Genomic DNA, 144,179 nt, shown 5'->3' on the forward strand with positions numbered 1-144,179 from the left:
ATGCTAAGTCACTTCAGTTGTGTTGGACTCTTTGCGACCCTGTGGACGGTAGCCTGCCGGACTCCTCTGTCCATGGGATTTTCCAAACAAGAATACTGGAGTGGGTTGCCATTTCCTTCTCCACCAATATTTGATAGATTGCCAGAAAGAGGTATTGTTTAAAAGAGAAAGTTTTTTCACACCCAAAAATAATAAAAATCACAACGTTAGAGCCAAACAACTAGTCTTGTGTCTGCATGACACATAGTAAGGAGGAGGGAAGAGACAAAAAGAAGTCTAACGTCTCCCTTTAGAAAGCTTTCTCCAAAACCCCATCCAACGACCTCCGCTTACATCTCCCTTGTGAGGACTGGGACATACGTCTTTATCCCTAGCTACAAGGAAGGCTGAGAAGGTGATTCTTTTACTCTGGGAACATTGCCACTCTATAAACAAAATCCAGGATTCATTAGTGAGGAAGAAGAAACAGATACTGAGTGGGAAACTGTCGGTTTCAGTTACCCCTGGGGTAAACCCACTCAGTTTCCCGAGTTTCAATTTTCTCTTTTGTAAAATGACTGACTAAACTGTCTCAAACCTCTTCATGGTCTTAGTGCTAACATCTCCCATTTAAGGATCCCTTTGCCACCTGGCAGCACTAGCGGCTCTCCCCCCGCCCCCAAAAAAACCCCTGCTATTATAAAAGATCTGTCCACCCAATCACTTGCTACTAGGAAATACTTCAGGCACAATATGCTTACCAGTTGCCTGAATTCCCCCCCAAGACCAAGACGGGGCTGGGGGCAAGGGTCTTAGAATCAGCTGCTGTGGAGGCAGGGAGTGAACCTGCCCATGAGAGTCTAGGTCTGTGTGCACAAGCTGAACGCGGAGCATCTATTTATTCAGATGCCTTGCGGTATTTAGTGCTCTTTATTTAGTCAGTGTGTGATCAGCACTATGGAGCATTAAGAACCTTTCCAAGATGCGCTTGTGTGATTAGTCGCTCAGTCGTGTCCGACTCTTTTTGACCCGGTGGACTGTAACCCACCAGACTCCTCTGTCCATGGCATTCTCCAGGCAAGAATACTGGAGTGGGTTGTTCTGCCCTCCTCCAGGGGATCTTCCCAACCCAGCAATTGAACCCAGGTCACCTGCATTGCAGGCGGATTTGTTACCATCTGAGCCACCAGGGAAGCCTCTTCACAGATGAAAACAGCATTAACACTTCCCCTGACGTTCTCTGTACGGACTTCTTAGACACAGGGTCAGGCACCCAACAAAACTTGCTTTATTATTTCTCTTACTTCTAAGAAGACAGTAAGATTAGTATACAAATTAATATCTAACTTCATTCCCCAGAGAAACTAAAATTAAGAAATAAGTGAATTCACATTTCTCGAAAATAATAAATGTAACAAGGCAGGTGCTGCTTCACAGGGAACTTACCCACCTAAAAGGAAGATATTTAATAGAGGGATTACCTGATGTGTGAATTTTTCACATGGAGAAGTCTAGCAATATTGAAGAGTCCCTCGCTGTGGGAAATCTAATTGCTAGTTTCCATCTAATGGAAAACTTTTCACTGTAACGGCTTGACTGCCATGTGGATTACTGAAATAATTGTAACGTATAGAGAGCCACGGGCTTCCCAGGTGGCACGAGTGGTAAAGAACCTGCCTGCCAACACAGGAGACATAAGAGAGGCGGGTTTGGTCAGGAAGATACCCTGGAGGAGGGCATGGTAACCCACTCCAGTATTCTTGCTTGGAGAATCCTGAAGCAACTTAGTATGCATAGAGAGCCACAACTTTTAGCTTCATTTTCACCCAAGACACCCTATTTTCTCTTCCTTGTAGTAAACAACATAGTACAATAGTTTTAACAAATAACACAAAACATACACTTTCCAATTTTTTTATGGCTGTGGACACAAATAAATAATTGTACAAATTTAGAAATTGAAATCTATGATGATGAATGTTTAGCAGTTTAAGACTTAGAGACTGGAATTAGGAATATAAAAATATCTTGGTTGTAATAAATTTGCATATTTACTTCGGCACTCTTTGAGTGCAAACATATTAATAAAATATAGCTTTCTGACACAAATGCATCCTAGCACTTATACCCAGAAAGGTCATTTAAAAAACAATTTTTAACAGCTTTATTGAGGTATGATTTATATACCATAAAACCCACCAATTATAAGGGTATAGTTTAGTAATTTTTATTAAATTATGGAGTTATGCAGGTATCTCATAATCCATTTCTAAAACATTGGAATATCTCTCCATTTATTGATAGGCAGGGATACTCACCACTATACTAATGAGGACAGTGGCCTCTCTCCATTTATTGAGATTTTCTCTAATTTCTCTAGTTTTGCTCTATAGCTTTTATTGTTCAGATATATTGCACTGCTTTTGTTAAATGGATTGCAAAGTATCTTATTATTGTGAAAGAAACTGACTTCTTAATTTCATTTTGGGTTGTTTGTTTTTTGTACATAGAAATGCAACCAACAATTGCATGGTAGACTGTATTTTGCAATGTTGTAAAATTCATTAATTCATAATTAGAGAAAGTTTTACTTTTTCCTTTCCAGTCTTTATACCTTGATTTTTCTTGCCTTATCACTCTAGTTAGAACCTCTATTATAATACTGAATAAAAGTGGCAAGAGTTGACATCCCTGCCTATTCCTAGTAGTAGAGGAGAAGCACTCCATCTTAACCGTAAATATTGGTTTAGCTACATTCCATACATTTTGATACACTGTGCGTTTGCTTTATTCATTTAGAAACAATCTTGGATTTCCCTGGCGGCCAGTGGTTAAGAATCCGCTTGCCAAGGCAGGGTCTGGAGGATCCCACATGCCGTGGGGCACTAAGCCCGTGTGCCCACCGCCGAGAGCCCGTGCTCCCCAAGAAGAGAGAGCACCACGGGGAGCACCCGGGCAGCGCAGCAAAGGGTAGCCCGCCCCCAGGACCCGAGAGAGCCTGTGTGCAGCAACGAGCACCCAGCACAGGCAAAAGTAAAAATGCACAAATTTTTTAAAGAAATGTTTTTTAATTTCCCCCTTTCACAGGCTATTTAGAAATATATTGCTTAATCTCCAAATTATTCCAAATTTCTAAATAATTTAGATTTCCTATATTTCTTCCTGTTGATTTCTCATCTAATTTGAACAAAAACCATTTTAAAAAATGATTTCAGTGTTTTTTAAATACATTAAGGCTGTGGAGAAACTGGAAGTCTAGTACATAGCTGGTGGTAGTAGAAAATGATGCAGTGAGAAACAGTTCAGTGGTCCCTCGAAAAGTTAAACATAAAATTACCAGCAATTCCACCTCTCAGAAGAACTAAAAGCAGGACTCAGAGAATACTTGCTTGCACACAAGTGTTCACTGCTGCATTTTTCACAGTAACCAAATGATATAAACAACCCAAGTGTTGATCAACATATGACTGGATAAACAAAATGTAGTATAATAGATACATGTAATGGAATATCATTTGTCTATAATACGGAAGGAACTTCTGACATATGCTTACTGTATGGACAGACTTTAAAGACATTAGGTTGAGTGAAATAAGCTCAACACAGAAGGACAAATACTGCGTAATTTCACTTACATAAAATGTCTACAATAAATAAATTCATAGGAATAGAAAGTAGATTACATGGGCTGGAGGGCACTGGGAATGGAGAATTTTACCGTTTAATGGGTTCAGAGACTATGCTGTGGATGATGAAAATTTGGGGTATAGATAATGGTGATGGTTGTACAACATCATGAATGCAAATAATGCCAATGAATTACACACTTAAAATAGTTTTGAAAAATTAGGTGCTTGGCGCTTGGGTTGTAGTTTACTGTTCCCTAAAATATTATGTTTTGGGTGATATTCCATGTACGCGTGAAAGGCATGTGCATTCTGCTGTTGGGTGGAAAAGCCCATGCGTCAGATCTTTGTTCTTCCTCTGTTCTTCCTTTACTGTGTTCTTTTGTGTTTAATATTTTTTTAGTGAACTTATTTCATTCTTCTGTTGATTTTTAACAAAATTCTTATTTCTTAATAGTTACTTTAAGAGTTACGATACAAATATTACCTGTCACAATCTACTTTAGGTTAATACTGACTTAATACCAGTAAAATACAGCAGCTTAAGAAGGGAGTTCCAATTCTCCCCCCTCAATTGCCATATATATTATGTATGTAAAACACTTATGTATGCTATAAACCCAAGAATACATTCTTATTAGTGCTTTACACAGTTTAACATTGCAGTCTAAGATTGCAAAAGAAATTGAGTTAAAAAACATATGTACACAATTTATTTACTCATGATTTATCATTTCTGGTACTCTGGTACTCTGCTATCTGCAGTCATTTCCTTTCATTCCGAAAACTTCCTTTAGTATATTTGCAAGACAGTGTGATAGCAACGAATTCCTTCAATCTTTTAATTAATTTGTAAATCCAAAATAATCACAATAAAAGTACTCTCAGGATTTTCCAGGAATTTGTCGAGTTAATTATAAAATTAATTCAAAAGAGAAATACACAAGATTTTAGTCAAGACAATTTATAAAAGAACAATGCTCTAGCAAATACAAAAATGAAGCCATAATAATTAGAACAATCGGTATAAGAGTAGATAAGTAGATCAATAAGACAGAATAGAAAATCTAGATTAAAACTTGTGATTAGATTTTACATGATTTATATTTATTTTCTAAGTAATAAAGGTGATACTTCAAATCAGTGATGAAAGGGTGGAGAGCAAGGTGATGGAAGAGGAGGATGCAGAACTCACCTGTCCCTGTGGGCACATCAAAAATACAATTACTTGTGGAAGAATTCACACTGAAACTAAGTGGAGACTGGCAATACAGAACGAAAGTTGCGTGCAGCAGAATCAGGTGGGAAGGGAAAGGAAAGTCAGGTTGGGACCTGCCGTCCTGGGAGAGTGTCAGAGGCAAATAGGGATTACACGGGTGGAGATTCGCCCGGGGAGTGAGTCATTCAAGGCACAAGCTCCCTAGCCCTGGGGTCCACCACAGGGAGGACAGGCCCGGTGGCTGGCAGGAGGGCTGGTGGGACCAACAGGAGACCTGCAGAAAGCCGGGACGCCACTCGTGGGGAGGGCACGGCCACCAGCCTGCTCCCAAAGCACGGCAGAGACGGTGGACTGAGACGGCACACCGCGGCCCTCGAGCCTGCCCCAGCCCGAGACAGGTGGGCGCTTCAGCGGCTTGCATCACCACACAGCTCTGCACTGGGCTTGGGGCTGCCGGGGCCCAGGGAGAGGGCTCAGCAGAGAGACCACATGTGACTCGGGCCTGATGCGACCTCCGAGCCGGGCAGGGGCAGCCGTCACTGCTTCTTCCACAGGCAGCACGTTGGAAGCAGCCTGGGCCTCAGACCCAGCCAGACTGCTACAGGCCACCCCCAACTCATGCCAAGGGCCCACACCAGCCCTGCTTCTCCAGCACTGCCTCCCCACAGGGTGAGGGGACTGGTGCTGGGATGGGCGGGAGAACACGCTAACAGGGGATGAAACCAGCTCAGACCCGATCCTCAAGGCTTCTGCTCCCGTAACCTGGGACCCAAGCGGCCCCAGATGGTCACGGGAAAGACAGGAAGACCCAGCTGACACCTGGCTCCAGCCCGAGCCCCTCCGACTCAAGCGCACCTCCTACCAAGCTGCCAGCTGCCAGCACGCCCTGGGGGAGATGTGACTCAGGACCACAGCAGATTCAGCTCTCTTGCCAAAGCCACTGGGCACTCACCGAATGAGGATGGTCCCACACAAGGACACTCCTAGAGAGCACGAAGGGTAACTGTCTCACATAAGTTCAGAGAGACAAAGTCAAACAGAACGAGAAGACAGAGGAATCTGTCCCAATTGAAGAAAGAGAAAAAGAAAGAAAGAGAAAAAGAAAACCCCTTGGGATAAACAATTTACTAGGCAAAGAATTCAAAGAATTAGTAATATCAATGTTAACTGAGGTACATTTCTCGTGAAAGAAAAATATCTCTTTCATAGAAGCCACTAGTCTCATTCTAGAGGGCTCCATTCTCATGACCTAGTCACCTCCCAAGGAGATCAGTCCTGGGTACTCACTGGAGGGGCCGATGCTGAAGCTGAAACTCCAATACTCTGGCTCATTCGAAGAGCTGACTCATTGGAAAAGACCCTGATGCTGGGAGGGATTGGGAGCAAGAGGAGAAGGGGACGACAGAGGAGGAGATGGCTGGATGGCATCACCAACTTGATGGACATGGGTTTGAGTAAACTCCGGGAGTTGGTGATGGACAGGGAGGCCTGGCATGCTGCAATTCATGGGGTCGCAAAGAGTCGGACACAATTGAGCGACCGAACTGAACTGAATCACCGCCCAAAGATCCTACCTTTTAATACCATCGCAATAGGGGGTTGGGATTTCAACACAGGCGTTTTGGAGGGAACACATGCATTCGGTCTAAGGCTGAAGGCTGTCTGTTTATCTTGTTTCTGGTGACACTGTTGAGCTCTGTTATTATTTCTAATAGTTTGCTAGTTGAGTCTCCTGGAATTAAAAAAAAAAAAACACAGTATATTATCTGAATACACATAGCTCACTTTTCCTATTCTTTGCCAATATTTAGAGACTTTTTTACCCGTTTTGTTATACCTTTCATTATAATGTTGGCTAGCAGAAATGATAAGTCATTCTGGACTTATTTCTGATTTTAATGGAAACCTTCCAAATAGTTCATCTTTGTAGTTGAGGATTTGGGGGTTAAGGACTTTGGGTTAATAATATCCTTTATTGGTGTAAGAAAGTTTTTCCTATTCTTACTATGCCAAAAAGAGTTTTTTATTAGATATACATGTTGAAATTAATCTAATTCTTTCATGAGGCACCTGTTTACATGACTGTAGGATTTCCATTTTTAATCTAGTAATAGAGTGAATTATGTTAATTTCTTTCCAGTGTTGATTCTCTTCTGGGATAAGTCCTGCTTGGTTATGATATATAAATCTATTAATACATTACTGAATCTGATGTACCAACATGTTCTTCAGCACTTTTGCTTCAATGTCCATATTTGTCTCATTTGATCAATTTCTGGGGGCCTAGGATTCTTCCTGTTCCCTGTATGTGCCCTGAGTCAGTAGCACATTTGAAGTCATTTCCATTTTTAGCTTAGTAGCTTTTCTCTGCTAACATTATTCCATCTGCTTTGCATGTATTTCAGTATTCCTTATAATAATTTCTGGCCGCCTAGTATATCAATTCCTGTTTCCTAGTACTGCTATGAATTTTTTTGAAAAGCAAAAAGATCTGTCATTTCCTGGAACCTGAAATGGAAGGAACAGAGGTCTTTGCATGGCTCTATTTTCCATCTTCTTCAAAATCCAAGGTTGATGCCATTTTAGACTCTTGCTGGAACCTGATAATTTCTAGTATTCTCTGATCAGTTTAACTATTACCAGAAGCTAAACACATTTTCTTCTCTTTCTAATGTGGTTTTTGGTTAAATTCCATAAAATGTTAGCTGTTAGGAATAAAGGTAGTAATACATTAGCCAGTTGTCTGTTACAGAGATAAGTCACAATTTGCCTTCCCTAGATGACTTTTCAACACTCAGTTGGAACAAATTCTTAGACTTTCTTAGCATGAACCAGCTTGATCAGCTACCAATCTTTTTTTCCCCTCTGCATCAGAATAAGGATTTTTTTTTCCAAATGAAATGTTAGTTACCTCAGCAACATTAAGAAGAGCTTTCCTTTTAAGTTCCCTTCCCCTTGAGGTGAAAAGGATATTGTATTTTCTACCAGTTTCTTTTCTTCAGAAGTTTATCACAGACAATCTTTGGCCCAAAGAGGCAAACTGCTTTAGGGTGGTTTGTTGAAGGACAGAGGATCAATTCTTGTCTCAGAGTTTCCCAAACTGCAAAGTTGGAACTGTGTGCACATAGCCTAAATTCATCCTCAGTCTCGGAGGACACTGTTGTTTCTCAAGCAAGTAAGTGGGCCCAGGAGGAAGCCTGGAATGGCCAGTTCCAGCTATCTTAGGAGCCTACGCTCCCATCAGCCAAGCTGCTGAGCATAGAGACTTGAATGCCTACATTCCATGTCCATTCACTGAGTCCTGATAAGCATACCAACAACATTCATTCATTCATCAAATATGACTGACCACCTACTGTGTGCCCCGCAGTGTTCTGGCAGTGCAGATTCAGCAGTGAACAAGATAAGCAAGAGTCTTAAAATATAAATGCCCTTTCAATACCATGCTGTGCTTTAAAAACTTCAATTTTGTATTAGACTTTTTGATGCTGAAGGTAATATGATCTTGGCAGGGAGGGCAGAACTTTTTTTTCCTGCAAGGTACACTGTGAAATGAGACACCATTTCTTTCCTAGGAAATGGGATATGCATGGTTTGTTTGTCATTAGATATGGTAGAACTATATTAGATTACCAGGCTTCTCGTAACTAAGGTCCTGAAAACTAACCCCACACCCTGTCCCCAGCCTGTTCACACTGGGGCATAATTCTTTGGGGGATGGATGACACGTCCTTCTATAAGTATGGGGAAGGTAGGGGTTAAGAGAGAAAACTGCCTCTGATCAATACAGCTGCGGCATCATCATAAATAATTTAACCACATACTCTGTTTTTAGTTTCTTTGATCTGCTTCTCTCATCACACCTGCTTGTGTTACTGCCACATAAGTTTGCTCTTTGCAAGGCTGAAGAATCTTCCCGCAGGACCTCAAGTCATTCTCTGGGGGCAAAGGTCACTTTGTATTATTTCTTCTGCCTCACAGGTTAGCATCAGTTTTTTAACCATCCTGAAGAATCTTGAGTCCACTGCTGCTTTGAGATGTTACAAGTCAGGGATAAAGGAAGCTACTTGGTGCTGTAATACATGGGCTGTTTCTAACGGCCATTCTCTCATTCCTGGTTTATTGTCGAGGGTTGTCTGTTTTGTGAGAATTGTGGTGGGGAAGACACGGGAGGAAGGAGAAGGGGTCATTTTCAGGATTCAGATCTGGCATCGGTTTTGGCGGCAGTGAGTGAGGAAGATGGGGTTGTATTCAAAGGAAGAAATTACTATAAGATTATCGCATAGCAGAGTTCATTGGCTTTGGCAAAAGTGATAACGTGCGTCTATTGTTTTCTTTTGCTACAAAACACATTTTAAAAATCTCCTTCTTGTGCCACTGTTCCTCAACAAAGAACACAGCTCATATCTCCATTAATTGGAAGTTTAAAGGTCCACTTTGAAGTTAAAAGGTCCAAGCTGCTCAGCAGCTTGGCTGATGGGACCGCAGGCTCCTGAAATAGGTGGAACTGGCCATTCCAGGCTTCCTTCTGGGCCCACTTACTTGCTTGAGAAACAACAGTGTCCTCCGAGACTGAGGATGAATATCGGCCACCAATTTACTGGTTAATCTAAGTACTGACATTTGATAGGACTTCAAGTACTGCTGTTCTATTGTAGAGGGCAGAAATATCTGGGGAGAAATTTACAGAGTAGAAAAAAAAAGGCTAAAAAAGAGACTCTAAACATCATACTATAAAAACAACATTGACTTTGAGCAGTAGGGACAAGCTTGGTCAAGAAGCAGGCACACTTTCACCTACAATTAGCCAGCCAAGGCAGAGGTGAGCTATGGAGTATGTTCAAAATTTTAAAAATAATTTTTTAAATTTGTCTGAATAAGATTAAGGGCACACGGGAAAACGCATGAAACTTCTATGTATTAATCGACTTGCGGCTCTTCGGGAACTCCCGCATTCACTCCCTTCTCACGGAACGCTCTCCTTCCAAGTGTGGCCATCCGTTCAGCCCCACCTCTCCCCACTGACTCTACTTCATCTGCTTCTCATTTGAATCCAGACTTGACATGGAGGGACCTGTGCCTTTTGTGATGTGAAACAGATATGCTGTCTGCTACGGACTCAAAGGACTTTGGCGGCCCCTCTCCTGACCTCGCAGGCCGTCAGCTGCGTCGCCAGGCTCCCCGGGAGCGCAGGTCCAGAGTCCGGCTGGTGTGGTCAGGGTCAGAAGGCGATTACAACTGGTAACAAACCGAGTAAACCACGGTCCCCCAACCTCAGGCTCTGACTCTGAACTCTCTTCATTTACCCAGACGTGCACAGTTTTGAGTTCTATCAGGGGAAACATTATTATGACATTTCCCATTACAGAGGATTCTACTATGATTTTCTTTCTAACATATTTCTGGAACAGTGATACTGTAAGTAGTTCCTTAGAGATGCAGCAATATAGCTACATTAATATAAATTTTAAAAAATGTGCTGCATCTATTTTAGAGTTCCCTCAGCTTACTAGGGGTAAGTGTTGTATTTCACAAAGCCATTTCATATTATATTGTTTACTCTTAAGTAGGAAAATTGTTAATATTTATCTTCTAGTATCCTTATATGTAATGATTCACAATACATGTTTTGCTATGTGTAACCTGTACCTAGTTGAAATATTTGCATCTCATGATTCCAGAAGGAGTTTTAAGTTTCTTTTTTCAATATATCAAATTTGGTTTACTTGTATGAAAAGAAATTTAACTGTAAAAATACTGATTGAGTAACAAACTCCATAATTTTTTGTTAACACTGAGACAAAAATGACTATCATACATAAAGTATCCAACACCTAATAAGCCCACAAGTATATATTCAATGAATGAATAACTGTATCTACTTTATTTTTTTTTTGTCAAAGATATATTTATTTTTTCCATTTATTTTCATTAGTTGGAGGCTAATTACTTTACAATATTGTAGTGGTTTTTGCCATACATTGACATGAATCAGCCATGGATTTACATGTGTTCCCCATCCCAATCCCCCCTCCCGCCTCCCTCTCTACCCCATCTCTCTGGGTCTTCCCAGTGCACCAGCCCTGAGCACTTGTCTCATGCATCCAACCTGGGCTGGTGATCTGTTTCACCCTTGATAGAATACTTGTTTCAATGCTGTTCTCTCTGAACATCCCACCCTCACCTTCTCCCACAGAGTCTAAAAGTCTGTTCTGTACATCTGTGTCTCTTTTTCTGTTTTGCATATAGGGTTATCGTTACCATCTTTTAAAATTCTATATATATGCGTTAGTATACTGTATTGGTGTTTATCTTTCTGGCTTACTTCACTCTGTATAATGGGCTCCAGTTTCATCCATCTCGTTAGAACTGATTCAAATGAATTCTTTTTAATGACTGAATAATATTCCATAGTATATATGTACCACAGCTTTCTTATCCATTCGTCTGCTGATGGGCATCTAGGTTGCTTACATGTCCTGGCTATTATGAACAGTGCTGCGATGAACACTGGGGTACATGTGTCTCTTTCAGTTCTGGTTTCCTCAGTGTGTATGCCCAGGAGTGGGATTGATGGGTCATATGGCAATTCTATTTCCAGATTTTTTAAGGAATCTCCACACTGTTCTCCATAGTGGCTGTAATAGTTTGCATTCCCACCAACAGTGTAAGAGGGTTCCCTTTTCTCCACACCCTCTCCAGCATTTATTGCTTGTAGACTTTTGGATAGCAGCCATTCTGACTGGCGTGTAATGGTACCTCATTGAGGTTTTGATTTGCATTTCTCTGATAATGAGTGATGTTGAGCATCTTTTCATTGTTCGTCAGCCATCTGTATGTCTTCTTTGGAGAAATGTCTGTTTAGATCTATGGCCCATTTTTTGATTGGGTCATTTATTTTTCTGGAACTGAGTTGAAGGAGTTGTTTGTATATTTTTGAGATTAATCCTTTGTCTGTTGCTTCATTTGCTATTATTTTCTCCCATTGTGAAGATTGTCTTTTCACCTTGCTTATAGTTTCCTTTGTTGTGCAAAAGCTACTATATCTACTTTATAACTGGAGAAACTGAGGTCAAAAGAAAGGTTCTTAGCTATAATTATGTATAACTCAGGAAATTCTCTGAAAATATGATTCAAATATTCTTTTCGTATATTTCCTTAGAAGAAAGAAAGTTCTAAAAATGGACATTTCCTTTTTGAAAGGGAAACCTGGGAGTAATGTTTTGCTGATAAGAAGCCTCAGATTAAAATTTCATAGTAAAACTAAAGAAAATTATTTGATCTAAAATACCACATCTGTGTTTCTTTTACTCTTAATTATAACAGTCTGAAAAAAATAAATACTATGAATTTAGAGTCTCATCAATTATAACTTGAAATTGTGGATAAGAAAAAGCTGGAAATCTTAGTAAAGTTCAAACTTTTAAAAACTTGCATACACCATCTTGTTCGTGTTTTGTAAATGACTATGGCAAGTGGGAAATAAAGCCAGAAATATAGCCATATCTTTACCTGCTATCAGCCCCACACTTCTAATCTGAAAAGCTGTATTTTATGGCTGTTTTGCTCTTTAGTTGCTAAGTCATGTCTGACTCTTCTGCGATCCCATGGACTGTAGCCCGCCAGGCTCCTCTGTCCATGGGATTTCCCAGGCAAGAATACTGGAATGGGTTGCCATTCTCCAGGGATCTTCCCAACCCAGGGATTGAACCTGCGTCTCCTGCTTGGCAGACTTACCACTGTGCCACCTGCGAAGCCTGCATTTTTTGGCACTTATGTCCCAAATTTATTGTCTCCCTCTTCTTTATTATAGAACCTTGATCAATGTGCCCAGCATAGAGAAATAAAAACAAAACCCCAGCGGTCTTTGCAGCTAGAGGTAGTCAATGAGATGTCACCGAAAATTGTTAGGTGCGGCTTCCGGGGAAGCCCTCTGCCTTCTCCTTTCTTCTCTCCTAACTGAAAAACAGTTCTGATGCCTGGCACTCCAACCTCCACCTCGGACTCCTGAGGACACCCTGAGGATAGAAGTCATGTATTAGGATGACTAGAGAAGAAAAAAAGATGAGTTCAGTTCTCTAGGAATCTTGGGGCTTGCATTCTAGCCTTAGACAACCTACCCCACCCCCATCTTCTTTTACTCAAGAGAAAATTAAACTCTAACTTGTTTAAACTAGTTTTTTGGAGAAGGAAATGGCAACCCACTCCAGTACTCTTGCCTGGAAAATTCCATGGATGGAGGAGCCTGGTGGGCTATAGTCCTTGGGGTGGCAAAAAGTCAGACATGACTGAGCAACTTCACTTTCTTTCTTTCTTTTCTTTTTGAGTTTTCTGTTACATGCAACCAAATATAGTCCCAACTGATAGAACCACATCATTGCTGTTTGGCCTTTAGATATTCATTTAACTCTTCTGTATCTCTGTTTACTCATCTGTAAAAACGGGCAGAATAACAGTACTGGCTCAGAGAGTTGTTATAAGGATTAAATGAACTAATAATACATGTACAGTGATTAGAATTGTAGCCAGAGCAGACTGAATGCTCAATGAATCCTGTCTGTCACTCTTCTGTGCTTGTACCATCCATAATACCATACTTGGAGTTTAAGTGTGAAAGGACAGTGTGTGTGAAGAGGCAAACTCACGGAATTTGTTTCTTGCATTCCTCAGAGTCAGAGACCTGGGCAGAGGGCCTAACAGAACCCTGATAATACGGTAATCCACACTTCTCAATTAAAACCACTTTACAGATTCGCAAGCACCTTCAGATTACTAAGTTCCCCTAGGCCTTACCAGAGCTCTGAGATGAAGGTGAATTCGTAAGCATGTTTGTGTTGACAGGTCACTAGCTGACGGGCTCAGTGGCTGGAGCCCAAGTTCACTGTTCCGGTGAGGGCCAGCTGGCTGGTTCCATTCCATGGCCTTAGACTGTGCAGGCCTTAGACTGTGGCCTGGTTAATTGCCTTCTGAACAGGATTCCAAGTTTCAGTCGTGTGGGAGAAGACATGTGGGCGTGTAACTCAGCTATGCTGGAGAAACTGTCTGCCTTCTCCACCTGCCAGCAGGTGCACCTGGGTTGTAACAGGCTTTTTTTTTTTTTTTTAAAGAGAGATTTCTGGAATCTTTTTCAGAAATCTGACTTTTTTTTCCCATCTGGCCTACTTAGAAGGCTTCTGAACCTTAGGGTTTTAACTTTAGAGTGTCTCTCAGGTGAGCTGCACTCCAATTTTAATATAAAAATGATGATAGTTGATATATACTGAGGCACTCACTCTGAGTCAGCACCATTGTGAATGCTTACTCATATCATCCCATTTGATCCCCACAAAACTCTGCAAGGCAGTTATTACCATATTCACTATATCCAGAGAAGGCCACAAACAGTGGGGTGACTTGCCCAGCATCCCCGGGAGAAGCAGCAGCAGAGTGAGGAGCGCGCCCACGCTCTTAGCCTGCACACAGTATCTGTCTTAGTCATGAACTCTCCTCTTCTGCCTGGACTCATCAAGCCTCAGCACCTGTCAAGGAGTGGGCAGAGTTGTGATTCTTTGACCTAGTGCCTTTAATTGTAGTTGTGTTTTTATGACTTGTATTCCACTCTTTCTTTACTCACAAAGGATGATAAAATCTCTCGGGCAGCACTTCTACAAGATCAAGTACCAGGATTGCACTGTTCTCTGTGCTGGGCTTGTTTTCGGTTGGTCCTTTATCTGAGTTCGCTATCAAAAGCCCACAGGAACTTCTGGTCTTTGGCTCCAAGGCCACTTCTCCGGGGACATTTTGTCTGAAGAGTCCATTCCTGCTAGTGATATCCAATTGGGGAGAATGACTTCCTGTAACACATGCAAGAATAGGGCCTATTTCCTTGATACTAACTGGCATTATCAATGTATTAACAGCGTTTTGGCAGAGGCAGGGGGAGGTAGAGAGGAAGTGAAAGAATTTTTAAAAAGCAGAAAGCTATAAAAATGTATTTTACTTCTGTGATCTTCCTCCCAAAACCCTTTGTTGTTGTTGTTTAGTCGCTGAGTCATGTCTGACTCTTTTGCGACCCCACACACTGTAGCCCACCAGGCTCCTCTGTCCGTGGGGATTCTCCAGGCAAGAATACTGGAGTGGGCTGCCACTTCCCTCTCCAAAGGATCCTCCCAGCCCGAGGATCAAACTCGTGTCTCCTGCACTGGCAGGCAGATTCTTCACCACTGAGGCACCAGGGAAGCCCCCAAAGCCCATAACCCCAGTCTAATAATGAGAAAAACATCAGACAAATCCCAACTGAATGCATTCTACAAAATACCTGACCAGTACTCAGAACTGTCCAGGTTATGAAGAAAAGTCTGAAAAACTGTTACAGTCAAGAGAAGACATGATAACTAAATGTAATGTGGTATCTTGAATGGGATCCTGAGGCAAAAAAAGAACACCAGGCAAAACCTGAGGAAAATCTGAATAAAATTAATAGTAATAAGAAGGCATTAATATTGGTTAAGTAATTGTAGCCAATATACCCTGTTAATGTCAGGTGTTAATAATATGGAAAACTGCGTGAGGAGTGTTTGGGGACTCTCTGGACCATCTTTGCATTTTTCTGTAAATCTAAAACATCTGAAAATGAAAAGCTTGTTAACATGGAGCAAACATGGGCAATATCGTCAAGTCCTAGCATACACGTGAGAATCTACTGGACTGGCTGAAAGACTGTTCTTTCATTTATGGAATTCAACACCCGTGTTGTCTGAAGAGCTGTGGGCAATTTATAAAGAGAGACACCTTAGTTTTCATTATTTGGAGCTATCCATGAGGCACATTTTATGATCCCCGTGTTATGCAATCATGAGATCTTGCACAGGCATGGCTTGCTAAAGGTCACCAGCATGGGAGCCGAGCTGGGTGTGGAGCCCTGACTGCTAAGCTTTCCTGGTGCCCCTGCAGGCTAGGCGGGGAGATCGATGTCAGCAGCACCCACCAGTACTGGCCTTAAGCTGAATGAGGTGCAGCTCCCTGCTCAAAGGCTGCACGGTGCAGGTGGGGAGAGAGAGATACATCAACACAAGAGCTAAGCGCCAAGGCAGACAGCGAAGAGCATGGAGGGAGTTGAGAGGAAAGGCTCCCCCAGGAAGGAGGTGGCTATTTAGTCCTAGAAAAAAAATCTCAGCCTGAAGTGCAGATGAGGCCTGCTTAGGGAAAACGTGTTTCTTAGTTCGTTAGGGGTCCTGCTGCGTCTGACCTCTCAGCCCGCTTCAGATCTCCTCTTAGGTTCACGTGGAGGCAGGACTGGGACTGCAGCACTGAAGCCCATTTTCTGGAAGGGCAGGGATCTTACGTTCAGTGGCCCAGATCTCGTGAGAACATGGAAGGGCTCTGATAGACATGAAGAGCAAAACAGCAAAAGAAGCTACTGTCCAATTACTAGGCTTCCTCCTGTGTCTCTGAAGTATAAATGGAAAAGGGAGATCGTGCAGGATTTTCTGGACTGTGAGGTATGCTGGCACTCCTAGGAGAGTGTTGACAGCCTGAATTTTCTGTTCGTGCTTTTAGGGATTAGCTAGTCAGGACCACATAGATCAATGCGGTTTTCTTACACCCTCTGCTAGAAGGGCACAGGCAGGTTGTTCATAGATGGTGAACCACTCCTTGGTCCGTTTCCTCCCTGTGGGGGATGCAAGGAGTCATGGTAACTCTGCTCCTCTAGCGTGGTCTGAGGTACTGTACAAAGCCCATTTTGCAAATGCGAGAGATTTTTTTCTCTTTAATAGTGAGTCTCTGAATTAAAGAAGCAGTTCCCTAAATGGGAGGTCTCAAATCAGTTGTCTCTGCTATATATATATATATATATATTCTATATATATTTGAAATTATTTGCTCTTTTTCCACGTTCTCTGAACGTGGCAAGCAGCCAGCTTGCCATCTCTCTTCCATCTCTCCTTGGAGCCTTCTGTCACCACCAGCCCCTCTCTCATGTCCTAGAAGTTCCTGCTCTCAAAGACAATGCCCACATCTTACCCCGAGAGAGTTAATATCCTTCCCTTCATACTCATTTCCCTAAATTCAGAAGAGGAAAGAAACTCTATTTGCCTGGCTTTGTCACTGGTGTGGTCTCACGGGCTGCACTTCTTTGGTAAATTACCCCAATAACTGTTCAGCCTTTGGGGGAAATTGGTCTTTTATAACATCTTCCTTTTGTGAGTCTTCCTTAACCGTATGCGTGTTGTCAGGCCCGAGAGCCTCTTCCATCATTGTCAAGGGGAGTGCTAACTTTCTCTCCTTTCATACAACACTAAGAGTCTTCCTAACAGTAAGATTTCTTTAACACCCAGAGCTGGATTTTAAAAATGGTGCGTTTAAAAGACTGGTTGAGGATGTATGTGGGGATACATACATAAGTTTACAATACCCAGGGGAAAAAAAGGATACAATCTGAGAATGTGATTTTTAAAGTGAATGCAGACCAGCTAGGAATCAGGATTTTTTTTTAGCATCTTTAAAGAAAAGACAGTAATCAGTATTTAGAATTACACTGCTGAAAAATAAGCAGTGAATGGCGGTTTAGTAGACAGCAGTCATATCAGAAGATGTGTTCATCTATAACTTATCTGATATGATTTAATTTCTTTGGTAACAACTTTGTTATAGTTAAAATATATTCAATCATAAAAAGAGCATAATTGTACATCTGGCCTGAAGGATAAGAAATGGGGTACGTGCTAGCCTGCATTTCATGAAAACCGGCCACAAATCAGAGGAAATACAAAAGAACTATTTTGAAATGACTTATAAATATTATATACACTACTGTTTTAGGGAAATAGCTGTCTCATAAAAATGGCCAACAAGATTCACTGATTTATCCAGTGAGCATGACTGTCACACCTACCACTATTCAAGGGTGAGTAAACCGAAGCTGCTCACACCGAGCATTCAGTCTGCTTGACAGATAATTACTGTCCAATGTAGGAAGTTCTTTAGCAGAGGCACATAATCAGAACCAGGGAGCAACAGGGCGGAAGCAAAGTCTAAACAAGCCAGCATCTTGCTCTGCCCAGTTTAGCTGGGCGGGTGAAACCTGACTTTTAAGTTGACGGTTGAAGGGAGAGGAAGAGTTCAGAAGGGCAGATAAAGGGCGTTGTAGGCTGAAAGGCAGTCTATGCAACGGAAGGAACAGAGAGAGCAGAGTGCCCTCTGGTATGAAGGGTTGGAGAGAAGGGAAGGACCAAAGCAGCGCTGCAAAGGGAGGCAGGGCTTAGCTCACCAGGGCCTTATCCAGCTTGCTGAGGGGGTACATGGTTATCCCATGGACTCCAACCCTCAGGCTTTAATGTTCACAAGACTTACTGGGGAGCGCTTTAAAACAGATGCTGATCAGATGGCTCTGAGTGTCAGCTTTTCCAACAAGCACCAGGTGATGCTGCTGCTGCAGTGAAGTGATTTTTCAGGCCTCACTTGGGTAGCAAATAATCAGCAATTCCAGTAGCTGGAATTGATCCCCTGTGTGCTAAGATATGCTACTGTTCATCCTTTGAGAACAAGGGTCTAGGGTAGGACCTGGGCCCACGGCCTGGTGGTTACAGTCCACGGGGTTGAAAATCGTCGCACATGGCTGAGCAACAAACACTGGGCCAACAGAGCCTTTCGGATGTTGGATGCCACCCAAAAGCTGCCTCCTGGGCTGACTGTGAGTGCCTTACAAGCAAAATCTTTTGTGTGTTCTAGGATGGGAGGAAGGTGGAAAAACAGAGCTGGTGCAGACAAGCAGGTCTCGCTGTCGGAACTGCAATCTGGTTTTCTACTGAGAAACCACAGTGTTGCAAAAATAACCCCAGTTAGCCACAGCGGCTGATACTGGCTGTTGGCATGGCCCCAGGGCCTTCTCTCCTCAAGTGTCAAGTGTCAGGAGATTGAAATTTTGCTACCAGTTCACCTCTGCAGCAGATAGGTCATCCAGCCTGTGGTAGTGTCTGCAACAGCCCCACTTTACTCAAAGCTGCCACTATGCAGAGGTGGCAAAGGAGTGGCGGAAATGAGCCATTCAAGATCTTGTTCTATGGCCTCCCAGTTACTAATGTTTAATTATTTTTATAAGTGATTTTAAGTCATCCCTTAGTCCTTTCTAAAAATATAACATAGATGATAAAACTGACCATTTTTTCTTATAAAATATCAATATTTCAATATAGTAACAAACATTGAGCCAGCCCCCACTTCCTCAATATTCTCAGGAACAAAATAGAAATATGGAAAATGAATATACCAGGCTCTGTCAAATAAAAGAAAGCTCGGGTTTCTGCTGAGTAGATTGGTCTTGAGGTCACCATGATATATAAGCGTGTGGGTATAAACATTCACATGGATGTGGCTGTATCTGCAGGTCCATTTCTGGAAGTTGGACAAGCATGTTGCCTCTCCAGAGGGCTGCTGCAGAATGGGGGTCAGTGTGACAGTGTGGTCTTGTTTAGAATTTTTCTGATGTGATCGCCTACCTTTAAAAAAAGAATAGAGAAGACAGAGGTCACCATGGTTGAAAAGCAGGATGACATTTGCCACACCCTTTAGTTTGCTGGTTTGGGCAGTAACAATCATCTTGTCTTAAAGCGCTTTTTGTTCTGTGTGTTTCAGGGGGAAAAATGAAAGTCGTCAGGTCTCCTGAGGCTAAGTTACCCAGGCCTGAGTAATTTATTAAGGAAATAAATCTTTGAAATAAATTCCCTGTTAAGTCAGAATTTTTTCCAATTGTGTCCTTGGTTGACAGTTTCTGCCTTCTCTTTAGACAACGGTGAAACAAAATCAAAATGAGATGTAAGGATGCAAATAAAAATGAACTGGAGGGAAAGGCATTTTTTCTTTTTTAAACACAGGCTAACTTCGTCATTGATGCCCTTCCTACCATCTTGTCTCCCCCACATATACTATTACAAAACTCTGGGGAAAAGCACATTCCAGGTAGATGCTACACTGTTAAAATTTAATGGATAATTTCCATTATGGTATTATATATTTATAAGCAGAGAAGAAGCTACTTTCATAGACACTATGGGTATTAAACATTCAACAGTTATAATAACCCAGTTTGCAATCTCTGACTTAAAAAAAAAATCTCATTTTACTGAATTGGAGTGAGCTCTCTGAAGCCATTTAGACACTAAGTAAAGTTGGTACATGCCTGTTGTAGAAATAAAAGCTGAGATAATTTGGTTTGGAGCACTATGTTGTGTAATCTGTGTTTCCTCTTCTTATAGGAGGTAGCACAATCTTTGAAAAAAACTTAGCCAGGCAGTACTTCCTAAAACTCATTTGTCTACTTATATATTAGTAGGTCCTCCACTTAGAAATTCTTCCTGCATTTTTTGGTTTCATCTGTGAGTGACTGAGCTAAAATATTTCAATATAATAGCTAACATTGAGCCAAACCTCACTTCCTCAATCTTTTCAATAAAAACATCTTCTGTCTCCAGTGTCAGACATTAGCCTCCTACAGCTAGGCCTGACAGAGAAAATCAAGAGCTACGATGCTCCTTTACCTGTATTTTCCCCTCTTCCAAATCTTCAGGCTTCTCACTACTGATGAACTTTTGGGTATGGGTGGGACTGTGTCGGGCGGGGCAGGAGGAGGTACACATATGTATTTTGACTGCCTCCTAAAGACCCCTGCTTGGAGCTATTTTTTAAGATACATACATTTATCAGCCTGAAGTCACCTTAACATCATCTACAATCCATGTTAAAATGTCTTTTGAACTACTTAATATAAACTCCTAAACCTGGCTTCTTATCAGAATTACCTGTGGAATTTAAAGATTCCTATCTACCATTACCTTCTGAATGAAAAAGCTTTGGAGGTGAGCCTCACTCTAGTTCTTTAAAAGTGCAGCTCTGAATTTATCAATCCAAATTCTCAGTGAATCTCTAAAATATGAGAAAAAAAATTTGTATAACATAAACCATTATCACAATTAACAAATTATAAAATTTAGTATCACTAAATATCTTGTTGATATCAAATTTTCCTAGTCCTCTCAAAAATGTCTTTTCAAAGTTAGTTTGTAATCGGGACCCAAACTCAAATTAGGTGCATGAGTTACGTCTCTCATTTCTTTTAATGGTCCACCTTATTGCTTCCCCTCCGTTTCTCATGCCACTGGCTTCCTGAAGAACCCAGATTCATCTTTAGGATGTGGTAACTCTGACATTGGGGTACACGTGTCTCTTTCAGATCTGGTTTCCTCAGTGTGTATGCCCAGGAGTGGGATTGATGGGTCATATGGCAGTTCTATTTCCAGTTTTTTAAGGAATCTCCACACTGTTCTCCATAGTGGCTATACTAGCTTGCATTCCCACCAACAGTGTAAGAGGGTTCCCTTTTCTCCACACCCTCTCCAGCATTTATTGCTTGTAGACTTTTGGATAGCAGCCATTCTGACTGGCGTGTAATGGTACCTCACTGTGGTTTTGATTTGCATTTCTCTGATAATGAGTGATGTTGAGCATCTTTTCATGTGTTTGTTAGCCATCTGTATGTCTTCTTTGGAGAAATGTCTGTTTAGTTCTTTGGTGGAATGGGTGAATTTAACTTAGATGACCATTATATCTACTTCTGTGGGCAAGAATCCCTTAGAAGAAATGGAGTAGCCATACATAGCCAACAAAGAAGTCCAAAATGCAGTACTTGGATGCAGTCTCAAAAATGACAGAATGATCTCTGTTCGTCTCCAGGGCAAACCATCCAATATCATGGTAATCCAAGTCTATGCCCCGACCAGTAAGGCTGAAGAAGCTGAAGTTGAACGGTTCTATGAAGACCTACAAGATCTTTTAGAACTAATACCCCAAAAAGATATCCTTTTCATTATAGGGGACTGAAATGCAAAAGTAGGAAGTCAAGAAACACCTGAAGTAACAGGCAAATTTGGCCTTGGAGTATGGAATGAAGCAGGGCAAAGGCTAATACAGTTCTGCCAAGAGAACGCACTGGTCATAGCAAACACCCTTTTCCAACAACACAAGAGAAGACCCTACACATTGACATCACCAGATGGCCAACATAGAAATCAGATTGATTATATTCTTTGTAGCCAAAGATGGAGAAGCTCTATACAGTCAGCAAAAACAAGACCGGGAGATGACTGTGGCTCAAATCATGAACTCCTTATTGACAAATTCAGACTTAACTTGAAGAAAGTAGGAAAAACCAATAGACCATTCAGGTATGACCTACATCAAATCCCTTACAATCATACAGTGGAAGTGACAAATAGATTTAAGGGACTAGATCTGATAGAGTGCCTGAAGAACTATGGATGGAGGTTCGTGACATTGTACAGGAGACAGGGATCAAGACCATCTCCAAGAAAAAGAAATGCAAAAAAGGCAAAATGGCTGTCTGAGGAGGCCTTACAAATAACTGTGAAAGGAAGAGAAGCGAAAAGCAAAGATAAAAGGAAAGTTATGCCCATTTGAATGCAGAGTTCCAAAGAATAGCCAGGAGAGATAAGAAAGCCTCCCTCAGCGATCAATGCAAAGAATTAGAGGAAAACAACAGAATGGGAAAGACTAGAGATCTCTTCAAGAAAATTAGAGATACCAAGGGAACATTTCATGCAAAGATGGGCTCAATAAAGGACAGCAATGGTATGGACCTAACAGAAGCAGAAGAGATTAAGAAGAGGTGGCAAGAATACACAGAAGAACTGTACAAAAAAAGATCTTCATGACCCAGATAACCATGATAGTGTGATCATGCACCTAGAGCCAGACATTCTGGAATGTGAAGTCAAGTGGGCCTTAGGAAGCATCACTATGAACAAAGCTAGTGGAGGTGATGGAATTCCACTTGAGCTGTTTCAAATCCTAAAAGATGATGCTGTGAAAGTGCTGCACTCAGTATGCCAGCAAATTTGGAAAACTCAACAGTGGCCACAGGACTGGAAAAGGTCCGTTTTCATTCCAATCCCAAAGAAAGGCAATGCCAAAGAATACTCAAACTACCGCAGAGTTCACTCATCTCACACGCTAGTAAAGTAACGCTCAAAATTCTCCAAGCCAGCCTTCAACAGTACCTGAACCATGAAATTCCAGATGTTCAAGCTGGATTTAGAAAAGGCAGAGGAACCAGAGATCAAATTGCCAACATCCACTGGATCATCCAAAAAGCAATAGAGTTCCAGAAAAACATCTATTTCTGATTTAGTGACTATGCCAAAGCCTTTGACTGTGTCAACCACAATAAACTGTGGAAAATTCTGAAAGAGATTGGAATACCAGACCACCTGACTTGCCTCTTGAGAAATCTGTATGCAGGTCAGGAAGCAACAGTTAGAACTGGATATGGAACAACAGACTGGTTCCAAATAGGAAAAGGAGTACATCATGGTCATGTATGGATGTGAGAGTTGGGCTATAAAGAAAGCTGAGTGCCAAAGAATTGATGCTTTTGAACTGTGGTGTTGGAGAAGACTCTCTTGAGAGTCCCTTGGACTGCAAGGAGATCCAACCAATCCATCCTAGTGGAGATCAGTCCTGAGTGTTCATTGGGAGGACTGATGTTGAAGCTGAAACTCCAATACTTTGGCCACCTGATGTGAAGAGCTGACTCATCTGAAAAGACCCTGATGCTGGGAAAGATTTAAGGCAGGAGGAGAAGGGGACGACAGAGGATGAGATGGTTGGAGGGCATCACTGACTCAATGGAGATGAGTTTGAGTAAACTCTGGGAGTTGGTGATGGACAGGGAGGCGTGGCGTGCTGTGGTCCATGGGGTCGTGAAGAGTTGGACACGACTGAGCTGAACTGAACTGAAACTGTCTGGTTATCCTCCTTTTAGAGACGGCAGGACCAATTAGTGGACTCAAGTGCGGGAAGTCTGAGCCTTCCATTTTGTAGTTTCCCATCAATTTTTCTCCTAATGGCCTCAGTATCCACTGATGATTTTTTCCCTAGAATCCATGAGAATTTGTAAAATAGTTCTTTTCAAACACCACGCCCCCATCTCCCATCATTCCTTTTAAATTGAGTTTTTTGGAAAAGAGGAAATTTCCCACATTATTTGTTTACTCTGAAAATGCAGTTTGTTCAAGAACAGGCACTAGGAATGCTGACTTTAGAGGTGTTTGTTTTCCTCTTTGATATTTTGCTGTCCAAATGGATCATCATCTAAAAACAAGCTTAGCCGCACATGGCCAGCCTGCGGGCCTCTGCTCAGTTCCTGCCTTCCAGCTGAGCTCCCCTTCTCTGGGGCAGGGAACTGACTGGTTCCATTCCAGCTTCATGCAGCTCTGATGTTGCAAAGTTCTTTATCTTTCTCATGTAGTGATTCCTTTATGAATTCCATTATTCAAAAAATATTATTTGTCTTACATATTTAAAGATTTGAGTGGTGCAGTTCCTGGTGGAGCCAGACTGTGACAAACGAGGGGTATACACAAGGATTAACCCCCCAATCCTCACCTGCTCTCTGAAGCCTACTCAAACACACACAATAAACAGTTTGGTAACACGCAAATCAACTTCAAGGAAGTCCTCTAGCCCTCACTTTCTTCCTGTGGCCACTACCTAAGCCCCCACTAAACACATTCTGGAGTTGGCAATGAATCTAAGCCTTGTCCCACAGAGTGGCTCTCAAGTATTTGAATGTGCTCTATATGGCCCGTTTCTTCTTGTTCCCCTGGAAAGCCTAATCTTCCCACTTCAAACCATTTTGATATGTGGTCCCGTGAAACTGACAGTATAGAGCATGGTGGTCTCACCTCCTTCATCTAAGTAGCCCTGCTTCTACTGAAGGGGTACTTCAATCGGCGGGGGACTAACTGAACAACCTGGTGCTGCTTTTGCCTTTGCATTTCCTGTTCCACCAGAGGCACTCATTTACGCTGAGAGCTTTAGCATATTACAGCAAGGAGAAAGAGAGGCAATAAGCAACTTTAGAGTCTGCAGCAAAATAAAAATCATAAAGCCAGCCTCTGTCATTTAATTTTCTAAATCAAACTCCAGTTAACCTATTAAGGCGATGGTAGAGAGAACTTGGGAAACAAAGAAGTCCCTGCTACACACAAAGATGAGAAATCATATTACTCTCAGCCCTGGGGAAGTGCAGAGGATGAAAGAGATGGAGTGGAGATGTGTGGACTGCCTACTAGCAAGGTCTAGACAGCCGTGCAGGAAACCAAGAACGGAGGCTGGCGCTATCAGTACTGCCCTTAGATCTGGGCACGAAGGCCCCACTGCAGTGCTCCCCGTGAGGCTGCCGGGCCCCCTTTCCAGAGCGTTCCCCCAGGCACCACGGGTCACAGAACTCCAACGGGAGCCCACTCCCAGGGCCTGCACTGGCTCTCTGGACTGTGCTGCTACTGTGTGTGCACCCTGGGGCCCGGTGTGAAGACGGAGCCGCTGCCTGGGGGAGCTGGAGGCGATGTGGATCTTGTCACAGCATAAGTGAGCCAGCCCTTCAAGGCGTGCGAGGGTGCCTCTGCTGGGGGGAGGGCTGGCCATGGGCTGTGATCCCCGAGGAAGCCAAGATTTCTAAACTTCAGCCTGTTTCTCTTGAGATGCTTGATAGGGTGACGGTGGTGGGTGAGGAGGCCGGACACATGATGTGGGCAAAGACAACTTGGCTCAGACTGTGTGGAGTAACCTCCTGTTGGGATGGAAGAGGTGCAGGGGGACGGAGAAAGATCAAGTTTGGGTGTGTGTGTGTGTGTGTGCAAGAGTCACCCCCTACACTCCCTCCAAAAAGAAAAGAAAGTGGATGCATATTCTGCTGATATCTCTAACCACGGCAGGGAGCCAGGGCTGGCAAGCAAGGGGGTGCTTTTTCCCTTTGCCTCTTCTGCTTCAAATGAGCAGCAGTCATTGCCAAATCATGGCCTGGAGGGGAAAGTGAAATTAATCGTGCACTTAAGCTAGTCACAATTATTCTGCATCACTTGCTGCCCAACCCCCAATCTGTCATTATCATGTACTTGTTAGTTTGAAAAATGAAAGTTGTTCAGTCATGTCTGATTCTTTGTGACTCCATGTACTGTCCCATGGAATTCTCCAGGCCAGAATACTGGAGTGGGTAGCCTCTCCCTTCTCCAGAGGATCTTCCCAACCCAAGGATTGAACCCAGGTCTCCCACATTGCAGGTGGATTCTTTACCAGCTGAGCCACAAAAGAATGTAATTCTCTAGCATGAATTCTAACTCTTAAAATATGTAGACATGTATTTATGTGGTGCCCCTGTGACCTGAAGTCCCAGGAGAAACAGTTTTCACTTTCCTCTACATCCAGGGTGGCTCAGTAACACTGACGTGGGAGGGGAGGTTACCAGATATATGAAACGAAGACCATGTTTCAGGAATAAAGACCCAGGAGTTTCTGCAAAGGCCAAAGAGATGGGATGGCATGTGTAGGGGACTGGTGGATACAGAGAAGTCTCACTAAAATCAGGGAGATTGGTGGTGGCCTGGGATTAGAGCAAAAAGGCCATAGCCCTGGGACTGTGTGATCAGAAGCAAATGGCAGAAATCCACCTGGTAAGGCCAGCAGCAGACGCCCAGCAGGCACATCAGCGCAGAAACCACAAGAGTCCTCCCGACTGCTCCCACTGCCTGCCAGGGGGCACAGACACATGGACAAGGAGCAGAAGGAAAAACAAAGCAAAACCCTGATATCAGAAGAGAGAGATCACTTAGCTGACAAATGCAAACGGTCCTGCTCCTTAACCTCGTCTACCATTTTACAGTCAAGAGACGCGGGCGAATGAAGCCTGGGTCCATTTGAGAAAATGTGCATTTTCTTAGCACCGCTGAGCCTTCATTACCTTTCAACCCTATTACCACAGACTAAGATCATACTAACCTTTTTAGGGTGGGAGCAAAGACCACATTGTTGAATCACACTCAACCGTTACCTAAAACCTTTTACAATTTAAACTTGCAAATAATTATGGGGTTCTTACTTCTTCCTCCTTCCAAGGTACTTCTTCTAAATCAGTGATTGGTTCTCAAATTTCAATGTGCACCAGAGCCACCGGGAGGACTTTTATGATTTTCTCCATACAGGTTTTGGACATCTTAATTTTATAGATACGTGGTTTCTGTTCGTTTTTTTGTAATCATTAAGAGGAATCTTCTCTTTAAGCACATCTTCTAACTAGCTTAGGTTTATATGTAAAGTTTTTTATTCTAAAGTAGACATTTTTACTGAACTATAATTACACACACAGAAAAGTGCACAAATCTTAAGTGTCCAGCTTGATATTCATAAAGTGAATGCACCTATGTAACCAGCACCCAGATCGTGAAACAGAACATCACCAGCACCACACGCCCTGCCGTGTGCTCTTCCAGTCCCTGTGGGGCAAAAGAAACCAGATGAGAACTAATGTGTCCATTATGACTCCATTCAGCTGCTGCTAAGGCGCTTCAGTCGTGTCTGACTCTGTGCGACCCCATAGACAGCAGCCCACCAGGCTCCCCCGTCCCTGGGATTCTCCAGGCAAGAATGCTGGAGTGGGTTGCCATTTCCTTCTCCAATGCATGAAAGTGAAAAGTGAAAGAGAAGTCGCTCAGTCGTGTCTGACTCTTCGCAACCCCATGGACTCCTCCGTCCATGGGATTTTCCAGGCCAGAGTACTGGAGGGGGTTGCGATTGCCTTCTCCGACTCCACTCAGAGAAAGTTCAAAAACAGATGGTGACTTAAGTCATGATGGCGCTTACATCTGAGAAGTGAGGTAGTGACTAAAGGGCACTGATTTCTGACATCACTCATGAGTAATTCTGCCCGTTCTGAACTGCATCTAAACGGCATCAGAGCATGCACTCCTCTCTATGCCTGGTGAAAGCTACTGATATTTACGGATTAGTTGCATGCAACTGCTACTTACACTAAGTTCTCATAGCTTTCCAACAAATTCCTTTAGCTTTTCCAGATGTAAAATCATATTTGCAAATAGTTTCCCTCTACCTTTTCAGTTCACAAGTCTTTCATCTAATTTCATAGATTAAAACCTCCAACACAAAATTAAGTAACAGACGAGGTACTAGGCCTTGTTCCTGACTTTAGTTGGAAAGCTTCTCTCAACATTAACATGCTGGCTTCTGGGGAGAAGTACAATGTAAAATGAATTACTCAAAAGTTTCTGCTTATTGAGTATATTTAACATAAATGAATGCTCAATTTTGTCAAATATCTTTGCTGCAAAAATGGAAATAATCACTATTTTTCTCCTTAACTCTTTAATGTACTAATATCATTCTTGCATTCTTATAATAAACCCAAATTAATCATGACTTAATAGTGCTTTTGAAGTATTTGCTAATGTATTATTAACATTTATGCACTGATATATTCATGCAAGAGCAGTCTATAATTTTCTCTTTGGTACAATCTTTGTTAGGTTTTAAAAAACGCCATCATGTTCACTTTACAAAATGAATTTAGAAGTCTTTTTTGTTTGTATTTTCTTACCCTTTGGGGTTCAAGAGTCTCTTAGTAGCCCCTGGAATTGTTTAAACAATATTAGGATTATTTCATGACAGTCTGGTAGAAATACCCTTGAAACAATCTGGGCCTGATACTGTTTTGGTAAAAAGCCCATTTGTTTCAAATGTCTGTTTCAACTGGGTAATCTCAGCAATTGGCATTTTTCTAAGAAAAGTTATTATTTTCTAATGTATCATATAAAATTACATAGTAATATAATTTTGAAAAATTTCCTGGTTTACGGTTATTTCTCTTGCTATTGAAACTTTTCCTTTTTTTGTTAGAAAGTCTGTTTGTCTTATCGCGTCTTCCCCATTCCCTTTCCCCAATTTCTTTTAATCCCTTCCTTCCACTTCCTTCGGGTTTGCTCTCTCCTCCAGTTTTTAAGACTTGATTATGTAATTCTTAGCTTTTCCCACTTTTACTGATCTTGTTCTGAAACTATACATTTCCTGTCGCAATAGTTTTTTCATAGTCTTGTGGTCATGTCCTCCTGGTGTGCTGTCACTGTCTGAGGGGACACTGGGCTCTCCTCTTCCTATTCCTCAAGACAATTCTGAAGAGGATTTGACAGTAATCCTTCTCAGGCTTTGTTTTTGACCAAATGAGTTTTCCTGTGCTTTTAAGGGGAAGTGGAGCCCTAGGATACCTCGTCTTTGTTCTCTGGCCCTATAAGTTCCTGTTTCACTTTCACAAAGTGATCATCTATGTCCACGTACCATGTCTGTGTATACTGACCTTTCTTCCTATATATCTGGACTCTCTCTTCTCTTTGTCCTATGGGACCTATCCGGTCCACTTTGGATTTTAACTCGAGCAGGGCTTTGTCTCACTAGGTTTAAGATGCAAACAGAACGGGGCCCAGGCTGCTCCTGCACAACGATCAGACCACACTATACTGATCTAACACTTACTGCATGCGGGGACCTGTACGACCCCTTCCAGTTCCAGCTTTTGCTCAGACTGGCCCGCTGCACTTTCTAGTGAGAAAACTGTGGGCAGTGTTATAGCACTGTTCTCAAGGCTGACAGAAACCAGCTGCCTGCCTTTCACTTCCTCCCACACAGATGCTGAAACTATGCTGGTCAGTGGGTTGTCCAACACTGTATTTTAAAGTTCACAGGGCCACCCTGTCATCTGGTTTTGTAGAATGGGATCTGTGGTGATGCTAGTTACTCTAGGGTCGAATGACAATATTCAGAAACTACACTGCTGCAAATCGTCTTCCTAGAGTTTCAGTTCTGTGGGATCTCTATTATAGAAAAGAGAGGTTTTAAAAACAATTTGAATATGGTTATAACAGAAATTATAATTAGGGGTTTACTGTATTCAGGTAGTATGCTAAGTACTTAATATGTATTATCTCATCTGACCTTCTGGAGAAGGAAATGGCAACCCACTCCAGTATTCGTGCCTGGAGAATCCCCTGGACAGAGGAGCCTGGCGGGCTACAGTCCATGAAGTTCATAGAGTTGGACACGACTGAAACAACTTAGCACGCACACATCTGACCTTCAGAAACCTTGTTAGATCCGCTCACCTCACTTCATCAAAGGGGAAGTTATGGTCCAGTACGACACTGGTGAACTGGCAGACCTGGAACTTAAACCCCAGTCATCCGACTCCAAAACACCTCTTTACGATAATGACATTCAAATGTCATCAGACCCAACAAACCATAGTTTCAAACAATGTACTCCTGTTGGAAAAAATTTCTATTTGAGTTTAAATATTTATAAATGATTGTTTAAAGATCTAATTAAAATGTACACATATTATAGGTCAAGTCTAAAAGCACTTTTAGATGATAAATAGGTTGAATTGTGTTTTAACGACCTGATCAACCTTGTTTTCATGCAGATGCCCAAAACAGGGTTCTACCACAGTTTAAAAAAAATACCATCCTGGAGGTGGGGAAAGAGCATCAGGAACAGACTGACTGAGACTTCATAATCCCCCTTCTCATTCTATTACCACTGCTAGAGATCAAGTGTACATATGAAATAGTGCTTATAATTAACTTTATTCATACTTTCCTGTAAGTAACTATTTAGAAAAAGTTCGGAATAGCTTCTCCACAATTCACAGTGGCCTGGTGGAGTTTTGGTCAATGTGCTGTTGTGGAAGGTGAACATTTGCTGGGCAACAGTTCCTTAAGAATACCTCTCAAGAGCACGTTAATTAGAATCGCACTGTAATATATAATCTATGCTACTAAATTACACAAGGAGTTAGGAAATATTTAGCAGTTTTATGAAATACTCTGACCTTGGAATTCTACTTCATACAAGTATAGATACTAACTTTTTTAAGCTTCCAACCACTAATGGCAATTCAGGAAAAAAAAATGGGGGCTTTTTATATAGTTCTAAAGCCATTACATACGTGCCATTTTAATTCCTGATGTCTAAGAAATGTCTTAGTTTGAGATGTAAGTGTCTTAATTTGTCAGGATTTAAACCAGTGCAAACTGGAATAATTCATGGAAGGATGACATCTTTCCCCACCATCAGTTCTCTGATTTTATTTCTATTAAAAAAAAAAAAAAGAGTTGACTTTGGCAAACTGAGGTTTAAACTAAGCATGTGAATAATAAATGAATCATTTTGTCAAGTATATACTAGGTTTCCCCTGGGATCATTATTTAAGGGTACTTTTTTTTCACCACTAAAAAAGGAAAAAATTTAGATATTACAATAATACATAAACACTGATACTAGTAATTCAGTTTTTATCCTGATACTTTACTTGTAAACCTAAAAATCCAACATTTATTTTCACCAAGATTTTAACTTGAACCTAGTCCCTCTGGTGAAGTGATTTCCTTCTCCATTTCAGAACTGCTCTCGTAACTTTGTCACTGAGCAAATGGTGATGGGTGTGATTCATTGATAAACTGAATACTAATAAAGGTAAGCTTTTATACCATTCCTTTATAATTCAGGTAGGTCACAGAAAGAAGAAAACAGAACTAGGAAAAGCAAACCCCAGTCCTTAACCTCTAAGGGATACATTACCTTCCCACTTACCTGAAAATATTACAAAAATATGAATGACTGTGTATGGGGCTATACCATTAAATTTAATTGAGTGGTGCTTTTTTTTTTCACTTAAGTGTTTACTTACTTAACTTAAAAAAATTAGAAAATCATCAGTTTGAAATTAGAAAAGCTAAAACACTGGGAGCAACAACAACAACAAAAAACCAAATGGTTAAAAATAACTCAGTTATAAAAATACAGTTTACAATTTATCTCAGAAAAAGAAACAAAACCACTAACTGTTTTTCCCTCTAGGTAAGACGGCTTTCTCCGCAGAAAGGGGGGAAAAAAAAAAAGCGACTAATGATTCGAGATTAAAATCAAACATAACTGTTATTTACCCCAGCAACATCTAAAACAGATGACCCACACAGCACAAAACTTTCCCATTCACAATCACATACAGTTAAATTACTTTCTCCTCAGTTACATAATAGTCTTTTTATAACAATCTTCCTTTAGGAAATTACTGTATTAGTTAAGCCTATTCATTCTTGCTATGAAGTTAATTTCATTTGTATAGCCCACAAAAGTTTAATTGGCACATTTTGCTTGAGAATAAGACAAAATAAGTCATTCTTCTTTTAAAAATTATGGGATCATCTGTTTTCAGAGAATAACCCCAGATACTTAATTCATTAAAGCAATGTTCCACCATAAGCAGTCAAGCTTTTTAAATGATCACTAAGTGCTCACCTGAAGATTACCAACGCTATGTGAACTGTAAGCTTCTTTTGAAGATTCATGTCCATTTTATAATATGATACAATTCTGTACTGAAGTTTTTTGTTTTTGTTTTTGTTTAAAAAAAAGATAACCTACATACATACAGTTAATTTGCCTCAAAGAACTTAGAAATACAGTATAAACATTTAAGAACCACAATGGAGTCCACTGTGGTTCAAACTTCAGCAAAGATTTTCTTGAAACCCAGTACAAAGGTTACTGGCTCAAGACCATACCCCAAAGTGACATCAGCGTCCGACTGTAAGACTACCTCTTAAAAAAAGAGCACACTTGGTTACACATGGCTTTTAACCTCGAGCTACAGTTAGGCTACAAATCCTCCCCACCACCCCCCAATCTAAAGCTAGTCATGTGGAGATGTGTACGTCCTCTGAGCACTGTTTAGAGTCCTTGGTTTTCCAGCTCTGATGGAGATCTCGCAGGCGCTCAGAAGTCCGTGTGCTTACATTCAGGGCAGGATGAACCTTACAAATGCCACTTTCCTCCATTAGTGACAGGCCACAAATTCCAAAGTATGCATGCAAAGCATCTGAAAATAAGACATTTTTTTAATCACAACAGGTATATTTGTACAAAATATTTAGCTACTTATCAGCCCATCACTACATTAAAAATAAATTTAGAAAAATACTAAATAGTTTTGAAATATTTGCTTTCTCAAAGTCTCAAACCTCAAATTTTAAAAAACTAGATGATCAAAATCAGATGATATTCAAGAAAATATCACTAACAAGGAAAACAGTTCCTAGCTTAAGGAGTGAGTTCACCAACATCTTCTGTGATTGAAGAATAAACAGGAAAAGTACTAGCAAAGATTCCTCACTCTAATGGGTTTTCTCTTTTGCTGACAACAAGACTATGGAAACAAAGATGTTTCTATCATAAAAGGAACTTTTCTTCTTAGAAATGAAAATAAACAAACCTCAGAATCTAAGTAGCACTGCATTCCCTGCTAAGTTTTAACTCTGACAATTCCTAAACCACACAATGCCAACACTGTGTTAAACGGAAGAAGCCTGGGCAAAATAACCCATTCTGGAATGCTGTACTGTATTTAATTTTCCTATTTCAAGTAATGTCAGTCACTCTAAAAATATCCGACCTGATAATAAAAACAAGCTCAGACATTCTGTTTGGTTGTAATAATGTGACTGTTCACACCAGAACGATTCTTCTGCACTGGCCTTACTACAGTTGCCCATCTTTCAGGGGCACTAACTTTCTCCCATTAAATGACCACTGAAATCACACGGCTGTTGCCTGCATGACAGCCTTATATGGAGTCCTAAAAGTGCTCAGAGTTCTGAGGTTATGTATACTTACAAAAAATAGATTTTGTACTAGTCAAAATTTTTTTCTATTTTTGAGTTGGTCATTATTTATAGCTTCATAGGCTATTAAGGTTCAAAACATCTTACCAAGTCAAAGTGTATCAAAAGAATTAAAGAGAAAGGCTGACTTACATAAATATCATTTAGTTTTCATAAAAGGAATGACAGATAGTTGTACTTAATCAGTTATTTGTGCAAAAGTTATTTCACCAGTTAGGTCCACGTTAATCCCCTTTTATGTTTTTTTCAGAGAATGCTTAAGACTTCTTCTAGCTCAATTTCCTCTAATTTTCACACACACACACACAAAATTTGATTCTTCCTATTCTATTTTTCTTGCAGTTATGTTAAATTACAAAAGGCACAAAGCAACATTAAATTTTATTGTCTAGAAATGAGAAAAGTTTTCTAGGAAAAAAATGCAACAGAAAATACACTCATGATAATGTAAAATAGGATCTTACATGTTCCAGGTAATGTAAAAATAAATTTTTATTCCTCAAAATGATTTTTTATAAAAGTTAATGAAACAGAAGTTAAACATTTCAAACCTTAAAAATAAATAATAATCTCATCTGTAGGTGGTGATGTATTCGAGCACTTTAGATGTAGAAATATACATTTTCTTCATAGTAAAACTTAATTCCTTTCATAAGTTTTTCCTGTTAATGTATGTAAAATCTCTTTTGTGTCAAATCTGTCAATAGATTGATTTATTAGAACCAAGAATAAGCTAATTAAAAAAATCCTATTAAAATAATTTTTGTAACAGCTCTGGAAACAAATCTTTTTCCACATACATTCAATTTATCATACAACGATTTCTATGCTCTGTAATTTATAGGATTAGAAGACATTGCAACATATCTATAAAGAATATTACAACCAATTATTTACACAAATACTAAACTTAGCAACTGACCTCTCTACAAAAAAGCTCCAAGAATTTTCTTTTAAAAAAGTTATTGTAAAAAATCAAAATGTATCTCAGTATGTTTATATAAGAAATGTTTTTCAAGAGTGTCATTTCCCTATCCTCATTATTTGTTAAAATAGTACCATGTACTGATTGAAAACAATGGAATTGATACCAAAACAATTGTTTTCTTGAGGAACTTTTAAAATATATTTACAGCTATGGGTTACAGATGCCAAAAAATTCTAAATATTCCCAGGTGGCGCTAGTAGTAAAGAATCCACCTGCCAATGCAGGAGATGCAAGGGTTCGATCCGTGGCTTGGGATGATCCCCTGGAGTAGGAAATGGCAACCCACTCCAGTATTCTTGCCTGGAAAATCCCATGGATGGGGGCCTGGTGGGCTACAGTCCATGGGGTCACAAAAGGTGGACATGACTGAGCAACTAACACTTTTTAACACTTAGAAATAAAAAGCATTGTACTTTTTTTTTTAAGAAGCATATTTTGCATGAAAAAAACAAGTAAATATGGATATAAGGAAATATTCCTGCTCTCTTCAGGTACACAAGTATGATTCCATGAGCCCTTTATTTGTATTTCAATTCAGGTACATATTCTAACTGTAATAGTTCTATGACAAGAGATGAGGTAAAGAGGTTCAATAAAAACCATGATATTATTGCAATGTTGTAAAAGCAATCATTTGTTGAATCTAGTTTCATGTATTTATAGCTAATACCTTGTCAATCTGATTATCAAAAGTGTCAGTGTTCTGACTTATTTTTAACAAACTCTTGAATTGAGATTTTGGAGGCTGTAAATAGATCATTTTACTGGAGGTTTTGAAACCTAAGAGGGAGGGGGAAGTAGCTTGGAGAATAACTTCTGAAAAGAATAAAAATTAGTTCTCTCTTGGATTTAAGAGTAATTTATTCTACACATAGCTCAAGTGACAGCTAATACTCCTAAAGATTTTGGATGAGCCAAATTATTCTATTTTGAATTGGGACCATTCAGACCACCTGTCTTATTGTCTGCAATAAAATAATACATTGCTAAGTGAAATATTTGGGAAAAATGGCAAACTATACCAGTATCTTGATAATTAAACCCTTCCTTTACACCCTGAAGATCCTAAATCTACTGTAAACTTAAACAATTTACCTTCTTAAAAACCTTACTTAAAGTTTATAACTGTGGCTATATTTTCTATCATATACCCTTTCTGACAAACACTTAAAGATCTATTTAATAAATAAAACAAAGGTTGCTCTGGATTTACACAAAAAATAAATTACCTGGATGACTATCTGGCCACTTCGCAAATCCACCAACGAGGCGGTCTTGAGTTGATAAGATGTAATTTCTATTTTTCTCAAAATTAGTATACTGGAAAATTTTCAGAAGCTGAAACAACAGTAACAAATATAAACTTATTGACATAAAACTTTCATATCAACCCATGGCTCAAATTTCAGATATATATAATCTAAAAACACTTTTCTATAGTTAAGGCTCTCAAAGCAAGCCTAAGGGACTTGGAACATTTAAAATTATCAACCACATTAACTTTTAAAAAATCATCTACTCTCATTTTCATGACCCACTATTTCTTTCTTTTGAAACAGATCCAAATGACTTCTCTGCAACATATTCAAATCACAACTTGCCAATGTGTTCAGCTTCACCAGTTATTTTTACAAGGGTGATTTTATTTATCCATATTCTAACTCTTAATAATAGATTTCTGAACTGTTAGTTATGAACTATAGTAATGATAAGTAAAAATATTTTTTAAAAAAGGACAATAAAAATTATTAACCACATGCTAAAGACAATTTTGAGAACAGCAAAAAATTAAAGCTCTTTAATTAAGAAAGATAAAAGGTGAGACAAATACAATTTTAGCATAAAAAATTAAGTAGTTTAAAGATTCACGATATGTATTGTTCTTTCTCCCAAAATCCTATTAAATAGAAAAAATAAAGGATAAATCAAATTGTGACGAGAAGAGGGTCAGGGGATGGTGAGCACATAAGAAAGCTCAAGTGTCACAAAGCAGCTAAAAGTGTGTTAATAATATTAATCAAAGAGCCACAAAAAAGTATTAAAAAATTAACAAAGCAGTATCATGTCTCAAAAAGCAAAATAAAACCAATTAGAAAGTTATGGTACTAATAAGAAACAAACTTATTCATTCATTTTGATTTAATTAATAGAATATAAGCAGTGACTCTTTAGACTCCTGATACTAGAAACACTTTCTAGTATCAAGTGGCACATGGGTCATTACACAGAAAGAAGAAACTCTAATCTTACTTGGTTAAGCAATAAAGAATATTTACACAATTCTAATAAATGATTATTAGTTTTCAAATTTTAAAATCAACCTACAGGCAAAGCATAAAATATTTGATCATTGTTACTGAGCAAAATACAAATGTTACCTAACTTGACATTACACAAATAAAAGTAAACTGACAGATTTAGAAGGAAGTGGAAGAGAAAAGGTTTAGAACTTAAAAAAAAAAAAAAACCCAGTAACGATTTGTTGGAAAAAAGGGAGACCAAAATCTTCATTTTTCACTGCTGGGAATCAAAGATAATGTCTAAATGTGTTAAGTCAAGCAATCAGCATGTTTAAAGTTATTTAAAGTTATCCACAAGAATTAAAATTTTTAAAAGTTGCCTCTGGAAAGTTGTCAAAGGCCACCAAAATCATACAAAAAGACTCAAGAACAAACTTGAAGGGGCTCCTACTGGTTAGAGATGGGACAATCTGAGCATTAATAAGAACAATGTAATGGACTAAAACAGATAAAACATATTAAAATCTATGAGTTCACAATGGTACTCAAAGCGTACAAAAGAAAAAAACCCTAAAATCCAATTATTGTATTGGAAAACTTTAGAGGATGCTAGAGAACCAACTCAACGGACGGAATGAACACTATTAAAATTAAAATAAATAACCATCTGTTTTTCTCTGTACAACCACATCTTAAGTTAAAGTGAAATTCTTTACAAAAGGACACTAGTTAGTAAATTTACAGGGAATGATAGAATATCACCATTTAACAACCCCCAATGACATAACGGATCTAAGGAATGATGCTCAATGGCTGCTAAAACCATTCTGTAAGAAGATGATGAAGGTTTTACACACCAGCAACAAACAATCCAAAAGGAAACTAAGAAAGCAATCCTACTTATAACACTTCTAAAAGAAGCCACTAAATACTTGAGAATACACTTATCCACGGAAGTAAAAGCTTAGTACGCAAAATACTATAAAACACTGATGAATGAGATTAAAGATCTAAATAAATGGAAAAGCATTCCATCATCATGGATAGGAAGACAGTGTTAAGATGTCAGTACTACCCAAAGCAGTCTGTAGATTCAATGCACTCTCCACACAAATGTGAACAGACTTTTCCCTAAGAAATGGGAAAGCCAATAATAAAATTCGTAGGAAATTGCAAAAACAATGTTTAAAAGAAAAATGCTGTTTTGGCTGAAGAGCCAAAACAATCTTTAAAAAGAAAAACGTTGAGGACTCATACTTCTTGATAATGAAACTTAGAATGCTACAGTAATTAAAATAGTAAGGACCAATGCAATAGAATGGAGGGCACAGAAATAAACTCTCACACACAACATTAGGTAGGTGACTTTCAGCAAGGGTGCCAACACCACTTAATGGGTACAGAACTGTCTTTACAATAAATAGTACTAGGAAAGTTGGATATCCACATGTAAAAAGATGAAGCTGAAGTCCTTGATTTATGTCATTACAAAAATTAACTCGAAGTGGATCAAAGATCTAAACTTAAGAGTTAAAACTAAAAACTGTTGCAATAAAACATTGGGGAAAATCTTCATAATACTGGATTTGGCAATTATTTCATGGAATAACAACCAAAAGCCCCGGCAACAAAAGAAAAAAATAGATAAATTGGACATTTCTACAAAGAAGATATAAAGATGGTCAATAAGCACATCAAAAGATGCTTGGTATCACTCATTATTCAGTTCAGTTCAGTCACTCAGTCGTGTCCGACTCTTTGCGACCCCATGGACTGCAACATGCCAGGGTTCCCTGTCCTTCACCATCTCCCAGAACTTGCTCAAATTCATGTCCATACCCATTAGGATGGCTATTATAAAAAAATGGAAGAAACAAGCATTGGTGAAGATGTAGAGAAACTGGAACTCTTATACATCACCAGGTGGAATGTAAAATGGTGCAACCATTGTGAAAAATAGTTTGTTGGTGCCTCAAAAATTTGAACACATAATTACCATATAATCCAGCAATTCCACTCCTAGTTAATTACCCAGAAAAATTGAAAGCAGGGACTTGAAAAGATATTTTATACCAATGCTCATAACCACCTTATTCACAATAGCCAAAAGGTGGAAACAATCCAAGTGTCCATCAGCAGATGAAGAGATAAACATAATGTGGCATATACATACAGCAGAATATTACTCAACCTAAAAATGAATGAAATTGTGATATATGTGACAATATTGATGGATCTTGAGAAATATAAGCCAGACACAGGACACATATTACATAATTCTACTTATATGATGTACCTAGAATAAGCAAATTCACAGAGACAGAAAGCAGAAAATGGGTTACCAGGGGCTGGAGGAATGGGAGAAAGGGGAGCTATCGTTTAATGAGCAGAGTTTAGGTTTAGGGTGATGAAAATGTTTGGGGTATAGATAATGGTAATGATTACACAACACTGATCTGTACCTACAAATAGTTAAACTGATAGATGTTACATTACATATATTTTACCACCATAGAAAAAAGGGAAGAAAAACAGGTTGATGGGGAACTTTATAATGGATAAATCAGCTTTGACAACTCTGGAGCCCTTAGATCAAAAAGGAGAGACAACCAGAGACTGATTATATTATATTCCTCTTGATGTGATGCAATAGAAAATATACATCATCCTGACTTGATATTTAATGATAATAAGGCGTTATGGCTGAATTTTTAGAAGACAGAATATTACATCTCCATTCTTTAAAAAGCTATCTTTGTTTAATGATTGTACTAAAGAATTTCCAGATAAAGTAAAAAGGGGTTATCTAGGACTTGCTTTAAAATAGTACAGTGAGGAGGAAAGTGAGTAGCTGTATGAATGAATGAAGGCTGGCTTTGAGATAAGAACTGCTGAAATTGGCTACTGAACATATTACGTGTTCATTATACACCATTTTCTCTTTTCACTATGTTTGAAATTTTCCATAATTAAAATGGTGCACCGGATGAATGGTACTAGAAGTGAGGAGAACAGAAAAAACATTCTGTTTTCTTTATTTATTTTAACCACATGTATAAATTTTAAGAGAAAAAATTAACATGTTATATAGATGATGAATATACTTTTGTTAGATTCCAGAATATCAGGCCTAGGTGATACTTGCAATTTTAGGATATAGAAAACTTGTGGGTACTCAATGGCTAATAATCTTATGGATTCACACATATCAAAAGGTAGCAGAGATGGGGAAAATGTATGATCATATTAATGAATACATTTCAGAAAGCTTATACAAATAAATGAATAAAAAACAGAAAACTTTGAATAGTTTTTAAAGGAATTACCCATGGTTTATCTTTTAAGGTATTTTCCCATAAATCCTTTACTGGTATGTTCAGACAGATCTTCCACCTAGGTGGACTACTGCTAAGTTTCAGTTACAAGCTTTTTATAACACTACACCTAGTTTCTTATATAGGTTCTAGACACTAGAGTTTTATAAGAATAAAAATTTTTAAGTAGTACAACAGATAACTGAATTCCGTGGAAAAACCATACAGTGACCAGCTTTGCCAAAGCAACAGGAAAAACTTTTTGGCTTTAACCTAACAATATTTAATGAACATTACAAAGACCAAACCCTTTAAGCACAATTTTTATTAACAAAGAGTAAAAGTTTCTCATTTTTATTATTTCTCTTACCTTTAGAGTTGCTCCCACCCAAAAAGAGTAACAGGTGTCAACAGGCTTATTAGGCCTTCCATGATAACCATTCTGTTGTCTCATTATACACCACCTTTTTATCCTGTTCAGTTCTCTTTCTGAAAAAACTTCTTCTAGTTTACCCATCAGGCACAGTGATGCAATGCCACAAAAAGTTGATCCTCCTGTTAATTAAAACCACACAGTACTTTAAACTTACTAGATGTCTAGGAAAGTAATATGAAATGACTGAAGAAAAAAAAACGGTTAAGTAATTCTAGAAAGCAGTGAAAGAAAAGTAAAATTAAAAGATAGTTTTTATATTAGTATTTTATTTACTTAAATTCACTATTTAAAATAACCACTAGGCACTGAAGTCTTCAATATAAACTTGATGAAACAGAAAAAAATTTTAAATAATTTAAAAGAATCATTTTTTTAAATGAAAAATGTAAGATTTAGAAAGCAGTTCAAAATTTTATGGTTAATAGGAGAGCTGAAACTAAAGTCTAGGACTACTATTTCCTGTCTGCCACTCTTACACCTGAGTCTGATTTTAATTCCCTTAAAAATCACAGTGTACTGTTTATGAACTAAGGTCCCATCTGCCTAAGCTACAGACTAATTTTTACATGTAACATAAACTAGAGGCTTAAATGCAGTCAGCCTCAGAAACTGAAGGAAGAAAAAGTTAAAGTGAAAGTCGCTCAGTTGTGTTCGACTCTTTGCAACTCCACGGACTATTATAATACAGTCCATGGAATTCTCCAAGCCAGAATACTGGAGTGGGTAGCCTTTCCCTTCTTTAGTGGATCTTCCCAACCCAGGGATCAAACCCAGGTCTCCCACATTGCAGGCAGATTATTTACCAGCTGAGCCACAAAGGAAGCCCTTAAGTTTATCTTAGGGGAAGCCTTAAGTTATCTTAAGGAAGAAAAGTTCCTTAAACAAAGGAATAGAAAAGGGAAAGTGAAAGAGTGTGTGTGTGTTGGGGGTGGAGAAGAAAACTCTATCTGGAAGTAGATGCGTAATACGTATCCATGCTCACTATGCTAGACTGAAAAACTCCCCACCTGCCTTCCACCTCGGCCCAGTGATACCCAGGGGCCTAATCCCTGGAACACGGGCACGTTTCCTTACATGACAAAAGGGACTATGAAAACGTCATGGAAGTTAAGGATTTGAGATGGGGAGATTAATCTGGATGGGGGTCACTCTAAATGTAACCACAAGTGTCCCTGTAAGAGACGGACAGACAGAGATTAAACCACAATCAAGAAGGAGGCGACGGAAGCAGAGACTCAAGTGCTGTGACGGCATACCAAAGGACGCCAGCAGTCCCCAGAGGCTGACCAAGGTGAAGGAACAGACCCCCCTGGCGCGTCCAGAAAGAGCCCACCCTGCTGACACCTTGACTGAGGCCCTGTAAGGTGCAGTTCAGACTTCTGGCCTCTGGAGCTATGAGAACAAACCTGCCTTGTCTTACACCCCTAAGTTTATTAAAATGTTATAGCATCAAAGGAACCAATACAGTCACAAAAGTAACTACTTTCCTCAGGAAATGAAACGTCAGTATTTTTCCACATAGGAAAAAACAAACAAAAAAATTCCACCACTTTCCATTGGCACTATCTGTTGTCAACTCCAAACAATCTGAAAATACTCCATATTTCCAATTTATTACAACTTCATCTATGGATTTTTATTAATTCTAGCTCTTTAAATAGATTGTTCCTAATATGCCTCATTTTGCAATTCTCCTTTTAGTGTTACAAATCTTGGCTATATTCTCTGGCAAAGGAAAAGTGAGCATTCGCTCTAGAAAATGTAAGGCTGCTATCACACTAAAATGATCACTGTCAAAAAATAAAAACAAACAAACAAATAAATAAAGGGTCACTGTAAGAACTATTTAGTCTTCAGATTTTTTTCCCAATGGGAAAAAAAAAGAGGAACATCTATGTTAGTAATGAGTGTATTAAAACAAAAGTAAAACAAATATATCATAACCTTTTAGATTAATTTCTATTCAGCAACTATCAGTCTTATTCCTCCTTCAATGACCTACTAGTCTCACTTTCTCTTTTATGAAGCTGCCCATGACTTAAGTATTACACATCATTAAATATAAAGCCTCTAACAGAAAGTACATAATTTTTAAAACTAACTACACCAAGAAATAAAGAGGTATTTAATTGCTACTCTCCAAAATAATTGTTGGAATTTTTTAAAGCAAGCCAGAACAATTCAAAATAAAAATACTTTTTACTTTGCCCAAGCAACCAGATTTTGAAAATAACAACTTCTGAAGTAAGCTTGGACTCTGAAGAGCCAAACAGTAATTACAAAGTCTATGCTTTAAGCTAAAACCCACTTATCAACATTTATTCCTAACAAGTTCCTGTCTAAACAATCATAAAAAGCCAGTTCTAAAAACCTGGATTAAAAGTAGCATATTAGAAGAGTATAAGAGGCAGACATAAAAACAGCAAAAGATAGGTAACATTCTGACAGTAAGTATATTAAGAAACATTACTAAAAGAGCAGGCACAAGAACTCAACCAGAATATGCTTTTAAGGCTAAATATTAATAGAATTAGGTTAATGATTCCTACAAGCTTCAAAAAATTTCGAGAACATCCCATCATTATACTATAGTACAATTTAAGAACTGCTTCTCATAATAATGATCCAAATTTTAACCTTTGTTCATTATGCCTGAGTTGAAGAAGGGTTACAGGCCTGCCAAGCTACTGCTCACTTGCCCCTTGCTCACTCAGCTTTTGGGGCAGCCAAGCCTGGGTGTCTAGAGCTCCTCAGGGCATCACTATGTCCTACAGATAGATGTTTAATGTTCTTGTGGGCTGTGAGGTTAGACAGGCTGAGAAATAAATAACCTCCTTTATTGAAAGCATTAACAGTGAGAGAATATTAAGGCACATACAAATGAAGAAAGACTTCCAGATAGAGAATGGGATATGTATATATGGTTGGTTTGCAATTCTAAAAATGAGCTGTGTTTGTGGTTGGTTTGCAATTTTAAATAGGGGGCTTATCCAAAAATACCGTTTGAGCCATTACCTGGAGGATGTGAAGTGAAGATTGGGGTGGCAATAGCAACTGTGTCACTGGTCATCACCGCTTAGTAAGTGGAATATGCTTACAGTTGCACAAAGAGGAAAGCTGGCACCTGTAAAAACGTCTGAGAAGACGGGGTCTGAGCGCACTATTGTGAAGGATGTTAGTGGGCACCCTGGCTGAGGAGATGCTTAGCAGCGCAGGAGACTTGTGGAACAGACACCAGAAGGTGAGAGTACATTCTCCGGGATGTGAAGGAGAGACGGCCGCTCAAACCTGATACTCTCTGATGGAAAGAAAGGAGAACAAAGACGCCTTCACAGAGTGCCCAAGCTCCAGTACTAGTTTTTAGGAGGAGGTCTCCCTTGCCAGTGTAGCTAGGGATAAGACAAGGAGGGGAGGCTAGACCAAAGCCTTCCAGAACAGTACTTCCCAGCCCGTCAGCACGCAAGGACACGGACGCATCTGCAGGACACAGTGGTGCCCCGGGGAGCTCTAGACACCCAGGTCTTGGCTGCCCCAAAAGCTGAGCGAGCAAGGAGCAAGCCTGGCAGGCCGATAACCCTTCTGCAGCGTAGCCGGTACCTTGGCACCCCGACAAGGAAGCCCTCCCCTCTACAGCTTTAGTCCTGAAACCTACCAACCCCAAAAGACAGGTAAAAAGGAAGATGTAAGCTTTTAGGCATGAACCACAGTTCATCAATGATGGTCTTGTTGGGTGAGAGCCTACTTGAGTCAAACGGACTCAAAATCACTACTTATGTGACTCAGCAAGACTTTTTTTTCCCATCAGACAGATGACAGATTTCCTCTTTGTGCAACTGTAAGCATATTCCTCCTTACCAAGAGATAATGACCAGTGACACAATCACCATTGCCACCCCAATCTCGTACAGACTCAGGCACACACAAGAATTAAGACGTCCTAATTACAGGATGGCTTCCGAGGAAAACCCCAGTGCTTTACATGCCCCTCAGTGACACACGCTCTGCCAAGAGCACTGAGGAGGCGTGGGAACGTGACAGGGAGGACAGACCCGAGAGGCCAGGTCCTGGGGAAGCACAAGCATTATGGGTGAAAAGCTTTCAGACCTGCTCTGTGCTTTCCAAACCAGCTTCCCTCATGTCTCTGACCAAGAAGGACGAGAGCCTCTGAGCGACTCGGTGAGGAGCCTAAGTCGCACCCCTAGTGCTAGGGCTGAGACCTGGATATGGATGTGTTCTGTCCACGCCACTGTGCTAGCAGAGAGACGGACACACCAAGTGAGCACAAAAGCACAGCTGTGAGAGACAGGAAGTAAGTTCATTCAGAAAGCCTCCCTGACCTGAGCCCTTTTCTTATTTTTTTTAAGGAGCATGGAAGTATATTTTCTTCTACATGAAAATTTTCCACTTGAAAGAGCTCAGGCTATTGATGTGCTAACAGACTGACTATTGCTCACTCTTCTGGTTCTGCCAAAATTGAGGGAAAATGTGAGAGAGACTGTATTAGTGTATGTAGTGAACATGTGCCATACAGAAAAACGTCTTATCACTATGACTTAGTACAATTACATTCAAGAAGGTAGAAAAATTTTTCTTCTTCACAGATTCATTGATTCATGTTCAATATTCTGTATCTAGCTTTTTAGTATTACACCAAAAAAGAAAACTTGCTGTTTTCTAACAATTTCTTAAATCCTCCCAAGATGTTTTCATGCAGCTAACAGTTGAAAAGATTAGTAGAAAATACTGTTTGAACATTCTGGTCTGAATAATCTCTGAATGATTACTGACCTAGAAGAGGCTCAAGTTGGCACAACAGTGTCAACAGGGAGAAGTAGGAAAGAAGATAACCAGGCTGCATCAAGGGTCGGGACAAACTTCTGAGGTCCTACATGTTGGAGATACCACGATGTTATTTAGAGAAACAAGAGAAACCACATATCCACTGATTTTAAGATGCCTTACCATGAGATTCAAGTCCAGCTCCCTGTGCCAGCCCATTGTCATAGGACTGAAAAAGAAAAACATATTCAGTTAATACTGAAATGAAATAAATAAATATGCTGTCATGATGCTAATTTTTCCTCTTGATCTAATTTTATCTCTCCCTTTTATCTTTCAAAACATGTATTCTTTCCCATAATTAAATACATCTAGGCATTTTCAAATCCCTGACCTTGTCTTACTCACGAAGCTCAATCAGTAAATGTATATACACTAAGCACATTCTGAGAAGAGACTGTTCAAAGATGGCACTTACAAATTTAATCTTTACCCAGTAAAAAGCCTCAACCTTTATTCCTCTTCCACTTGCAAGAGGTATGAGTTTAAGGAAAACTTATATAAGGATTTCATACTCATATATATAACATTATAAATACAAAACAAATCTGTTTAGAGACTTTTGGTTAGCCCTACGTAAAATTTGAATTTCCCCACATATCCCACAAAATCAAAACAGGGTATTAATAATACAACTAAGCACTTATCCTTCAATTAAAAATAAAAAAAAAATAATAATACAACTACATAGAACTGAAACTCTATCAAAGCTGGAAGACATGCTGAAACTTCAAATTACCTGTGTACAGAAAAAGAAACAACAAACCTCATACTCCTGATACACTTTTGAAGAGAGCAAGGGCACTTCATGAAAAATCATGAGGAAGAGAGAGGAGCGGGGCTGTCTGAGCTCACCTAAAATTACTGGCTCGAAAGGAAAGGCCTCCGTAAGTGTGAAGTTATAGGAAATCCTTGTTTGGCACTCTCCCAATTACACACAAGCTCCAGTAGCACAGCATGCCTCAGATTTCAGCAGTAACAGTACAGTAACTATGAGCAGCTGCATGCAGCACAAGCCTGCTGCCCGCCCCCGTCCACGATGACTGACTGGCAGAGTGCGTCACGAGCCATGGACGCGCACGTCACCCTGTATGCAGTCTCTGGTCGGTCACTGCGCGGCGCTCAGCACAGCCGCGCATGGTCGTGCTGTTTCTCTACATTAGAATGAACAACCCACATGATGCTTGCAAAACGTCGTAACCAAAGAAGAGACTGGCCACCAAAGGTAAAAGTGCAGTGAAGAAACGAAAAACAGTAGCACTGAAAGTGAAATTGAGATCAAACAGAGTAATAGAAGACATAGTTATCATGACAGTGCTGGTTGTTTGACACTAGATATGAAGGCAGAAAAATTAAGGGAAGGCAAAATTTCTACATGAATGAAGAAAGTGGCTACCATGAAAAGGAACATGTTCTAGAGAAGTGATGTTGGCAAAAACTTCACATAAAAGGAATTCTCAGGTATTTCACAACAATGACAATGCAAAGGACGAAATGCTGGAAGTTGGTACTAACTTAGAAAGGAGTATAATCATTTACCAAGCCAGAAAAGATGCCTGCTCCGTACTGTAAGTTATATAATGAGAAGACAAAGAATGCTGTTCAAACTACTCCTTATGAATTTTCTACACTTTTTCAATATTGCTAACATTTTAAATTACAGTGTACTAACAAATATTGGTTTACCATTAAAATTTCTCTATACATTTATAACTGACAGTAACATTAATAGTTTCAAATGTTTTGGCAAAAAATTTATAAAGGTCACAGAACAAGTGTCATTTTTCCCACTGATAATTAAGATCACTTTGCATCGTTTCAGTCAGCACAAGCATTGTGACAGTCTGATGTGACCAGTCAAAGCGAGGATGCCTGTACTATACACAGAGTTCTGGTCACACTGAGCACTAACCCCGGGAAAGGGGCTGAGGAGGGTATGCAGGTCAAGGTGGCGGCGTCCAAAGGGCAGAACTCTGGTGAAGACAGAAGAAGAAGAGAAAGGAAGAAAGAAGGGTGCTTTGAAGATCAGGTAACAAAGGAAAACTCCAAGGAGCAAACTTTAAAAACCCAGGAAACAAAAAAGAACTCTCTCCTAGCAGAAAATCATAGAACTCACTATTCTTCCCCAACCACTACACAAACAAAAACACACTCTAAATTTAAAAAATCATACTGTTTCTCTGCACTGAAAAGACGGCACTCTTACTAAACTAGGAATTCTTGTAAGAAAAAAAATCCACTAATCACTAAACAGAAAAAGACAAATCCACACAAAGGAACTCTGAATCTCTGAGATGAAAACATGGTGATCACAATGAAAACATCTCTGTATAGGAAAATCTGCCTTCACCTCCAAAGTATGGCGAAAAGCAAAAGAAAACTAGGGTGAAGTACCCAAACTCAACTGTATACCCTCAAATAAGCACTTGGGAAATGAAAAGAGATTTAAAGTTAAAAAATTAAAAGGATAAACAGTAGGAAGAAATAAAGAAAATTAAACGATTTCAGGAAAAGACATTAAGGGATGTGTAAGAAAGGCTGAAAACAACCAAGAGAATAAAAATGAGATAAAGAAGTAAGTAAAAGGAGCTGAAGAGAAAGTGGTTGAAATGAAAGATGCGCAAAGAAAGAAAACTACACAAAATTGCAGAACCTAAAGAAAGAGGAAAAACAATGGACTACAAGTAGCGGTCAGTAGTCTGGAGCCTGCAGGCTAAACCTGGCCCGAGGCTTGTTTTGTAGAGCCCTACACAGTCAATCTCAATCTTAATAAAATAAATGCAAATTTGGAAACACACCAAGGTACCATTTTTCACCCACCAGATCGGTAAAAATAAAAACACTGCAACAACATTCTACTGGTGAGCCTGTGTAGACAGAGGCACTCTCACACGCTGGTGGGAATATAAACTGGTTCATATTTTAGGAGTGAAAATGAAAATTTATGTATGCATTTACTTTTTGATCAAGCAATTCCTCTTCTAGGAATTTATTTTGAAAATATATTCCCAACAATACATAAGCATACATGCAGAAAGGATTAGTTTCAACATTGTTCGCCTTAGGAAAATATATACCCTATGAATAGAATAGTTGGAAAAAACTATGATGTGCACATAATGGAGTGCTACAGAACTGAAAAAAAAAAAAAAAACCAACGAAGAATGAAGAAAAATTTTTTGACCTGATACAGGGTGGTTTTCAAGCTATACTGTTAAGTAAAAAAAAGCAAAATGCAAAAAAGTACTCTTTTGAGTGAGCGAGGACGACGAACCAGAAACTAATGAGAACACTCACCTACATAGTGAATGGGTACATGGCGGCAAACACGGGAGTCAGGCAGAGGAAGGAGACAGGAGAGAGGGGAAGCCCCTGTGAGTTACAGTTTTGAACCTAAATTCTGACTTTCAGAAGCAAGCTAATATATCACATATTAAGGAAATAAAATCAACAAAGTTGGGGGGGGAGGTGATGCTAAAGTAGAATCCAAACAAACAACTCTATTTCAAATAAATGACATAAACATACTAAAGGTTGGGGGTAAGGTGGTTGTGGAGGGAATAAAAAAAAATCCCAAGTGTTTTTTAAATATAATATTCTGGCAATACACCCGTGGGCTCTAAGCAAAAAGAACCAATGTATTCTGGATAACAGGAGTCAGGCTTGTCACTGCCCAAGAAGGGAGTCACAGACTAAAAGAGGGAGATTGAAATGAACTGAATGGAGTTAAAAAACAAAGATCTGGGCATCTGGGCGAAGTGAAAGCTGTGACAGATTTTCTTTTCTTGGGCCCACAAAAATCACTGAGGATGATTACTGCAGCCACAAAATTAAAAAAAGCTTGCTCCTTGGAAGAAAAGCTAATGACAAACCTAGATAAGTAGGTCAAAAAGCAGAGACACCTCACTTTGCCTACAAAGGTCTGTATAATCAACGCTATGCTTTTTCTAGGAGTCATGTAAGATGTGAGAGTTTATCAAAAACCATGAATTCGTGCTAATGAAACGATGAAAGTTGCTCAGTCATATAAACAAGGCTGAATGCCAAGTAATTGATGGTTTTGAACTGTGGTGCTGGAGAAGACTCTTGAGAGTCTCTTAGGATGCAAGGAGACCAAACCAGTCAATCCTAAAGGAAATCAACACTGAATATTTGTTGGAAAGACTCATGTTGAAGCTGAAGCTCCATTACTTTGGCCACCTGATGAGAAAAGCGGACTCACTGGAAAAGATTCTGATGCTGGGAAAGACTGAAGGCAAAAGAAGAGGGCAGCAGAGAATGAGATGATTAGATAGCACCACTGGCTCAATGGATATGAATCTAAGCAAACTCTGGGTGATACCGGAGGACAGAGGAACTTGGCATGACAGTCCATGGGGGTCACAAAGGGTCTTAGCGACTGAACAAATGGTGTTGGATTAAAATGAGGTATTAGTATGAACTCGGGCTTCCCTGGTGGCTCAGACGGTAAAGAATCTGCCTGCAATGCAGGGGACCTGGGTTCAAGTCCTGGGTGGGGAAGATCTCCTGGAGATCTTCCAGTGGAGAATACCCACTCCTGTATTCTTGCCTGGAGAATTCCAGGCAATGGACAGAGGAGCCTTGCAGGCTAAAGGCCATGAGGTCAGAAAGAGTCAGACATGACTAAGCAACTTTCATCGTTTCATTAGCATGAATTCATGGTTTTTGATAAATAGATATAAACGTGTGGATGTGTGTAAGGGGGCTTTCTGTGTATACATATATACATTTCCTACCTCTGAGACAGGGGCTAGAAGCAATGACATCCTAGTACCAATGAGCACATTTTGTGCCCAAATCCTGGTTTCTAAACACCACCCTTCAAAAAGAAGAACCAGAACTTCTTGAAGAAATGAACCATTTTAGAACTTAGGCTGGGAAATTAAACTACGAACCCGGAATATTTTGTGCCAGAGAGCAATGATGTGCTCAAAAATGAACGGGACACGTCAAAAGGGCATAAGAGCCTGCATAAAGGGGTTTTTGCTTGCTGAATCTGGGACAGTATCAAAATAAACGATCAGTTCAGTTCAGTCGCTCAGTCGTGTCTGACTCTTTGCGACCCCATGGACTGCAGCATGCCAGGCCTCTCTGTTCATCACCAACTCCCAGAGTTCATCCAAACCCACGTCCATTGAGTCGGTGATGCCATCCAACCATCTCATCCTGTCGTCTCCTTCTCCTCCTGCCCTCAGTCTTTCCCAGCATCAGGGTCTTTTCAAATGAGTGATAGTTACAGATAATAACCCACTGAATCAAACAAGAATCTAGAGTTCCTGTTGAAATTAAATAAATAAATAGATAAAGGTGAAAGGAAAGCGTTTTGTAGCAGCAGAATTTTAACTGATAATTACAGAATGAATGGCAGAGCTGGAAAATCAATGCACACTAACACTAGAGGATAAAAGTTTGATGAGGGACAGGAAATTTACATAGGCTCCAAGTATCTCACCATGAGATACTAAATATGATCACAAACGGAAAAAACGCTAACTTTACAGAGAAACATCTGGCATACACCACCTTAACCAAGTGATCAAAGTTAACATCACCAATAAGGCATATCAACAAGTTGTACCTCCAAATACAATGCACTAAGAAGAACGTGGTATTACTTCTACAATAATCATGCCACAATGCCTATCACTGTTAGGGAAAAAGGGGAAAGTCTTGCTCAGGCTTCAGAAGCAGGGGAGCAGCCCTCCAACTTGCTCTGACCTGCGTGGACACTGCCTGGATTCCATGCCTGCTGGCAAGCACAGCAAGTCAGGCAGCACTTCAGATTAGAAAGGGAGTTCGTCTTGAAATTCTTGAGCCCCTGATGGTCTGGCAACCCCCGCCCCCTCCCCAGAGGGTTTAATGGAATTCTATAACTCATAAGGTGAAACAAATCTTTCTATATTGTAGAAAGATTAAAACCATACCAGCATTTTTGCACACAAACTGATACAAACTGATCCTGATATCAGCTTGTGGCCTAGGATTATAAGCAGGAGCCTCCGAAACTGCGATCTGAAGTCTCACTGGTGGGTGGATGCACCTCCCCTGGACCCTTTCTCAGTTGGGCCTCCAGACTGCGGTTAACAAGGGACTTCCTAGTGCTGCTCAAGTCTGGATGTAGCTCAGCCCAATTTGGTGATGTATGCACTGTTACTTCTCTCTATTGTTTATATTTCTTTTCAAATTATCTTTCTTCTATAAAAAATTGAAATTGTTTATGTGTGTAACAACGGTTTCTTTGGCTAACGAATCCTTTGAATTGAAAACAAAAGTAAAACTTTTGGCAAAACAATCACTCATCTTTGTCTATAACATCAAACTCCTTTTGTCTTAAAACTTCTTTAAAGGTTTGCTCTTTCTGCCTCCTGAGGCTTTTAAAAATTTGTGCTATTGTATATTCTGTAAATTCTGATTTACATATTTAATTAAAAATAACTCTATTCCTCTAAGAACTTACATTTATGCTCTGAAATATGGACTAGTAAAAGCTGAATTAACAGCCTAAAATATTTTAATCTATAAAATAAAAATTTGATATTTAGTAAGTAACATAAACCTGGGAAGCAGCACTTCTATTACTCTGATTTTATACGAAAGACTAAAAAGTAGAGTAAATGATATTTCCAGCTGAGACTAAGGTTTCCTTACTATTGTTGATAAAAAAAAAAAAAAAGACTATATTGTGTGAAAGAATAACATTTCTACTTGATACTCTCCTTAAACCTTAGATTTAAAAAAAAAACCCACACATAAAACTATTTAGAAACCAAAAGTGATGCAAAAATCTATTGTCAGCCCAATCTTGCTACTTGAAATGGCTTACGGAACCCACATCTCACACCCGATATATAGGAATAAACTCACCATGTGAAGTGAAGTGAAGTCGCTCAGTTGTTTCCGACTCTTTGCGACCCCATGGACTGTAGCCTACAGTCCTCCATCCATGGGATTCTCCAGGCAAGAGTACTGGAGTGGGTTGCCATTGCCTTCTCCAAAGAAAAAAATCTCACCAAGGGCACCACCATTCTCCTTTAAGTTTGGCTGTGAATTCTCAAGGACCCCTACTAGGATAGGCTACCAACATTTACTTTGAGATTTTACTATTTTTTGCTTCCAAGGCTGACCAATTTCTTTCCACTAAAGACACTGTTTCTTTGGATACAATCAGATTATATTTAAAATTTAATGGCTAAAGAGTCAATCTGTCCTTGATTATTTTTACATGGCTATTCTGATATATGATGTACCTAGACAGCAATCTTATTACCCTATTTCCAAATTACTGCTACGAATAGAAGAGATGAGGCATGCCCCAGCTCTCATCAGTCATGTCCGACTCTTTGCGACCCCATGGACTGCAGCACGCCGGGCTTCCCTGTCCCATCACTAACTCCCAGAGCTTACTCAAACTCATGTCCATCGAGTCAGTGATGCCATCCAACCGTTTCATCCTCTGTCATCCCCTTCTCCTCCCAGCTCTCCTATATCAGCAACAATAACTAAAGGACAGAGTCACTATCTACATAACTCACCATACTTCTTCTAATATAGCTGATAGCCTTTTTCATATCCATGCCAGACCAGTTGTTGAGCATATAGCAGATACAGGAAGCACAGTATACAAATCGCATGTCATTTTCACTGCCTTCAGGTACTGCACAAAAACTGAAAGTAAGAACATGATTTACTGTACTGTAATTTATTTGTACGGGGGGCTATTTAGAAATAGCCACTTCATGTTTTCACTTACAGAAAAACCTATCATTAATAATCAGATTTAAAAATCATATACTACTTATATTATTCAGTGAAGAATAGGACTATTAGCTTGAATGCTATAAAACTACCCCTAAATCATCACTCTGCTCCGAAGTTCTGCCGTCTGGGGAGCTTAACCCGAGATCGCAGCTACTCCTCTCCAGAAGCCACCACTCCAGAGTAAGTTCATCAGCTCTCAGCCACGGAAAGCTGTGGCACAGGGGTCTGAGAATTCAGGACAGAAATAGGAGCAGGAGAAAACTGGGAACTGTTGGCTTTGCCTATGTACAATTTCTTCTCAATGTATATATATAGATAACCGGTATGATAACTGATCATATTGTTTTAATTTTTACCTATAATTAGTTTTAGAGAAGTATATAGTAGTGTTTCATGTCTATTCTTTTATTATAAACAAGGGAAAGATGGCAGTAACCAAGACTATAGTGAAATACTGAGAAATTAGTGACATGTACTTACTGAGTTAAGTATTTAGTTTTATAGTATTTCCAATTAACGTCAATTTATCTTACATGTTTCCATTAATTTCCCCCTCATCAAGAGCAGTGTTTTTAAAATAATGACAGGAAAATAGAGACAATAGTAGACAGAACATAGATATAACATGGCAGGATTTGTTTGCCAAGTTTTCTCTTTAGACAGAATCACTACTGCTTTATTACTTCCAAGATTTAAAAAAATGTTTCACCTTAAAATTTTTTTGTTAGACCCATGACTCAAATCATCAAATATTAATGAACTCACTAACTTCTTTTTCTAACCTTTAAAAATATAAAACCTATCTACACTAGAATATAATATTCAACATTCATCCCTTTTTCCCCCTATAACTACCTTCAGGCATAAAAGTTTAGACTAAATAAACTTTTAAAATATTGAGACTAAATGTATGTCTGCTTCAAAATGTTAATTTTTAACCCAGAAGGTAAATTAAAGTAGATCCTAATCCTGAAACTATTAAACCACTTATTTATGGATCACTTATTGTCTCCTTAAAAAAAAATGAAATAATAATGGAGTCCTATTATTCTGATTACTTTTATTTTCATTCACATAAGAAATATTTCATTGATTAGGCATTTAAACCATATTATACAGTGAACTTTTAGGTGGTTGGAATAAGAATTTATGACAAATTCTATAGGTCTACTGTAATACTACATTCATTTTTAGTTTCAAAAGATTTTTCTTTGAAAAAAAAAAAACAAAAAAAACACCGAAGAGACAGACAGACAAGTAACAAAAAATGACCTGTACCTTCCATCTTCTAGCTGAAGGGCTCTCAAGCCTGCTAAGCAAGCTTCTTTATTTACCCGGCTTAGGTCGTCTCCAAGAATAACTAGGCATGAAAGGCCAGTGTAGGTCATTGCTATGTGGCCACTATCATAAGGATGAGCAGTTCCGGGATTCTAGATTCAAAATTAATATAATGTTAATTAGAAAACTGAAATGAAATCTTATTCCATTATACAATTTGACAAGAAGTTTCGGTAAACAGTAAAATCAAATGTTGTTTTTATTGACTTATATAGACATCTGGTAGAGAAAAATAAAACTCAGTTTCATGTATGTCTCAACATAAGTATTACTGCTTACTATCCAGGCACGTAATTTTAAAAATTTATCCTCAAGCTTTATGGAAGTAGATTTGATATTCAAGTAAACCAAATTATTTAAACTTTCTATTTGATCAACCAGATCAATCATAACTTACGCCTTATAAAGTTAAAGCATGTAGAAATAATTATTTTATGCCATACAAATTCAAATGAAGTATACCACAGTAGTAATTACCATTTAAAAATAATACAAAACAATATAGTTGAAAAATCTTTTCCTATTCTCATATAGTTGCATTATTTGACTTTCTAATAACACTAACACTTAGAAGAGCAAATAACAAAAATATGCAAAGGCTTAAGATACTAGCATTAAAAAATTCTCTAGGATAAAATAATCTAACTTTTAAAGTTTAGATTCCAAATGAATACTGACTGTAAAGAGTGTTTTGTGAAGCCTGTTAGACTAGTAATCACCCAGCAGAGTTGGGGAGTCGAACTAGGAGACTCATGTCACCAACACACGCACTGAACTAGTCTCACTGATGTGACAGTTCCAACAAAACAACAAAGTTATCAAAAATCTCTTAAGGTTTATAAAATACGTGACTCCTTGTAGGAAGTCCTGTAGACTCCAGTTGGCACAGACATAGATAAAATTAACTTAAAAACTTGTTAAAAGTAAAAATGTAAAGCCAAGTAACAAGACTGCACAATACACAAAGCACTTAAAGTTTTATAATTATTTTCATATAGCCAGTCCTATTAACTAGTTACTTTAAAAAGCTAATTTCTCTTAAAAATGTAAAATTTCACATTGTACTAGTTTATCTCTCTGTTAAGAAAGTTTTGATTTTGACAGACCAAGAGTACCTTTTAAATTCATCCTTCTCATAGGCTTTCCTTCAATTTTAGTTAGGCTCATCAATAACTGCATCAAATACCTGAGTAACTCCTCAAAACACTACAAAGTTAAAATGAATCTTATACAAAGATTTTGGTTAAAATAGATTCCATTGCTTTCTACAATGAATGCTAACCTCTACACTACTGAAAGGCATCAAATCCTGGCTCTCTTACTCACTGGTTTGCCTCATTCTGAAAAATGGAGATATTAGTATCCACTGCACAGAGTTAATGTGAAGATTAAATAAAGCTACTGTCTATACAGATGCTAGTTATCTTACTGGCGATGATGCAAGTGCAAGGTGAATATCAAAAGGGCCACCACTTCTGTGGAGTCATGACCCAAGGGTCTTAGAGCCGCCAGTGACTTAATCAGAGCACTTATCTGCTCACTGACCTTCTATAATTCTTTACAGAATAAGTCTGCAAGGTGTTCAAATATCCTCTAAATCTGAACTTACCCCACCTATCCAGTCTTACATACACAACTTTTTATATGGTCTCACAAATATGACAAGCAAATCTTCATTGTGGTAATTCTTCCATTCTGAGTTCCTCCTTAGAACTTAAGCTCTAATATGCCTGGATATTCTATTGCACATTTATAACTGACTTCTTAGAATTCTTTTTTGGTTGCTGTTGTTCAGCTGCCAAGTCATGTCTGACTCTCTGAAACCCCACGAACTCCAAGATGCCAGGCCTCCCTGTCCTTCACCATCTCCTGGAGTTTGCTCAAACTCATGCCCACGAGTCAGTGATGCCATCTCATCCTGTCGCCCCCTTCTCCTCTTGCCCTTAATCTTTCCCAGCATCAGGGTCTTTTCCAATAAACCGGCTCCTCGCATCAGTTGGCCAAAGTACTGGAGCTTACTTTAAATATCTGCTACGTTAAAAGCACTGTGGCGAATCCAAACATAAATCAAACGTGTACCTTAATCTTGAAGGCAGAAGAGTGGTCTATTTGAATAAGTACAGTACAAAATAGGATGCAGTAAGTGTCATGATGGAAATACAACAATACATGGATATAAGATATTTTTTCTGCAGGATAAGAGAAGCTTGGTTAGGTACAGATGAAGAGGGGGTTTTAGGTAGGCGGAAAAGTAAAAGTAAAGCAGAGAAGGAAAAATCCTGGCTATGTAGTATGTGTTAAGGATAGTACATAGTTTCAAAGAGAATACGGGATTTGCTGGAAGAAAAGCAGTGAGAAAAGGGGGTTGAGAGGATCCATCAGTGTTTCTCAAAAAGTGTTCTATGGCCACTAGTGGCCCTGAGCATTTTTCAGATAAGTCAATGGCCTACAGGTGGTTTTAGAAGAAAAACTGATGGTATTATTTTATTTATATACTATATTAGAAAATCTTATTGCTTCCTCAGGTTCCCTTGGTTTCACCCCTCTCCTGGATTCTCAGCCACCACCCTAACAGACAACTCCTTGTGGGCCCGTATGAGTCCACCAGAGCCTCTAGCTCCTTCTATCATTCAACATTCAGATTAACGCAACACAGAATGGAGTGGGACCCAGCTTCCCCAGAAAATGCCTAGGTACCAATGAATTAGGGCTATAAATGGGTTTTAGGAGACTCTGTGAACCAAAGGCAAAAAAAGTTTCTTCTTAAACTTTATTCTTGTTAATTCAAATATGCTTTAGGAGAGGAGTGAGGGGGAAAAGGAAGCTGCTTCCTTAAAGTAATGTTATCAAAGAACTGTTTTACTGCAACAAGTGTAGGTATACATCTGTATAGGGTATAGTGTGGTGTAACAGTCATTATTATCAGGGTCACGACTTATAGATATCCTGTCCATTATGACTAAATGCAGAGCTATCTCTATTTAGCACTGTCTTAAGTTGTAAAGTATTTTATGCATCATATAGAAAAAACAATTTTTACTGATTTTTTTTCTAGATTATCTAATAAAAGCAATGGGCATATGTGACTGGAGATACTTTAGCGAAGTCATATGACTTTCACATAGGCATGCTTGTCTACAGCTTCAGGCAAAGGAAGAAAGCTGAAGTGATGCCTCTGTCAAATCATGTCACCTCCTCCAAAACCACTGCTATTTATTCCAAAATTTTGAAGCAGAGTATGGAAAAACTGGTAGCATGCCATTTACCTTCAGTTTGGAACCAGATACAAATCTTGATGCACTCAGTGTAGCCAGATATTGGCTTGTAGCCATTATATAAGCAGGCTGATCCCATCTAGGAAAAAGTTTCTATTTTGTGAGGTCTTCTTCCACAAAATGATGAAGCTTTTCTCTGCTTTCTATTGTAGAAAAATACTTTGTACACAGAAGAAATACCTAAAAAAGCTTGTTTGGGGTCTACCTCTTTGAAGAAGGAAAAAAGCTTGTCAGGACTCAGATTTTCTGCACCTGCATGTACTAGTACCAAAGTCCTGCCTGAAACCTTGGAGACAACCTGCCTCTGTCATGAAGGTCATCATAATTCATCACTACTTGGGCCTCGAATCAGTGCCTTAGCAAGAATGTTTTCTTTCACTCCTAAGAAATGTGAACCAAATATAAAGTCCTACTGTAACCCATGGAAGGTTTCTTAGAGAAAAAATGTACTCAAGTACTTTATTTCCATTTTCTCCAGGGAATCACCAATAATTTGTACACACACACAGGTGCAATAGCAACAAAAACATAATTTTTGTAACAATAGGAATTCCTGTGGGCTTATATACTGTGCATTATTTCAGGAAGTAGGGTGGGTACAGCTTTCCCTTAAAAAGTTACAGTTCATAAACACATTTATTTAGCCACACTAAAACTTGGAAACCTGGTTCTTTCTTAGTTTTCTTTCTTACTAAAATCTCTACACTCCCCCTCCTCTTTCCTCCTAATCCAAACAGGACTAACCTTTGATGGATTGAATGGAATACCCAGGTAAGAAGAGCCTCGGAAACCACAGCGATTTAGATTTGATCCTGGAAAATAAAAACATGTACTTTTAAAGTGTACCTTATTTTCACACAGATTCTAATGCAGTTCAATTATACAATCTCTCAGAAAAAGCGTATTTTAGTACCAAAGCTTTGTCACTATCTCCATTTTCATGCTAACTAATGCTGAATGTCTGCTCTAGGAGCTTTATGCGGATTTCTTCATTTAATTTCCAAACCAGTCCAAACCAAAATATGACTTCCTACCAGATACTTTTAATTTCAGCCTACGTCACTGAGTCCAAAATGTTTTCCTACCTTTTCTAAATGATGATTTTTCATGTGATCAACATATTCAACCTCTCATGCTATAGAACCGAAAGCAGAAGCACTGATAATAAGTGACATGTTCAAAGTAATAGCTGGTTAGCAACACAAATAGTCCCATCCAGTGTCTTTTAACTTTAACTCACAGCTTCTTTACAGGGGAGAAAGGTTTAGGTATAAACTGTTCTACAATTGCAGAAAATAAATGTACTTTACATTTTAGTATTAGATAGTCCTTCATTTTAAATACAATACTTTGTACAAAAGAACACTGAAGTAAGAACTTGGTATCTGCTTATTCAGAGCATGTTTAATCACATAGATATTTTTCCTATCTAATATTTTTCATTTTTCAAGATATCAATGGAATATAACTGGGAACCTAAGAAATAAAATAGCTACACCCATGAAAGGAATTCTTGTGCACTACTGATGGGAATGTAAACTGTTGTAGCCACTCAAAAAATTAAGACGAGAACCACGATGTGATCCAGCAATTTCACTTTTGGGTATATATATTTTTTAAAAAATGACATCATTATACCAAACAGATTATCTGTACTCCCGTGTTCACTGCATTATTCACAATACCCCAGACATGGAAACAACGTAAGTGTCCAACTATGAAGGAATGGATAGAAAAAATGTGAGGTATCTATAGACAAATGTGTGTATATACACACACACACATACATATATATATATCACACACAAACACACAGGGAGTATGACTTAGCCATCAAAAGATGGAAATTTTGCTTCTTGCAACAATATGGATGAGCCTAAAGGGCATACAGTTCAGTTCAGTTCAGTCCTCAGTCGTGTCCGACTCTTTGTGACCCCATTAATCGCAGCACGCCAGGCCTCCCTGTCCATCACCAACTCCCAGAGTTTACTCAAACTCATGCCCATTGAGTCAGTGATGCCATCCAACCATCTCATCCTCTGTTGTCGCCTTCGCCTCCTGCCCTCCATCTTTCCCAGCATTAGGGTCTTTTCAAAGGAGTCAGCTCTTCCCGTTAGGTGGCCAAAGTATTGGAGTTTCAGCTTCAGCATCAGTCCTTTCAATGAATATTCAGGACTGATCTCCTTTAGGATGTACTGGTTGGATCTCTTTGCAGTCCAAGGGACTCTCAACAGTCTTTTCCAACACCACAGTTCAAAAGCATTCAGCGCTCAGCTTTCTTTATAGTCCAACTCTCACATCCAAACATGACCACTGGAAAAACCATAGCATTGACTAGACGGATCCTGTTGGCAAAGTAATGCCTTGAGAACCCCATGAACAGCATGAAAAGGCATCACACTAAGTGAAATAAACCAGACGAGAAAGACATACAGTGCATGTTCTTACGTACATGTAGTAATTCAAACAAGCTGAACTCAGAGACAGGAAAAGAGTAGTTGTCAGGGCTGGCAGTGGGGAAGATGCTGGCCAAAGGGTACCAACTCTGAACTGTAAGGTGAATCGGTTCTGGGGATCTAATGTATGTATAGCATGGTGATTGTACTGAACAATACTATATTGTATCCTTGTAAGTTAATAAGACCTACAGTACCAGAACTTAAACTTTATCAACACACACACAAAAAGGTAATTCTGAGGGGAATGGAGCTGCTAACTAGTCTTATTGTGGTAATAATTTCATGGTGTATATGTACATCAAATAATCATGCTGTGCATCTTAAACTTACATATATGTCAGTAGTTATCTCCAGAGTGTTGGAAAGTAATTCAAAAGTATAAACCAAAAAAATGGTCATACCCACATTAAAAAGATAAGTGTGGTTTTAAGAACTATTAGAAAATCAGCATGACAGAAATAGAAGGTAGGAATGTAATAACAGACTGTATATACATTGCTATTAAAAAAAAATCAAGTTGACAAACTATTTACAATAGCTAGAACATGGAAGCAACCTAGATATCCATCATCAGATGAATGGATAAAGACGTTGTGGTACATATACACAATGGAATATTACTCAGCCATAAAAAGGAACACATTTGAGTCAGTTCTAATGAGGTGGATGAATGTGGAGTCTATTATACAGAGTGAAGTAAGTCAGAAAGAGAAAAACAAATATTGTATATTCATGTATATATATGGAGTCTAGAAAGATGGTACTGATGAACCTATTTACCGGGCAACAGTGGAGATGCAGACATGGAGAGGAGACTTATGGACACGGACTGGGGGAGGAGGAGAGGGCAGGACGAATAGAGGAGGAACGTGGAAACACACACACTTCCATGTGTAAAGCAGATAACCAGTGGGAATGTGCTGCATGACTCAGGGAACTCAAACTGGGGCTCTGGACACCGGTGGGGAAGGCGGTGAGGTGGGAGGAAGGCTCCAGAGGGTGGGGACACACGCACACCTGTGGTTGATTCATGCTGACATATGGCAGAAAACAACACAATACTGTGAAGCAATTTTCCTTCAATTAAAAATAGGTGAGTTTAAACACTGGTTCTGAGGTGAGGAACTAGCTTCACATCCCTATGACTGGTACATGACTAATCATAATTGGTTTTCAGGTACCAGACACTATAACAGGGCTTCCCTGATACATCTGTTGGTAAAAAATCCGCCTGCAATGCAGGAGACCCTGGTTTGATTCCTGGGTCGGGAAGATCTGCTGGAGAAGGGACAGGCTACCTACCTCAGTATTCTTGGGCTTCCCTTATGGCTTGCAATGCAGGAGACCTGGGTTCAATCCCCCAGAGAAGGGAAAGACTACCCACTCCAGTATTCTGGCCTGGAGAATTCCATGGACTATACAGTCCATGGGGTTGCAGAGAGTCAAACACGACTGGCGACTCTCCCTTTCACACTATTCAGTTTTATATCTCCTGAAATACTTAGAATAGCAGCTTATACATTAATTCTCTAGGTAATTTAGGAAACTTCTTCCCTAAATTTAAAACTCTGCACCAAGAATCTTCCCTCATTAACAACAACAAAAAAAATTAACTTAAAAATGAATACTATCTAATGGTGATGATTTTGATGAACATGGTTCTCTTACTTTTGCTAAAGACTTTTAAATTGGTAAGCCATTTAAGACTTGCTAATACATCGTGAGTCATAAAAAGGCTCGTACCCTTTGACTTGGTAACGATGCACATGAATATCTGCTCCAGTAACTTCAAATAGGAGACGATCATATGCACAGAAACACTCAGGATAGTATTTTGATGGTAAAACTTTTGAAGCAACGCAAAAGTCCAATGGGTTAAATATATAACATATTGTATCTACTCAAAGAAAAGCAACATATCTACTCTATTAAAAGCAATGATTAGGGAAAACTGCATAGTAACAGAGAAATAAATATGATTAAGAGAAAAGCAGGATACAAAAAAATATGGGCACTATGTTTATAATTAGGTGAAGTGTACTTATCATCAAAGCTTCAAAGGGAATAAATACAGTATTTTGTGGGATATGAATAAAGCTGAATGTTGTCTTTATTTGTCATTGTTGTCATCACAAATTACCACAAACTTAGCAACTTAAAACAACACTCATTTATTGTCCCACAGTTCTGTAAGGTCAGAAGTCCAGGGCAGGTCTCCCTAGGCTAAAATAGCTACGTGTTGGTAGGGCTACATTCCTTACTGGAGGCTCTGGGGAACAAATCTGGCAGAAGTAAGTTCCCCGCAGCTGGAAGACTAAGGTCTCTACTGCCTCGCCAGATGTCAGCCAGGGCACGCCCGCACCGCCCAGAGGGCGCTCTTGCCACTCCCTGCGTCTGGGCCCGTCTGGCCCGTCTCAGGATACAGCAATGGGGCCCAGAGCCTCCTGCTTACACTCGCCCTAGTTTCCCCTTCCGCAGCATCTCTCTCTCGCCCTCCTTCCCTGCACGTTTCTCTTTCTCTTTTGTCTTCTGTAATAAGGGCTTATGTGACTATACTGTGACTGTGTATATAACAACCATAGGACAACCTCCATATTTTACGATCAGCTATTTAGTACCCTTAACTTCATCTGCTGCATCTGTAGTACCCAGATTAGTGCTTGACTGAAAAACCAGGGAACAGGAATTATGGGGGGAGAGGAGGTGACATCTTCAGAATTCTGCCTAATACTCTTTCCATACTCCAAACTGGATGTAACATTGTATTTTTTTAATTAAAAACAAATTATCCCTTCCTTACCAAGCCACGAGTGCCTTTATCCTTTTAGTGTCACTTGTTTTAATCCATCTTGAATTGGGTGAGGGGTGATGTTAAACGATGTATTTTCCTAGGTCCTGTATTTTATCTGGACCCTAAAATGTTTTACTATTATTACTTAAATTTTTGCAATCAGCCTTTGGATTGCCTTTTTAAAAGTTATCCTTTCAAGCTACTGATCCGCGGACAGTTCTCTAAGAAAATCAAACCCTATTCCTACTTTTGATGAAAGAAAGCTCTGATTCCCTGTTTCTGGTCTGAGTTTCAACTTCCCTTAAGACACCTTCTGGAGCCCCCACTAAGTTTCATATCGAGGCTGACATATAGTAGGGGCTTGAGAAAGGAAAGTTTCTTTAAAATAAAAAGTACCTTTTCTTCCATTTTCAAAAGGGAGTACACATCATCATCTTAAAAAATTCACCAGGCCATTCTTCCTGGTTCCTGTCCAGATCTGTCTGCTATTGTGAATTCTTTTATAATGCTAGTAAGCTTACCTATTTATGATAACTATTCAAGTACAAACATGAAATTTATTCCAAATTTACAACTGAATACATATTCAGGATAAAGTTTAAACTTCTTTGGAGGATTTTAGATAGCGCCCTCCAGTGCTCCTATTCAGTACTAGCAAAGAAAATGTGCTCTGGCTGATGAACATTATCAAGTCTAGTTAGGAAAAATGTAGACACTTTTGGGTCCTAACCTCGGCCCACATCAAAACCCTCAGAGTAGGGCCTGAACTAACACATATAAGAAAGAAAAATAATCCCTGCCTGATAACACAGTCAGAATTGAGAACCACTGATTTGGTGAATACATCCATAAAGTCAAACTAGTTTAACTTGTTATATGGAAGTAGCTTAGACAGCTATGTATCATAAACACCCAGATTACTTAAAAAATGAAACTGGGTCAACGGAAAGAAAAAGGAACAGCAGCAAAAATGGACATATGAATGGGTATAATATACATATGGGTATTTATGTGTGAGTATGTAGTTAGAAAAGGCAGAGGAACCAGAGATCAAATTGCCAATATCCTCTGGATCATCCAAAAAGCAAGAGTTCCAGAAAAACGTATATTTCTGCTTTATTGACTACGCCAAAGCCTTTGACTGTGTGGATCACAATAAACTGTGGAAAATTCTGAAAGAGATGGGAATACCAGACCATCTGACCTGCCTCTTGAGAAACCTGTATGCAGGTCAGGAAGCAACAGTTAGAACTGGACATGGAACAGCAGACTGGTTCCAAATAGGAAAAGGAGTACGTCAAGGCTGTATATTGTCACCCTGCTTATTTAACTTATATGCAGAGTACATCACGAGAAATGCTGGGCTGGAGGAAGCACAAGCTGGAATCAAGATTGCCGGGAGAAATATCAATAACCTCAGATATGCAGATGACACCACCCTTATGGCAGAAAGTGAGGAGGAACTAAAGAGCCTCTTGATGAAAGTGAAAGAGGAGAGTGAAAAAGTTGGCTTAAAGCTCAACTAAGATCATGGCATCTGGTCCCATCACTTCATGAGAAATAAATGGGGAGACAGTGGAAAGTGTCAGACTTTATTTTTTGGGGGCTCCAAAATCACTGCAGATGGTGACTGCAGCAATGAAATTAAAAGACGCTTACTCCTTGGAAGGAGAGTTATGACCAACCTAGATAGCATATTAAAAAGCAGAGACATTACTTTGCCAACAAAGGTCCGTCTGGTCAAGGCTATGGTTTTTCCAGTGGTCATGTATGGATGTTGGACTGTGAAGAAAGTTGAGTGCCGAAAAAGAATTGATGCTTTTGAACTGTGGTGTTGGAGAAGACTCTTGAGAGTTCCGTGGACTGCAAGGAGATCCAACCAGTCCATCCTAAAGGAAATCAGTCCTAGGTGCTCATTGGAGGGACTGATGTTGAAGCTGAAACTCCAATACTTTGGCCACCTCATGTGAAGAGCTGACTCATTGGAAAAGACCCTGATCCTGGGAGGGATTGGGGGCAGGAGGAGAAGGGGATGACAGAGGATGAGATGGCTGGATGGCATCACCGACTTGATGGGCATGAGTCTGAGTGAGCTGGTGATGGACATGGAGGCCTGGCGTGCTGAGATTCATGGGGTAGCAGAGTCAGACATGACTGAGCGGCTGAACTGAGCTGAACTGATGTAGTTGTTGTCTAGTCATTAAGTCATGTCCAACTCTTTTGCAACCCCATGGATTGTAGCCCACCAGGCTCCTCTGTCCTTGGGATTCTCCAGGTGAAAATTTTGGAGTGGGTTGCCATTTCTTCCTTCAGGGAATCTTCCTGAGCCAGGGATCGAACCCATGTCTCCTGCATTGGCAGAGAGGTTCTTTATCACTCAGTCACCAAGGAAGGCCAAGTATGTAGAGAGATATATTAAAGAATAAAACATGTTTAGCTATTAACCATGAAGAAAAACAATCCCTTTATCTGCATGCTTGCACATGAAAGATAAGTATTAAGTTACAAAGCTGACTTCTGCTTGATGACTGGGTCATATCTGACTTACAACTTAGGATCTGACTACTAAACTCATACAAACACCAGCCATATGCCAAGCATCATAAAGACAACGCATTTAGATATTCTCTAAAAAGCAAAGAAACTCACAGAATGTAAAACTTTTTAATGAGAGTTTAAAAAAATTTATTTTAGTCAGCAGAGTTACTTTGCTTTTCATAAGAAAATGCATTTGCCCTCTTTAAAGAGAAAATTTTTTGGAGACAAAATAAAAATACATAAAATATTATATTTAAATGCTTCCAATAAAAGATAACTTGAGCTAAAATATCACCACATTACTAGTGGTGGTTGTGCTGCTTCAATATAATTCAAAACTTGTTTTGGTTATGTTCTTAACTTTCTCATTTTCATTTTCAAAGTTATGTTATTGCACTATGCAAAAAGAATTCAAGTGAATGTGGTGATTGATTTTTTTAAAGTAAAAGTAGACATTTACATTTTATGGCTATAGAAATAATTTCTCACAGGTCTCAAGAAACACAAGGTTTCCTAGTAAGAGACCATATCTTATATGACTCCTATCTCAGGATGTCAAGAAAGATCCACACACGGTAAATAAAATACTACATAGCTTAAAAAATGCTTTTTGTATCTATTTCCTAAATTCCACAGATTAGTTTTAGAATAGGACCTAGACTAGTTAAGCAGAAGGCAGGTGGAGGATTTTCTTTCATAGAGACTTGAAATTTAATAGTATTTCATCCAACAAAACAGTAAGTTGAGAATTTGTAACTGCAGGTGGGCTGTGAAAAGACTGTGGCATAGCATACCCGACATGTGACTAAGGGCCGCTGGGGACAGAAAGCAACCCTGACTGGGACACTATCTTTACATAAAATTCTTGATCTATAATGCCTCCCAAACAAGTGTTCTATAATTTCCAAAATTTTTAATGGTCAGTTTAGCCACATGAAACTATACTTACATTTCCAGCATGTTGTTTAAAACAAAAAAAGGAAGCAAACTCATTGAAAGTCTACTAAAAAATTGAAATCATTGAACATTTTAGCTTTTAATATTAAACCACTTTATCTACATTTCCAAACACTTAATTCTAATTTTTATGAGCTCTATTAAGGAAGAGATACCAGATTAATTTTCCTTTAGACACATAAGACAGCCTCAGAGTTTTCATGAAAAAAATCCGTATGTCACAGAAAAACATACATGATAAGAAGAGCACTCGATGCATGGGATCAGTGTTGGGAAACTCAAAGTGAGGAACAGAAAGTTGTGTTCTAACTTTGCTCTAACATTAACTAGTTATGTTACTGTGCACAAATGATTGCTCTCTCTGGATCTTAACATCAACTTGTAAACTGGGGGACTATAATATTCCTTGTTTTGTTCCAGCTCCACAATTGTCTGGTTGTGCTCCTGGTCAGAGAGGGGAACAAAGCCCCCGGGCTGATCCCTGGTGTTTCCTAAATGCTTCCTGATATTGATGAGAAGGGCCGCAACCCTCCAATGGTCTGACCGCACACTTATTACTAGGATGCCACTGGGGTCTTTACAATCCTAGGATTAAATGGAAGGCCAAGGATAATTGTGATTAAATATTTACAATGTATTTAACTGCCACATAGGACAGTTTCCACAAGGGACTATATACTTTCCCAGTACAGCAGCATGGGACCTGGAGTCAGAAGCCCGGGATTCCAGTCGGCTCTGTCACTGACATCTGTGCGTGACCTCAGGCAGGCCTCTCACTCACTCTTCCTCTCAATGTCTGCCCCACTTCTGGGAAAGGCAGACTGAGGGAAGAACAAATGTGATGTATTTGAAAACTACTAATAAATAATGCACTCAATTGTTCCTGCCATTGGCAAAATGTCAATATTTGTGTATAATCATATAAATTGGCTTCAGTTCAGTTCAGTCGCTCAGTCGTATCCGACTCTTTGCGACCCCATGAATCGCAGCACGCCAGGCCTCCCTGTCCATCACCAGCTCCCAGAGTTTACTCAAACTCATGCCCATCAAGTCGGTGATGCCATCCAGCCATCTCATCCTCTGTCATCCCCTTCTCCTCCTGTCCCCAATTCCTCCCAGGATCAGGGTCTTTTCCAATGAGTCAGCTCTTTGCATGAGGTGGCCAAAGTATTGGAGTTTCAGCTTCAACATCAGTCCTTCCAATGAACACCCAGGACTGATTTCCTTTAGGATAGACTGGTTCGATCTCCTTGCAGTTCAAGAGACTCTCAAGAGTCTTCTCCAACACTATAGTTCAAAAGCATCAATTTTTTGGCGCTCAGCTTTCTTCACAGTCCAACTCTCACATCCATACATGACCACTGGAAAAACCATAGCCTCGAGCAGACGGACCTTTGTTGGCAAAGTAATGTCTCTGCTTTTTAACATGCTATCTAGGTTGGTCATAACTTTCCTTCCAAGGAGTAGGCATCTTTTAATTTCATGGCTGCAGTCACCATCTGCAGTGATTTTGGAGCCCAAAAAAATAAAGTCTGGCACTGTTTCCACTGTCTCCCCATCTATTTCCCATGAGGTGATGGGACCAGATGCCATGATCTTAGTTTTCTGAATGTTGAGCTTTAAGCCAACTTTTTCACTCTCCTCTTTCACTTTCATCAAGAGGCTCTTTAGTTCCTCCTCACTCTCTGCCATAAGGGTGGTGTCATCTGCATATCTGAGGTTATTGATATTTCTCCCGGTAATCTTGATTCCAGCTTGTGCTTCATCTAGCCCAGCGTTTCTCATGATCTACTCTGCATATAAGTTAAATAAGCAGGGTGACAATATACAGCCTTGACGTACTCCTTTTCCTATTTGGAACCAGTCTATTGTTCCATGTCCAGTTCTAACTGTTGCTTCCTGACCTGCATACAGGTTTCTCAAGAGGCAGGTCAGATGGTCTGGTATTCCCATCTCCTTCACAATTTTCCACAGTTTATTGTGATCCACACAGTTGAAGGCTTTGGCGTAGTCAATAAAGCAGAAATATACGTTTTTCTGGAACTCTCTTGCTTTTTGGATGATCCAGAGGATATTGGCAATTTGATCTCTGGTTCCTCTGCCTTATCTAAAACCAGCTTGAACATCTGGAAGTTCACAGTTCATGTATTGCTGAAGCCTGGCTTGGAGAACTTTCAGCATTACTTTACTAGCGTGTGAGCTTCGATTTTGTTTATTTGTGTTGTGTTTTGAAGAGACGCTGAGATAAAGATTTTTTAACTTAAATTTAAAAAATACAGAACATTTATTGTCAACACTCAAACAATGCAGAAATATAGATAAAACTAAGGTACCTTACCCGGCTGCCGCCTTCCTCTGTTCTCATCTACCTCCCCTCCACAGAGGCGCTCTGTGATGCTTTTGGAGCTTTTCCTACACACTGGTGTTAACAGACTACTAAAACAAAACACCGCTGTACACATTGGTATTTATCATTTAACTATATGTGATGAACAGTTACCATGTAAGAACATGTACAGATCTACCTCAATCACCCTATTACTGGGTAGTAGTCTTTACCGGCCTACAGCTTATTTAACTGCTTGCTTCACTTTTGGTGGATACTTACTGTTTCTGACGATTACTGTAATAAACAATGCCAACACATCCTTCTACACAGACTTCTGTGCACATGTATTGGTTACCATTAACCTGGTGGCTTTAAACAACGGAAATGTATTAACAACAGAAATGTATTCTCTCATAGCTGGAGAGCCCAGGAGGTCAAAATCAGGTTGTCAGCAGGCTGGTTCTTCCGAAGGCTCTGAGGGAAAACCCAGTTTGTACCCCCTCTAGGCTTCTGGAGGGCACTCCTGATGCTCTTCACCACGCGGACCCACCCCTGAGTTCTGCGTCTGTCTTCACCTGGCCTGTCCTTTCTCTCTGAAGGACACCAGTAACTCTTCTTGAGATCCTTACCCTAATTATGCTTGCCAAGACCCTCCTTCCAAATGCAGTCACCCTCTGAAGTTCTGGGAGCATATGCCTTTGGGGGACCATTATTTCACTAGCTACAACACACACAAGGATAGGTGAGGGCAAAAAGTTACACTTCTAAAATGCCCTTCCAAAGGTAACAACAATTTTTACTTCCACCAAAAGAGTATTAAAGTGCTCTTTTCCCCACATTCTTACCAATTTTTAAAAACTTTTTGGTAAATTGATGTGTAGGGAAAAATAATGTTAACATTCTTGTTTCTACTGCATCTCCCTAATTTCTAGTATCAGTTGATCCTCTTTTCATGTATTTAATGACTATATGTACTTCTTTTGTGAAGTATCTATTCACAAATTTTGTCATTTTCTAAATGGCAATGTGTCATCTTTTCCTCAATCTTTTAACGACTTCTTACAGTTTGGATATTAATATTTTGTCTAGTATACACAATGGCACAATTTCCTCCAAATCTGTTATTTATCCAACTTTATTTTTCCATATGTCACATTTAAAAATATTTATTTAATCAAATCTGCCAAATTTTTCCTTTATGGTCTCTGGGTTCTGTTTAACACTTTTAAGATTTTTAAGTTCCCTAGGATTTTCTGTGATATCACAAAGTAGGACAAATAGAGAGTTATGAGTTATAGAAAGCATTCTCTATTCAGCTTGCAAATGCCCTATAAATGTGAAAATATTTGAGGAGCCAGAGGATGGTGTAGGCTAAATGTGAAAATACAGAAAAGAAAAACAATAGGAAAAGGTGTAAATCATTTACAGTCCAACAACTGCTGATACGCAATGATGCACTCACTACACATGAAAAGAGAAAAAAAAATCCAAGACAGGTTCATTCATTGCCCTCCAGAAATCTACAATTCAGACACAAGCAGAAATATTGTAAGCAACAGTTAAGCAGCAATGACTGAAAAAGTAAAAAATTAGCAATGGGCTTCAATCTATGAAGTACATGGATTTGAAAGTACAATGGGAAAGACAACTCTGATGGATCTCAAAAGGGATGGTAAATACACCCAAATTCAAAAAAATTTTTAAGTCTCATCAAAGTATAATAAACAGCTTAATGAATTTCTTCAAAGTAAACTTACCTGTATAAGCAGCTCCCTGCTCAGGAAAAAGTACATGACCAGCACGCAAGAAGCACGTCCTGCTTCCTTCTTGGCACTCCCCAAAGCTCAGATTGGTTTTACTGACATTTTTACTTTGCATTAATAGAAAAATATACTATATATTTATCACAAAATATGTTTGTGACATTCATCCAAATTTTTGTATGCAGGTCTAAATTGTCCTTTCCCATTACTGTACGGTGTCCCAGTGTGTGAATTCCAATGCAGCACTCATCTACAACACCAATGATGGGGAGTTTGCATATTTCTACTCTGGGCTCCTGTGAAAAATACCGCTCTGAATGACCATTCTAGTACGTATCTTTTGGAGAATACATTTTTTCATTTCTGGCTGGATACATACTAGGAGGTAGAATTGCTGTCACAGAATGTGTATTTGTTCAGTTTTAGGAAATACTGCCAAACAGTAGCTATAAAACAGTAGTTACAGTTGTGCAACATTCTCATCAACATTTGTTACTTTCCACCTCTCTCATTTTGGTCATTCAGGTGAGTGCACAGCTAACACAATTATTAGGGATAATGTGACAGTTTCAGATGACAGTTGGCAAGGCTCTTGCAACAAAAGATCAAATAATGAGAAAAGAAAGAAGCCTTCAAAAAGAATATGGTATTAATTAGCTCAGTCATGAAGCCAGCAAACAGTCCTTAAAGGCAGATAAAAATATAAAAGAAAGTAGGAAGCACAATGAAAAAAATGACTAGTGTTCTGATAACTGTAACCTATAGCACGGGTTTCCTACATTTCCAGAGAGACCATAGCTATTTTATTCCAAGGAAATGAGTATCATAAGTAATGTCTGAAAGTAATACACTTTAGCAGGAACTTCTTATAGAACAGCTTTGCTATATACCACAGTGTATAATTTCCTATCTGTACTATGTGAAATACATTTAGGAAACAACAATTTTAGTTAGGACATGCATTGTTAGTAAACAAACAAAAATTACACATAACCTGTAACAAAACTACCTTATATCTGTTTAATATTAATAGACTTTCACTCAGACTAGTGAAAAAAAAATCTGATTAAAAAGGAAAATACAAATTACTTCCATTTTGCAGGTGACTAGAACTTGACCTCACCTCAGCCACAAGCTCCTAGAGAATGAGAACCATATCTCACAATTTACAACAATCCCTCTGTACAAGTTTAGCAGAGTATTCTTAGCAGAACATTCAATAAACACTACTTACCAACATGTTAGAATATATAACTACCCATCAGTATATCACATATGCTGCTTCATGTCATTGGTGAAAAATGATTAGATATTTATATTAGAATTCTGAAAGATCTAAAACTGCCTAATCACTTTCTAACAAGAATTCATTAATAGGCAAAGACTTTTTAAAATAATAAACAAATACTACAAACTTCAAGTATAATAAAGTAAAAAGCTCAAACTATGTCCAATGGCATCTGCTAATAGGTCAAAGCTCTTTCTTTCTAAATAAAGCTTTGGTTTATTATTTCCCCAAAGCTTACCTGGCTGAGATTACTCCAACCAATGAACCACATTATTAAATTATAAATGCTGACTCATAAAAGAACGGCAAGCAGTGATCACACATAAGAAGTACATGACTTTCTGGGAGTTTATTTGGGCTTGATCTAATTCAACTCAATGTTAGAATTTCTAACATTTATAAGTTAAATTAATATTCGATATTTTAAACTTAATGGAGTGAACAACAGAGTTTATAAAATGTGTGTATTTAGCTGATCAGTAATTTATGAATTCTGAGAATTTATTTAATTGATCAAAATATATAAAGTCTTAAGAACCATAAAAATGACTGAAGTATAACCAAGAGCTCTAAGAAACTATTAAAGAAACACTAATGGAACATCAGCGGGGAAAGTGGTGAGAGACTGGAATGAAACTTTTTGATGGCGAGGAGTTTTTCAGTGAAGAGACAAAAAGAATGGCTGAGAATGGAAAACAGCGAATGCTCCAAAACTAATCAGACATAAACGTGGACTACAAGTCGTCAAGCAGCAGCTGTCAGGGTGGACGTGCACACCAGCACGGTGCACAACTGTGAGTCCCCGTGCAACCTCAGAGCCGTCTTCTCCAGGAACGGTGCCTACCTTTGGTCAGCTCCTTGCTCAAACAGAAAGGGAGTGTCGCATTACAGGAAAACGCAGATGAATAAAATACTGGGTTGGCCGAAAAGTTTGTTCGTGTTTTTCTGTAAGTTGTTACGAAAAACCCGAACGAACTTTTCAGTCAACCCAATATGCTAATGGTTTGTGAATACACGAAGATTTCCGAGTCCAACATATGTGTTACGCTAGGTACAAACAGTCACACTAAAAATAAAATGCTAAAAACTCACTCACTGTCTTCTGTGGGAAGGACCTGCAGGGAGTAAATCCACTCTATTATATCATCCTTGTTCACCACATCTAAGGAGTCCAACATATCCAGCCCAGAGAGTGCAAAAAATGCAATAGTCAACCTAAAAAGAAAAAACAAAATTCCATCTTATCAAACCAATGAATTATTTCTGTTTCAGAAAAATAATAAGCTCATTCTAACTTTACAATAACTTAAACAATAGCCCCAACTTGTAAAACAAAAAACCCCAATTTATTCTTATAATTTAATAATATCAATCAAACCTTTGTTTTAATTTCTAATATAGGGACATTTAAGGCTTAAGAACTGAATCCTACTCATCTGAAGTACACGTGAATTCACTGAAGCCAGGTTATGAGCAACCTAAAGGCTAAAAGTAGAATTGAGAAAGAATTCCATGCACCTAATCAGTATACATAAGGTCAAAAGGATGGAAAATATATACAAATCTCAATTTTCACTGATTCACCAAGAGCAATTTATCAGTTCAGTAGCTCAGTCATGTCTGACTCTTTGCCACCCCATGGAAAGCAGCACGCCAGGCTTCCCTGTTCATTGCTCCCAGAGCTTACTCAAACTCATGTCCATCACGTTGGTGATAGCATCCAACCATCTAATCCTCTGTCATCCCCTTCTCCTGCCTTCAATCTTTCCCAGTATCAGGGTCTTTGCCAAGGAGTCAGTTCTTCACATCAGGTGGCCAAAGTATTGGAGTTTCAGCTTCAGCATCAGTCCCTCCAATGAATATTCAGGACTGATTTCCTTTAGGATTGACTGGTCTGATCTCCTTGAAGTCCAAGGGACTCTCAAAAGTGTCTTCTCCAACACCACAGTTCAAAAGCATCAATTCTTCGGTGCTCAGCTTTCTTTACAGTCCAACTCTCACATCCATACATGACTACTGGAAAAACTATAGCTTTGACTAGACGGACCTTTGCTGGCAAAGTAATGTCTCTGCTTTTTAATATGCTGTCTAGGTTGGTCATAGCTTTTCTTCCAAGGAGCAAGCGTCTTTTAACTTCATGGCTGCAGTCACCATCTGCAGTTATGCTTATACCTGGTGCTCAGTTTTTCACGATGTTAGAATAAATCTATCATTAACAAATTTGTTTACAAATAATGTGACCCCTTGGGAAAAAAGGGGGAATAAGGAACACTAAAAATGCAAATGCATTTTAACTCCCATTTCCTCGAAATGAACAATCTTTGATGAAACGGAACACTGCAAAGCAAACCCTCCCCTCCATGATTGTGCGCGAACTCAGAAAGCAAAATCTGTGCTTCACGTGAAAACTCGTCCCCTCGGCGGGAGCTTCTTACACGACGAGTTTGCTACATGCATGGCTCCTCTCCTGTTGAGATGCAGTCTACAGTGCTGCCTGACTGAACATGGCTATCTCATTCCCACATTCTAGTAATTCCTATGACTAATACTGACAAGCTAGTACTTCAAATTATCTGGTCTAAAGTCATCTCGCAGAGCCACTCAATGCATTCTATAACCTTTTAAATAGAGATTCCAAGAGAAAATTAAGCCTTAATGCACTAAGGCAATCACTATATATAATTAACTTCTCTTCTCTGCATTTAGAATGGCATTACCAACTTTAGGAGAAATGGAAAAATAGTCACTCATTTTTTTACAGGGTATAATTCTCTCTCTAATCCCTGGTTGAAAAGGGTGGCACACATTAGATAACAGGAGGTGAAATCAGAGAGCAATTTAATTCCAACTAAAGCTTAAAGGCAAAAATTAAAACTAGTGAGATACTGGTATACTCAAGAAGACATCCTGGGAGACTTACATTATCGAGAGATTAGAAAGTGGAAAGTGAAAATCACTCAGTCATGTCTGACTCTTTGCGAACCCGTGGACTATACAGTCCATGGAATTCTCCAGGCCAGCATACTGGAGTGGGTAGTTTATCCCTTCTCCAGGGGATCTTCCCAACCCAAACTTGAACCCAGGTTTCCTGCAGTACAGGCGGATTCTTTACCAGCTGAGCCACACGGGAAGGCCGTTGAGAGATTATTATTATGTATTAGGCACTGACCTGGAGAAGGAAATGGCAACCCACTTCAGTATTCTTGCCTGGACAATGCTGTGGGCGGAGGAGCCTGGTGGGCTGCCGTCTATGGGGTCGTACAGAGTCGGACACAACTGAAGTGACTTAGCATGCATGCATGCATTGGAGAAGGAAATGGCAACGCACTCCAGTGTTCTTGCCTGGAGAATCCCAGGGACAGAGGAGCCTGGTGGGCAGCCATCTATGGGGTCGCACAGAGTCGGACACGACTAAAGCGATTTAGCAGCAGCAGCAGGCACTGACCTAGAAATTTTCTCATTATCTCAGTTTAATTCCAATAAGTCACTGAAATCCACTTGAATTAGAGAGGTGATTTATGTGAGTAAGATCAGGAATAAACAAAGGGGAGTGGAACCCCTTTATGTGGGAAGCAGTAGTTGAGAGCTCAGATCTGCAGTCAAATGAACTAGCTTCAAATCCTCGGTTGGCTAATTTCTATCCATCTGTAATCTGGTTAAGTTACCTAATCCTTTCTAATTCTTTTCTAAGTCAGCTTCCTGACCTGTAAATCATTATACTTCACACAGGTATTGTGCTCAGCTGCTCACAAGCAAGCACTAATTAAATGGAAGCTATCACTATTGGTATTTCCTGATTTGAAGGGGCAGCACTAACATTCACAGTCTTAACACCACAGGCCTTTTCATTGGTTGGCAATCCCCACCATCCCCCCACCTCCAACCACTCTTCTCTAAAACAAAATGTTTTAGACATGGGGAAAATTTCTACCTAACAGTATCCACATTTGAAAGTTACTTCTCTTGATGAAAATTATGTTTCGTGAGATGAGGTCTGCCTTGTGCATGGTATGCAGTCAAATAATTTACAGAATTAACTAACAAATAAAGGACCTGCAATATTACATCTAACCTTCCTGGAGAGCTATCACTGGGTTCAGTTTTGCTGAAATCTATAAAGTGAATAATTTAGTTTATAAATCATTTCTATGTGCTCAGGCACTTCAGTCGTGTCCAGCTCTTTGTGACCCCATGGACTGTAGCTCACCAGGCTCCTCTGTCCATGGGATTCTCCAGGCAAGAATACTGGAGTGGGCTTCCAGGCCTTCCTCCAGGGGATCTTCCAGACCCAGGGACTGATCCCGCCTAGCCCGCACTGCTGGGGAGTCTTTAAGCAAGATGAAGAGAGATAAGTGACAAACAACATGAAGACGCTGAGAAAACAATGATCTTCCCATTACTAAACTATGCTCCAGAAAAACATAAACAAGGGGCTGTAAAAATAAGTAGGTGCTACTTTTTAAATTAAAAGCTGAAGTCATCCCGTTCACCTCTTTAGTTTGCTAGCTCAAGATAATAAAATCGAAAGAACTCAGGTAACTTCTTTCAGATTTCAATGCTAGATAACCAACAGAAACTACTGACTGGGCTCTGAGTCAAAAGGGTATGTCTCAAGTATGGCGCAATTAGAATCGGCTTAAAGAGAAACAATACACCACCAGCAAAACCTGGAGGCCAAGACGTCACTACACAGCAAAGAAATCAGAAATTCTAGATGGAAGGCAGGGTCTGGAACCTGGGGTTTGGGTGAGTGGGGATGGGAAGTAGTGAGCTTGCCAGGTGATTCTAGCGGGCAGCAAGGCTTACAGAAGCACAGTGATGTTCCACTGGGGCAATACTGCTCCCAAGTGGCCATTCTGAAGACAATTCTGGTTTTCATCAGACAAGGGTGCTCCTCGCTGTCTAGCTGGCAAAAGCGAGGTATGCTACTCCGATGCACGAGACAGCACTGTCCAACAAAGAAGTATCTGGACCAAAATGCCAAAAGTGCTGAGGTCTAGACTCTGCTCTCAAATCACAGTTATCTGTGTGCAAGTGCTAACTCAATGATCTTTTAATATACTTGTACTATGATATGGAAATCAGTCACCTGATGGTAAACTATTTTAAAATCTTGTATACTTAATTATTAAAAGCTTCTCAAAGTCCAGCATTTTCAACCCACAGCAGTTTAGACTAAGGTTTATAGGCTTGACAATACTATAGTGAAAATTTTTTAATCAAATTTAGCATCCAGCAGTGGCTGGCAGAAGAGAACCAAGAAGTTTTCGGAGCAAACATCCAGCCTTTCTCTAAGATAAGATAATAAGAAAACATTCCTTTTTGGACCACACTAGAGTTCTCAAGCCCTAAACCTCTGAGAGCGAGAAAAGTAAATAATTCCTAAGGAATAAAAAAGGAATTCTGGGCTGGGGGCCTCTGGGAGAAATAATGTGAGGTTTTATGGTGCCTAGGGTAGAGACCGTCAGGCCACCTGTCTTGGTGCAGGCATCTAGAGGGGTGACTGCGCATGAGATGAGGCCAGTGAAGGGATTTTCACTTTACTACTTCTTCAGAGTACATCTCTCTGTTTTCTTCCTTTCTTCTTTCCCCTAGACTTGAACTCTGAGTCTGCAGCCTGAAAAACTAAACTAAGCCATGTTTTCCTGCCCCTTCTCCTACTCTCAACATTACATATAAAAAGTTTATCTTACATGGATGAAGAAGTAACATCTCCACCCCACCCCCCACCCTGATCAAGTTCCTTCACCAGCAGATCAATTTGCATGCAAGAGACATAAACTAAATGGTGCTTCCAAAAGGCCTCACATTGTTTAGACTTAAGAACAACTGTTTTCAGGCTTAGAAAACAGCACAAAAGAAATAAGAATTAAATAGAACCAAAAGAAAAAAGGAAAAACATTCTGTGCAGTGGGGGGGGGGGGGGAAATCTAGCCACACTGTAATGTGACTCTTGAATACAAGCTTGAACTGCATGGGTCCACTTATATGTTGGTTTTTTTCCCCGTAAGTATGTACTACAGTATACTACACACAATCTGAAGTTGTGGAACCTCTGGTAAGGAGAGCCTGACCTCTGATATTCCACTGCATATCCTGGGCCCCGAGCCCCAAGTTGCTCAAGGATCAGTTGTGATATGATATTCCTATGCTATTATCTGAGTATTGTACCATCAGGTCAGAGCAAGTGAATGATCATTTGGGGTATACCAGGAACACTGACTTATGGGAGTTAGGGATCAGGGCTTCTCTAATAACTCAGTTGGTAAAGAATCCGCCTGCAAGGCAGGAGACCCCGGTTCTATTCCTAGGTCAGGAAGATCTGCTGGAGAAGGGATAGGCTACCCACTCCAGTATTCTTGGGTCTCCCTTGTGGCTCGGCTAGTAAAGAATCCACCTGCAATGTGGAAGATCTGGATTCAGTCCCTGGGTTGGGAAAGATCCCCTGGAGGAGGGAAAGGCTACCCACTCCAGTATTCTGGCCTGGAGAATTTCATGGAGTATACAGTCCACAGGTTCACAAAGAGTTGGACACATTGAGCGACTTTCACTTTCTTTTCATGGGAGTTGACTAGATTCTCAAATTTTGGGTCACTTGCTCTGCTAATTTTTAGCACAAATTTCTTTACTGACATCTACCAGCATCTTTAATAGACTGCATTCCTGCCTAGATCTAAGGTGGGGCTATGGCCAAACCAGGGCTTTCCTGGTGGTTCAGTGGTAAAGAACCTGCCTGCCAATGCAGGAGACTTGGGTTTGATCCCTGGGTTGGAAAGATCCCTGGGAGAAAGAAATGGCAACCCATTCCAGTGTTCGTGCTCGGGAAACCCCATGGACAGAGGAGCCTAGCAGGCCGGAGTCCATGGGATCACAAAAGAGTCAGACACATTAGTGACGACAACATGGCCAAAATCATATTGCAAAAGAATTCTAAAATTATAAACAAATAGTTACATTAAGAAATAGAAGCACAGCTGCTGGATAAAATTAACAGTGGAAATGGAGTCTTATAGTATACATTAGAAGGAATCATGAAGTTAAAATACACAGTACATAGAAGCACCAATAAATAATTTGGAATGAATGGTGAAAAGATGTGTGATTTCCAGAATTTTAAGCCTATTCTTCATTCATAATATCTTGAAACAGCTGACTCAGTCTATAAATATTTTCAAGAACAGTCATACATTTTTGGAATTATTTAACATGCAAAATAAAATTTCTCCTGCACTAATTTTTAATAAGAAATGTTTACTGAATATCCACTACAGACTAGAAGTGAAATTCGTGTCTGACTCTTTGCAACTCCATGGACTATATATACAGTCCATGGAATTCTCCAGGCCAGAATACTGGAATGGGTAGCCTACCCCTTCTCCAGGGGGATCTTCCCAACCCAGCGATCGAACCCAGGTCTCCCGCATTGCAGGCAGATTCTTTACCACTACAGACTGATGGTATGACAAAAATAAATAAGACAAACATCCTAAACTTAAGCAGGTTAAAGTTGCGGGGAAAATTACTAAGCAACTATACAGTGTAAGTGCTACTACAGATATCATCTTATTCCTTTCTAAACCTGCTCCTTCTGCCTCTTGTTCTCTAGTTGGCAGTTTCAACCCTAGAATTCTGGGATTCCTCCTTCCTTATTCATCCTCTCCTTTCTATTCCTATTTCTGCTATCCCAGGAACTGGCTCCTGGGTGACTGCAACAGCTTCAGTCACTACTGATGACTCTGGTTCTGGTCTTGTCCCATTTAAGATAATAACCTATCTAAAGTCTAGTGATCACTCTGAAATGCTTATCTAACCAGGAAGACCCACTGCTTGGCAACTTCCCATCACCCACGTGATATTTAGTTCCCAGTTTCTTGACATGGCAAAGTCCACGCCTACCCCTTCATACTAAATTCCAATCACACCGGCCTTACATTCTGAACCACGATTAAGAGAACTGACTGACGATGCTCTGCTCAACACTCGCCTATCTATCTTTATTGTCTTTATTGTCCTTTTGCCTATTATCCACCCACCTACATGAAAACTGAACACATCATTTAATATTTAGCTCCAGGGTTACCTTTTTCCAAGAAACCTCAGACTAGACTTTTCTCTGAGTCCCTCTTTGGGTTGAATTACAGAGGTGCTTCCAGAATGCCCTGTGACGATCACAACCTTTGTGCAAGCAAACTCAGAGTGGGGCAGCAGGGGTCAGCAAGGGGGGTTGGCAGCCTCAGCCTCACGTGGGCGCCTGTCGCAACCGCAGCATCTCAGACCCCGCCGAGACCTACACCCTGAGAACCTGCCTTTTAACAAGACCCCAGGTGAGTCACACGCCCGTTACAGTTGGGGAGCACTGCTGCAATCCTCTGTACTTTTGTTTCTCCTATTAGGTAAACTGGCTCAGATTTTAGTGGGCCTGACAGCCACCTGGGATGCTGACTGTGCTGCTAGACCCCCAAGCCCAGCAGAAAGCGCGACACAGCAGGTCTGGGGAGGGGCTCAGGTGCACGTGTTTTTATAAGCGCCCCGTCAGACACTTAAGGCAGGAACCAAAGGACAGAGAAGTCACCAGCTGGGGGTTGGCTAAGAGCTTATACCACACAGGGGATATGGAGGACACCAGAATAGAAAGACTTTGTAAATGTCTTGGAAACAAAACAAACTGTCTAAACCCTTCTAGAAGAGCTGGCGCAGTAAAAATAACATAACAGAAAATGGTCAGTATTTTGCTTCTCAATTTAAAAAGGCCTATTCTAATGCCCACTGCCCAAACACTAATGGCAACAATATCATATAACCAAAAAGCTCTCTAAACTATTCACGAAAAGAAACCTGCTCACTGATAAAGCTCACAATCCAAGGTCTATATTCACCTGAGTTAACTGGTAACCACCACTTTTCAGAAGACAGAAGAAAACCTTGAGTGAACTTTTTAATTTTCATAAAGCCACTATTAGAAAAATAAAATAAAAATAAAATTATTCTACTGGTCAGGCTAAAAGAGAGAGAGAAATGATTTTGCTGAAATGATGTGTCAGAAAATAAGAGTCTAAATGTCTAGTTCAATAGTAGCCTCCCTAAGAGTCAGCTGCTTCATATCTATCAGTAAAAAGAAACGGACACAGGAACACCTGAATCACTACTTTCCGGGGGTCCCCAACCTCTAGGATCTAATGCCTGATGATGTGAGTTGAAGCTGATGTCATAATAGGAATAAGTTGCACAATAAATGTAATGTGCTTGAATCCTGCTCTGAAACGCAACCCCCCCCCCCCCCCCCCCCCGCCGCCCTGCCCTCTGTTCAAGGAAAATCATCTTCCATGAATCTGGTCCCTGGTGCCAAATAGGTTGGGTACTGCTGCTTTACACCATACCCTCATACCCAGACACATGGCAGCCCCTCAATAAATGCTTGTGGAATTTAACTACGATACCAGCTAACAGTTACGACTTAGTTAACACGCTGTTTAATCTTAAGTAAAAATTTTGTGACTGGTCACCTTTGCTTAAAAAGTTGAAGCTTCTTTCAGAAGCACCTTAAAGTCAATTATGAATCACATACACTACAAAAGGATTTAATGCTGAATTAAGGAAAGTAAAAAGTCTGAATCAAGAAATACTGAAAAACTTCTAAAAAATCACTACAAAATCCAGTATGCGCAGAGTATCTTAAATGTGGTTATTAGCTGAGCCATTTAAAAAAATCCAAAATGATTACATAACAAACATGAAGCATAAAAAGAATATAATTAATACTTCTTTACTAGTGCAGTGATATTACATATCTATTATCTGATATACAATGCCTGGTGTAAATTCTAAGACTATATGGTTATTAAATCAATTGTTAATTGTTTCATCAGAGACTTTTTGCTGCTTTACTTATGCTATGAGCAAGATTAGAGTTTACTGCCAACATAGTCTATATGGTTTTGTCCTTGCTGAATTTTAAAGAGATCAAACATAGTGGCATTTTGAAAAAGCAACCACAGACCTGTGATAGCTACAAGCAAAGTTCAACTGTTTAACAGTCAAAACAAGATGATATTTTTTACTCAAATGCCTTAAATTCACATAAAATTAATCACCATAAACTATAAATGTGATTTACCAGTATATTTCTAAACATCCCATACCATCACAATCAATTGAGTTTTGGAAATGCTAATTTAATTTAGGTCAAGACATCGGATCTACTAGTCAATCAATACACATGGATGGAAAAGAATATAAATGATGTTTCACTCTTTCTTTAGCAAAAATCTGCTCATCTTTCAGGGCTGAACTCAGAATGATTACTCAACAAATTATGTACTTATTGCCTGCCTTTATGCCAGATTAGTCAAGGATCTAGTGCAATGCTGTCCAGTAGGACTTTTTCAGATGACCGAAATAATGAAACACAAACAAAAGCCACAGGCCAATGTGGTGACTGAGCACTTGAAGTGTGGTAGCTACTGCAAACAGAGGAAGTGAGTTTTAAATTTTATTTAACTTGAATTCAAATTTAAATATCCAAATGTGGCTACCGAATTGGATGAAGCAGCCCAGGTGTTATAGAAGTAAATAAGAAAGACAAAAACTGCCTTCTTGAAGTCTACAATCCTGTGTGAAAGATTTTAAATCAATCAATTAATATATAATTTCAGGTGGTGACTGGAAGTAGTCTCTTTAGGAAAGGGTGACTAGGGAAAGTCTAAGGAAATCTGGTTTAAGAACCTACTGAGAGCCCTATTGAAACTGCTTGCATGTCTTGTTCAGCTGTCCTCCAGCACCTATATATTATTTCTTGACCGTGTATGCAGAAATAATCTATAAAAACTTCCAAAACTGACCCAGTCATCAAACGGTCAAACCGTTTAAAAGCAGGCTCAGTTAAGAAAGTACGGAAAGAGATCAGGGCAAAACGAATCTGCTTTCTCTTCCAAGCCAGCCCAAGGCATCTCTGGAATCTCACTTTGAAATACAGCAATGCAGAGCAAAGATCCCCTCCTCCTCTCGTTCTTTTCATCCCCAGACTTCTACTCTGAATGGCTAATTCAGTTTCTTAGCCTCTGCCAGATCACAGACCTCAACTCACAATGCTACTGCAAATAAAACTTTAACAGGCTGCTCCAACCAGCACTGCACCTTTTACGCCAATCCTATCATTAGATTTATAATTCCTGGAAAGTTCTTATCTACAGAAACCTTAGAGGCTCTCTGCCGCTTCTATACACTAAATGCCATACAGGCATTCAATGAAAAGTTAAATGACCTTACGGAGGCAAGGCAAACACTGGAGAGATTATCAGTTAAAATACGATGACAAATGCTCTTTTTATACTCAGAAGTGAGGCCAAGTGACTCACAGGCTCGCGGAAGCAGCTCAGAGTTGATACGAAAAAATGGTTGGGAAGTGAAAAAGGGCGGAACCTGAAGATTCCAAAAGCCCGCGACTTCCAGCTCGTCCCAGCCCTCTGGCCGCAGCTCGCGGGAGCAATGGAGACCGCACCACGGCCCGGGAAGAAAGGCAGTACCCAGTGGGCGGCGGCGCAGCTCCCTGCGGGCGCCCACTAAGCCGTCAAGCTCCACAGCGCCTTTCGGGGGACCGGGCCCCGTGTCGGCCCCGCTGACTGTGAGCTACCAATTACCTGCTGGTCTCGAGCGAAGAGTAGCGCTCAGGCAAAACCTGGAGGCAGCGCTGGAAGAACCGCACGTGCCGGTCTCGCAGGAAATCCAACCGCTCTCCCTCTCCGCTCCCCGCCGGCCGCTCATCCTCCGTGGCCGCCATACTGCTACGGAAACGACGTCCGCAGCGACCCGGAAGCAGTTGGCGCGCGACTCGAAGGAAACCCCAGAGGCGATACCCGGGTGGCGAGCGTGGGGAGGGGGCGTGTGTCCGCCCCCGCCCCAGTTGGCGTTTGAAACAGCACGCTGTCAACCGATGGCCTTACGCGGCAATTTCTCCCTCAGATTTCCCCGTTGGTGGCGCACGATCTTGCCCTTTTGTACTCTAAGCCCAAAGCTTTGTAAACACCTCTCAAACCCTGTAAAATTCAGCCCACAAATCCTTCCAGAACTTTTATCTTCGTTCGATACTTGGGAAGAAGTGCAAGATCAATAGCTTCAAGGTCGTTTTGAAACAATTAGGGCCCTAAACAACATTAAGATGGTATATACGAAAAGGGTCAGTATAAAGTTGCCAACAGATTCATTTTTGGAGGCCCACAGTTTTAAGCTGAATGGATAAAATCTACAAAACTAATACGGAGATAACTACTATGACAAAGTCTTTGACTGTGTGGATCACAATAAACTGTGGAAAATTCTGAAAGAGATGGGAATACCAGACTACCTGAATTGCCTCTTGAGAAACCTGTATGCAGGTCAGGAAGCAACAGTTAGAACTGGACATGGAACAACACACTGGTTCCAAATAAGAAAAGGAGTTTGTCAAGGCTGTATATTGTCACCCTGTTTATTTAACTTATATGCAGAGTACATCACGAGAAATGCTGGGCTGGAAGAAGCACAAGCTGGAATCAAGATTGCGGGGAGAAAGATCAATAATCTCAGATATGCAGGTGACACCACCCTTATGGCAGAAAGTGAGGAAGAACTAAAGAGCCTCTTGATGAAGGTGAAAGAGGAGAGTAAAAAAGTTGGCTTAAAGCTCAACATTCAGAAAACTAAGATCATGGCATCTGGTCCCATCACTTCATGGCGGATAGATGGGAAAACAGTGGAAACAGTGGCTGACTTTATTTTTCTGGGCTCCAAAATCACTGCAGATGGTGACTTTATGAAATTAATTTTTAATGAAATTAAAAGACGCTTACTCCTTGGAAGGAAAGTTATGACCAACCTAGACAGCATATTAAAAAGCAGAGACATTCCATCACCAACAAAGGTCCATCTAGACAAGGCTATGGTTTTTCCAGTAGTCATGTATGGATGTGAGAGTTGGACTATAAAGAAAGCTGAGCACCAAATAATTGATGCTTTTGAACTGTGGTGTTGGAGAAGACTCTTGAGAGTCCCTTGGACTGCAAGGAGATCCAACCAGTCCATCCTAAAAGAGATCAATCAGTCCTGGGTGCTCACTGGAGGGACTGATGTTGAAGCTGAAACTCCAATACTTAGGCCACTTGATTCGAAGAGCTGACTCATTGGAAAAGACCCTGATGTTGGAAAAGATTGAGGGCAGGAGGAGAAGGGGATGACAGAGGATGAGATGGTTGGATGGCATCATCGACTCGCTGGACATGGGTTTGGGTGGACTCCAGGAGTTGGTGATGGACAGGGAGGCCTGGCGTGCTGCCATTCATGGGGTTGCAAAGAATCGGACACGACTGAGCGACTGAACTGAAATGCTGATTAAATCATTATCGATGCTACAAAAGAGATGTTTCTAGTCCTCTAGAATACCAGTAACTGCATGTGCATGCGCGTGCGCACACACACCCACACCCCACAGCTGATTCGCATACAAGGGTTTGTGTCACACACACACACCACTGTTGATTTGCATACGAGGGTAGGTATCATTTTCTTTAGGAGACCAGAGATTTTACTCTTTAAGTCAGTGTGTCATCCAGCATCAATAATGCATCAATTTGCAACAACAGCAAATAAACACAAGGTGTTCTCCAAGTATGCATATGCTAGAAAATGAAATAGCATAAGCTTCTTTTTAATTTTTTTCAAAAAGAGGGATTTCTGTTGCTTCAGCCATACATTCTTCCCTTTAAAAGTTTATGAGGTAGTCTTAGGGGAAGATGTCCACACAAGGATCTGGTCTGAACTTGGTTTTTACAGTCAGCTAATAGAAGTTTGGGCATAATTTTGTTAGCCTTCTTAGAAAATGTATTTCTTAAAAAGCATACCATGTGGGCTGGAGTTTTCACCAATCCAAAGCACCCTGCATAATGTTAGGTACTAGTTACTAATTATTCAAGGTATTCCTACATGTCTTTAACAAATACTGCATTAACAAACTGCCAGGTATGGGCAGAGGGCTGTCTTTGGTGCTTCTGTACAAATATGGAGGCCAACAGTCATTGTCCATAGGTATGCTCAGTCTAGAGGAGCTTTCATTCCATTATTACAATGAAGATTTTTCTCACTTGCACATCAGTTCAGTTCAGTTCAGTTGCTCAGTCATGTCCGACTCTTTGTGACCCCATGAACTGCAGCATGCCAGGCCTCCCTGTCCATCACCAACTCCCGGAGTTCACCCAAACCCATGTCCATCAAGTCGGTGATGCCATCCAACCATCTCATTCTCTGTCGTCCCCTTCTCCTCCTGCCCTCAATCTTTCCAAGCATCAGGGTCTTTTCAAAGGAGTCAGCTCTTCGCATGAGGTGGCCAAAGTATTGGAGTTTCAGCTTCAACATCAGTCCTTCCAATGAACACCCAGGACCGATCTCCTTTAGGATGGACTGGTTGGATTTCCTTGCAGTCCAAGGGACTTTCAAGAGTCGTCTCCAACACCACAGTTCAAAAGCATCAATTCTTCGGCACTCAGTTTTTTTTATAGTCCAACTCTCACATCCATACATGACTACTGGAAAAACCATAGCCTTGTCTAGACGGACCTTTGTTGGCAAAGTAATGTGTCTGCTTTTTAATATGCACATATACACCACCAAATGGCTGAAGCTATTCAAAGTTCAGACAGAAAGACAAAGCTCAGATAGAAAAACAATCTATTCAACCTGGCTCTTAGAGGGAAGCCAAATATTTCATCTGATTCTCAGTTCAAGAACCACTAATATGATCCAAATGGAGAAAATATTTCTATGATGGACTCACTGAGACAGATTATACTTCCTAGGTAAGTAATCACCCACGTTTTCATGGGTGCTTCTAACCATACAAGAATTTTGACATACATATGACAAAATCTAACCCTTCACATAGAATGTCACTGCACATTATTAGCTAAAAAATGTAGAGCACAAGTCTTCAAGGTATAGGAATGACAGAGTATCTATAAAACTGAATATTATTTAGCTATTAAATGATAATGTTTGAATTATATAGAAACACAGAAAAATGTATGTGACGTAATGCTAAGTGATAATAGTATAGTATCTAAAATGTACTCTAAGACTAGCTATTTAAATTATGTAGGTATATTTTCAGAAGAAGTTACCTTTATAGTAGTAGAATTGTGGGTGCTTTATAACATTTTTCCTTTAGTGTTTTTTTTCTCAATTTCTTAATCCAGCATAAGAAATGTTTATTTGACATCTCTTCCATGAGCCTGTAACTGAAGACATTATTATGTTTACATCCTTTATACAAAGGATCCATATGATAAATTCCTTACTGATTTCAGATACAACTAGAAGGACAAGTTTCTTCAAAATACTATACTTTTTTTTATTTAAAAAAAACAAAAATTAAACAAAAACTGTAAGAATCACCTCACCCAATACAATAGGCTTACCTTAAATACAGGAAACAGAAAGCTGTATTTGTGTACAACAAAAAAGCAACATGTTAGAAAGCAATGAATAAGAAACCTTTACTTTGCTCTGTCTTGTTATTCAATTCTGTTTTTAAATTCTCTTGTCCTATTCTTTATATTTTATTTCTAAACCACCTCAAATCATTTTAAAAAGTTAAGGAGAACAAGTGCAACAAATGAAATGGGCATTCCTGAGTAACAGTGTTTTATATTAATTCTCTCTTTTTGCACCAAGAATTGTATAAATAGAATTCAGTTTCCAAAATCTGGAAGCCATCTACTTTGAATATTAACTGTGAAATAAGAAAAGGTTTCAAACGCTACTCCTAGTAAATTTGTATCTAAATCATTTGACCTAAATGATCAAATTATAATTAAAATACTCTGAGATAAAAGTTATAAGAAATGAAGTTTCTTATATTTATCATGTATATGATGCCTTTCGTGTTAAGCTGGGAACTACTTAAAGTTAGGAACTAAGATTTAAAAAATTTTTTTCCATTAAGTTGAGTTGAATGAAGTTAAATTGTGTTTTCATTTATAAAAGTTTGGAAGTTTTAAAACTGACTCTTTTGACCAAATATATTAGTCTAGCAATTTTAAAACATTTTAAATATCACTAAGAAATATCATAGTCCTTTAAAGTCAGCTTACTTTCGATGCTGTTACAAAACAAAACTTTCATATCTTGAGGCAAACAAAGCACCAAAGAAAAGTGCATCAGTCGAGAAGATGTGAAGGACAGAGAGTTTATAAACGTGTGGGCCCCAGGAAGGCTGAACGGAGACGGGAACAGCTAAAGGAGACCAGTAAGACTGTGTGCCAGTAATGCAAATAACAGAATATATATGAGGTGAGAGGTGTATTTTTAAAATAAATATTTTCCTTATAAAACAAAGCATGCTTTCAAACAAATACAAAGTATTTGTTACACAAAATGTAGTAACTGACAAATTACCAATTTGTTAAACTTAGAAAAAGTTCTAACTTATTTCATAACTCAAAAGAAGAAACTTTAAATTTCTGTTACTCAAGTTAATTTAGTTCCAAGTTATAAATGGTACAAAATCTTGGTTTAAAAATGTCACTCTATGATTGTCTCAATTTATTTTGCCATGCTATGACAAAAAAAAAAAATCTTTCAAATGTTTTAAGTATTTAAATAAAATACTGTTTCTAACATAAACTTATTCAAAGAACTTTTACATCAATAGGCCAACATATATTAATTACCCTCTTAGGATAAACAGGAAATACTAATGACAATGCGTTGTAGAACTTAATACCTGCCAATTCACATGCAACACAATAATCAATCTGAAGAGGCTAATAGAATTTTAAGGACATGGTCATTCTCTCCTCCTATAACTCCATATGCTAACATTCTCATCAACTGAAGGAGAATTTCATGATCCCATATTTTCTAAACTCCTTGTCTCCAGGTTGGAATAGCCCTAAGGAGAAGAAGAAAAGAGTATATAAATATATAGGGTATTTTTTTAAAGTCTTGATTAAATGTTAACTTTTAAAAAGTATATAGATTTTTTTAATCTATACACTCTTTTAAAAGCTTATAATAAACTTTTTATTTATTATAAAATATTATATAAATTATGTAAAATATATACATTTCATGTACAGTTTATTAGATTATTATATAGTGAACACCCATTCTAACTCCTCCTTTACCTATGTGGGATATGTAGAAGTGGCCCAGAGCCTGTTGGTCCTATCTTTTTGGTCCGTTCTTCCCAACCTTTGGTAGGTTTGTAAAGTCTAGAGGGATCTCTACTAACATTGTTTTCAACCTGTAATCGGAAGTAAAATGAGTACCAGTTAATTTATATGAACTGTTGGGTTTGTACTTGTAAATCCTTAGTAACAGAAAGCAGGTTTAAGAAAACTATTTGACATTCACTAGGCAGAAATAAAGCTTGTTAATAACCTCTTCAGTAAACTTCTAATTGCGCTCATACAGCTAAAATAAAATTTGGATTACATCAATCTACTAATAAAATGTTGATTTATTTTTTCTAGTTACTTTATTCTACTTCCACTGTTGTATTTTTTCTACTTCTCTCATGAGGGAAATATAACACAGCAAAGTAGGACAGACAATAAATTTAAGGTAAATATAACCACCAGTAAGTAGTCCTTTGTTTCATCTGTGACAGTCAATAGTATCTATCACCAATGAAATTAAACAATGCTCATAGCTGCTATAGATCTAAAATACAGGCTCATAGAGCAAGAATGGGGACTTCTCTGGTGTCTCAGTTGGTAAAGAATCCGCCTGCAATGCAGAAGACCTGGGTTCGATCTCTGGGTTGGGAAGATCCCCTGGAGAAGGGAAAGGCTACCCACTCCAGTGTTCTTGCCTGGAGAATTCCATGAACAGAGGAGCCTTGAGGGAGTTGAGGAGTTTGAGGGCCACAGCCCATGGGGTAGCAAAGAGTTACACATGAATGAGCAATTAACACTTTCACTTTTTTTCACATAAGAAGAATGAAGAAAAGGACAAAGAGCAGGAAGAGAGAAGGAATTTAGGGTAAAGGAAACGAGGTGCTTATAATGTGAAATGGTAGAATTAAAGCAGTTGCTTTGTAATTGGTAAATAAGTAAGTATGAAATAAAGGAGTTGGAGATAAAGGAGAATTGGATTTTACATTTGTATCCTTACAAATCAAAGAATTATGATAATAACAATGAAAGTAAATTAATCTCACTGTAGAGTACCTTTTCTTTTAATTTTGCCAGTTTTCTTTGTTTTTCTGCCTTCTCATCTTCCTTTAATTGTCTATTCAGAATTTTCAATTCAAGTTTATGTAAATCCTAAAAGACATATACCAACAAAAAAGATAACATTAAGAAGTAAAATTAGCTAGAATTTGTTTCAAAGTTTAGTTGCTTGCATGTAAAATTAAATTACCTTAAATAGCAATATACCTGTAATATCAACTTTTTCCAAAAAAAGAAAACCTAAGAGCTTTATTTTCTCTGAATATCAATGTAACACATGCACATCCTTTCTGAATCACTTTCTTTCAACTGTTTCTTGTTTTATTTTATGGGTCAATCTAAAACTTCCTTTCTTTTGATGGGTAAAATTTTCAGTTATCAATACAGAGATGTCTAGTTTTAGATCTCTTGCATTATACTTTCTGTATAATACAGGGTTTTCTTTTTTTCTAAGTCTTTTATTATGTGACTTGCTTGCCTTTTGGGGGAATGATCTTTGGTTGTGTAGGGAGACTTTTATTTTTATATAAAAGAAATACCATTAGTAATGTGTTTTTGCCTATTATTTTTTTATTATTTTTCTTTGTACTTCCCTTATTTTTTGCTTTATGAGTGTTGCCCATATTTGCATGTATATTTTGATGCAATTCGTAAGTTATCTCTCATTTGTACTCTTTTTCATTTTAAAGTACTCTTCCTTGTCTTTTTAAATATACTTGGACTGAATTCCACCCTATCTGATGAGATTGCAACTTCTTTCTTTGATTAGGATTTTTCTTGTACACATTTGTTTAAAAGCACTATAACCCTATCTCTCAGCAATAACTTGATTCCTTTAAGTATATACTGAGTATAATGTCCTAGACCCTAGGGTAAGGCATGAACAAAAAGGACAAAACCCCTGCCTTCATGGAGCTTACACTATGGTAGGAAGATGGACAGCGACCAAGTAACGCAGCCAGTCTGGCGGAGCAGGCAAGACCTTCAGGGCCTGGACTGCGGCTGCCTTTCCGTCTTGCTCCTGATGGTTTCTGTCTCCCCTAGAATACTGCAGTGTTTACAGTTCCCCCAAAAGCTACTCCGTTACGCTCCTCCAAGCTGCCCATTCATGCTGCTCCCTCTGCTAGGAAAGATCTCCCCTTCCCTTCCCTTTTCTTCCCTTCCAAGACTCAAGTACCACCTTCCGTCTCACAGCTGTGGTACGCTTCCCTCCTTGCAATGCACCTCCCACACTTGTCTGTCTGCACCTCCAGCAGCACGCTGTTTACCATAGCACGCTCAAGTCCCCTGTTTGCACACCAGCCATTCCCGCCAGACTCTAACCTGCTAGAAAGCAGGGAGCACAGCCTCCTTATTTCGGTGCACTAATACGAGGTCCAGGACAGATACATAAGAAGCATTCAATTAATTTTTGCTGAATTGAGCCTGGAAGTAATACCTCCATGTGTTTCGCTGAAAACTTATTCAGGAAATGTATTTACTCACTCTTTCTTGAAACCTGGAAATTTCATCAGCAGCAGTTTTCCTTCTTTCTGCCTTTTCTGTCTTTTCCCGTATCTCCTTTTCAAGTCTCAAGAACTCTGCCTGCTCTTTCTTCTGTTGGGTGTAGGTTTCCAGCAGCAGCTTTAGTTTACACTGGCGCTGACGCGCTCTCTGCTGCTGCTTCTCTTTCTCTTCCTCCTCTTTTAACTGGGAAGCGCTTTTCATTGCCATTTCTATACTTCTCTGTTTTTTCCAAGCTTCAATGGCCAATTTTTGCTTCCTTCTTTGTTCTTCTTTTTGTTTTTGATTATCTTCCTGTTTATTATGAGAAAGTACTTTTACGCTGTCTTTTTCCTTTAATTTGAAAATTTCCTCCATTTTTTGCTGCTTTTTGGTTTTCCAATGCTGAATAGACTACGTGGTAAAAAAACAATGAAAACAAGAAAAAATATTTTAGTAACCAAAAGCGTTTTATGTTTTATTTTTATTTGGCTGCACTGTGAAGCATGTGGGATCTTAGTTCCCCAACCAGTGACTGAACCTGGGCCTTGACAGTGAAAGCACCAAGTCCTCACCACTGGACTGCCAGGGAATTCCCGCCAAAAGCATTTTAAAATACAACCTCAAATCCATATCTCTTTCTACATAGTGACTGCAGTATGCTTGTTGCTTAGGTTTGAAAAGTGGTTTTTTAAACCAATGCAATTTTTTTCTACTTATCTTTGTAAAAAAATTAACATATCTTTTAAAACACTAAATAATGGCTATTCCATTGGCCTTTCTCTTCCTCTTTGAATCGCCAGGTACACAAGGACTGCACCTCATGAAGTCTCCTCTTCCCCTTTACCTCTTCCTTTATATTCAGGGGGAAACAGTCCTTTCCTCTGATCATTTCACTTCTGCTTCCAAATTCTCTTTCTAGGCTTAGAATCCTTTCTGAGTGACCCATCTCTGGTCAAACTCAGAAAAGGAGTTAAAAGCAAGGTAGGTGAGGATATGAGCTCTAGAGCCAGGTATCTGGGACCAAATCCTGGCTTTGCATTTACTAGATGTGACCTTGGATGAGTCATTATATGTCTCTGTTCTCGTTCTGCCCATCTGTAAGTGGTAGGTAGCATTTCTCAAACAGGGTTGTTGTGAAGTTTAAATGAGTCAGTGCCCGGCACGTAGTGCTTCAAAAGTATAAAAAAAAAAAAAAAAAGGCAAAATAGCTTCATATCTTTACATGTGGGTATGTAAAAATTATTTAAAATTCTAGCAGCCTTTTCTATGCCATAAAGGAAACTGAATTATTTTCCCCTGAAGTTCCTCATGGTATATCATTCATTTTCATGAAATACATCCTTATGCGATGTGTACTATATGCAACACAATGTGAATAGGAACCACAGGTGATTAAAACAATACCAACGCCATCTATTCCAGTGCTACTCCAAGTACCAGTCCACAACAATATCAGGAATTCATGCCAGAATGTAAATCAACGTACTTCTTTCAACGAGGAAGTTTTCTATGAAAAAACAGTCACGTGAACTAAATAGCATGCTTACTGGGTAGTTGATTCTGGTATAATCACGGTAACTCATTGAAGACCAGAAATAGTTTGCAAACTAACATCTAGTCCATGGACCGAGTTTGACCAGCACTGCTCTAGGTGAGATAAGACACGTGCATAAATACTAGAATATATTTTAGAACGTGCCATCGCATATCACACAAGACATATTAAATAAGTGCTACTGAAATTCTGAGGGGTGAGTAGGCAAAAGGAAGCAGCATATGATCTGGGCAGATGTAGGTAAGTTAGCAGTGGAGAGTGGAAGAAAGAAGGCGGTTCCAGAAAGTGAGAACAAGATAAGCAAGAGGACATGGACCAGAAAGTTCATGGAATGTCTGAAAAAAAGTATGTTCATTTAGACAAAACATAGGATATATTAAAGGAAGGAGGGGGGGTAAGAATGGCAAGTTTTCTATTCAACCTTCTCAACTCAACAGATTTAAAATGCATTCCTGGACTTGCCTGGCCGTCCAGTGGCTAAGACTCCATGCTTTCACCACAGGGGCACGGGTTAGGTCCCTGCTCAGGGAACTTAATATTCTGCATGCTGCGGGGTGTGGCCAAAAAAACCCCCCAAATACGAAACTGCATTCCTGGTGTTATACCCCCAAACTTCCCACTGCTCCTCGAACATGTCCTGCTTCAGTAAATGACATCTCCTCTTTCACACTTTCCTATATCACCCCTACATCCAATCAGTCATCAGGGATCAGGAAACAGTGGCTGGAAACAAGAAGAGAAAGCCAGAATCTAGGTGGTTTACTTTTATTGCAAGAAGCACAGTTAAGAGACACTGCCTGTTCCTCCACCCTAGACAGGTGGCTCTGAAACTTGAGCTTGTTAACAGAATAACCTAGAGGCTTTATTTAAACTCAGAGTTCAGACTAGGTCTGGGGTTGGACCCTGCTAAATTCTAACAAGTTCCCAGGTGATGCTGACTTTGCTGGCCCCTGGGAAAAAATCCTAAATAATTCTTGTGTGTGAAGTCATTCAGTCGTGTCCGACTCTTTGCAACCCCATGGACTGCAGCCTACCAGGTTCTTCCGTCCATGGGATTTTCCAGGCAAGAATACTGGAGTAGGTTGCCATTTCCTTCTCCAGGAGATCTTCCTGACCCAGGGATTGAACCCGGGTCTCCTGCATTGTAGGCAGACGCGCTTTACCATCTGAGCCACAAGGGAAGTCCAAATAAATCTTACTAGATTGTTATTTTGAGATTTTAAAAATGACTTATGTTTCAAAATTTTTCTTAAAGTTTTAAGTGTCAACTTTATGAACATTGACCTTATTTTGGAAAGAAACAATAGTAACAAGAAGCCACCAGCTATTTCCTCTAATACTTTATGTGCAGAATCAAGTATTTCTCTAATGCTCCTTTTTGGGTATGTTGCCTGCCAAACTGTCACACCTTTCTTGTCAAACCAACTGAATTAAAATTTATTGCGCTCAAGTCTACAAAAAAAAAAAAAAGAAAGAAAAACTTAGGACTATCTAAGCCTATGGTTCTTGGCCAGGGGCAATTTTTACTGTCCAGAGGACATCTGGTAATGTCTGGAGATATTTTTGATCATGATATTTAAGGTGGTGGTACTAGCATCTACTGGGTGGACGTCAAGGGCACTGCTAACCATCCTACAGCGCCCAAGACAGCCCTCACAGTAAAGAATTACCCAGTCCAAACAGTCAACAATGCCAGTGTTGAGAAATCCTAATCTCAACCAGAGTCAGAATAATATTTTTGTGAAAACGGGACCTTTTAGGTATTTGCTACAATTAAGAGTTACTCTTTACTCTGGGGTTGCCAAAACTTTTGAGTCTTTTAAAATAAGTAGTGCAACTAAAGTTTCAAAACAGAAACTTTTGAGTCAAAGAATTTTTTTTCCTACTGCCCTCTTTATTTTCTGTTGAAAATAATGTGGACTTCACTAGTAAGATGACTTTTATCAAAAGCCTGGTTAAATCTGAATTTCCCATTTCCAGTGGACACAGGATGTTGACCATTGTCAGATGTTTTCTGACTCACTGTATTATTTCTTAGAGTAGATTATGCTGGATGTTGAGTATGTCAACTTCCACTAAAATGACTTAACTTCTCAATGCCTCAGTTTCACCTGCTATGAGACAGGGGAAACCGTTAACATATGTCACAGGGCTGAACTAAATTAATAATATATGTTAGCGCACAGCACAGTCCTAGAACACAGAAATATACAGTAAATAATAGCCATTACAATTCTTATTACCTCTTTTTTCCTTTCTTCTAGGGCCAGAAACTTTTGATACCATTTCTCATGCTGCTGAACTTCATCCTGCGTTCTTCCGGGAAGGCGCTCTAGAACTTCTCCCATGAATGCTGGCTTCCCTTTATGCTTGTTTCTCGCCTTCACAAAGTTCTGGTGGTCATAATCGTCCCAGCCCCCCTGGCGCCCTCCTGTCTGCTGAAGGAACGTTTCAAACTCTGCCACGGCTTCTGGAAGAGCACTTGGTGTGACTCTGTCCGCAGGAACCTTGCCCGATGCTGCTCTGAAAGCCTTCTCTGTTCCTGGATCACCCAAAGCCCATGTGTCAAGTTTTCTTGATATGGCACTCAACTCATTATTAGTTGTTTTCTCTTCCTTAATAAGCTCTTCATATCTAAAATTTTAAAAATAAAAGTTTGAAAAATAAGATACAAACCAATCCATATTAACCCTTTGTTTTCCTTCAAATTTTATTATTCCCAACTCTTTTGATATCTTCTCCACTTCACAGTATTAACATCTATAAATCTAAGCCTTCAAAGAGTTTCCTCAGAGGAAAAAACAATCTTTCAAACTCTTATTTGAGAGTTTATAGACTCCAAATATAAATGAAAATTCACTTTAAACATGCAAGGCAGTCTAAAACCTAAAGCAAAAGAGACGTATTATACTGCTTTTGTGTAAGACTAGTATTAAATTTGTAACAATAGAATAGTTTACATATAACCATCTAGTAAAGAGTTATTGAAAAATAAAGGTAAATAATTTTAAATTAAAATGTGTTTAAAACATACATCAACCTCTGCTCTTCCTTAAAAGTGTTAATTGCATTTTCAATTTCCTCCATCATTTCTCTGAGCTTTTCAACAACTGTAAAAAAAAAAAAGGGAAAAATTATGTCATATTTCATTATGACTAAGAATTAAAAATTAGGAAGAAAATTAGAATGTTCTCTTAAAAACCATTTATCAGCCTAAAGGATAAGAAAAAAATGTACTTTTAAAAAGTAAATTTTTATGATTGTGATTTTTTTATTACAGATTTTTTCCTAAGCATACATACCTTAAATATTATTTTTTTCCAAAAAGCTTCTACATCATGTATGTTTTCTGTGACTTGCACTTTTTCTTTAACAATATGTTGTAATTAACTTTCTACATCCACATACATATGGTACTTCATTCTTTGTATGGCTACATGGCATTTCGTTATCTAATGCTACCCTGAATCATTAATTCTCCAACTGATGAACCTTTAAATAGATGCAATGCTGTAGTAACTATCTTTGTATATTTTTGCATGCTCAAATAAATATTTTTATTTTATTTTTTAATTTTTATTTTATATTAGAGTATCATCGATTAACACTGTTGTGCTAGTTTCAGGTGTACAACAAAGTGATTCAGTTACAAATATACATGTATCTATTCTTCTTCAAATTCTTTTCATATTCAGGTATTACATAATATCAAGCAGAGTTCCCTGTGCTATACAGTAGGTCCTTGTTGCCTATTTATTTTGCAGTACGTACATGTCAATGCCCAACTCCCGATCTATCCCTCCCCCCTCAAATAAGTATTTTTAGAGGATAACTGATAACTTTAAGTGCTAAAGTTAAAAAGTATGCCCACTTTACAGTATGCAAAATACTGTCACATTGTCCTTCAAAGAGGCTCGATCTCTTTACAGTTCCTGAGAGTGCTCCTTCTTATGTAATTCCAGCCATTTCCAAAATAATCAAAAATTTATTATCATTGATTTAACTGACATTTTTATAATAATTAATAAGCCTGAGCACTTTTCCATATGTGTTTTGGGTTTCTTTGGCTATAATATGCAACTTATAATCTTTGCCCATTCTCTTGTTGTTACCTTTGTTGCTCGAATTTGTAGACATTCTTTATACATTATGGATATTAGCTTTCTAAGTTACATATATACTGCTATTATTATCCTAGTTTGTATTTCAACTTTGCTTATAAGTTTGAGGTATTTTTGAAGAGTCAATTATGTCCACTTTTTTCTTTATGCTTTCTGACTTTTGTCATTCTTATAAATCGTAATATAATCATAAAATATTAATCCATGTTCTTTTCTAATATCTTTAATGGTTTCGGATACTTATTATATTATTTTTAGTGCTTATTATGCTATAAGCGGTGCACAACGTGCTCACGTGCAGGCTCACTTCATCCCCACAGCCCTGAGTGAGGCTGTACGATTCTCTCCATTTCAGAGCTCAGTAAGTGAAAGTTCAAACAGACTGAGTAACTTGCCTGAAACCACTTACCTGACAATTCAAGGATCTGACCCAGCGAGTGTCAAATCTGAAGCCTATACACCTTGAGCACTTTACTGTACGCTTTGATGTCTCAGCAATGAATGTTGGTATAAGGAAAGAGGTAAGGACACAATTCTGTCTTTCACAAATGACTAAAATTTGCCCTAACACTACCTAGCCATTCCCTCAGGCTTTAATTTAAAATGCCTCTGAAAGGCAATAATTTCAAAACGCAAATGATGGGAAAATACTAAGCAAAGAATCAAGAATCTTTTTCGCTTCATCAGCTGAACCTGAATCTTTGCATACCACAGATTCTTCATCTGAAGCTGCTGCTGCAGCTAAGTCCCTCAGTCGTGTCTGACTCTGTGCGACCCCAGATTCTAGCCCACCAGGCTCTTCTGTCCATGGGACGCTCCAGGCAAGAACACTGGAGCGGGTTGCCATGCCCTCCCCCAAGGGATCTTCTCGACTCAGGGATCGACCCTGTATCTCTTATGTCTCCTGTACTGGCAGGCGGGTTCTCTGCCACTAGTGCCACCTCGGAAGCCCTATTCATCCCATATATGACATTAACATCTGTTCTACTTTGTAATTTACAAGAGTTTGATAGTATTTTAAAGATTAAAAAAATACATAAACAGCAGATATTACAGTTCTTCAATGTTTCCTTATTAATCCCTAACAAAAAGTAGGGTTTAGCTTCTCCATTAATGCCAAATAGAAAAATTTACTTAAAAAGTATATATTTTTCTCATGAAGAACAGAGAAAACAAATACATAAGAAAAAATAGAAAATGTAAATTTACTTACAATCAGGTGTAGGCTTCGCATCTTTTAACTGATGCTGAAGTTTCTTTACATTGTTGTATATTTTGGCCAATTGTTGCTGGATTTTTGCTCCTGTAAGGAAGAAGGATGTACTGTAAAATAAGTCTATGACAAATGTGGTTACCAACTCAGGATTCTTCACACAAGACTGATCACCCTCACCTAGTAAATTACGTGAAGAACAATTAAAGAACAAAAGATGGTTTATGAGTGTTAAAATAGCCTGAACCAACTCTTGCTCTAAACAAAGCATCTAATTTCGTCTAATATTTTAAGACACAGTAGGTAAAGTCTTATTATAACCTGTGCCAGGGAAATGTCCTTATTTTTATTTTTTTAACTCTGGAGACTGAGATATCGGACACTCATACATGGATCAGTAGCATCATTTTAGTCACGTTTTATTCTTTAATAGTTTTTTCCTTTTTGCTATAATTTATGGACATAGAGTTGATCTCAACTATTGTTAGAATACTAAAACTGTATAGCCAATATTAATGCTATGAATACCGACAAACTGCCCAGTGACAATTTACTTTATCTGACCACACCATCGAAGACGGGCTGGGGACACCCACTGGTGTCACAGTCATGGCCGTGAGGAGATGTCTCAGGGTGCCATTTACTGGTGTCTATGCTCGCCCGGAAAACCTCATGGACGGAGGAGCCTGGTGGGCTGCAGTCCATGAGGTCGCTAAGAGTCAGACATGACTGAGCGATTTCACTTTCACGTTTCACTTTCATGCACTGGAGAAGGAAATGGCAACCCACTCCAGTGTTCTTGCCTGGAGAATCCCAGGGACGGGGGAGCCTGGTGGGCTGCCGTCTATGGGGTCGCACAGAGTCGGACATGACTGAGGTGACTTAGCAGCAGCAGCAGCATGCTATAGGTTTCCCTGTAGCGCAGAGGGTAAAGAATCTGCCTGCAATGCAGGAGACCTGGGTTCCATCCCTGGGTCGGGAAGATCCTCTGGAGAAGGGAATGGCAACCCACTCCAGTATTCTTGCCTGGAGAATCCCCATGGACAGAGGAGCCTGGTGGGCTACAGTTTGTGGGGCTGCAAAGAGTTGGACACGTTTGAGCAACCAACACTGCTCCTGTTATGCTACAGGTTGCCAAGCACAGCCAAAGGACCAGGCTAAAGTAAGGTGCTAAAAGAAAGAAAGTGAAGTCGCTTAGTCGTGTCCAACTCTTTGCGACCCCATGGGCTATAACCTATCAGGCTCCTCTGACCATGGGATTTTCCAGGCAAGAATACTGGAGTGGCTTGCCATGCTAGGCCCACAATAAAAGCCTGAAGAACAAAAGGTCTCAAAATCATTTTCAGATGTTCTGTCTCATCAGCAGGGAGACTGGATTCTTCTTTCATATTTCCCTTCTGAAGTAGTAACCTTACTGTGATATTTACTTAAATTATTAGGATAAAGTCAAATATTCATATTTATATACATATTCATGTAATAATATTTGATCATCATCTTTGGGTTATTTTACTTATGCACCTCCCCCTTATTTTTTTTTTTTTTTGCAACTCTTCCACAAAAGAACATGAAACACCAAAAGGTTCTGTTCAAAAGTCTTAACAATTGTCAAAAACAATTATTTTTTTTTAAAGTTTATCTTTAGGCTGGAAGCCAGTGCTAATATTCAAAATAAACCCAAATATGCATATATGACTTTGGCTTTTTCCATTTTTTATTCAAATTCCAGAGTTCTATAAAAGTAGAAACTTTACCCAATGGATTTTATAGGCACTTACTCATTTTTGGAATTTTAGGTCAAGAAACTTCCCTAGTAATCAGGAAAGTGTTTTCTGTTGTTTTAAATTTGCCATAGTTTGAACAGCTACAATGATACCACTATAGGGAAAATGATCTTTTATTAATTCATTTGGAACTGAGATTCTGCACTATAGGCAAAGCATTCAAGTACAACATTACATAAATGCATGCTAAAATGTGACATAGTATTTGAGGTAAAGTATAGCTATTTAATGCTTTTGAGCTGAAACATGTGAAAGGGAAATTTCTATATCCTTATACTAATGCAATGCATTCCTTCTTCTCCAAGATAAGATAAACACAAAGTGTGAATAAAAAGAAGCAAAACTGTAGACAAAGGGAAATTAGAAAATAAAAATAAAGTGCCTTAAAAGGGAGAAAATCAAGTGACTTAAAATGCACAGAATGGAGATACTCCACTTAATGGCATGATAGAGAGACAAAGATCAGTCTTTTTGTCTGTAAAAGAACTAAGGGGTATTAAGAAACATTAATATTAAACAAGGGATACTCAGATTCTTCTATGAATAAAAGAGGACAACTGGAAATCTGGCATTTATGTTAGGTCTCATCATTCCAACAGGAGAGAGAGAATGATTCTTGCCACCATCTGACAAAAGATGACTTTTTAAAATAGTGCAATCTTATATTCTGAAAGGAGAAACTTACTAAAAATTTCTTCTAATTAACTACAAAGGTGTCTCATGAGCAGTATAAGCTCCATGTAATAAGTCTCAATATCTTACAAAGTTCAGTTGGTTGATAACCACTGTTGTGCTGTGCTGTTATAAGTGGATTCAGTTGTACCTGCCTCTTTGCGACCCTATGGACAGTAACCTGCCAGGCTCCTCTGTCCACGGGGTTCTCCAGCAATACTGGAGTGGGCTGTCACACCCTCCTCCAGGGGAATCTTTCCGACCCAGGGATCAGACACGTCTCTTATGTCTCCCGTATTGGCAGGTAGGTTCTTCACCACTCGCACCAACCTGGGACGCCCCTGAAAACCATTACTTTTCCTTTAATCAAAGTTAAGAAGTGTTTTTACTATAAAATAAAGACTTTGCAGTTTAAAAAATCTACTCTACAAGGAAGCAAGGTATTCTTGTAAAATTCTTTTTTAAGGCCAACATTTAGTACAGTTAATAATTATTAATATTCATAACAAGCAGTAGAACATATTCAGTGTACAATCTCTAATACTTTCTTATATATTAGGTTGGCCAAAAGGTTCATTTGGGTTTTTCCATAACATTGTACAGAAAAACCCGAACGAAGCTTTGAGCCTACCCAATACTATCACATCAGATGCACAGACAGCTCTCCTATGGTAGAAATGGCAGGTTTTATTAACATATCACAGACAAGTAAACTCAGGTTTAAGCAACTATGTGACTTGAGCACTTTAACAGTCATACAGGTTCTGAATCTGTTGATGCTTACTGAGTGTGGAATTCAGTCAATAGGATCCTGGTGATGAGCTAAGATAAGACACCAGTAATTAGTTTTCATTTATTTTTTAAATTTGTTGTCCATAATCAAAGCTTTCTTTAAAAACTGACACCAAAATATGAGAGTGTTGCTGCAAACCTTGAAAATTAAACATAATTACATTATCTTGGTAGATAACTGGAATCACTGAACTGAAAAAGCTTTCTGTGATAGGACACAGATTCAGGAAGTTGTGTGGCTCATTAGTATTGCTTTCTTCTAAATGAACATCCTTCTGAGTCTGGCGTTTCCTCCTACTGGCTGGCACAACAGTTGAACAACCTACACCAAACACCATGGTGTAAATCTGGCTGTAAACCATGGTAATCTTGTAGCTACCTGGACATTTTACAAACATAAAGTAAGAGTTTGGACTTTGAACCAGTTGTGTCTTTTTATGTTTTTTCTGTTCCTCTTTCCTATAGTACATCCCCAGCTAAAGGCATGTTGATCCTTTTGCAAGCTCAGCCTGTGCAAATCTTTAAGGCACCCTTCCTTTACTTTAAAATAATGTAGTTTCATTACTGATTTGACAACCAGAAAACAAAACCTTTTTCCTATTAAGACGAAATATACACAGGAAACAATCCAGTTATAAATATCCAGACTAAATAGTGACCCCCCCAAAATAAATACATATCCTTAAAAGAGAAACTCATTACACCAACTAGACGGCACCTTGATAGAGACTGTAATGGCCAGTGCCCAAGGACAAGGCACAGGGCAAAACTATGACTATGTACCTCTCAATGGGTTTTGTTCATCATGAACTCAACTTACTTTCTGTTTTCCTGCTGTTAATCAGTTTATTTTCCAATTCTTCCAGCATACTATGTTCAATTCTGAAGTCACTTTTTTGGTTGTAGAAATGACTGTGCTTGTCTTTTTCTAGATTAATAACCCTTTAGGGAAAGAAATAAATAGCATAAACATGATTTAAGTATATTTTTAATTGTTTAAAATACAAATATACTTACAATCTGTACTTTGTATTAATTCTTCGACGGATTCAAAATAAAATTACTTGGATCAATAAGGCTATAGAATCAAAACAGTAGTTAGGAAAGTGTTGTGTGTGTATACTAGTCGTTCAGTCGTGTCCGACTCTGTGACTCCATGGACTATAGCCTGACAGGCTCCCCTCTGTTCATGGAATTCTGCAGGCAAGAATACTGGAGTGGGTTGCCATTCCCTTCTCCAGAGCATTTTCCCAAATCAGGGATCGAACCTGGGTCTCTGGCATTGCAGGCAGATTCTTTACCATCTGAGCCACCAGGGAAGCAAAATGCACTATAGAAATGCAAGTTATTAATACTAGTAAAACGGAAACTTCAAAAGGCAAACAATCTATGAAGGCAGGGATTTTAGTGCTTTTATGGAATATGGTTTACATTTACTTCAAAGCTTCCTTCATCTCATCCTTGCTCCTTGGCCTTAATCCATCTATAAGTAAGGACTTCTGATGTTAGCTTGAACCCTGAGGTAAAACAAAACAATTTATCATCAAGAAACTTCTTTGGTTGGACAAAGAAATTTATTTTCTCAACATCTGTTTTCTTTCTCCCACAAGGTGGAAATTAATATAACTACTTCTCCACTAATCCTGAATTTAATGAGTGGTGGAGTATCTCTGGTCACTGATTTCCTTTCCTCTATTCTGAGAGGCAAATATATTAAGGCAGAGTTTCCCAATCTTTTTCACTTGCCACACCAAGAAAAGAATTTAATATATAAGGCACATTGAGGTAAATATATGAGAATGCCACAGGCCCTACCTGGCTGCCCCAAGGTTGAGGGAGTCATAAATTCAATCTGTGTTGGGAGGAGGGAAGGGGGAGAACAGAGACATCAAAAAGACTTTAGTCTGCAGGTCAATCTGGCAGATTGAGGGCAGCTCCTGGAGTCCTGCACTGAGAGCTCCAGCCCATCGCGACTCTGGCTGGGGTGGGGAAAGGTACTAAAATCAAACAGAAATGCCCATCACAGATACAGGCTACGCTATGACAGTAAGTTATGTTTCACTACTCCTGGATTAGAAACATTAACCCATCAGTTCAGTCGCTCAGTCGTGTCCGACTCTTTGCGACCCCAGGAATCGCAGCACACCAGGCCTCCCTGTCCATCACCAACTCCCAGAGTTTACTCAAACTCATGCCATCTCATCCTCTGTCGTCCCCTTCTCCTCCTGCCCCCAATCCCTCCCAGGATCAGGGTCTTTCCAACGAGTCAACTCTTCGCATGAGGTGGCCAAAGTATTGGAGTTTCAGCTTCAGCATCAGTCCTTCCAATGAAAACCCAGGGCTGATCTCCTTTAGGATGGACTGGTTGGATCCCCTTGCAGTCCAAGGGACTCTCAAGAGTCTTCTCCAACACCACAGTTCAAAAGCATCAATTTTTCGGTGCTCAGCTTTCTTCACAGTCCAACTCTCACATCCATACAAGACCACTGGAAAAACCATAGCCTTGACCAGATGGACCTTTGTTGGCAAAGGTCTGCTTTTTAATATGCTATCTAGGTTGGTCATAACTTTCCTTCCAAGGAGTAAGCATCTTTTAATTTCATGGCTGCAGTCACCATCTGCAGTGATTTTGGAGCCCAAAAAAATAAAGTCTGACACTGTTTCCACTGTCTCCCCATCTATTTCCCATGAGGTGATGGGACCAGATGCCATGATCTTAGTTTTCTGAATGTTGAGCTTTAAGCCAACTTTTTCACTCTCCTCTTTCACTTTCATCAAGAGGCTTTTAGTTCCTCTTCACTTTCTGCCATAAGGGTGGTGTCATCTGCATATCTGAGGTTATTGATATTTCTCCCAGCAATCTTGATTCCAGCTTGTGCTTCTTCCAGCCCAGTGTTTCTCATGATGTACTCTGTATATAAATTAAATAAGCAGGGTGACAATATACAGCCTTGACGTACTCCTTTTCCTATTTGGAACCCGTCGATCGTTCCATGTCCAGTTCTAACTGTTGCTTCCTGACCTGCATACAGGTTTCTCAAGAGGCAGGTCAGGTAGTCTGGTATCCCCATCTCTTTCAGAATTGTCCACAGTTTACTGTGATCCACACAGTTGAAGGCTTTGATGTAGTCAATAAAGCAGAAATAGATGTCTTTCTGGAACTCTCTTGCTTTTTGGATGATCCAGAGGATATTGGCAATTTGATCTCTGGTTCCTCTGCCTTTTCTAAAACCAGCTTGAACATCTGGAAGTTTTCGATTCACGTATTGCTGATTATGTTAACTCATAAAGATACTCAAAATGTAACAATGGAGACAAACTGCCAAACATAAAAAAAGATGCTCAACCTCTCTCATAACATGAGAAAAGAAAATTGAAACTATACCATGGTAACATGGTACATCTATTAGACTGGGGGGTAAAAAACACACAAGTTTAATATATTCTGATGATAAAACTGTGGGGAAACGGGTCCTCTCGTATATTGTTGGTGAAATCATAAATGGCCTATCAAGGACAATTTAGAAATTATTCACTATTCATCACAACCATGAATAATCAGAAATTATTCATTACAATCACAAATTCATATACCTTTGATCCAGCATTTCTACTTGTAGGAATTTTCCCTAAAGATACACTTACAGATGTGCAAAATGATATGAACCTCCATGAATGCTCCAATTAATTAAGCATTTATTTACTATAACTTAAATGTTTTCTGTAACCTAATGTCTATCACTAAGGGGCAGATTAAATAAGTGATGTTACATGTATACACTGGAATACAGTGCAGTACCATGTTCTATGTACTGATAAGGAAAGATCTCCAAGATACACTCCTTTGTAACGAAAGTTCTGTATGAAAATGCTAAGACATACTAGAGAATGGTAAACTGATTCCCCACATATCGTTTCATATGATATATACCTCATATCACTCTAACTCAACAATTTTACCCGTCTTTTTCCTCTCTTTCATCTACCTTTTCTTCTCTTTCCTCTTCCTTTTTTGCTTCAGTATGCTAAAGGAAACCCACTACATTATGTTCTTCCACCCCACATGTGTCAGTGTGCATTTCTAGAGATTGTGAGCATTTGATTTGTGTAGTTATAACAACAGTATCATGCCTGAACAAAATCAGTAATTCTTTGGTATCTAGGATATACTCAAGTTAAAAATACAAAACAAGATGCAGAACAATATATGTAGCATGCTACCATTTATATAAAAAAAAAAGGAACCATCTGAATATGCATTTTTATGTCCTTAAAAAAGCATATAAAATACCTGTGGAAGGATACACAAGAAACTAAAAATAGTGGTTGTCTGGGGAGAAGGGAAACGGGTGATACAGTCACAGGTGAGACAAAGGCCTTCTACTGTGGGTCCTTTGACATGAACTGATTATTGAATTATATGAATGTATAATCTATTCTGAAAATAAAAATATTACAAATGGTGTTCTTCCCTTTATATTCAATGAGAATTGTTGGATTCAATTTCAATGGATTTTTCTAACACTCTTTCAAGGAGTTTTTCCAAAACCTTATAACAGATGAAAAAAGCCTAATCAGACCCATGCACAGACAAGGTACCTATCGATACTGGCATAATCTAACTGGCTTGCTATATTTATGTACATTAATCATCTGGTAGATTATCTTAACTAGAAAAAAACACATAAACCAGAAATCTTAACCTATAGTCCAAATCTATCTAAGATAACTCATTTTATAAATTAAAAAAAATTGTAGTTTATCAAACTCTGAATATTAAAAATGAAAGAATTAAACCAATACAGTCAGAATTCAGTCTCACAAGCCTGCACTATGGTATAACTTGTTAAAATTCAAACAGTATACTATTTATTGGTAGAATTTCTAAACAGATAACTGCCACTAGTTCTGGTCCAGAGATCATTTCTTACAAAAGCTTTCTTTTCTCTTGGTTCTTCAGCAAATTGACACTGCATAAATTCAGAGCAGTGTTTTATAAAGCCTCCAACTATAGGAGAGGGTTGGCTGCTCTGAGCTCTAGTTCTTTTACCTTTACTCATTGTATTTATTAAATCACATGGTGCGACTAACAATGTTGAACCTTCAGTAAATATCACTGGTTATTTAAAAAATACATAAACACTAAAGCTTAAAATAAATGCCAACTTCTCAATTTGTCTAGTCATAATGTACAGGGTGAATGTGAAAGAGGTAGAAACCAAGGAAGGGAGACCAATTAAAAGGCCAATAAAAAAAAAAAACCTCAAGAGTACAGTAGGACTGTTCATTAAAATTATTCACTCAAAAATATTTACCAAGTGCTTACTTTGCTAAGTCAAAATGTATTCAATCCGTTACTTGATGTATGTGATCTAAAGAAATCTATTATTCTCCTTTATATACACGGATTCAAAATAGTGAAATTAAAATGTAAAGAATTCTACTTAAAATTAACTTTATATTAAATACTTTACTATCATTTGTATATTTCACACTTCTCATGGGTCCGCTGTTTTACATTTGAAAGGCTAGTGACTAGTCTTTGGTATGGGATTAGATAGAGTGGAGGAGAATTAACTTTATATTGTTCATAATAAAATGATGAGTAATGTTACTTGAAGATAATGTTCTTATACTTACTGATTTTTAAATTTTTCGGCTGTACGTATGAATTCTGCTTTCTTAGTTCGACTAACTTTCTGCTTCCAGTTTTGAAGCTGAAAAGGACGAATTCCACCTGAAGTACCAAGACAGCCATCATTCTGAAGAGAAAACAAAAACAAATTATCTTCAATAATAAAAATGCTGGGAGATGAACGTGAAAGTCTTTCCAGAGTGTGTGCTGTCCCTAGTCGCTCAGCCGTGTCCGACTCTGTGACCCCATGGACTGGAGCTCGCCAGGCTCCTCTGTCCATGGGGTTCTCCAGGCAAGACACTAGAGTGGGTTTCCATGCCTCCTCCAGGGCATCTTCCTAACCCAGGGATCAAACCAGGTCTCTTGTATTGCAGGCGGATTCTTTACTGTCTGAGCCACCAGGGAAGCCCTTTATCAGGGATAAAATATCAATAATGGAGTTTCTCAGGGGATAATTTTGGGGCCAATCTTATTTAATTTTTAAAAGTACAGCTTGTGGAAGAAGGAACATGTGTTTTAAAATGCTAAATTAGTGAGAAATGTAATGTTTTGAGCAATTTTTAGAAAAATCTCTAATTCTTTCATTCATTCATTCATTTACCAACATGCATTGAACACTTATGATGTGACAGGTGCTGCCTAGACACTAGGAAACAAAGGTGGTCCATGATAACATGTGTGTGCTGCATGCTAAGTTGCTTCAGTCGTGTCTGACTCTGTGACCCTAGGGACCACAGCCCGCCAGGCTCCTCTCTGCATGGGATTCTCCAGGTAAGACTACTGGAGTGGGTTGCCATGCCCTCCTCTAGGGGATCTTCTGGACCCAGAAGATCAAGGAATTGAGCCCACATTTCCCATGTCTCCTGCATTGGTAGGTGAGTTCTTTACCACTAGGGCCACCGGAAATGTCCCCATGACAACATGGCCTCTGCCTTAAAATCTAGAGAGGGAAACAGACTTAAAAAGAAAAGAGCAAATAAGTGATACACTTTTTAAAAAACCAACATGGTAGGTGCTATTAAGGAAATAAACAGTGCTGAGATGAAGATAATGGGGCCAAGGGTTTTTTTGTTTGTTTGTTTGTTTGTTTCAGTTAGAATGGCCACAGAGGTCTATTTGAGGGGATGATGTCTGAGGAAGAACAGAATCAACCAGGCCAAAAGCTGCAGGGAAAGGTGTGCCAGGCAGAGGGACCAGCAAGTCCAAAAGCCCTCCAGCAGGAAAAAGCTTGGCTGGTTCAAGCAAAGCAAAGGCAACTGTGACATTAAGATGAGTGAAGTGCGAGCTTTGCAGGAGATGAGGGTATAGAGCCAGGCAAGTGGCATATCACACCAGCATTTTAAGTCACTACAGGAGTCTGGATTTTTACTGAAGGTTTAGAGTAGGAGAATGCCATGATACATTTAATTTTTAAAGAAAATCTTTCTATTTTTTAAAGAATAAATTGGGGGAGGTGGAGGAAGAGGTGAGGCAAGCCTGGAAGCAGGAGAACCAATGAGACAGGTGATGCAGCAACAAAGACACAGAATGATGGTGTTCAGGTCTACCAGGGTGGTGGTGGAGATTAAAAGTAAGAAGCCTAAATGTATCTTGGAGGTATAATCAAGAGGAATTGCTGACAGCCTGAGAGATTAAAAAAATAATAATAATAAAGGAACCAAGCCTTCAAATTTTGAGGAACAAGCAAGTAAGAATAAAGTAATGATTTTAGTTTAATACTTCTAAAATTGAGATTTATTTCACATACCATAGAATGTGCACATAAAGTTTACAATTCAGTGTTTTTTTTTACTATATTCACAAAGTCATGCAATCATCAATACTATCTAGTACCCGAATATTTCCATTATACCCAAAAGAAAGCTCACACTCATTAAGCAGTCACTTCCCATACCCTTTTTCCGCCCACTTCCTGGTAATCATTAATCTATGTTCTGATTCTATGGATTTGCCTATTTTGGAAACTAATATAAACAGCATCATACAATATACAACCTTCTGTGTCTGGTTTCTTTTACTGAGTATAATAATTTAAAGATTCATTCATGTTGTACCATGAATCTGTACTTCATTCCTTTTCATGGCTAAGTAATATTCCATAAGAATCTAACATATTTTGCTTATCTACTCATCAGCTGATGGACAATTGGGTTACTTTCATTATTTGGTCACCATGAATAATGTTACTAAGAACATTTATGTACAAGTTTTAGTATGAATTCAATTTTCTTGGGTATTTCTAGCAGTGGAATTTCTGGATCACAGGTAATTCTTTACTTTCCCATTTGTGTTATTTTTTATTGTTACAGTGGAAGCATTCCTGTAAGTCCTTTATCAGATAAATGACCTGCAAATATTTTCCCCAATTCTGAGTTCTTTCCACTTTGCTGATAATATCCTTTGAAGCACAGAAGTTTTGAAGTTTTGAACTTTTGAAGAACTATCCAACTGTTTTCCACAGTGACTGCATCATTATATAATTTTACATTGCCCTCAGCATGATATGGGAGTTCCAGTTTCTTTACATCCTCACCCACATTTGTTACTGTCTATTTCTCTTTTACTATAATCATCCTACTGGATGTGAAGTAGTATCTCACAGTGGTTTTGATTAGCCCATAATGACTAATGATGCTGAGCATCTTTTCATGCACTTATTGGCTATTTCTTTGAAGGAATATCTACTTATATCTTTTCCAATTGTAAAAACTGGGTTGTCTTTTTGAGTTTTAACAGTTTTATATTTTTAGATATGTCCTTATCAAAATATGATTTGCAAATGTTTTTCTCCCTTTCAGTAGGTCATCTTTTCATTTTGCTGATATTCCCTTCACTGTGCAGAAGGACCTTTTCAGTTTGATGTAATCTCCTTCAACTTTAGATAATTATTTCACCGGACACAGAATTCTTGGTCAACAGTCCTTTTCTTTCAGCATTTTGACTATGACTGTTATCCCATGGGGCTTCCCAGGAGATGCTAGTGGTAAAGAACCCACCTGCCAATGCAGGAGACACAGACACAGGTTTGATTCCTGGGTCCAGAAGATCCCCTGAAGAGGGCACAGCAACCAACTCCAGTATTCTTGCCTGGATAATCCTATGGACAAAGGAGCCTGGTAGGCTACAGTCCATAGCGTTGCAAAAAGTCGGGCACAACTGAAGCAATTTAGTATGCACGAATATTATCCCACACTTTTGAAGTCCAAGGTTTCTGTTGAGAAATCAGTTGTTAATCTTATTGAGAAAGCCTAGTATGTGTTGAATTGATTTCTCTGTTGGTGCTTTCAGAATTTTCTTTTTGTCTCTTTCTTACAGTTTGACTATGACATGTCTAGGTGTGGATCTTGAAGTTCACTAAATTCCAACAATGTGTAGATCAATACTACAGTCATCATTTCTTCAAACATTCTTTCCCCGCTTTTCTCTCTCTCTCCTTTTGGGTCTCTCATTAGCTGTGGCATCTGATGGTGTTTCACAGGTCTTTAACGCTCTGTTCACTTTTCTTCATTCTTTTTTTCTTTAGATTCCTCATTCTGGATAATCTAAATTGACCTATCTTCTTCTGCCAGCCCAAACGTAGTGTTGAATCTCTCTAGTGAATTTTTCATTTGCATATTTGTACTTTTTAACTCCAAAATTTCTATTTCATTCTTTTCCTATAACTTCTCTCTTTTATCAGTTCGGTTCATTTCAGTCGCTCACTCATGTCTGACTCTTTGCGACCCCATGGACTGCAGCACACTAGACTTCCCTGTCCATCACCAACTCCCTGAGTTTACTCAAACTCATGTCCATTGAGTTGGTGATGTCATCTAACCATCTCATCCTCTGTTGTTCCCTTCTCCTCCCGCCTTCAATCTTTCCCAGCATTAGAGTCAGTTCTTCAAATGAGTCAGTTCTTCGCATCAGGTAGCCAAAGTATTGGAGTTTCTGCTTCAGCATCAGTCCTTCCAATGAATATTCAGGACTTATTTCCTTTAGATGGGCTGGTTGGATCTCCTTGCTGTCCAAGGGACTCTCAAAAGTCTTCTCCAACACCATAGTTCAAAAGCATCAATTCTTCGGCACTCAGCTTTCATAGTCCAACTCTCACATCCATACATGACTACTAGAAAAACCATAGCTTTGACTACATGGACTTTTGTTGGCAAAGTAATGTCTCTGCTTTTTAATATGCTATCTAGGTTGGTCATAGCTTTTCTTCCAAGAAGCTAGCACCTTTTAATTTCATGGCTGCAGTCACCTGTAGTGATTTTGGAGCCTCCCAAAATAAAAGTCTCTCACTGTTTCCCCATCTATTTGCCATGAAGTGATGGGACCAGATGCCATGATCTTTGTTTTCTGAATACTGAGTCTTAAACCAACTTTTTCACTCTCTTTCACTTTCTTCAACAGGCTCTTTAGTTCTTCTTCACTTTCTGCCATAAGGGTGGTGTCATCTGCATATCTGAGGTTATTGATATTTCTCCCGGCAATCTTGATTCTAGCTTGTGCTTCATCCATCCTGCCATTTCTCATGATGTACTCTGCATATAAGTTAAATAAGCAGAGTGACAATATACATCCTTGATGAACTCCTTTCCCGATTTGGAACCAGTCTGTTGTTCCATGTCCAGTTCTTATTGTTTCTTCTTGACCTGCATACAAATTTCTCAGGAGGCAGGTCAGGTAGTCTGGTATTCCCATCTCTTTAAGAACACTGTGTGTTGTGATCCACACAGTCAAAGGTTTTGGCATAGTCAATAAAAACAGAAGTAGATGTTTTTCTGGAACTCTCTTGCTTTTTCGATGATCCAGCAGATGTTGGCAATTTGATCTCTGGTTTCTCTGCGTTTTCTAAAACTAGCTTGAACATCTGGAAGTTCACGGTTCACATACTGTTGAAGCCTGGCTTGGAAAATTTTGAGCATTACTTTGCTAGCGTGTGAGATGAGCACAATTGTGTGGTAGTTTGAGCATTCTTTGGTATTGCCTTTCTTTGGGATTGTAATGAAAACTCACCTTTTCCAGGCTCTTTATAGATATTTTCTATTTGGTGAGACACCATTCTCAAACTGTTTTATTTGTTTAGAAATGGTTTTCCTTAGCTTTTTGAACATGTTTAAATCAATACTTTAAAATCTTTGTCTATTATGTCCAACATTTGGTCATCTTAAGGGACAGTTTCTTTTTACTATTCTTTTTTTTTTTTAATTCTTCTGTGTGTGGACCATATTTTCTTATTTCTTTGCATATCTCATAATTTGTCAGCAACTCAACACCTTAAATAATACATAATGTGGCAACACTAAAAATGAGATTATTTTCCCTCTTTCTAAGGTCTGCTGTTGTTGCTGGGTTTTTTTCAGTCATTTTTCTGAACTAATTCAGTAAACTCTGGATTATTTGTTTGTGTGGCACTGAAATCTCTGCTTTGTTAGCTTAGCTGTCAGTGAATGATTGGTTGGTCAAAGATTTTCTTCCATGTCTTGAACCTGTAAGTCCCCACACTTTGCTGAGGTGGTCTGTGTGCAAGGTGGAACATGGCATCAGTACTGGGGCAAGCAGTTTACAACTCCACTTTAGCCTTCACTTGCTGTTGCACAGTTCCAAGGTCAGCCAAAGATGAGAGCTCAAGCCTTCTTAGGCTTTCTCTGGCTGTATTCATTTCCTATCACTACTATAACAAACTTACCAAAAAAATTAGTTTACCACAAATTTAAGAGACTTAAACAACACAAATTTATTCTTTTACTGTTTTGGAGGTCAAGTCTAAAATTAAGGTGTTGAAAAGATTGCATTCTTTCGGAAGATCCAGAGAATTTACTTACCTTTTTTAAGCTTTTAGTGGCCACCCTCATTCCTTGGCTCATGGCCCCTTCCTCACATCACATGACCCTCTTGCTTTCATTGTTACATCCCCTCTTGGTCCTAAGCCTCCTGCTTCCCTCTTAACAAAGACTCTTGTGAATATACTGGCCCACCATACAATCCTGCATAAACTCCCCACCTGAGAGCCTCAACTTAATCACATTTGCAAAGTTCCTTTTATTACATGAGGTCACACGTTCACAGGTGCTGGGGGTTAGGATGTGACTATCCTTAAGGGAACATAGTGATACCGTGAGGATGCACACTGACTTAAAATCCACTGTGTCTGAGGCAGATGGAAATGAATGACTGACACGGGGTAGAGGAGAAGGACTGTCCAAGCAGCTGTCTGGGACAGGCTTGCTTGTAAAAATACATTAATAACAAAAGATTCCCCCTCCCCTATTTGTGTTTATTATGTATTATTTGTGTTTGTTGTATAACAACATTAAAGGAAATGTCAGAAGAAGACCAAAGAAAAGGTGGGGGCGGGGAATTCTTCACTCTGCCACATCTGGATATATACACAGCCCTATTCATTTGTGTGATCTCCTAGAGGAAATCCATTTTGAGTAACTATGTAAAATCAGAAAAGTAGTGTGGTTATTACTGAAGGACCACTCCAGGCAGCCAAACGCCATTAAATGCAGGTCATCACAGAGAGCTCACTAGATGCAAAGAGAAGACACAGCCCTGCTCTGGAACAAACCAGGACATACACTCCTGTGATACAGCTAGGGAGACTCCAAACAGTCATAAACCAACATGCTGAAAAGGCCAAGAGGGAAATGGCATCTAAGAGAAGAATCAAGAAACGTGTAGTCTTTGGCCTTGAAAGGCAATGGCTGAGAGGAATTATGAACAAATAATATACAAACATTAAAATACATAGATAGGGCACATTATTACTTTTCCTAATGCTGAATGAGAAGATTCCACACTCTATGGAGGCTGTAAAATAAAATAAAATACAATATAAAATAATTCTAAAACTTCAAAGATAATTGTTCCAAAATAATTTAAGAGAACTGTTATGGACTGAATTACCACTCCCTAAATTCACATGTGGAGGCCCTAGATTTGGAGGTGGTGTCTTTAAGGAAGTAATTAAGGTTAAATAAGCTAATAAGGATAGCATCCTAATCCATCAGGACTGGTGTCCTTGGAAGAAGAGGAACACCAGAGAACTCTCTCTCTCTGCACGTGCACAGACGAAAGGCCACGTGAGGACACAGCAAGACGGCAACTGTCTACAAGCCAAAAACCAAGCCCGACAGCTCCCTCATCCTGGACAAGATCTCGGCTGGATCTTTTCAGCTTCCCAAAGTGTAAAATATATATACATATTTCTGTAATCTAAATCACTCAGTCTGTGGTATTTTGTTACAGAAGCCCGGGCAGGCTAATCTAGGAACCTTAGATATTTTGACAGATATCGCTAATATCATGAGGTTGTCACAAGGAAAATGATCTCTTCTCAGGAAAATAGCTGGTTTCACTGTCAGGGTCATAGATTCACGAAACCCTGTGACAAGTATTCAAGTCCAGTGCTGGGCTACAGAATCTGAGTCTATAATGTGCATGTGTTTGTATATGTACATGTGTGCATATATATACATATATATATGGTATGTTATTGGGATTACAAAGAGGGATAAGACATAAACTCCTCAAAAGTCACAATATGCTAGAGATTCTTTTTTAAAACCCAAACACCCTTGAGAAATTCTACCTCGCTACTGCCATGACAGTCAACCATGAGGCTCTGCCTTCTCTAAATTGGTGAGAGCATATAAAATCGGGTGTCTCAACCTCAGTCCTACTGACATTTTGAACCAGGGAACTTTTTGTTGTGGGGGCTGTCCCTCAGCCTGTACGGGCTAGTAACACCACAACCTTCTCCACAGTCCACCTGCAGTTGTGACAACCCAAATGTCTCCAGACATTGCTAAATGTGAAGGACTGAAGGAACAGTTCCAACAGCGCCATAGGTGATTCTGATCCAACACTGAGGAAGGCAAACCTCTGAGAACCACTGTAGTGGGCAAGAGTGTGAGTCAGTAACAATATTAAGCAACTTGTGAGAAATGCAAACCAGAATGAGGTGGAATTTCTGGAAATACGTAAAGACACTTCTTAGAGGAAGCTCCTTAGAGGAAGAAAAAGATGGAAGTTGTCTTCAGCTCACAACAGCCTTCCTTCAGGTTTGGACTAATCCACAAAAATTTAGGGAGTGTCTACTATGTTTCTGGACTAAAGTAGCACAGTTTTTGGCGCTGGGGATTAACAGTGAATAAAATTTCCAAAAGTTTCTTCCCTCATAGAGGGCAGGGTTTACATTCCTAGATGGAGTGGAGAAAGACAACACAAAAAAATGAATATAAAATATGTAGTATATTAAAGGATAATAAGTGCTATAGAAAAAACCTAAAAAGAGAACAGTGTGCTAAGTAAGGGGATTCAGTTTGGTGAGGTCAAGGAAAGGATCACTGAGCTGATTGCATTTGAACAAAGATATCTGCACGTGGAGATGGTGCTGGCCAGGAGACCAGGAAGGAAGGGCATTCCAAGCAGAGGGAACAGCGATTGCAAAGTTCCTGAGGCAGGAGTGTGCTCGCCTGTCTGAAGGACTACAGGAAGTCAGTATGGCTGCAGCAGATCCAGAGCAGGGGACTGGCAATGAGGTGACAGGGAGAGATCTTGGGGGCAGCTCAGAGGCCCTGCAGAGGCTAAGGAAGGTGTGGAACACGGTGAACACGTCTGCTTTTACTCTGAGGGATCTGGGCAGACAAATGTCATTCCTGAATGGTCTGGTTGTTGTGAATATGTCAGGAAAGCAAGGGTGGGTGAACATAAACCAACTAGCAAAGTGTTTCTGCTAAGGGAGAAATGATGGTGTGGACATGGGTAGTAGTGCTTCAAGTGGGATTCTTGACTTATTCTGAAGATAGAGCAGACAGGAACTGCCTGTGCTTTGGGTGTGGGCTGTGAGACAATGCGGAGGAGTCGAGATCTTTGACAGAGCTGCTGGCTCCAACGATTCTCCTCCGGGAACCCCTGGTCCTTACTGCAGAGAAAGGGGTCCCAAGGAGATCTTTGGAAACACATCTGCCTCGGAGACCATCCCAGTTTGACTGCTCCTTGTGTTCCCGGCGCTGACACAGTAACAGATTCACTGGGCACTGACTCTCTCTAACCAAGCACTGTACCAGGGGCTTCCCAGACAAGGTGCACGGCTCAGGAAGGCGGGTATCACCAGATCCAACGCTTAGAGAAGAAACGGAGTCACGAGAGGTTAAGTGTGTTCCTATCACAGAGGCAGAGCCAGGGTTTCCACCCAGACCTTCTTCCACTCCCAAACCACCAGGGAGGGGGCTCCGTAACCGCAGATAAAAATGCACGAGCCAACAAAGCACAAAGCTGGCAAGCGCCAGGCCCCGCGCGAAGGGAGGCTAACGGCCGCGGCTCCCGCCTCCCGGCCGCGCTGCAGAGGACACCTGTTCAGCCGGGGACCCGCCCCGCGCCTCCGGCGCCCGCAGCCCCCTCAGGCCCACCTCGGCCTCCTCCATTTATTTACCTGTTGCGGCACCGCGGCTCCCACGCCGGTTCCCGGGGCCGCGCCCGCCCCCGCCACAGCCCCGGCTACGGCGGTGGCCGCCGCCGCCACCACGACCGTCGTCAGGGCGGCCATCTTTTCACGCCGCGCCGCCCGCTACAGCGGCGGCCACCCGCGCCTGGGGTGGAGAGCTTCGGGCGTGCGGAGATCCGGGTTCTGCCCGGGCGGCGTGGGTCCTCAACCGGGATGCCGAGCGCGGCGGAGATGCGGGGCGGAGCCGGGCTGCGGGGCGAGGCGGGGCGGGGTCGGAACCAGGGCGGGGCCGGAGCGCGGGGCGGGGCCGAGGTGGGGCTGAAGCGCGGGGCGGGGGCGGGGCCGGAGCCGGAGCGCACGGCAGGGGTGGGGCCAGAACGCGGAGCGGGGGCCGGGGCGGGGGCCGGAGTGCGGGGCACGACGGGGGCGGGGTCGGAGCGCGGGGTGGGGCGGCAGCGGGGGCTGGGCTGGGCTGGGCTGTATGGCCGGGTGGTATTGATATCACTTTCCATGTGTCTACTCTTACTTGGCAAAAGTATTTCTCCCCGACCCCGGTTCCCTAACTGCCAGGAAAATTCACTGTCTTTCACTGTCATACTTAAATTTATTCATGTCATATATGTGTTATATATATAGGTATCTATATATTCATAGATATAGGTACTTTGGGCTTCCCTGGTGACTCAGACGGTAAAGAGTCTGCCTGCAATGTGGGAGACCTGGATTCGACCCTTGGGTCAGGAAGATTCCCCTGGAGAAGGAAACAGCAACCCACTCTTGCCTGGAAAATTCCATGGACAGAGAAGCCTGGTAGGCTACAGTCCACAGGATCGCAGTCGGATACGACTGAGCAACTTCACAAAAAAACAAATATAGATACTTTACATAAAAGAACTTTTTTCTAGGTTTCTACTAAGTTCCGGTGAAACTGAGTATAAATGAAAAAACATGATTGATGAGCCTGAACAATAAATGGTATTTCACATTTTCAAACAAACAAAACAGAGCATGCCCCACACCATCAGATACCAGAAGCAGGAATGACCCACTCCAAGGACTTGGCCAAAGAGAAGAGAAATTCCAAAGATACAGTGTTGGGAAGGTGAGGAAAAAGGCAGAGATGACTTCTCCAGTCAAGGTGTGGGCAACCATTTGCAATTCAGCTAGTTTGTGAATGTCTTGCATTTTCTCCCTTTAAAGTAATGGATTCATCCATTCATCAAATTATTCATTCAATCAATACCCAGCTGCCAGCCCTGGAAAATTAACTGTTGAATCAGGTGAACACACAAGGTTCCTCCTTTCCAAACTTCTAGCAGTGACTTCAAACAAGCAGTGTATTTACTGAACATTTACTTTGTGCCAGCGCTGTTCTAAATAATCTAGAGAAGTGGGCACTATTATCATTTTCATCTCACGGATATAGTTAAGTAACAACATCCTACAGGTGGGAACTGGAATACAAGCGTGGGTGGCCTGACTCCAGAGACCATCCGGGTAGAAATGTTAAACAGGCAGATGGATAAATGCTTCTGGAGCCCTGGACAAAGACTGGGGCTAAAGATGTGAGTTTGGTCTTCATCTCCATGTAGAAAATATCTTAAAAGACCGAACGAGACCGCTCAGGAAGAGTACAAACTGAAGTCTGGAAAGTGAGGCCTAGAGCTCTGCAACACAGATGACGCAGACGGTGGGAGAGGTCTGTAAGAAGGTGGGGAGGTCCGCAATCCTATGGAAGTAAGTATTTCAAGAAGGAGAGAATGATCAACTGTGGTCTGCTGCCCAGAGGCTGAGTGACATGAAAACAGAACTGATGGTTAGATATGACAATGGGGAGGCCACTGCATAGTCTTAAGGGGATATGGTAACAATGCGCAAAATACCTGCTTTAAAGATTTTTCCTGTTTCGTTAGAATGCAAAATTCCGAAAAAAAAAAACGATTAAGAATCTCATAACCTTCATGATCTCCTCCACCATCTCAACCAGGCTGTGGTCCTGGTGCCTCAGTTTCTCCCTACTCAGAGTGGGTTAATCTGTTCCGTGCCTCTCTCCTAGCATCTCTGGTCACCTGAAGTGTTATTCCTTGACTTGTGGAAACACTACTCCAGTCGTCGCCTGTATGGTTGCTTGGCCTTCCCTTCTGTGTGTCTGTGTCTGTGTCCAAACTTCCCTCTTCCTATAAGGGCACCAGTCATTGGATTAGGGTTCTTTCTAATCCCATATGACCTGATGTTGACTTGATTACATCTGCAAAGACCTGGTTTCTAAATAAGGTCGCATTCAGAGGTACTGGGCATTAGGACTTCAGCATATCTCCTTAGAGGACACAATTCAATTCATAGCACATATATAATACGCTATACCTTACACTTTTTAACTTAATATATCCTGTAACTCTATAAAGAAAACTGAGCACCAAAGAATTGATGCTTTTAAACTGTGGTGTTGGAGAAGACTCTTGATAGTCTCTTGGATTGGAAAAGACCCTGATGCTGGGAAAGACTGAAGGCAGGAGAAGAAGAGGATGAGATAGTTGGATGGCATCACCAACTCAATGGACATGAGTTTGAGTAAGCTCTGGGACTTGGTGATGGACAGGGAAGCCTGGTGCGCTGCAGTCCATGGGGTCGCAAAGAGTCAGACATGACTGAGTGACTGAATTGACTGATTCTGTAACTCCTTGAAGTAAGTTCACAGAAATCTTCCTCATTTTAAAAAATGAATGCATAATACTCTTATTCTAGAAAAGATTGAAGGCAAAATGAGAAGGGGGTGGCAGAGGAAGAGATGGTTAGATAGCATCACCTACTCAATGGACATGAATTTGAGCATGGGATCACAAAGAGTTGGACATGACTTAGTGACTGAAAACCACCACAATGCTCTTATTTTACTCAGTTAGTCATCTGTCTGGCTTCCCTGGTAGCTCAGACACTAAAGAATCTGCTTTCAATGCAGGAGACCTGGGTTTGATCCCTGGGTTGGGAAGATCCCCTGGAGAAGGGAATGGCAACCCACTCCAGTATTCTTGCCTGGAGAATCCCATGGACAGAGGAGCCTGATGGGGTACAGTCGATGGGGTCGCAAAGAGCTGGACACAACTGAGGAATTACACTTTCACTTTCAATCATCTATTGACAAACTGAGGATAGGTTATGTTCAATCTTTTTCAGTTACAGTGTTGGGGAAGAAATTTTTTTCCTCTGACTTTCTAGGTTCTTCTTGTAGTCTAATAATTAAATTGACATGAGACAGATTAACAGAAAATGGTCAAATTTTAACTCCACACATATGGGAGTTCACTAAGACTCAAAGAAATGACGAAAGCAGGCAGCTTTTATATTATTTAGACAAAGATAATTTCTCTGTGAAGAACTGACAAAAGCACTCAGGCTTGGGTACTGATGAGTGAAGAAACGGAGTCGTCTCGTCTTGAATTTCCTATCCCTGGACATGAAGATGTCCCATGCCCTGGTGCTCAGAGGCTGCCTTTTGGATGGGAGATCTATTTCCTGATTTCAGGGGGAAGAGGGCAGGGTCAGAATGTCCTTCTTGCACTGGCTGTTTCTCAATTTGAATTCAAAACAATCAATGTGTCAAAGTAGCATACTTTGGGGTGGCCTGCCCTGAACTCCCACACAAGAAATGATCATTAGTATTTCATATTCGGGGAAGTGTACCTTCAGTGGAATTGCTGAGTCAAATGATAAAGGCAAAGGCAATGTAGTTAGACATTGCTAAATTCCCTTCCATAGAAAATTGTACCATTTTGCACTCCCACTAGCATTGCCTAAGGGTGCCTGTTTCATTATTATTTGCCATCACAGTTCTTCAAATTTTTGTATTTTAGACTATCTCAATAGGTGAGAAATAGTGTGTCAGTAATTTTAATATGCCTTTCTCTTTGTATGAATGAAGCTCTTCTTTTGTAAATTGAAGGACATCGGCTTTTTCTTTAAATTCTGTTCATATCTTTCCTTAATGGTATTTGGTCTTTCTCTTTCCAGTTTTTAAGAGCTCTTTATCACTTAAGTGATTGTAGTTTAATTTTGTGATATAAATTGCAAATATTTTCTTCTGGATTTTAGTTTGATTAGTGACTTTTGCTTTTTTCCCCCCTTTGCTTTGAAAAAGTTTATTTTTATGGAGTCAAGTCTGTCAGTGTTTTAGTATTTTCTTTGATGCTTCTGGATTGATAATCATAGTTGGAAAGGTTTTTCTCACTTCCAGTTTATAAAGAAATGAATCTTTGTTTTCTTTTGCAGTTTTATTTTTACATTTAGATATCTGGATTATTTGGATTTCATTCTGTAATCCAGGGTGAAATATGGATTCAATTTTACTTTTCCCAAATGGCTATCTAGTTATGCCAAAAACATGTATTAAAAACAGTATATTTTCACCTGTGATTTGAGTATCATTTTCCCCATATAATTGTTCCATGTTAAATTTTTTATTCTAGTCTGTCATTCTGTATATCTAGTTATTTATCAGTGAACATGCTTTTTTTAATTTACAGGGCAACAGTAAAATGTTTTAGTATCATACAGGGTTAGTTCCTCTCATTGTTCTTCTTTATGGGATTTTTCTACCTTTTCCTGATCCCAAAAGAATCAAGAGTCTATTTTAAGAGAAGAATCTCAATATTCTTAATGAAATTACATTAAATTTTTTCTTACCTTGGGAAGAATTTACATAAGTATTATGTAGAGTTGCCTTACCCATGAACAAAGGTATGCCTTTCATTTGTTCAAGTCTACTTTTGCATGTTTAAAGAATGAATATTTTAAACTTATTCCTAGGTTTTAAGAATTTTCTATTGCAACTACAGATGTGATTTACCCTCCCTTGATATCCTCTAGTGTTATTCTTTGGATATATAAACATTATTGATTTTTCTTTGTTAGTTTTTTATATTGCTACTTTAATCAATTGTTAATTTTGGTTGTACAATTAAGAATGATTTCTTAATTTTATATTTTTACATAAGGGTTTCCCTTTATACAATTACATTATCTGCAAATAGAGATCATGTAATCCGTTTCTAGTTCTCACACTTACTCCAGACAGGAAGACAGAAGAAGGCTGTCAATTTAGGTTCCCCTTCCCAGGTGGGGCTAATGGTAAAGAACCTGCCTGCCAAAGCAGGAGACATAAAAGACCTGGGTTCGATCCCTGGGTCAGGAAGATCCCCTGAAGGAGGGCATGGCTACACTCCAGTATTGTTGCCTGGAGAATCCCATGGACAGAGGAGCATGGCAGGCCGCAGTCCATGGGGTCGCACAGAGTCGGACACAACTTAAGCAACTAGCACGAAGTCAGATCATGAAACAAGGACTTAGAAGAGGCAAATGTTTTGTCTTAATAATTATGGAGAGATCACTATTGCATGATGAAACAGTTATGATCCATCCCAAAGTCACAGAATAATATGCTGAAAATGTGTGGAACTGCTCCAGGCAGTTAAGCAAAATCACATATACTCTTATGCCTGGGCACCGGATTTATTCTTTTATATAAGGCTTAATTAGTAACAAAATATTTGTATTACATTCTTCAGTTCAGTTCAGTCACTCAGTCGTGTCTAACTCTTTGCGGCCCCATGAATCACAGCACGCCGGGCCTCCCTATCCATCACCAGCTCCCAGAGTTTAACTCAAACTCATGCCCATCGAGTCGGTGATGCCATCCAGCCATCTCATCCTGTGTTGTCCCCTTCGCCTCCTGCCCCCAATCCCTCCCAGCATCAGGGTCTTTTCCAATGAGTCAACTCTTTGCATCAGGTGGCCAAAGTATTACAGCTTCAGCTTCAGCATCAGTCCCGCCAATGAACACCTAGGACTGATCTCCTCTAGGATGGATTGGTTGGATCTCCTTGTAGTCCAAGGGACTCTCAAGAGTCTTCTCCAACACCGCAGTTCAAAAGCATCAATTTTTCAGCTCTCAGCTTTCTTCACAGCCCAACTCTCACATCCATACATGACCACTGGAAAAACCACAGCCTTGACTAGACGGACCTGTGTTGGCAAAGTAATGTCTCTGCTTTTTAAAATGCTATCTAGGTTGGTCATAACTTTCCTTCCAAGGAGTAAGCGTCTTTTAATTTCATGGCTGCAGTCACCATCTGCAGTGATTTTGGAGCCCAAAAAAATAAAGTCTGATACTGTTTCCACTGTTTCCCCATCTATTACCTTGTTAAACACTAACAAATGGATAATTGTATGGTGAGCTATAGAATTCATCAGTATAAACTGACAGGGCTAGAATAAGGTTTCTTCATATTGACTTCAGAAATTAGAATACAAACTAACCGATATTACCTATGTGGTGTTAGTCGCTCAGTTTTGTCCAGCTCTGCAACCCAATGGACTGTAGCCCACCAGGCTCCTCTGTCCATGGGATTTCCCAGGCAAGAATACTGGAGTGGGTTGCCATTTCCTTCTCCAGGGGATCTTTCCAACCCAGGGATTGAACCCGGGTCTTCTGCACTGCGGGCAGATTCTTTACCACGGAGCCACCAGGCAAGCCCTATTACCTATGTAAGAGATGATAACTTCTCCACAATTTCATTCATTCTCAAATAAAAACAGCTGAACTCCTTCCACTAACTTTTAAATGACTATCCCCATGCAAAATGTTCAATTGTTTAAACAGCTATATTTCTAGACACTGAAAAGAGAAAGTGATTTAAAGAGTTCCCAGTATTTCAGCACTTTTTTTTATAGTTCCTTGGTAATGTTAGAGTTCCTTAACCGTATACTCTTCAACAGGCTGTCAGTTCCCTAGGGATGGGCCAAAGATATTTACTGTTGAATAGTAACAACAACAATAGCCAAAGCAACAACAGTGGATTTTTACATCAAATGAAACTGTTAAGACAATTTGAAAGTAGGTCTAGATAAAAGGGAAAAATGCGAATATTTACTTTAAAAATAATAATCCTTACTTTTGATGGCCTATTGTGTGCCAAACACTCTTATCAACACAGACAACTACTCTTTGCTATAAATAAATGAAGCTTGAGAAACTTAGTCAATAAACTTTCTAAGATAATATAGATAGAATATGGCAGAGCCAAGCATCAAGCCTGGATCTGACTTGGATCTGACTTAATAGTTAAAACTTACTTTCCTAAAGCAAAAACAAAAACAAACCAAAAAACCTCTAATCTCTTTTCTTCTTTTGAAAAATATCTTTTTCTTGGGAGACAAGTAAAAATAAAGAAGATAACCACTTATGTTTGAATTGATGTTGATTATTCTTTTTTGGGGGGGTCCTAGGTTTACATCATTCAAATCAGCCTTAGGAAATGAAAAATCTTTAGTATGGTTGACAGTTTTATGACTATACCCCTTAATCCCAATAGAGCACTTTTCCCTGAAAATTCAAACCCATCTGATGAACATGAACCTACCATTAAAAATTAATTTCAGAAGTTGTCACAGGGTCATTCTTCTATAGTTGGATAGAAAATTAAACTCATGTATCATATCATATATTCCCTTGGATTTATAAAAAAATGTCAGGAACTCCGAGCTCATAGGAACACAATAAATTTTCAATGACATATTTACTTTTACTTGAAAATTTTAAATCAAAAACATTTCTTTATATAAATGCAGAAGCTAAGAAATTGTACATCATGAAAATGATAAAGAAAATATTAAAGAAATATATTTAAAATATATATAAAATATAAAGAAAATATTACTGAATGGTTGAGACTTCTGTAATGTTTGAGGTTTATTTACAATTACATATATTAATTTGAGCAGCTATATACTGGCTACCTCTGGGCTTCTTTTTATGTGAGAAAAAGAACTGCTTTTTAAACCAGTGTTTTTTGAATTTTTGTTAAACATAGACTGAGATAATCTTAACATTTTAATACTAGCTGGTGCTTATGTCGCTTCAGTTATGTCCGACTCTTTGCAATTCCATGGACCATAGCCCACCAGGCTCCTCTGGCAAGAATACTGGAGTGAGTTGTTATGCCCTCCTCCAGGAGATCTTCCTGACCCAGGGATCGAACCTGCGTCTTCTGTGTCTCCTGCACTGCAGGTGAATTCTTTATTGCTGAGCCACAGGAGAAGCCCCAGATGGTGCTTATGCATGCATGCATGATCAGTGGTGTCAGACTCTTTGCAACCCCATGGACTGTAAGGCTCCTCTGTCCATGGGAGTCTTCAGGCGAGAATACTGGAGTGGGTTGACATTTCCTTCTCCAGTGCTTATAACATATAACAGAAAGGAAATGTCTAGTGATAGGCATAATTTAGAGCACAAAGACACTATATGACTTGCTCACATTGGAAGGAAAATCAGTAAGTGTTAGGGCCATTATCAGTGAAAGACTATAGCTATCAAACCAGGCTTCCAGGGACAGGAAAATACAAGGGAAGTGGACAGCCCACCCTGACTTGGGCAAGGAAGTAGGCAGCACTGAAAGATTGCTCAGAGGGTGATATAGATCTGACTGCAGAAGTACTTGGTGGAAACCTTAGTGGACTCAAAAGAGAAAGAAAGAAAGAAAAAAAGGAAAGGTTTTGGTTTTGAACAAATATGTACAGCCAAGTGTGTGCTTGACTTGGCTATTGGTCAGTGTAAATGAATAAGATTTGCTTCCTCTGTCTCAATATTTCTGCAAAGGCTAGTCCTTAGCTTGGGAGGCAGGGATGCTCACTTACTTGGCAGAGCTTGGGATTGTAGCTATCAGGCATCTATTGCAGAATTGTTCTCCTTCTTTAAGGCTGTCAGGCCATGGGGAGACTATGAAGAAGGGCACAGACAGGAGCTTTCAGTATGGAGTAGATTAGATGATAGATTGATAAGATAATTCCAATTGACATATCCTGAAATGTATTCATTGAAAACATAGATTATACTTTTCTTTTAACACTCATGAAGTGGGTCATTTTTGTCACAAAAACGACCATATATTTTGGCCAGCAAAACCTCAATAAATGTCAAAAAGCAGAAACAATGCAGATATAATCCTCTGATCACACACACACATATACAAAATTGAAAACACATAAAGACTCTATTACATAAATATTTAAGACTCCCAAGTCAAAGAAAATATGAAAACTAAAACTGCAATCTAATTAAAATACATTGGTAACACTACAAACCAACATACATGGAATACAGCTAAATCCATCCTCAGAAGAAAATAAGCAATTTCAGTAGTTATATTAATAAATAAGAAAGAATAAAAATAAATGAACTAACCACTCAACTCAAGAAGATACGGGAAAAATCAATAATCAAAACAGGAAAACAGGAGAAATGAATTAAGAAATATAAAGAAAAAATAAAATAAAAAACAGGGAAATGACAATTCTAATGAATAAATTTAACCAGTTAAGACAGATAAATCACTGGCTAATCTGATCAAGAATTAAAATCAAGAAAGCTCCACTAAACATACATAAGAAAGATGGAAAAAAAAAAAAAAAGAATCACAGGAGGCAACTTTGCTCACAACTGTCTGCAAATAAATTTGAAAATCCAGATGAAATGGATCATTTCTCTAAGAAAATACAATTTACTGAAGCTGGAAAATTAAAAATCTAAATTAAATATTAAAAACCTAAGAAAAAGGAAAAAATATTAAAATGGTAGGCTCCCAAAGAGCACCAGGCCCAGAGGGCTTCACAGACTGATATTATGAGACGTAACAGAACAAACAGCCTCTGATGCATTTTAAATTGTTCCAGAGCAGAGATAAAGAGTGGGAAACTTCCAAATTCTAATAGCAGCATATGTTTGTCACCAAAAACTGACAGCAATAGCACAAAAAAGAAATTAGTTATGAATATTGCTGCAGAAAATGTTTACCAAGTTTCAGCAAACAGAGTCCAGTAACATATTGGAAGAATTAAAAGAAAACTACTTTGCCCCCACCCAGTATCATAAGAACATTTCAATATTCTTCCCTATGTTACGAAATGGTTGGGTACCATTCATTGGCTCACTCAACATCTATAAACTGCAGAGACTGAAAAGCTCAAAATCCTTATTTCCCAGAGTCCCTTGTAGTTAGGGTTCACAATGTAAAATCTATTTTGCTAATCAGATGCATTTCTGTGGAATTTCATTTCAGAACTCAACTGAGTAGGGGAAAGCACGGTGGTGAGGCACATTTTTTCAGGATAGTCACGGCAGACGCAGTGAAACCCCACAGCTGTCAATTCTAGCATCAGTTTCCTTATTCAGAGGTATGAGAGAGAGAGGTATGTTCCTGCAGTCAAGAATTCTGGTAGCAACTTCTTGTTCCCAGACCACATGAAGACAGTGTGCTCTTGGAGCTAAGAGTGGATGCGTGACTTCCTCCTGTGGCAGGGGGAGCGGGTCTCCTGGTGGGCTAGGTCTACAGTGTGGATTTGGGCGATATTCCCAGAGAAGCTTGCACCTCTAGCTCTCCACTGATTCATAAACAGTTTATTCCCTGTATTAATTCCCTTTCACTTTTCTGCAAGTGAACTCTGGCTGATAAGATAGGTTAAAAGGGAGAAAAAGTATACAATTTTCTTCAAATGTGCTGGAAAGGCATTTGATGAATTTCAACATCCATAATTAATTTTTAAAATCTTCACAATATAGGAAAGATCCATATTTTTTAAAAGCCAGTATTTATGTTTAGTTAGGAAACACTAGAAGTACTCCCATTAAAATCAACAACAAGACAATTATGTCCACAGTCACCACTATTATTTAGCATAACTCTAGAGGCTTAACCAATGCAATTAGACAAGAGAAATATATAAGAGGTATAAACACGAGAAGACTGGTGCATTATTATTATTCATAGATAACTGTATACCTGCAAAACCCAATAAACTTAGTTAAAAATCTGTTATAAACAATATGAGAATTTATGAGAAGGATGGATACCAGATTAGTGTGCAAAAATGAACTGCCTTCATTCATAGAAATAACCAGTCAGAAGACATCATGGATATGCCAATTTTAAAAAAGAAAAAAAAAGAAATAAACACCAAAATTGCAATAGCAAAAAAGGAAAATACCTAAAGTTAAACTGAAACACAGGTCCTAACAAAGATGACACTGAAATTAGTCACTCTTTTAGAGAGAACTCATACGAAAGGATAATTTTCTTACCCATGTATGTCTGAAAATGCTTTTATTTTGCTCGTACCTGAAGGAGAGCTTGGCTTAGTACAGTACTCTAGAGAAAGAAAGAAATTCTCCCTCAGAAACACTGAAGATACTGTTCTCTTTTCTATTATATCCAGTATTGCCACTGAGAAGTCCAGGAACAATCTGATTCTTTTCTATCTATAGCTAATCGCGTCGTTTAACTTGGAAGCTCTTTAGAAAAGCAAAAACAAAAGCAAATCATCTTGCTATTTACTGTGAGAGATTTGAGCAGAACTCAAAGCCTACCAAATCCAGGAGAGCACTAGCGTGTCCTCTCCATTACGTCTGACCCCAGAATGTCTACTTAATGTAGAAAACCGAACACCAAAAGTGTAAGCAAAATTAATCTTCAACCAATTCAGTTCGTATTCTTTAATGACTTCCTACCAGTGAAATTTGAGAACCTCATTTTTGTTTCATTCCTAAACAACAGAAAATGGCATTTTAGTTTTTATCCACCAGATGGCACCTGAGAAACGATAAACAACAGTAGAGAGACTGATTCTTAACAAAAGAACATATTTTCATCTTTTATGCATGAAAGTTAGAATGTTCTTCTTAGGATATACCAGCATTTAGGGTATGAAGGCACATACCAGTTAAAACTCAGGCAGGAAAAGAAAAATATTCACTCCCATATTCGGATTCTCAAATACAGTCAACTGACATTCAGTCTCTCAAACAGGTTTCACTTTCCCACATTTTATACTAAACCTAAGAGGTCTTTTTAGTGCAAACTGTTAGAATAGTTTTTAATACTACTATATAAACAGTTAAACAGTTAAAAAACTCAACTACTTATTTCAGAATGTAAACCAAAAGATTAGAGACTTGTAACTTTGAAGTTAACAAGTTAATGTTTACCAATAATCTTGTTCATCTTTGGTAATCTATTACTCCCTATTGTGTATGACCAGACTCCTTAAATGACCTACAAACCCTGCATTTTGTGGCCCTGTCCATCTTCCTGTTTCCCTCTTCTTCTAAACAGAAAATTAGAACCTATTTGGACACATATACAAAATGAGGACTATAGACAGAGTTACCAAATACGAGAGCAATTAAGTGTCTTTTTTTTAACAACTATTTTTGTCCACTGGCCAAGCGGTATGTGGATAACAAAACCACTGGTCATTTATGAAGCTAATCCTAGGTGAATTTACACATTTTTTTTTTATCACCCTCATTCACTCACTCAGGAATCAAGCACAGATATGACACTAAATCCTTTCATAGAGTTTTCTTCCTTCCTGGGGAAATTACTGGGGTTTGTCAAGTAGGACGCTGCAGTGCAATTACCACCTCTTAGCTGGGTGCAAGGGTGGAGCAGCTTTTCCAGCCAGGAAGGGCTTGGATGGGGGCTTTCCCAAGCGTTGCCACAGCATGGCACAGGGATCATGAATGGAATTATTCCATGAGTCATTCCATAAGTATTAACCACATATTCAGCAGCTGTTTTATTGACTAATAATTAAGTGCCAGTTACAGTGATTCAAGTTGGGGCTACAATGCCAAATGAGACATGTCCTTGCCCCTAAAACGCTTACGACACTTTAGGGAAGACAGATTTTCAAGGAAAACCAACAAGTGACATCCAGCATGGCCCACATAAATACGACATATAGTATATTATGGGAATACCGAGCCCAGTGTAAATTAGATTTGGGATCAGAGGTCCTCAAGACAGTTTTCTTAAAGAGGAGACAGCCAAGGTCAGTTTTCAAGGACAAAGAAAGGGCAAACAACTTTTTAGAAGAGAAAATAATCTGAGAGAGGGCACAGAGAAATGAGACACAACGGCTCATTTAGGGAACTAGAGGGCAGTTAACTAGAGGGCAGTTAACTAGAGGGCAGTTAACTAGAAGCCAGTTAATTCGTCCGCTGCCACTCTCACAGCCCAACCCTACCCAATGAATGATTCCCTTTTTTTTTTGCACATGAGAAAAAAATAGAGATAATAGAAAAGTTTCAAAATGAGTGACAGTTAAAGGAAACACAGGTTTACAAATCCGCAAAAGCTGCTATTACCAGTTATCGAGAGAAAATAATTGACTCTAGTGAGAATGTATTGCATCTGCAAGAGATGCCCCTGTAGTCTGGGTTGCAAGAAGCCTACAGGAAAAGCCGATGAGCTGCCGCTTTCTAAGGAGATGCCATCAGGAAGGCAACAGTGAGGAGACATGTAGTGAGGGAGGCTGGAGTGTGCCTGTGGTTGGTAACACGTAGAGTTAAAGTTCCATCTCATGGGATGTGTTCAGTAAGACTAGATAAGCTACTGCATCTCAAGGAAGCCAATCAGGGGACAGGAAAAGGAAGGAATTTATCTGTTAGCTCTTCCCCACTCCTCATTTTCCCACTGGTCATGAGTCTGCCCCATGGAGCATTAACTACCCTGGCAAGGCATGACTCAGTCTCCCCAGGCATGGAGGGGAAGCTGAGGTCATACTGCTTCACTGAAGTGGGCATTTGTCATGCTATCATTACCTTTGGGCTCATTTTGTATTTGGAGAATGTACTAATTTAAGAGTCTGCTCTCCAGAGAAGTCATAAACTCTTTTGGCACCTTAGATTTGAGGGTGTAAGGTCCAGATTCTGCAATCAGACCCACCTGACCGAGAACTCAGGGAAGTGGGCATGGTACCTTACAGAATCCATCCTGACAGGTAGACGGAGAAGCAGCATCTTCTAGAGGCCGTGGCCAGAGGCCCTAGCAGTAGCCTTTAGTTTCTAGCACTGGGGGTGGAAGATGGGCTGTCTGGACCTAGAGAGACAGGGATAGTGGGGTATCTTCTAGAGCCATCCTCTTAGGTAACTTGTGCGTAGCTCCTGGTCTCAGAGCATCCATGGTTGATTCTCTTGTCCTCACTAAGATTCTGAGAACTACTTAAAACCTTTAATAAAAAAAATTTTTTTTTTGCTTAAACTAACCAGAGTATGTGTTTTTTTTTTAAACTCTGGAATCTTGAAAGATTCATGTAGCCTAAAAATAAATTTGGAGTTGTCTTTAAATCATGATATACTTCTAATCTTAGATCTGCTCATTTATGTGAAACATGTCTCATTAATTTCAATTCCATATCCTATAATCGAAGAGTGTGAGGCACAGAAGGATCCTTTCAGAGACATTTCATCACTTATCTTTGGCTTTGAGCAGATCTTTATATCACACCCACACTCATTTGAGGGAACCGAGTTTCTCCTGAAACAAACAAAAAAAAGGTAATTTTTACTAGCTCAAATGTTTTTCTGTCAGTCATCCAATGAGCAGGGCTGAGAGGCCACTCTTGGGAAATTTTATTTATGTGAGAGACAGGTGAAGGGCCTACAGGCTGTAACCTAATTTAGTCAAACACTTCTGGTACAAAAATAAACAGTGGCCTAAAAATCAGTAATTTTACTGCAATATCTAGAGAAACCAGGTCACTATTTCCAGCCCTAAGTTTGTCCCCTGGTCTCTTAGCATTTAACTATGTCATGAATTTCCTTTTGATAAGGTTTATTAACAAACTTAAAGTAAGAATAAAAACTTTAAGGCAAAACCCACAGTGAAGATCCACAGTGAAAAACAAAAGCACTGGGACAAAATATCTTTGACCAGCATCATTAAAACAAGCCTGTCAAATGCCAGGAGTTTATCCAGGGCACTTGAGCAGTTCACTTTAGGGAAATAGTCAAATGGCCCATAATTCTGTCTCAATTGAAATTCAAGTTCACCAGATATTTCTCAACTGAGAGAGGTCCCAGTGAAGTAGTTGAGGGTTTATGGACTCGCTTACGTGCGTGCATGCTAAGTCGCTTCAGTCATGGCCAACTCTGTGGGGCCCTATGGACTGTAGCCCACCAGGCTCCTCTATCCATGGGATTTTCCAGGCAAGAACACTGGAGTGGATTGCTGTGCCCTCCTCCAGGGTGGACTCTTGAGTCAGACCTAAATTCAAACCTAGATTCTCCCATTGACCCACTAGCTGTGCAAACCAGGGGCAAATTACTTAACTCTCTGTTTCCAGTCATTTTCTTTGCGTGTCTGGGTGGGTTGTTTGTGAGGTTTAAATTAGGTGATGGTTTAAATAAGGTTGTAGAGCCGTCTGCACCCTGGCAGAGCCCAGCAAGAGCCCCAGAGCCCCAGGCCCTGTTTTCCCACACACACGTGCTTCCCTTTAAACCTTTCTCAGAGGAGCACTCTGTGGAGAAAGCAAAATGTGTGGTTCTAGGAAAGACTGGCCTTTCTAAGCCACCAAATAGATGAAAAGCTTTTTTTATTTTATAAACTCCATTTAGAAAATGCATTTTGTTACATGATTAGAGCAAATGCCCAATATTTAATTTGCTTCAGTAAAATCAGGGGCCAATCCTCTTTCAGTTCATTAAAAATAAAATCCTACTAGAAGACACGCTTCTCATCTGTCCCACTTTGAAATTCTCACTCGAACCTGTGTCTATCAGAAATTCAGAATTCTTGCTAGAGTTAATATTTCTTAAGTCTGTTCAGACCAACATCCAATAATTTACATGAAGAATATTAAAGCTTGGTCAAGACTATAACATTTTCAGATCATTTGCTTGACATTTAAAACTTCTGGATTTAAATATGGAATTGAATTTTTTTTTTATAATTGTCTAGTATATAAGTTCTGTGAGTTTTTTCTTTTTTTGATAATTGTCTGTTTCCCTTCACTAGTATATAAGTTTTATTCTAGAATCTTACCTGGTACATAGTAGGAACTTAATAAGTCACTGTTGAGTGAATGAATGAATGGTGAATGAACCAGTAAGCTTTTTGCCACACAACTGAAGAAATAGTATCTGGGCTAGAAAATAAGATCTGTATTAGGCTAAGCTTCTTTCATCTAAATACACAGAATATTACATGTAGTTTTTCTTTTCATTAAATTATTTTAAACTCTTCCCTGTTTTTGATTTCTAAAGTTTATCTGGAACTTTTCACATGTATGAACTGTGCACATTTTACCTTGTATGCAGATTTAAATACATTTTCAATGAAAATATCCATGTACTATTGACAAATGAATTAGACATGTTTGTTCCTAAGAGACATTCCTGAAGAACAGATGCCTGCTTTCATGGTAGTCTTAGTTTGCCAGTATAGATAATTTAAGGGGCTGTTTAGATCTCACATTCTGTGTAGAATATTCGTCTAATTTTGGTAATAGTGCAAAAGAACTTATGGTTGAGGTCTTTCCAAGAGTTAATGACATCATTTCTTCCATATGACAAATCCAGATTTAGTTTTTGTGAAAATATGAGAGAACTACTCTCGCATATGTAGCCTCATAAATGGCATAGTGGTAAAGAATCTGCCTGTCAATGTAGGAGATGTAAGAGATGTGGGTTTGATACCTGGGTCAGGACAATCCTCTGGAGTAGGAAATGGCAACACACTCCAGTTATTCTTGCCAGGAAAACTCCTGCCAGGAAAACTCCATGGACAGAGGAGCCTACAGTCCATGGGGTCACAGAGTCAAACATGACAGGGAATGAGCACACACTCTCACATACAACATGATTTTCCTTAATGGGCTTTTATACGTTAATAACGTTTCACTTTTTTTTTTTAACTGGAAATGGAACTATTAACCAAAAGTTCAAGAGTTTATAAGTGATTTTTGTTCTCTTCTGAAAGAGGGACTTGATTGACCTTTTGACCATGCTGCTAGAGGATAAACTACCTGAAAGGAAAAAATTACCTGCAGACATTTTGGTGAACTCGGTACTTCGGGAAATTTCATTTGTCTGCTGGCCTTAACGGCACTTTGATGAAGAGTAACAAGGAGGGATGGAATTGCTAGTTAAAACACACTTCCATAGACTTTTCGAGTAGGGAAGTCCAGCCTAAGCGGCAGGAGACAGGATGCGCCTACCGAAGATCTTCTTTTGGAAGCACATCCAGGAGAGCTCCGCCTGACAGTCTCTGCCACGTTATACTAACAACACTCCAATGACACCTTGCTCTTTGACCCAAATTAATTTTCCCTAGAAAGTTCTTATTTTTTAATTTTTACCGTTCTTTACCTCAGACTTTCGGTAAATTGTGAGGTAAAAACCTTGCCGACTCATTGATTCTTCATCAAATAACTACTTATTAAGGACCAATCACGGACCAGGGAAATTCTAGGGTCTCACAGAGTTCATGTACTCACGGAGGAAGATGCTTATCAAATAAGCAAATAAAATAATTTCAGTCAGTAGTGAGGACTGCACAGAATGGAAGAGGAAGATGTAATGGAGGGCGTGAGTGGGAGATCTTGAGAGAAAATGGGTTGGGGAAGTGCAGCCACACGAGCGGGCCGTGGCAGCCCCGCGGAGATGCGGGGACACGGCGTGCCAGGCAGGCGGAAGGGCGAGGCGAGCGGCACACACAGCTCGGGCAGGACAGCCTGGCACCTGCTGGGAAGGAAAGGAGGCTGATGCCACGGATCCCAGTGAGCAGGCGGGAGGAGGGTGGCAAATTGAGGTCAGAGAAGTAGCAGGGCAGATCGCAGAATTCTGATTTTAGGTTAAAATGAGAAGTTGGTGAAAGATTTTAGTCAAAGGAGGGACATAATCTGGTCTGTGTCTTCACAGATGGAGCGGCATGCTGTGTGACAAATGGATCTATGTTAGCTTTGGACTGATACCAATTCATCCAGGAGTTCTCCCGGGGTCAGTGACAGGGCTGTTATTTTTATTTTCTGTTTTTGGCAAATCTGGATGAGTTTCTCTTTCTCCTTATCTTTAGACTTGACCTCCAGAAATAGCAGGGCCTTCTAGGTGATAACCTTTCCCATCCCCAGACGACATGACCATCGTGATCTAGTATAGGAGAAAAGCAGTTCACTGCCTCTTGCTTTCCTAGCAAACACATTTTGTTTGTCTGACCTGGAAAAGCCATGCTGCAGCTCTGCCAGGACCCAGGGATTTTTGACAGGTCAGCTATACTCAATTAATCAGAGTGACTGCAGTTTCCGCTGAAAGTAGGAACCAGTTTCATCAGGTTACTGCCCTCATGACACTGGCCTGTAACGGAGGCCTAAAACATGGCGAACTGTACGGGTTTCCTTAGTGTGAGGCTTCAGAATGACGACTGAAGGATAAACTACCTGAAGTCTGAACTGCACTAGGCCCTCAGTGGATGGGTGAGACTGTGCTCCAAGACCCTTGTGTCAACTTTAACAGAAACAGGGACAATGACAGTCACCGCTTCCTGAACACTGAGTTTTCGCCAAGCATTCATCCAACTCAGGTGTTGGCAAACTTTTGTAAAGGACCAGACAGAAAACGTTCTCAGTTTGTGGGCCAGATGGTCTTGTTGCACGCAGAGCGCAACTCTGCTGTTGCAGTGAGAAGGCAGCCAGAGGTAAGAGGGAAGGAACGGCTACGGCTGTGTTCCAGCGACACTGAATTTTCCCAAACGGGGGTGGGGCTGGATGAGGTCCACAGGACACAGCTTGATGGCCCCTGATCTAGATGACTTACTTGTATTAACTTACTTGATCTTCAAAGCACTCTGATTATACCACAGATGAACTGTGGCACAGACAGGTGGTGTAGAGGGCACAGCACATACCCTAGAGCTGAAGGTCACACCCACACAGCGTGACTCTGGGCACTGAGCACAGAGTCACCTCAAGTGTGGCATGACCAGGACTCGCCCTGGGCTTAGCCATCTACAGACTCCATCAACAAGTTTTACAGGTTATCTGGATTCTTTCTAAGTGGCCTACCTCATAGGACTGTCAGAGAACAAAATCTTGGAGAATGTAATGAACCAAACAGCACAATGCTTGTATCAGCACAGTGCTTTGGAGGACCTGTCAAGTCACTACACACTTCTGTATCCTTTGGATATGATATTTGAGGGATACCTGCGATCTCTGGGCTATTGGGGGCACTTGTGCCTGGGTATGAGTGAACATCTTGGCAGTTCACGGAAGAACTATAATATTAGCAGCCACATGGAACAACGGACTGGTTCAAAATTGGGAAAGAAGTACGTCGAGGCTGTATATTGTCACCCTGCTTATTTAACTTACATGCAGAGTACATCATGTGAAATGCCAGGCTGGATGAAGCACAAGCTAGAATCAAGACTGCCGGGAGAAATATCAATAACCTCAGATATGCAGATGACACCACCCTTATGGCAGAAAGCGGAGAGGAACTAAAGAGCCTCATGATGAAGGTGAAAGAGGAGAGTGAAAAAGCTGGCTTAAAACTCAACATTCAAAAAACTAAGATCATGGCATCTGGTCCCATCACTTCACGGCAGATAGATGGGGAAACAATGGAAATAGTGACAGACTTTATTTTCTTGGGCTCCAAAATCACTGTGGATGGTGACTGGAGCCATTAAATTAAAAGACGCTTGCTTCTTAGAAGGAAAGCTATGACCAACCTAGACAGGATATTAAAAAAGCAGAGACATTACTTTGCCCACTAAGGTCCATCTAGTCAAAGCCATGGTTTTTCCAGTAGTCATGTATGGATGTGAGAGTTGGGCCATAAAGAAGGCTGAATGCCAAAGAATTAATGCTTTTGAGCTGTGGTGTTAGAGAAGACTCGTGAGAGTCTCTTGGACAGCAAGGAGATCCAACCAGTCAATCCTACAGGAAATCAATCCTGAATATTCACTAGAAGGACTGATGCTAAAGCTCCAATACTTTGGCCACCTGATGTGAAGAGCTGACTCATTAGAAAAGACTCTGATGCTGGGAAAGATTGAAGGCAGGAGGAGAAGTGGACAATAGAGGATGAGTTGTATGGCATCACTAACTCAATGGACATGAATCTGAGCAAGTTCTGAGAGAGAGTGAAGGAGAGGGAAGCCTGGCGTGCAGCAGTCCATGGAGTCGCGAAGAGTCAGACTTAACTGAGAAACTGAACAACAACAACAAAGAGTTCTCCGGACTTCCCAGGTGGCTCAATGGTCAAGAACCTGCCTGCCAATGCAGGAGACACAGGTTTGATCCCTGGGTCAGGAAGATCCCCCCGAGGAGGAAATGGCAACCCCTTCCAGTGTTCTTGCTTGAAAAATTCCATGAACAGAGGAGCCTGGTGGGCTACAATCCATGGGTTCGCAAAGAGTCGAACACAACTGAGCATACACACAAGATTTTTATACTTCTGTTTTTACCCCTACATATCCCTTTGATTATTGTTGGGGTCAAATAAATGGGAAAGAAATACAGAGAATAGTGGAGAATAAAGAATTTCTGGGATAACAGAAATTCGGTAGCATAGACTATACATAGAGTGAGATATTTTATGCTTTATTTCTCTAAATATACGGATAAGCATGCTGGGGAACTCTCCTGGATTTTTAAGAGATTAATAAACATACCTGGGTTAAATACATGGGGAGGCTTCAAATACCCATCATCCAGTTTATTCTAACCTAGTTCCATACCAATACCTGGAGTCTGATGGCACTGGAACACACAGAGCTCATTCAGTTGCACCAGCATCATACACCCTTACGTGTGTGTGTGTGTTTGTGTTCAGCTCTATGCAATTTTATCCCACGTGTAGATGAATGTAACCACCACCACAATCAAGACACAGAGCTGTGTCATCAACACCAGGCTGCCTCCTGCTACTCTTTTATAGCTATGCCCTCCCTGCTTAAACCGTGGCAACCACTAATCTGCTCTCCATAGTGCTAATGTTGCTACTTCAAGAATGTTACACAAATGGAGTCATACAGTATGTAATACCATATATTTTGAGATTGGCTCTTTAACTCAGCATAATTCCTGTTGTGTATATTAATAGTTCATCTTTTTATTGCTGAGAATGGACGGACCACAGTTTGCTTAACCTCTTAGGCACTGAAGGACAGCTGGGTTGCTTCCAGTTTGGGGTTATAATGAATATAGCTGCAGTGAATATTTGTGTACAAGTTTTATGTAAACATACACTTTCATTTCTCTGGGATAAATCCCCCAAAGGGCAATTGCTGGGTCATATGATAAGCACATGTTTAGTAATAAAGACTACCAAACTGTATTCTGGAGTAACTCTATCACTTTACTCCTATTTGTTTTTAAAGCATATGTTAAGTAAGAAGACTCCTTTGTTATCTAATATTAACTACAGTATTTACTCTGTGATTCTTAAAATTACAGGGAAGCCTGGCATGCTGCAGGTCATGGGGTCACAAAGAGTCTGATATGACTTAGCGACTGAACAACAACAAATTTTTAAAAACTTAATGAAGTCATTATTTTTCCACCTCATAAATTACAAACCTAACCTTATATCAGATCTGTTTTTAACTTAAAATCCACCCAACAATGGAAGAGAATGTAATCCTCTTCTCTTCATGTCCCTATTACTGAACACATTTTATGCAGTTGATCTTTCTTGATGTTTTCCTCTCTAATCTTATAAAAACAAGACAGTCTCTGTAAGGCTCAGGAACATATTTTTCTCGTCTTTTTATAAGACAAGAATATAAAGCAAAATGAAAACAAAAGATTCTCCCAACATCCTATAGTTTAAGAGCAGAAAATATAAGCTCTTACTGAGTTGACTCAAAAGTACATTTAAAAAAACACAGAGGAAGTTGATTTTTATCCCTTCTTTTCCTTTACATTTTCATGTAGGTAGGCCAAAAGGTCAAATAGGAGAAACTTCTCTTTCTGAAAAAAAATCAGAAAGGGCTTAGAAGGAAACCCAGTGTTCTATATATAAAGAGCAAACAGAAACGAGGTCAGCCGCGGTGACACAATTTCACTGATTTCAGAAGAAAAGAGTTCGTAATCTCAGCTGCCATATCTATGACTCAACCGACAAGTTTTTGTTGAGAATCCATGATATGCCAGATACCACGCTAGGTGTAGTAGGGAAATAGGAGTTTAAAAACATAGGATATTTTCCAACCACTTCCTGTCCAGCTGGGAGACGCACTGTCCCACATAAAGAGATGGGAGATAGAAGCAGAACAGCATATGCTTAATGATAATAGCTGCACTTACACTGATTGTGGGCCAAACACTGGGCAGACTGCTTTGCATGTTCCTCGTTACTCAGTCCTCACAACAACCCTATGAGGTCACTGCCATCATTCCCATTTTACAGATGAGGAAGCTGAGGCTTGGAGAGTCAGGTAAAATATCACATGTCTCTTATAACAGTCTGCTTTTCCATGTTTACTAAAAACCAGGCAGTTTTTGGTTATGTCCTCATGTACAACACCTTTCCTGCCCCAAGGAGGAGTGAAGAAGTCCTCTCTCCACAAGTGTGTGGCCTGCGCTGGGCAGCAGCTGTCGGGCACAGGTATGGCGCAGAGACTCATTCATATCCGTTCAGTTCAGCCGCTCAGTTGTGTCTGACCATTTGCGACCCCATGGACTACAGCATGCCAGGATTCCCTGTCCATTAACAGCTCCTGGATTCTGCTCAAACTCATGTCCATCAAGTCGGGGATGCCAACGAACCAGCTCATCCTCTGATGTCTCTTTCTCCTCCTGCCTTCAATCTTTCCCAGAATCAGGGTCCTTTCCAATGAGTCAGTTCTTCACATCAGGTGGCCAAAGTAATAGTGTTTCAGCTTCAACATCAGTCCTTCCAATAAATATTCAGGACTGATCTCCTTTAGGATGAACTGATTGGATCTCCTTGCAGTCCAAGGGACTCTCAAGAGTCTTCTCCAACACCCCAGTTCAAAAGCATCAATTCTTCAGCAGTCAGCTTTCTTTATAGTCCAACTCTCACATCGACATATGACTACTGGAAAAACCATAGCTTTGACTAGATGGACCTTTGTGGACAAAGTAATATCTCTGCTTTTTAATATGCTGTCTAGGTTGGTCATAGCTTTTCTTCCAAGGAGTAAGCATCTTTTAATTTCATGACTGCAATCACCATCTGCAGTGATTTTGGAGCCCAAAAAAATAAAGTTTCTCACTGTTTCTACTGTTTCCCCATCTATCTGCCATGAAGTGATGGGACCAGATGCCATGATCTTAGTTTTCTGAATGTTGAGCTTTAAGCCAACTTCTTCACTCTCCTCTTTCACTTTCATCAAGAGACTCTTTAGTTCTTCTTCACTTTCTGCCATAAGGGTGGTGTCATCTCCATATCTGAGGTTATTGATGTTTCTCCTGGCAATCCTGATTCCAGCTTGTGCTTCATCCAGCCCAGCATTTCCCATGATGTACTCTGCATATAAGTTAAATAAGCAGGGTGACAACATACAACCTTGACATACTCCTTTCCCTATATGGAACCAGCCTGTTGTTCCACATCCAGTTCTAACTGTTACTTCTTGACCTGCACACAGATTTCTCAGGAGACAGGAAAGGTGGCCTGGCATTACCATCTCTTGAAGAATTTTCCACAGTTTGTCATGGTCCACACAGGCAAAGACTTTGGCATAATCAATAAAGCAGAAGTAGATGTTTTTCTGGAACTCTCTTGCTTTTTTGATGATCCAGAGGATATTGGCAATTTGATCTCTGGTTCCTCTGCCTTTTCTCAATCCAGCTTGAACATCTGGAAGTTCACGGTTCACGTACTGTTGAAGCCTGGCTTGGAGAATTTTGAGCATTACGTTACTAGTGTGTGAGATAAGTACAACTGTGTGGTAGTTTGAGCATTCTTTGGCATTGCCTTTCTCTGGGATTGGAATGAAAATTGATCTTTTCCAGTCCTGCGGCCACTGATGAGTTTTCCAAATTGGCTGGTATATTGAGTGCAGCACTTTCACAGCATCATCTTTCAGGATTTGAAATATCTCAACTGGAATTCCATCACCAGCTTTGTTCATAGTGATGCTTCCTAAGGCCCACTTGACTTCACATTCCAGGATGCCTGGTTCTAGGTGAGTGATCACACCATCGTGGATATCTGGGTCATAAAGATCTTTTTTATATAGTTCTTCTGTGTATTCTTGCCACCTCTTCTTAATATCTTCTGCTTCTGTTAGGTCCATACCATTTCTGTCCTTTATAGACCATCTTTGCATGAAATGTTCCCTTAGTATCACTGATTTTCTTGCGGAGATGTCTAGTCTTTCCCATTCTATTGTTTCCCTCTGTTTCTTTGCACTGATCACTGAGGAAGACTTTCTTAACTTTCCTTGTTATTCTGTGAAACTGCATTCAAACATGTATATCTTTCCTTTTCTCCTTTGCCTTTTGCTTCTCTTCTCAGCTATTTGTAAGGCTTCCTCAGACAACCATTTTGCCTTTTTGCATTTCTTTGTCTTGAGGATGGTCTCGATCACTGTGTCCTGTACAATGTCATGAACCTCTGTCCATAGTTCTTCAGGCACTCTGTCTATCCGATCTAATCTCTTGAATCTGTTTGTCACTCCCACTGTATAATCATAAGGGATTTGATTTAGGTCATGCCTGAATGATCTACTGGTTTTCCCTACTTTCTTCAATTTAAGTCTGAATTTGGCAATATGGAGTTTATGATCTGAGCCACAGTCAACTCCTGGTCTTGTTTTTGCTGACTCTATAGAGCATCTCCATCTTTGACTGCAAAGTATACAATCAATCTGATTTTGGTGTTGGCTATCTGGGGATGTCCATGTGTAGAGTCTTCTCTTGTGTTGTTGGAAGAGGGTGTTTGCTATGACCAGTGCGTTCTCTTGGCAAAGCTCTGTTAACCTTTGCCCTGCTTCCTTTTGCACTCTAAGATCAAATTTGCCTCTTACTCCAAGTATCTCTTGACTTCCTACTTTTGTATTCCATTTCACTATAATGAGAAGGACATCTTTTTGGAGTGTTAGTTCTAGAAGGTCTTGTAGGTCTTCACAGAACCACTCAACTTCAGTTTCGTCAGCATTACTGCTTGGGGCATAGACTTGGATTACTGTGATATTAAATCACTTGCCTTGGAAACGAACAGAGATCATTCTGTCACTTTTGAGATTATAGCCATGTACTGCATTTTGGACTCTTTTGTTGACTATGATGGCTACTCCACTTCTTCTAAGGAATTCTTGCCCACAGTCGTATATATAATGGTCATCTGAGTTAAATCTGCCCACTCATACATGTATATTCTGACATGTATATTCATCAATATACAGCTGTATACTGAACTCACCTGAGCTCCAGGAAGCTGGAGTTAGACCCCAGATCTTTCCCATTCCAGACAACTCTTTCCTTTTTTAAATTTTTCCTTTGGCCCTAGAACCCCCTTTTGAAATATTTTACACTGAGGAAAAGGAAAAAATAAGAATTGCTTTGGTGGAAGAACAGGTTTAGGGAGGGACTGGAGTCCCACCTGCCCTCACCAGCTTCCTCCCCTGGAGGCCTCTGAGGGGCTCACACTGACAGTGACCATTTGAAGCCCTGCTGACTCTAGACTCTGAACACGAGAGGCACGGACACTGGCTGGCCGCAAGGAGGTGAGAGTCCTGAGAACAGACGCGGCAGCCAGCGAGCAGGTGAACGTGTGGTGCCCAAAGGCCTGTGTCACCAGCCCCTCACCTGCTCGCTGATGCCAGGGTGTCACAGCTACGGAGTTGATGATCAGAGGCAGGTACTTTTAAAGGGGTTAAAGTTTAAGCTACTGACAGTTATCTGCACTTAAACCTAACAAAGAACCAAAGGTTTATAATAGCCAGGAGGCAGAAGAAAATGCAGAGGAAGAAGAAAAAGGCTGTTCAAACTAGCAAGGCAGGGGTTAAAAAGAAAATTTCTTGACTTCACAGTGTTGCAGAGATCCAGCCCGGAGTGTGGAGTTTGTGGCCAGAAACCTTCCTGTCACCTGAAGCGGGTGAAATCCTGTAAAACAGCAGAGATGGCTCAAGGCACAGCGCAGCTGGAGAAAGCAGTGCTTGGACGCTGGAACGGGACTTTCACACAGAGAATAGAATATGATTGTCCAGACTTCAGAAACTTGATACAAAACACGAGGTCATTAAGCTGCTCTTCAAAATGAGCAAATCTTTTAAAGTAGATTTTACTGCTTCCAAAATTATTTTGTGTTCTTTGGAGGCTTGCTTTCTTACTTTGGTACCATGTGGTTTTCTTTTGATTTCTTAGATGAAAAGAAAATGATAAATATATTCAACATTTACAAAAACTCCCAAATTATACATTTTCAAGAGACAGAACTTTCACCCTTGTGTTTCTGATGTAAGTCTTTGATACTCTGCCAGGATATGGTTTCGAGCCATCAATCCATCAGGATGATATAAAAATCTAACGTTTTCTGCCCCCATGAGCCACAATGCGAGACATTCAACAACGGCAAAAAAACTGGCACGACAGATGATGTTTCACGGAGCCCACTGGCAGATTTCAAGGTCAGAGATTTCCAAAAGAGGAAAATTTCCTAGAGAGTTTCTATGTAAAGGTTCTTAGTAAGTCTTTTTCCTGTGACAATTGTGAATCACTCATCTTCCCTTTGTACAGAGCTGAAAGATCAGAACGAGATGTCAGAGCCCAAATGCCTACCTCTTCAAATCCTTTCAATTAACAAGATTCATATTTTAAAAATAAATAATAAAGCAATGCTAGAAAACAAGGACTGCCGCTAACAGAAGTTTTGAAAATTCCCTGAGAGACAGCAAGAAGAAGTGGGTTGAGCGAGGACACTGTTGGAGAAGCCTGCTGCAGGCAGGGGCCTGTTCTGCCAAGTACCTTCGGGTCAGAGCCGCTGGGTTCCAGATACAGAGGTATGAGGCTCCCTCACTGTTGGGAGGAGATACTGGTACATGCTTCACTGATGACAATGCGGTGGGATGGGTCAACATTTTAAATGTGCCAGGATTTTCAAACCAGAAATTTCATTTCTAGAGAATTTCCTTAGAAAAATACATATATATGTGCCCAAAGAATACAAAGATATTCATTACGGTAATGATGGCATTATGATATATGCATGTAACAGATACACAACAGTGGAGAAAAAAATGTGTACTGTCATGTAAATTTCATGTACTAGTATGTACTATCATGTAAAGGGTTCCATGATATTGTGCTAAGTTTTTTTTTAATTTGTAAGTTTTTAAAAAATAAAACAACACATGAGCATAATTCCACTTACGTTAAAATTTTCAATGACTATTTTTCTAACCATAGATCTATAAATATGTATGTGTGTATTTACATAAATGGATATAAAATTTTCTGGAAGGGTATACATCAAACTGCTAGCCATGACTGTCTTCTTCTATATACTTCTATACACTTTAAACTCTTAAAACAAATTAGAATATATTTGTATATTATATAAATTTTTTAAACATTAAAGTTTTGAGAACAGAGAGGAAACCAGGTATTTCAAATATCAAGGAACATATTTAATAAATTGCTAATTAGTAGTTCACTGGTCAAGTAAAGATACCACTCTGTGCTTATTCTGAGTCTCACAGCTTTTCAAGATTGGTGATAGATGTTACTGTGGGGGCGCGGGCTGTGGG

The 144,179-nt window shown here is 39.6% G+C and overlaps 2 protein-coding genes and 1 non-coding gene across 3 annotated transcripts; all 3 read right to left on the minus strand.

Annotated features, from left to right (window-relative positions):
- Nucleotides 1–16,975: 16,975 nt before the first annotated feature.
- Nucleotides 16,976–17,102, minus strand: LOC136172801 (U6atac minor spliceosomal RNA). Its single transcript, XR_010664135.1, has one exon. It is a non-coding gene; the product is annotated as a U6atac minor spliceosomal RNA (small nuclear RNA).
- A 14,525-nt stretch (nucleotides 17,103–31,627) lies between these two features.
- On the minus strand, nucleotides 31,628–83,517 carry PGGT1B (protein geranylgeranyltransferase type I subunit beta). Its single transcript, XM_065940919.1, has 9 exons — nucleotides 83,369–83,517; nucleotides 72,829–72,947; nucleotides 58,352–58,419; nucleotides 54,273–54,424; nucleotides 52,769–52,901; nucleotides 45,339–45,384; nucleotides 40,311–40,495; nucleotides 35,616–35,724; nucleotides 31,628–32,596 (listed from the first exon to the last, which is right to left on the minus strand). The coding sequence occupies exons 1-9, from the start codon at nucleotides 83,506–83,508 to the stop codon at nucleotides 32,415–32,417; spliced, it is 1,134 nt and encodes a 377-aa protein (XP_065796991.1). The 5' UTR covers nucleotides 83,509–83,517; the 3' UTR covers nucleotides 31,628–32,414.
- A 3,271-nt stretch (nucleotides 83,518–86,788) lies between these two features.
- On the minus strand, nucleotides 86,789–116,858 carry CCDC112 (coiled-coil domain containing 112). The gene is made up of 10 exons (XM_065940578.1): nucleotides 116,617–116,858; nucleotides 107,195–107,316; nucleotides 102,375–102,496; nucleotides 98,307–98,396; nucleotides 96,007–96,082; nucleotides 95,216–95,606; nucleotides 91,418–91,828; nucleotides 89,930–90,025; nucleotides 88,883–89,001; nucleotides 86,789–88,647 (listed from the first exon to the last, which is right to left on the minus strand). The coding sequence occupies exons 1-10, from the start codon at nucleotides 116,728–116,730 to the stop codon at nucleotides 88,617–88,619; spliced, it is 1,572 nt and encodes a 523-aa protein (XP_065796650.1). The 5' UTR covers nucleotides 116,731–116,858; the 3' UTR covers nucleotides 86,789–88,616.
- Nucleotides 116,859–144,179: the final 27,321 nt, after the last annotated feature.

Source organism: Muntiacus reevesi, chromosome 7 (genome assembly GCF_963930625.1).
Source record: "Muntiacus reevesi chromosome 7, mMunRee1.1, whole genome shotgun sequence".
NCBI classification, from domain to species: Eukaryota; Metazoa; Chordata; class Mammalia; order Artiodactyla; family Cervidae; genus Muntiacus; species Muntiacus reevesi.

Excerpts from the sequence above, each read along its gene's own strand:
- PGGT1B (XM_065940919.1), bottom strand. The coding sequence starts at position 83,508 with ATGGCGGCCACGGAGGATGAGCGGCCGGCGGGGAGCGGAGAGGGAGAG. Across the intron at positions 72,948-83,368 it reads TCTTCGCTCGAGACCAGCAG|GTTGACTATTGCATTTTTTG; the intron begins GTAATTGGTAGC and ends TTTTCTTTTTAG. Across the intron at positions 45,385-52,768 it reads GCTATATTAGAAGAAGTATG|TCCTATGACAATGGGCTGGC; the intron begins GTGAGTTATGTA and ends TTTCTTTTTCAG.
- CCDC112 (XM_065940578.1), bottom strand. The coding sequence starts at position 116,730 with ATGGCCGCCCTGACGACGGTCGTGGTGGCGGCGGCGGCCACCGCCGTA. Across the intron at positions 102,497-107,194 it reads GCCGAAAAATTTAAAAATCA|GGTTATTAATCTAGAAAAAG; the intron begins GTAAGTATAAGA and ends CTTTCCCTAAAG. Across the intron at positions 96,083-98,306 it reads TGCGAAGCCTACACCTGATT|TTGTTGAAAAGCTCAGAGAA; the intron begins GTAAGTAAATTT and ends TTTTTTTTACAG.